Source organism: Cibotium barometz, chromosome 47, assembly GCF_041138505.1.
Source record: "Cibotium barometz isolate CiBa-2024 chromosome 47, ASM4113850v1, whole genome shotgun sequence".
NCBI lineage: Eukaryota > Viridiplantae > Streptophyta > Polypodiopsida > Cyatheales > Cibotiaceae > Cibotium > Cibotium barometz.
The window spans coordinates 9,734,181-9,878,359 of record NC_141092.1 but is presented as its reverse complement, the minus strand read 5'-3'; the positions used below and the strand labels follow the sequence as shown (position 1 = coordinate 9,878,359).

The following is a 144,179-nucleotide window of genomic DNA, read 5'->3' as shown; positions in this document are numbered from 1 at the left end:
TTTTCCACCCCGACATCAACTTCACCACCAACTTGGGTGATGCAAGAACATGGTTAACCATTATAAAGAAGAATATGTTATCCACTCCGCAGGTTAATATAGTCGCACTCGCCCAACCTACTATAAGACGCTTTGCCATCTTACCCACTCGATCACGCACTTATCTTTTGTAAGACAACACTGGAACATAAAAAGCAACCTTACCTTGTGCTAAATGTCAACTAGGGAAAGTCTAACTTCGTGTCATACTTTCTTAAGACTAATACTAAGAGGTTGGACCATTTTTAAGTTTTTCTAGTCACTCGTATGTAAGTCATTTTTTACAATAAGCAAGACAATCATTCCCTTGTTACAATAGAATATTCATGAGCTCTCATCTTTCCTCTTCTCCCTTGCATATATGCTATCGAATCTTCCATGTTTGATGGATGCTTACTAGAAGGATTGGTTATAGGTTGTCTACTTGCATTAGCTTCCCCTTCATTCCTTGCCTTCTGTGAAAGAAAACCATCACAAAAGGCCATCTCTTGTTGCCTCCATATGAGCATAGAGAGCTCTCCCTTCACCCATCGGCAAGAAGCATTCCAGTGTGGCAATAGAATGAGGATGCAACAAACGAACTAGCGCACCCACAAAGGGAAGTTGCATTTGTGACTCTAAGGCAAGACCCAACAACGCATGCTTCACAAAGCTAAGATAAGCTCTTGATTTTAACATATATCTTAATGACCCAAAAAAACCCACATAGAACCTCAGGCTAAACTATGAAATTAGGGTTTACATGCCAAGAAGGAAACTCCGGTTTAGCATAGACCTTAAGAAAAATTTGACAACAAGAGTTTGGATTTGCTTTTAAGGGCTTCAATGGCTCTAGTGTACTTTTTACCCCAACAACTTTGTAGAAGTAGAAATCTTGTGACAAGTTACCACTAAAGAGGAATCATTCATCCAACAACTAGTTGTGAGATTTACTTTGAAGAAAATTTGGGAATAGTTAAAATCCACTGCATCCCCCTTTAAGTTCTTGTTATTAACATAATATGATTTCTATGCTAAACAAAATCTCAAAAGACTATTTGATGTGTGCAAGGAGATAGGGGAAAAGTTTCAGCTGGCAAATGTCTTGGAGCATGCGTGTACATACGCACATACATGTGTGTGTGTGAGAGAGAGAGAGAGAGAGAGAGAGACATTACCAAAAAAAAAAGTGTGTGTGTGAGAGAGAGAGAGAGAGAGACAGCTTTTGAGACATCATTGAGTGAAAGTAGGCATGAGAGGCATCGAAAGAGGAGCAAGAGAGGCAAGTAAAGGCATGGCAAATAACATCAACGGAGAGCAAAGGAGGGTGTCAGCAAGTTGGATGCTCTCCACTTGAATTGATTTTGGTATGAATGGAGGGAGTGTCAAAACCGCAAATGATAAAAGTTAACTAGGTCTCTTAATCTTAAACCTCCCCAAATGCTATTTTGGAAACCACATCTGCATGAACACTTCGATTATCAACTAGTCACCAATTGCCCAAACTGCAGCAATTATTCTAGGTTGAATCTTATAACTGACTTCTTCCAACTGATCGCATGCTCTAGTTGAATCCGTGCAAGGCAGCCTGTGCTCATAATGTGAAGGAACGTTATACCCAAAGAATAAGAACCATTATGTAGATCGACGTCTCATAAGTTAAATCTGATATGTGACACACACACACTTGCACGCGCACAGATCCACAGCAGCATGAGCAAGAAATCTGTCATGTGCATGTCAACTCTATGCATCATTTTGCCTATTGCAGACGACATCTCCAACTTCTTTGCCTCTAAGCATACTGTCAGCCCAGAAAGTAATCACAGAGTCATTGAAAAAGGATGGGCTACTGGAGTGGGCAACACACATGACAATGCACGCAAAGCCAACAAAATTCAACAAATCCCGTCTCCATGACTACAGCACCACTACATTTTTTCTCATGGTGCAATTCTCTTGATATAAGCACAAAGACAGTAAAGTAAAAAGCGGCGATGGAGCTGTCCTTGCTATGCGTCTCAACTACCATAAGAGAAGCTTGCCATAAGGCACAAGAGGGCGTACATGGATACTAAAGTGGGCTTAGATCAAAAGATTTTAAACAGCAGAGTATCATTAAGGGAGTTAGGAGCCTTGCTTTTTAGATGCGTGTCATTTTACTGCACTGAGATGTAGCATATCACTATTCACAACAAGTCCATTAAGTCCACAATTTTCGTAGTCTGAAAGAGAGCAATGTTACCAGCAGCAAGCATAAAATGAGCCGCAGCAGGCAGCACAAAGAGAGCAAGCAGTAAATGGCCTGCTAAATGTTAGTAACCACTACATTTCACTTCCGTGAAACAGGGCTAATCAAAGTGATAGAATAGATATAATCACAACCTCTACCTAGTTGTCTTACAAGACACAACTCAACAAATAAGACAATTAATCAGACAAGGTGTCAATTTTAAGACCCTTTGCTTCAGCGAAGGTCCCTTTGCTTCAGCAAATGATATGTGCAGAAGCATCTCAGAGCAACTATGCCACGGGTGGCCTGAGCATGTGATCCTGAGACGTATCAAGTGCAGCAGGCGGCATCCATTGCCACATCCCCATTCCCATTCCGGGGTAACCAGGTACGGATACACCCTTGCTGCCAGCAACTTGATTCTGCGATGCAAAAGCTGTCATTGCAGCATGCAGTGCAGCCGGGTGTGGCACATACCCTGTAGGCATGGTCATTAATTTCATTTGCTGCTCTAACCTCTCCTTCTCCAACTTCATTCTTTGCTTCTCATCTCGAAGTTCGCTTTTCTCTGACTGAAATCAGAGCCAATGAGTTTCTTAGAATGAATGCATGCACTAACCAACTGATGGAAATGCTCCTAATAATTGAAGTGAAAGCAGATGTGAAGCATCAAACCTTCAACTTCTTGATAATCTCTCGAAGCTTTTCATTGGAGTCATTTAATTGCTGAGCCTCTGTCTTCAACTGATCAAGAGCGCGTAGTGCATCAGAAAGAATGAGTGTTTTATCTGTTTTAGGTGTCCTCCCTGGCTCCAAAAGGGTGCTTAACTCCAAGAACCTGTCTCATCAATTCAATGAAAACCTTCAGCATAGTCATGCCAAAATTGTGTGATTAAGCAGGAGATTGGAGCGATTGGGAAAGATTGGGTGGGGGAAATCAGGCAAATTAGGAGAAATTGGGCAAACTTGGGGGAAATGGGGGAAATTGAGAGAGAGGGGGGACAATTGGGAAATTTTGGGTGGGAAAGTTAGGCAAATTAGGGGAAATTGGGCAGATTGGGAAAATTGGGGGAAATGGGGGCAATTGGGAAGTTTTGGGTGGGGGATTTTGGGGAAAACTTGTGTAAATAGGAGTAATTAGTAAATTTGATCAAATTGGTCATTGTTGGGAAGAGAGAGAGACAGAGAGAGATTAAGTGTCTACTAGAGACCCAATGGGCCAATGAGACCACAATAACGTCCATGGCATATCTCGTCATGGAGCAGAAAATAAAATAGAACAAACAAAACTATCTCACAGGAATCATACAAAAATGTCCATGGAAATCTCATCATGGAATACAATGAACATAAAACATGAAACATGAAACACAAGAGGAGCATCAGCCGGTTCAGCCCCCAATAGATGGTATACCACTCTCCAATATATCAAGCATGGCCGAGAGGTCTCCCTGCGCTACTTCACATGGAAATGTCCATGGAAATCTCATCATGGAATACTATGAACATGAAACATGAAACACAAGAGGAGCATCAGCCGATTCAGCCCAATATATCAAGCATGGCCGAGAGGTCTCCCTCCGCTACGTCACATGGAAAGGTAGCTCAACGGCAGTGAAGCATGTCCTAGATCTGGAGCTGATAAGCGGTCATGGCCGTCGTCTTGGGGCAGTGGGCACCAGGCACGCTGGAGTGCGCATGCCTGGTCCAAGGTAAATCCTCTCGGGTGATGTGGATCCGCAATAGCCCAAGGTGGGTCCACAGGATCCACTCTGTGTTGGGGGGGGGAGAGAGAGAGAAGAAATGCCTATTGGGGAGGGGGGGGGGAGGGGGGAGAGAGAGAGAGAGAGAGAGAGAGAGAGAGAGAGAGAGAGAGAGAGAGAGAGAGAGCTTGCGGGACTTTCTCTATGAAGGAGGCAACCAGCACGGCAGCATGCACGAAGGGGCAAAACAGGGCAAATCTGGCCACCACACACAAAACATGGGAACATTTGGGAAGAAAAACGTAAAACTTTTTCGCCCAAATCAAACAGGATGCCATTCCAAATGTTTCGGAATGTTTTCCCCTAAAAACGTTCCATTCATTCCATTTGCTCGGAACGCATTTTTTTTGTGGCTATGCCTGCATATATGTGTAAATTAACAAAAGTTACCTGTCATTGAGACGATCTCGGCGCATCTTCTCCCGGCATGCTTTGCTAGAAGTCCCCCCACCAGATTCATCCCGCAATCTTGTACCACAAACTCAATCATGTTAGCACAGAAGTTTGGTCAACACCTCCAGCATAATACCAATGCTCAATGTAACCAGATGATGATGAGGAAAATTCTGAATCTGGATGCTAGAACATATAAATCGTGTAAAGGTTCCATAATTGCAATAACGATCCAGACCTGCATGCAACACGATGGACGAGCACATGTAGCAAGAATCTAAAATTAAGACAACTACCTCTTCTTTGAGCCTGCGTTTTCTTGATCATACATGTTAGCTCTGCAACAGCTGTTATCAACACTGCCCAACACCAGTTCTTGATTAAGTTTTTATTCTATAAAATACCCTCATTCATTAACTGTGTGTGTGTGTGTGTGTGTGTGTGTGTGTGTGTGTGTGAGAGAGAGAGAGAGAGGGAGAGAGAGAGAGAGTAGATGGAATAGAAACCCATAAAGCAGTCGTGTGTTCAACCCAATAGTCCCCAATGGGGAGCCACAAAGGGATACCTTCCCCATTCAACAAGAAGCCCTTATATAGCAGCTCATCCCAACAGTCACATGCCCCAACCCATGTCTCAAGGTCCCAACTTGTCCAAACCAGACTCTAGAGGTAGGGGCTTGGACAATGGACAAGGTGGACTAATAGGCCACAAAATCAGCACGTGGGGATTACTCAATGACTCCCAGAACTGATACTCAAATCAAGCCCTTTGGTGAAGTTCGATGTTCTGCTCACAATCGTGCTACCCCGAATATGCATGTCTATGGCAGGCCTGTTGATGGACTGTGTTATCTTGAAGAACCCAACGATGTTGGCAATGTCACTGAGGATATGATGATGGGACATAGCATGTTGAATATCAGGGGGCTTGCATGATCATGAGCAATACATGTGAAAATCCCCAAAAATGAGTGTATGTGACCAACCAATGTATATAACCTGATATGTGTGAAGGCAATGTGGCAAGCCTGACAAATCAATATGGAAAACAATGCAGAAAAAACCCAAATTTGAGGGCATGGGGACCCAGACCTGAGGTCAGCTTGCTCGTTGAGGCCACACCAGAAGAAGGCGTTGGGCTGAGGTGGGTCATCCAGAAGGGGATCATCCAGAAAAGCCATCCACTTGCTCTGCGGAGACGAAGCCATCCTGCTCGAATATGGGCCCCTTTTCTTCTGTTGCTTCGTTTTCTTGTAAGGTCCAGTCGCTGCAGGAAACCCTAATTAGTTCAAATTGCGGTCTGTTCTCAATAGCAGTGGATGAGAAACCCTAATTTGCCTCTCGATCTGCTAAAACAGAAGTCCCCCCTGTTTGATAATGATGGACTTGATCTCCCGCGGTGAAGAAAGACTCGCCTCTCGCTCTCTCTCTGGGAGTTCACTTTTGATAACGAGCTTTATAAATGAATTAATCACACCTAAATCATACATTGGGGGGATTAGGGGGGTTCTTGTTGGGGTCTTATAAATATATATTTTTTGATGTGTGTTGGTACAAAATTTAGATGCCATTAGGGTAGATTATAACAGAATACCTCCTCCTTGGGACAGGTGGGCGCCATCGTTGGCCTAAAGCCCAAGAAGCAGGTCTTACACATATTGATTTAATACTTATGACATGCTTACTTGGAGCTCAGCTCGATCCAAGCTCGGCTTCAATACACATACAAGAGACTGCCCATGGGCTTCGATGCACAAGATTGCTCGGCCCTAGCACACATCAAGACAACAACACACAAACAAGTAGAAGGACATTACAAGCACTCTAACTTGTTGATCACACTTAGTAAAAACTTTCAACTTGAAGGCATCCACCTAAATTCCCCTGCATTATCAACATTTTTTTAGAGTAGGAAAGGTGACCTCAAGTGATAAGCAACCGTGCTTGCTTATTGCTCATGACAAGCCCAAGGTAGTAATCTATGTAACACCTAGAGTGTCAAATACATTATGAGTGTTCAAAATCCATGTGATGTGAAGCAAACCTAACATGTGGCACTTTACATGCATACCTTTGCTATATTCCAATGTTGGGGGGGCGAGTGGGGGCGGGGGGGTCACTTTGTAAAGGGTGAATGAAATCAAAGCTAAGTTCCATTGTCATGTGCATTTTTTTTTTAGGGTTGAGAGAGAGAGAGAGAGAGAGAGAGAGAGAGAGTCCTTTTTAAAAGGAAGTCCCAATATGGACTCCTTTTTGTGCTCTTCAAAGGGTGGATGTGAACAAAGCCAAAAAAGTACATTCACTCTTTATGAAATTAAAACTCTTAAGGCATATGAGTACCTTTGCAAGGTAGGCCCTATAGTATGTCAAAGCATGGTTGATGTGTGCCCACCCATATGTGAAAAAACTCAAGTGCAAATAATGCCACATGCATGATAAGATCGCATGACTATACCTACACTTTCTCATATTCTCATGTGAATAAAGGAGAAGAGGCAATAATGATTAACCAATACATCATGCTCATAGCAATGATGATATGCAAAATGTATGCATGACCCCACACTTATGTGATTATCTCATCTTATAGCTCTCATTTCAACATTATCACTTACTTGGGGCTTCCACTTTGCTTGTCACATTCTATATAGTCTTACTTAAATAATTTATAAGATTATAAAAGCACTTCCACTTAAAACATTAACTCTATAAGATTATAAAAGCACTTCCACTTAAAACATTAACTATAAATCCTTATAGGAAATTATGATTTATAAGATTATAAAAGCACTTCCACTTGAAACATTAACTATAAGTCCTTATAGGAAATTATAAAAATAAAAAGGTTTTATCCCTCTGTATGTAGAACTCCATTCCTACAAGTCCTATGTTTTTATGATTTCCTATAAGTCCTTATAGGAAATTATAAAAACAAAAAGGTTTTATGATTTCCTATAAGTCCTTATAGGAAATTATAAAAATAAAAAGGTTTTATCCCTCTGTATGTAGAACTCCATTCCTACAAGTCCTATGTTTTTATGATTTCCTATAAGTCCTTATAGGAAATTATAAAAACAAAAAGGTTTTATCCCTATGTATGTAGAACTCCATTCCTACAATTGTTGAGAGGTTATAATCTATTATGTGTTAAATAAAGGACTTGAGCTATGCATAAAATTTTAAGTTGAATTAAAGACTTGTCATTTATCATTATTATATTCACATGTAGCCTCAATTAGATAGATAGCCCTTGTGGTAGGTTAAAAAGTAGTAACGGCATTGGCAAGATCAATAATTTGGGCTTTAATGCGATGAAGAATAGTGAAAGTTAAGCTTAAGGCTAAGTTAAGTTAGTTATAATCACTCTACAATGTTGGATATGTCAAGGGCTAGGCTAGGTAGGTGTTTGTACCTTAGAAGCCACGGCAAAAACCAATTATTTACTAAGCTAGGCTATATTGAATATGATGGGGCTCATGCTAAGCTTGGCTCATGCTAAAAAGCTTGTGCACATCCTAATATTCTTATTAATAAAGCTAACTATCCTTCCACTGAACAATCAACATTATGCCCATGATAAGATCCTTTTTCATTGAACCTCGACATTGGCATTCATGAGTGATGGACATGGCCATTAATTGTGTGGATAGTTTTGTTGATGGAACCATCCCCACTTTTGCTCTTTCCTACATTTACACATAAATCCATATATATATATATATACATATATATATATGTATGTATGTATGTATGTATGTATGTACTACATACACACGTATATATATACATATACATATATATATACACATACATACATATACATATAAATATGTGTGTGTGTGTATTGTATATATATGTATATACATATACATATACATATACATATATATATTCATATTTATATGTATAAATATATATTATATTTATATGTATATGTATATTTATATTTATATTTATATGTACATGTACATGTACATGTATATGTATATGTATATGTATATGTATATGTATATGTGTGTGTGTGTGTGTGTGTGTGTGTGTGTGTGTGTGTGTGTGTAAATACATATACATATGTATATGTATAAAATACATATAAATCTTCAAACCTACACATTTATTAGTAATATATTTATAAATATGTATTTATGTTTGTCAATAATTTTACTTATGCATTTATTTAGAAACATCTATACATATACACATTATGTGTGTGTGTGTGTGTAAAGTATACATTCTTTATAGGCACACATACACATACACACGTACATATATATAACATAATGAAAACATAAACAAACCACTCAATCACTGAGAAGAATGTGGGGGAGAAGATAAGTTTGAGCTCCTTGCAAGTGAATACACACCTACCAAGAGAGATGGATGGTTGAATTTTCTCTATTCTCTACAACCATGAACTAAAGAGACAAGAGTACATACTATAAGGGAAAGTACTCCCCTACTATAACATACAAAGTTTGGTCCATAGTATCAACCCGATTACATGAGCTGGTGTTATAGCTATGCCATAACTTTAATACACTAAAGTGGCTCTGTCACATAGCCTATAAACCATTGGCGGCATATCACCCATAATCTTACCAACCATGCCAATGGTGTAAATGGTGGAAGCTATCAACCAAGTGGGTCATCAAATTTCATAGCACTACTTGAGCTCGATATCTTTAGACTCCCCCTCAAGCTCAACTCCACACACTACACTCTAAGTAAGCTCTTAAACTTGTAGAGCTTCTTTGTATCCAATGCCTTCGTGAAGATGTCACATATACTAGATCCTTTATGCTATCATATACCAGATCCACATCACCCTCACAAAGTGATAATGCACCCCAATGTGCTTCATCCTAGCATGGTATATGTAGAGCTTCTTTGTATCCAATGCCTTCTTAAAGATGTCACATATACTAGATCCTTTATGCCATCATATACCAGATCCACAACACCCTCACAAAGTGATAATGCACCCCAATGTGCTTCATCCTAGCATGGTATATTAGGTTATATGCTACTTATGTTGTCACAATTAATGACAACAACCCTATCCAAGGGCTCACCCGTACATCATAAAGTAGCTTTTTAAACCAGCTATCTCACAAGTTGCCATAGCAATGTTTTCACAATTAATGACAACAACCCTATCCAGGGGCTCACCCATACATTATAAAGTAGTTTTTTAAACCAAGCTACCTCTATACTTGACAAGGCAAATATCAAATGTTTCTTTTGCTGCTCCAACTCATAGAAGCTCTCCTAAAAGAAAACATAAAGCCAATGCCGGTAGATCTTCTGCCTAAGATAATACTAGCCCAATCAAGATCTGTATACCCATGTAGTTGTATCTCTTTGCCAGCCTCATAGAAAAGTCCATAATCAACAGTGGACTTTATATATGTGAGAATCGATCTAGGCACATCCAAGTGTCGCTTCCTTGGGGCTGGCATAAACTCACTCACAAGTCTAACAACATACCTTAAATTTGGCCTATTAATGGTCATATAGGTCCAGCTACCCACCATGCGCCTATATATACATAGTGGAGTCCTCTAAAAGCTTACCTATATCTGACTCATAAGTCCAATAGCATGGCTCAAAATTGTCCTAGTAATGGTCATGTAGATCAAGATACCCAATATGCACCTATACATAGAAGTGGAGTCCTCCAAAAGCTGACAACATGTACAAGCTATACTGCCTCTATAATAGCCATCACAGGTGATCTCACCATCTCTATACTAAGAAAATACCATAGCTTACCCAAATCTTTCATCTCAAGCTTTTGCTTCAAAAGCATCCTGACATCATGTATATCAACATCACTATCACTAGTAATAATCAAGTCATCTACATAGATGACTAACATCATAATCCCTCTATCTGTCTTTTTCACATAAAGTGAAAAATCTACATTGGATATCTAAAATCCAAGATAGTCTCCAATCTTGTTTGACCCCATGATATGGATACATAGTTCAAGTCATACAAAGCTTTGCATAACTTGCACACAAAAGTTAGATGTACATCACTCTCATAACCTATAATGTAAAGTTCTTCTTGCAAATCACCATACAAGAACACATTCTTTACATCCATTTGATGTAAAGACCAACCCTTCACTGCAACCATACGAATGATACGTGTTTATTAGCACCTTTAGTACGATGAGATGATGCATCTGCATTCCTTATGTCTATCCTCAACCTGCTTAAACACTGGATCCACTACTAGAGAACTCTGTAGGTCCACTAAGCACCTATGATTACTATTATACGTTAGCACAATCATATCTAAGTACAATTATATTTGAGTATATAAATCAAAATTGAGTATAATTATATGTGAGTACAATCATCTTCTTTTGCTCATGCCTAGGGGGCTTGCAAAAATGAATAGTCTGCTTGCTCATGCCTAGGGGGCTTGCAAAATGAATAGTCTACCAACAACTTGCAAATTCTCATAGAAGCAACTACTACATAACTAGAAACTCATTGAGATGGTGTAGTTCTCAGTGCTAATATGCTCCTCAAAATACAATTTGGCTGCAGTTCTATCTCTCCCCTTCTACTAGTCTTGTTATGGGCTACCGCACCTCCAAAGAAGGAACTCTATGCATTCACCTTTGGAAGAAGCAATAGAACACAATTGTCGTAGGGAACTTACCAATGCTTCGAGCTCGTGTCCCTTGAAGTCTCCAAGCTTACTTTGAGAAGCTCCAATCCTCCACGCTGTCATCATAGAGTCGCTCACACCACCATGCAAGGCAATCTCTCTCTCTCTCTCTCTCACTTCTCTTCACAAGCATGCATGCATACAAGCATAGAGAAGGCACATGTACTAGAGTACTCTCTCACACTCTCTCTCAAGATAAGGCAAGAACTCTCATAGCACAAAGGGGGATTGTGTCCATTCATTATGAGAAAATACCTTATATACAATTGGCCCTTATTCACACTTGGGTGCCCAAAACTTTCTAACTAAGGCCTTGGGTGGCAATATCTCATAATGTTACAACTTTTATAGTGCCTTTGCATGACACTTATTAATGTCCTCAAATGGAGGAGCTTAATTGTTAATCCTAACTGGGATTAGCATCCCCCCTACGTGATGTAGGTTCTGTCCTTATTAGAACCTGTCACCGAGACGGCCTAAAGACCTGGTCGCCGAACTTATGACGATAGAAGTTATAGCGTGATTGAAGCCTTTTCAGGGTTCTTTTGAATGCAGATTGTGATCTTTAGAATTCGGTGTCTACTATATCTTCAAATTCTACATGTATGTATGATGGTAAACACCTGAGGTGATGATTGTATAACATCATGTCTCTATCAGTGGGACCTTGGTTCATGTCGAATAGTAGTTGATCTACATCATATCCATCATATCTCTCTTTGGGTTGGTCAATAAGGACCACAATCAACTTCATAAATTGGACACTGGCCACAATAGAGCAGGATCCGAGATGCAACGCCATGCATGTATCCAAGTCAGCCAATTGCTTCCTTTGCTGTCCTATATCTGAAAATGTTGCTGGCAAAAATAGAGGAAAGTTGTAGCAAATATGTGAATCTTGCTGCTTGACATCATGGAATTCTAATGGTGTCCATCTTCGTTTTAGTGGCATATATAATGGGTCCACTCTCTATGTGGGTGGAGCACACGTATTGGTAACTATATTCTGGAATTCTCAAGTACTCTTGCCGCCATGCTGGCTGTATTCCAAAATCTTCAATTATGGGGTTTGCGTCCTCTGTGACAATTATTGTATAGCCTCCTTGTGTATGGAGTGGATGTGCCTTTCTCCACCTATGGAAGCAGTAGCTGATCATCATGAATGTTACAATCATGACTTCAAGTAAATCTACCAAGTGTGCGGGCTAGCCAATTTTGTATGCCTTGCCACATTTGACCATAAGGTGCCTTCTCCAGCTAAGGACAATAATTCTTCTAACTTTAGCTTTGGTGCTCGGAGAGGGTATGGTAAATAAGACTGCTTTGTAGATGTAACGTCAGAGTATGCTTCCGGCAAGATCCACCTGTTGGTAGGTTAAAAAGGTGTTTTTTGCATTAACACCTTGAACATTAACTTTGGCTTCAATAATGGATTCCATGCTCTGAAGAATCCTTCGTATTCTGCAACAGAAAAAGACTCAAGAACGGTATCATCAGTAAAAGGCTCAAGAGTATCTTGTGGTAGAGGGTAACTAACCTCTTGAGTTAGCCGTGGTGGAGATAGCTGGAGTGCCGGGAACTCCTCGGGGGCGAGAGTGTTAGTGGGAAATTCTATGGAAGAGAAAGAAGACGGGAGAAAATACAATCTGCCTGAGATTTGTCAGTAGGAGGAATAGTAGGGTATGGAAAAAGTAATTTACTTACTACTACAGAGGAAAACACCGGATAAGTTGAAAGATTAGATGAACTTGGTGTTTCCTCTTGACCCTCTCCAGAAATAGGGGGTGGGTTGGTGGGTTTGTTGAGCTTCATAAACTCCTAGAGGGGTGTATGACTTCCGCAGGAGGTATATCAGGATATTCAATGTGTATTTTATCAAAGTTATAGACAATTGTGGTCAGCATGGCTTCTAGACGTTTATGTATATAACAATACAATTTAAGAATGCCATAGGGATGGTAGAGGGTAGATTCACAGAGGTTTAAATGTTGATGCGTATTATACACTTCTAGCCACCCATGTGACTGATTATCCCCACTGATAACTTCTAGCTACAACCTCGTAATTGGCTGATGTAACAGAAATATCATCTGGTACAAACAGGTCAGCATGGCTTCTAGATGTTTATGTATATAACAATACAATTTAAGAATGCCATAGGGATGGTAGAGGGTAGATTCACAAAGGTTTAAATGTTGATGCGTATTATACACTTCTAGCCACCCATGTGACTGATTATCCCCACTGATAACTTCTAGCTACAACCTTGTAATTGGCTGATGTAATAGAAATATCATCTGGTACAAACAGGTCATCATGGCTTCTAGATGTTTATGTATATAACAATACAATTTAAGAATGCCATAGGGATCGTAGAGGGTAGATTCACAGAGGTTTAAATGTTGATGCGTATTATACACTTCTAGCCACCCATGACTGATTATCCCCACTGATAACTTCTAGCTACAACCTCGTAATTGGCTGATGTAACAGAAATATCATCTGGTACAAACAAGTCAGCATGGCTTCTAGATGTTTATGTATATAACAATACAATTTAAGAATGCCATAGGGATGGTAGAGGGTAGATTCACAGAGGTTTAAATGTTGATGCGTATTATACACTTCTAGCCACCCATGATTGATTATCCCCACTGATAACTTCTAGCTACAACCTCGTAATTGGCTGATGTAACAGAAATATCATCTGGTACAAACAGGTCAGCATGGCTTCTAGATGTTTATGTATATAACAATACAGTTTAAGAATGCCATAGGGATGGTAGAGGGTAGATTCACAGAGGTTTAAATGTTGATGCATATTATACACTTCTAGCCACCCATGACTGATTATCCCCACTGATAACTTCTAGCTACAACCTCGTAATTGGCTGATGTAACAGAAATATCATCTGGTACAAACAGGTCAAGTTTATCGACACTGTTGTCCAAGATGTTCGAATTTTGTAGCACTCGACATCAACTACGTAGGTTGAGCACAATAGGGTGTAATGGATAAAAGAATACATCTTTGGGATCGGTTAGTACTAGGTCCTCCCGAAAGATACCCATAATAATGGTAGGGTCAGCATCATGTTTTGTATTTTGTTTAATTAGTGTCAAATCTCCTAGGTTTAAATCTTCACACAGATTTATTTCATATTGAAGTAAAGAGAGTGTTAGTGTAGACAAAAAGAGAGAGAGAGCTTGAGGAGGGACCCGAGGAGTCATCGGCCAACAAACCCATCTCAAGGCTCGCTCAAGAAGCAAGTGCAACTTGTCGGTAGGCTCCTGTCTTTCACTTCATTCCCGGATTGCTAGTTGGCACTCCAATTCTTGTATCCTTGAGTCTTTGGTGGTTAGAAGTTCTGAAATTGCCATTTCTCTGACCATTCTTGCTGCATCTAATTCCTCAAATCTTCTGGTGGCAGCTTCTTGTGGTCGTTTGGCCAAGGCTTCCAACTCTTGAGTCTCTGCAATCTTTTGAAGCTTTTCAGCTACCAATGCTTGGCTGGCTTGGGTAATCTATAGCATTTCCTATGTGTGGGTATTCATCAACGTCTCCGTCTCCAAAGATTTGGCATTGATGGTCTCATTCAGGATCCTTATTTTCTCTACATTGGCTTTGTTTGTTTGTTCCCATTCTGTTTGAAGCTAGAGCACTTTGTGATCAGCATCTTTGAGATCTGCAGATATAGATGTCAAGTTCTTTTGTAAGTCCTCTTCCTTGGCCTGGAATGTACTTTGGACCTTCTGAAGCTTTTAAGCATGGATGCTGGGTTGTTCCTTAGTGTGCAAAACTTCTCTTTGAATCTGTTCTTTGGCTTGCTCCATTTGTGCCTTTAGGTCTGTATTTTATTTAATTCTTTGTACTAGTGTTTGGCTGAGAACTAGATTATTACTTTCTAGTGTTTGGTACCTTACTTCTTGCTCTTTGGTAGCCTTTAAGCTTTTTAAGATCACATCTCAATGGGTTTCTTCTGCTGTTGTTAAGTGTTCCTAGAGCGTTCAAACTTGGTTTGTGGCTTCTTGGACCTGTTTCCATAGTGTTGCATTTTTGTCTTGAAGCATGTGAGTTGTCAGTAGATGACAACACCACACCCGCTGTTCTTGTTTCCAAATAGAGCCACTGGTTTCAGCTACGCCTTCTAATTCATGGTGTGGTAATTGTAATAGATTCTCCAAGCCCTCTACAGTCTTGTTGAGTAATTGCTCATAATCCAGATTATGTAAGAAGGACTTTTCTGGAATTCTATCTACATCCTCCAGCCATTGTCATTTGCTGGGGCTCGTTGTTGCTTCCTCATTTCTCTTTCTCTTGGCTATATTCAGTCTTTCTTCAGGACCTCTACAGGTGTTGAGGTTGCCTCCTCATGGCTTTGGTGCACTTCTTCTTGCAACTTCTCTTGTTCTATGGCTTTTTCTGTACCCAACTACTTAGCTGATGCATGTGGATCTAATATAATGGAATTCCTAAGGGGGGAGAGGTTTTTGAAAATAGTTTGTGTTGGGCTAGGAGATGGGGTTTGTTGATGTATTTATGCTGTTGTGCTTACTGGAGTTTTTGATAAACTTAAGCCTTTGGCTTCCCTTTGCTCCAGTACTTCCTTATAGGAAGCTATCTTCTGGGCCAGTTCTGCTTCTAGGTGTTGCAACTCCTCTGCGACACCAGGTATTATTCCCTGCATCTTCCTGTCAGTTTTCTTCTTTCTACTCTTCTTGAGATCCTTCATGATTTCCTTTCTCTCTTTTAATAATGCATGCCCTTCTTGTAACTCTCTAGAGGTGAGTGCTGGTGGTTCTACTTGTGCTGCTTGCTGTTCTTGTTCTTCATGCATTGGATCTAGAATAGGGAGCTATGCTACATGATTCAACACCTTGGTTCAGTAAGTAAGGATTGCAAACCTTTGACTGGTGTGTCTTTAGGTAGTTTTTCATCTCCCTATGAATGTACCATGCCCAATCATCTTCCTTTTCTTCATGTACCCTGGATCTAGAATAGGGAGCTGTGCTACATGATTCAACACCTTGGTCAGTAAGGATTGCAAACCTTGACTGGTGTGTCTTTAGGTAGTTTTTCATCTCCCTATGAATGTACCATGCCCAATCATCTTCCTTTTCTTCATGCACCTTGGCGATTCTGTTAAGGGGAACCCTGTTGTAGCGGTCTATTGGTTTCACCCGCTTCATGAGGGACATGGCTCTGCAAGCTTTCTCTGTCACCTCATTTATAATATTTTTATATTCTGCCCCATTGGAATTGTAAGAGCTTTTCTTTAGCATTGCGTCCAAGGGCATCTTCTCAAAGTTGTGAGAGTGAATCTTTATTGGTTGTAGTAACTATAAGGCTTCTCGGATCAATCCTAAGTAGGACATGTTCTATGGTTCCATCTGTTTTGGTAACATTTCCTCTCTTTGTGGCCTTATCATAGGCCTTTAGGTACTCCGCACACAATTTTGGATTGAATGTGCAGGGGAGACACTCTGCCATTCTCCCTAGGCCTACTTTCTCTAGTTTGTCCTTGACTTCAGATTCTTCCAAGATCTGCAAGACCTTCGGGATGTGGTATTACAGAGCTATCTTCCCATGGGTAGTATGGACATCCTTGCTTATGATTGATCCATGGAATGCTTGTGCATAGTGTCCCAAATAGCTTATTTTTGGGCCACGTGTTGGTCTCTTCTTCCTGCTTATCGGTGACCTAGTTGCACTAGCTTGTGTGACTATCGGAGTCTCCATGACTTCCGGTTTAGAGGTAACGGAGGTCGACATCTGTAATAACGATAAGAACGTCAGTCATACTGACTGGTGAGAGAGCATGTGGTTGTTACCTCGTTTTCTTCTTCTTCTTCTTCTTATTTTTGTGAAAATGAGGGTGTGTGTGTGTGTGTGTTATATTCGATGAGAAATGTGTTAGTGGTGTGAGAAATAACAAGGTACGCGTCTACAAAGGCGGGAAGGTGCAAACCATGAGAGTGCATGTTTATACACCGTGAGATAGCAGGGTACGAAACCCGTGAGATGGGTTGAAGCCATGAGGCAGTTGATTCGTGAGATGGGTTGAAACCGTGAAATGGTTAAAATCATGAGATGGGTAACACCGTGAAATGGTTAAAACCGTGAGATGGGTTAAAACTATAAGATGGGTTGAAATCGTGAAATGGTTAAAACCGTGAGGCAGTTAATCCATGAGAGTACAAGTTTATGCACCATGAGATAGCAAGGTACGAAACCTATGAAATGGTTAAAACCGTGAGAGTGTAGGTTTACACACCCATGAGATAGCAGGTTACGAAACCTGTGAAAGTGCAGGTTTATGACCAAGTTTTTTGTGTAGCTTGTGTTTTTTATCATTTTTTAGGGTTAAATGGTGTGTTATCATCTTATGTCTTGAGTGTAGAAAATAGGATCAATACACGCATGCAGCAATCATAGTTTGGGTCGTTTGCAAGAATTAATCATGACATGCAATTTGATTACTTAAAAGAAGAAAAGAAACGAAAAGAAGAAAACAAAGGCAAGGCACAAGCTCCCACCTCAACTCGAAGATGCCGAATTCGTGGGCAGACGAGCACTTGGGAATCGAGAGCGGGGAGAGGCAATGCTTGGTGATGTGCACGATGAAGAATTACAAACGCGAAATGCACAAATAAGGAAAGAATTTGATTTATGGCATGGCCATCGGAGTGGGCGGCTATCTTAATGCCATGTGGCATTCCATGATTGGTCGAGGGAAGGTGATTGTTTCATGCTATGAAGTAGAAAGGCGGTTCACAACGTGAACCATTTAGAACCAGTTCACAGCTTGAACTGTTTTGGATTGTTTCACGGCGTGAATTGTTTTATGTTGAGTGCGTGCAAGGTTGATACCCTATGTTCCTTTCATGCCCAAACACTCAATCATGCAGTCAAAAGTTGGTTGAATGAAGCGAATGATCATGTTTCATGGCATGAATATTAAACATTTTTACCTTGTATCCATTTTTGAGCAATGGATACCTTTGTACTTCCTTTTTGTTTATTGCCACGAAAACCAAGGTGGTACTTTGACACTTTTGGGTATTTGTTGTTGCAATCGTTTTAATTCCGTGTGAGAGTGCTTTATCTTTCCCTCCATCCAACTGAAGAGTGGCTCTACTGAATCTAGTTGATTTGGATTTGTCTCCGTCTCAATTGGTTGCACTTTTTCTCTTTTCATTCATTAACCTTGTCTAGCTCTTTTATTTTTGTGGGTGGAGTTGGTGGGAGTGCTATCTTCAGTTCACCATGTTGAATCGGCATCTTTCTCTAAACCAATTTTTGTGATTTCCTAGCATTTGTTTTAGCTAGGAATTGGCTTTGATTGCTCTTATTGTTCCTTCCTGTGTTTCTGAAGGTATTTGCAGTAATGAACTTTGGGTGGGATTTTGGCACCTATATTGTTATATTACCCTAGTAATAGCCTTGTGCAGCTAGCAAATCCCTTCGAATCCTTTGCTTTTGAGTGCCTTGTGGATGGTGGCTTCATTTGGAATACTGCTAGCTAACATTTGAAGGCCATCTCTGTCCCTTATCTGTAGCTCAAACTTTTTGCCATGATTCCTCAATTTCTTCTTTTGCATCACAGTATATCTAGGCTCAGAGTTTATTCTTAGGAACCCACTGCTGAATTACTCGTGATTTTGGCAGTTTTTGGCGTAGGGACTGTGGGGTTGATGCTTTCTCTGGTACATGAGCTGCTTTTACCGCCATTTTAAATGATCAACCCCACATTTAGTACAAGTAAGCACTGGCATGTCATTAGGTGGTGTAGTCATTTGCTAAGTTTGATGCGTATGAACCACACTCTTGTTAGGACATTCTGTGATTCGATGAGATCCACCGTAAACCAAAACATTGTAGTGGCCCCCTCCTCATATTTGTGTTTATGTCCTTACCTTTCCATTGTACCGTGTTTTGGAACACTAGTATTTGGCGTGTTATTTTGTAAGACACAAAATTCTAGTGCAATCTCTGCAGCTTCCTCATAATACTCACCATTGATTTCTAACTCTTGCACCATTTCAACTTCCTCTGATGGCTCCTCAATCAACACTTGGTTGATTTTAGCCTATGGGGCGGTAGAGGTAACGTGTCTTGCATTCGAAACATCCCCCTAGGTAAATAGAACGGGTTTGGCTATCCTACAATGATTTGCACGGGTGGTGCTGGTAAAGCCAATGGTGCTCTGGGTGTGCTGACAGTTGTGCTATAGTTTGGAATCTTGGATACCTGCACATGGAAGTGTCATGGTTTTCTACTTTTACACAATGAGCACAATAGAATAATGGCCTTACTCTTAACTATGGGCATTTAGTGGTAGTGTGATTCATTCTACACATAGAACACCATACTAGATATCTACGAGGGTAAAGATGGGTATGCCCATGCCTTGATGCTTCTCTTCCATCCTTCACCTTTAATTTGTCTAGTATGACATTACTAAGTTCATCCACAGTCATGTTCCCAACTTGCTTGCTCTAAGTTCCTATTTCTTGGTGACTTGAAACTAGTAAAGTCATTACTGCGCTGCTGAAGATGCCTTGACATCTTCAAGTTGTGGCAATTCAAGCATATTGTCTTCATATTCGATTGCCAACTTACAACATGTATCCAGAGTAGCCGGTCGGGCTAATACTAGATAATCATACTTTTTGTGATCTCAGACTCCTCTTCGGAAGCAGGGTAATAACTGATCATTAGTTAGCCTCTCCCGTAGTTTACATCTTGAATTTAAGTGTTTTAGCCGGGATACATAGTCTCGCATAGACTCATTTTCTTTCTGTTTGATATTATGCAGTTGTGCCATAGGACTCCATCTGTCACCACTTTGGGCAAATCTTGGCACAAACACATTCTTGAGCCGAGTGAAATTGATCTTATCTTCTAGCTTAAGGGTTTGAAACCATTGATAAGCTTTTCCTTCTAGGGTCAGTGTGAGAAGGTATGAATCATGGTTACATCACTTACTGGCCCACAAGTTTTGCATGTTGACTCAAAGATCTCCACATGTTGGATCGGGTCCCCATCCCTTGAGAATTTTTGTATGAGCTTTGAAATGATGTGTGGCTTCATTTGGGATGGTTTGGATTCAACTCATAATGTTACAACTTTTATAGTGCCTTTACATGACACTTATTAATGTCCTCAAATGGAAGAGTTTAATTGTTAATCCTAACTCGGATTAACAAGTCCTCAAAATATAGTTTAGTTGCACTCCTATCTCTCCCCTTCTACTACTTATCAATCTTGATATATTCGAGCGACCATCTATTCAGTGTGCTCCCCTTGTGAAACTTTACTACTAAATATGTTCTCTCACTTAGCAATGGATGTTGCATTGGAGCACATCCCATACATGGCCATGTTGATCACATAGTAACAAGTAAGTTATATCCAAACTAATTGACCATATAAGCTCATCGAAGTCATTACACCTCTTAGGGGTCATTGAAGGTCCTGAGCAATATAAAGACTAAGACATGCACTCACAATCGTGGATGGTTCTATAATGAAGCAATGTTCCCATTGAAGTCCTCCCAATTAGGTATAAGATCATGTGTTGTCTAGCCTGCTGCTCTACTGCTGCTTCTCTATAGCCATAAGAAGCCGCTTTGTGACATATCGAACGCAAAATTATTATGACACTTGACAAGGTCCTCGACGTGTCGTCACTTTGATTGTTGCCTAGGGGCCCCCACCTTGTAGCAAATGACTTGGAGCTAAAACTATTACTAATAAAGAGAAGTTTTACTCAGTGTATCAATGGAGCCCATGCTTCCACTTTTTGTGAGAAACCTAGACAACTTGGTTCATTATGTTAAGACCAAGAAATGAAAACAATAAAGAAATAAAAATGTTACCACTAAAGAGGGGGGAAAGGATCGAGTTCCACATCAGCTCTAGAACTAGATGTTTAAGCTCATAACATTGTTAACTAGTTTATGAATAGTTTTTTCCACTTAGCTTTTGGCTCTACATCTATAGCATGTGCAATATGTTTATTAGCCAGATATAATTTACCTTTAGAAATTAAAGTGTTCAAAATTTTTATGTCCTTTCAATGTATAAGCGATGTAGTAGTTGTTACTATGTGAAAGTAGATTTCATGTGTAGTAGAAGCTAACAACCATACATCCATTGTAAATGTAAAGAGTATAACTAGGCCCATTAAAAAGACCATCTTCTATGTGCTAGGTTATAGATAGATTTGCATTAGAGCTTGTTTGAAGTTATAATCATTTTAATAGTCATTTGATTGAGCATTTCTTTGATCCATTTGAAAGTACTTTAGTATACTCAATAGTCACTCTTTTTAAAGCTAGAAAAGTAGATTGAGAGCTCTTTTTGATATGTCATCTCTTTTTGTTATTTTTAGATTTTTTTAAATCTTTTATGGTGTTGCAATGATGTGAATCATCATCATTGCAATAATACCTTACAATAGATCACTAAAACATACGGCGCATACACACTCTTTAGCTTCTTCTATACTAGTGCTACTAAATATAATGGTGCATCATATGGTTTGCATCTTTAATGAGACTACGAGTAGAGGTCCAACATTGGTTAGCATGTCCCAAAGTTTCCATAACTATGAGATTGTCTTAACCTTGAGCTCCCAAAGCGACCATCCTCAAGTTATCTTTAGGGAGGAGCAAGAAGTAGAGACTTTACATAAAGAAAAATCTATCATAACAAAAAAGATAACATTAATGTTAGTGCATGTAGCATAAGTCTTGCAAAATCGTAAAATATTTCTACACATTTGGTGGTGCAACATATGGTTTGCAATGAAACTACAAGTAGAGGGTCAACATTGGTTAGCATGTTCCAAAGTTCCCTTCACCTTGAGCCTCAAAAGCAACCATTCTCAAGGTTTCTTCAGGGAGGAGTAGGAAGTCCACAAATATAACATCTCTACTCACAAGAATCCGCTTGGTAACAGGATGATAGAGATGGTAACCTTTCCTTTGAGCTATATCCCACATAAATACATTTAGTCTTATCATCAAGCTTACTCTGCAAATTTGCTCAGGCACAAGTACATAAGCAAGATAACAAAAAATGAGTATAAGTGAGCCACGAGGGCTTTCTTCCATTCCAAGCTTTAAAATGTGTAATTGTATACAAAGCCTTTATAGGACACCTAGTCAAAACATATGTTGCACACATGATTGCTTCTAGCCAAAAACTATGAGGTAACTCCTAAATTTTGACCATACAATGTGCCATCTTCATGAGAGACCTATTTTTGCGTTCAGCTACTACTACATCGTTTTACTGAGGTGTATAGGACACAATACATTGGTATTTTATCCCATGATCAACCATGTATGCACGAAACTCCTTAGACATATACTCCCCTCCCTCGATTAGTACACATGGCACCAATCTTACATGTAGAAACATTTTCAACCATAGTAACAAGGTGGTCAACCATGTATGCACGAAACTCCTTAGACATATACTCCCCTCCCTCGATTAGTACACATGGCACCAATCTTACATGTAGAAACATTTTCAACCATAGTAACAAGGTGGTTAATTTATGTTTCAATGGATACATCTAGGTATGTCTAGAATAATCATCATTAACGTCACAAAATAGAGGTAGCCCCTATGTTGACAAAAAAATATTAGTGTTGTGCATGTGCAAAACGTTGTTTAGAACAAAACATGGAGTATCAAACAATATGTAAAGAGGTAACTTCTAAACAATGTAGACTTTCTTCTTCTATTTGTTCAGTAGTAGTGTGGCAAACACAATTTCTTAAATGAGTCAATGGAAGCAACTTGTCGTGTCAAAAGGAAATTAGGTACTTTTGTGACCACCAACTAGGAGAAGGAGAGCAAGATCTAATAATGTGTTCTTAGCACCATGGAAAGGGAGAGTGAAAGACTTCAAGTTTGTTGATGGGAAGAATAATGTTAAGGAAATATTGATCTAGCATATTTATATGCACAAAGAGCTTATTGTCCATGACTATCTAAACCATCTTCCACAACATAGACCAAATTGTAAGTGCCTAAACAATGCTTCTATTTAGTGAATCTTATAGAGCCAAACTCTTTGTAGAAGTTCAATGTTCATTATGGCCAAGTGTTGTAATAAGAATTGCTAAAGTGAACATATGCATGCCCATTTCAGTGTTTGTAGAATTTTTTAGCAATACCCAATAAAGGTTAGCAAGACAATGCTTACATATAGAGTTAATGAAGTAGAAAAAGGTCTTGATTTTCTTGATTATGGTTGGGATAAGAAATTTTCCAATAAACTGCATTGTGATTTTGTGCCAAAAATAGTTCTAATGAAGTACATGATTGGGTCTCAAAATTTTATAATGTCCTTCTATTATAAACGCAGTCAATTTGTTAGTGACAAAATTAGCCCAATAGATCAAGATTTTGATACATCTAGTAAAGAAAATCAATTTATTGACATAGAGGTATATGAAGGCAGAATATTATTGGTTGTTATATCCCTTAGGCAATGGTGTACACTCACTCAACTGCACCATGATCTTCTTACCAAAACTAAAGCCAACTTGCCAAAGAGCTTTACATTCATTATTAACAACAAAAAGGTAATTTCAATGTAATGCTTTCTTATTTCACTTCGCATTAAATCAGTCTTTTTAATTCATATCAATAACATCACATGACAACATGTATTACAAAGAAGAGACATAACTATACATTGCAGAGATATACCAAATGGCATGCTTGGGGATCCTCTATAGGTTTGACTTTAGCATATGGAGATTCTTCTATAGCCTTTACTTCAGCATGCTCTTCTGTTTTGTCCATGGGCTTATCTTGTGTAGTTTTGGCTTCAGCAAAAGTATCTGTATTTGGAACTTCAATTTTGATATCCTCCTTTGTAGTGGCAGATTTGGAGGCCTTCCCTGTATCTTTTACTGGTTAGGACATTCAATGTCCTATTTTTAGGGTGTTTCTTGTACAAGAGGGGGGCTCTTTGGCATGATCAAGTATTGTACTTGTCATTCTAACTCTAAATTTGTCCACATATATATCACTGTAGCTCTATGAGGTCATCTAAAATAAAAAAATAATAATGACTACATTATGTTATATCTTTCGCTTTTGCATCACATTAGTGGTTTTCAGGGTTTTGGGTTTACCAGTTCAGGTCTGTCTATTTTGAAACACATTAAACATATACTTTGCATGGATTAGAGTTCTCCATCTACATGAGAAACCATCATGTTAAGGTGGAATATACCAAAAAAATATAAAGCTTAGGCTATTTTCATTCAAGAGAAAAAGTTTTAAAACATAGAAAAGAGGAAGAGGTACTTAAAAAAATCATAATTAGAGTTACAAACCCAAGAAGATCAATGTTTGGAGGCAAATGATCCAGCCAGAGAAAAGCCTCTTTAAATAGCTACAACACATGATATTTTAGTAACTTTAAATTAAAACAAATTAATTGAACATAGAGGAACTAATAGTACATATAATCCAAGTTCGTTGTGTGAGTTCCACTGATAGAATTATAAAGCCAGCATTGTTTGTCAGCAACATCAATTACCACAAGACTTCAATAGGAGCTATTACAACATAAGAAAAGGATAATTATTCTTCCTTCATATTTCTCAAAAATATTGAAGAAAAATTGTAGTATCTTACTTACTCTGCATGCTAGGGAAAGAAGATTAAGTTGACATATTCAAAATTACAATGTGTGAACCACAACATCAATTACCACAAGACTTCAATTACCACAAGGCTTCAATAGGAGCTATTACAACATAAGAAAAGGATAATTATTCTTCCTTCATATTTCTCAAAAATATTGAAAACAAACTCTAGTATCTTACTTACTCTGCATGCTAGGGAAAGAAGATTAAGTTGACATATTCAAAATTACAATGTGTGAACCACTTTGCTAGCTATATTGCATGTTGTAAACCTTGTCTAAGCTTAGAAACAAAGGGATGCAAAGGCGCTTTGTGACATTGTCACTAGCATGGAAGATCATTTATTGGCCATGGTTCAACATGTCTCCATAGTTGGCAGAAGCATGTACTATGCTCTATAGAGCCAGTATAAGACTACGAATCCATCAAGGTTTTGGTATCTGAAAAAAATGGCTTTCTAATAGTACTTTAGGATAACTAGCATCTTCCGCAAGACCCTGCCCCACATGCCATCCATTTTTTATAATGGAAATCTCAATTTGTAATAATCATCTTCTATAGGGAAGTTCAAGATCAAGGCTATCTTATTCTCTTATGAGCATTGTGATATTGTCATCACTAGTGTTGTTCACTCCCCACCAATGAGATAAGGCAACCTTATACCACACCTATTGTCATGGAAAGCTTAATGGTAACAATTATTGTCTATGGAAGTTCAAGCTCAAGGCTATCTTGTTCTATTATGAGCATTGTGATATTGTCATTAGTATTGACGTCAACCCCCCACCAATGAGAGATTTACAAGGCAACCTTATACCACCTCTAATGATACGACCCTATCCAAGAATTAAAATAAAGGGACACAAATGCTCTCTGTTCCATCCTCATAGTAACATATAAGATAGTATAGTGCCCATGGTTCAACATGTATCCACAACTATAAAAGCATGGATTATGCTCGAGCTAATACAAGACCATGAATCCATGGAGTATAGTGGCCATGATTCAACATGTCTCCACAACTATAAAGGATGTATTATGATCGAGCTAGTACAAGACCATGAATCCATGAAGGATTCATAGTCTCGAAAATCAACTTCAACTATAAAAGTCAAATGAAGGTGGTTATGAAACGAGTGTAGTGTCTTCAACCCTTGCTCATAAAATCTCAAGATTTTGCCACCTAAGTATGAAAGTTTTGTTAAATCTTTGAATATATGTATTGTAGCTTCTTCTCTCTTCTCCATAAGCCGGATTGCCAATGTCTAACACAAAGAAGAAGGTTAGGCATTCTAGCTCTTTAGAAAAGAAGAAAATGGTTAAATTATTTTATATAACAAGAAAGGACACATAGCCAAATGAAAAGCATGCACATTCCAAGAATGGAACTCTCAAAACCAAGGAATAATTTAAACATGCTCAAAAAGTGTAGTTGTTTATTGCAGTTGAGGAAGTGTACGAAAAAGTGTATAGTAAAACACTCAATGTAATAGCACATGGTGACTCTTAGATCATTGACAGTGGAGCAACTAGGCACATGAGCAATTGAAAGGATTGATATTTCTCCTTTTAGGCTTATTTCCATCATGGTTACAATGGGCAACATGAGAAACCTCCTTTCTACCTTGGCCATCGTGGATCGTGACTTGTAGGTTCACTTTGATGGAATTGAACTCGTATTCTTGACGGTGATGGCAAGGTCATTGCAAAGGGCATTCAAACAAACAACTTGTATTGGGAAGCAATAAACTATACCATGAGGGATATGAACATCTCAGTATGCATATACTCTTTTAGACACACAAAAAGTTAAGGTAGTTGTGTATTTCATCACCAATTTTTAATATTCCATATATATCTAAAGCTTGCATGATAGATAAGCAATACCCAAAATCCTTTCCATAAGAGGCTAATTTTAGGGCCAAGGCTCCTCTTCAGCTTGACATGATAATCTTTGTGGAAAAATGAGTACTATTACACTTAAAGAGTCTTCCTATTTTCTTTCTTTGATTGTGAATTATAGTAGGAAAGTTAGGTGTATTCAATATTTTGGAAAGTTTAAGTAATGGCTATAGCAAAGAACAACATCGAGGAGGAGAATTCAGGTCTTGTAAGTTCTTGGCTCTCTAGAAGAAAAGAGACATCAAGTGGCAACTCACTATTGCTTACACTCCACAGCAAAACAATGTTGTAAAGTGTGAAACTCTCACTATTATCTAAATAGTAAAATAGCAAGGATTATGCATAATGACATAAATATTCATGAATTCTTTGGGATAAGGCAATCACTACAATCTTTTATATTCTTAACAAGAGTGCAAGCAATATTATTAAAGGGATGACTTCACTAAAGGCCCATAGGCATACTCAAGGAAGAAAACTTCTCATGCACACTTAAGAGTTTGTGGATGGTGCGAATGTTTCCAAATGCTCACAAGATCAAATTAGATGCCAAAAGATAGAATCCATCTTCTTGGTTATAGTATGGAGTCAATGAACCTTAATAAGCAAAGAAGATCATAGTGAATTGAGATAAGGTATTGAAATACATTAGTTTGAAAAGGAGCTTCCCTCTTCTTATCATACAACAAGAAAATCACTTTAGTAACACACTATACATAGGCTTCCTTGCATTCTAGTGCTTAATGCTATGTTTGAGATACTTAATCTTGGGAATGCCATGGTTAATATGTCTCATACTTTCGTAACTGCGATTGTATGTCTTTTGTGAGGGAATGTTTATAAATCATTGTTCTTGATGTAGATGATTGCATCTTATTAGGGAATCAAGTAGAGTTTAAGATGACTGAGGTTGATGAGCTTATTTTTTACTGCTATGGTTAATATGTATCATACTTTTAGAAGTGTAGTTACTTATTGTTATATTTTTCACATTAAGTGCTTAATATGAAAGGGATGATAGTGGGTATTGGGGCTCCAAATAATAATATGTAAGCTAGGACTACTTTTTTAATGAGATATTTGACCATGGACACCCTAAACACTTAGTCTTTGGGCGGCAATGGGCAGGCAGCCACATGTAGAAACATGGTCTTATATATAATACTTTTTTATTAATGAGAAAGGACATGATCACATTATCTTCTTTCTTATATTATTTCATGGAGTACTTTTATCTTGTGTTAGTATGATGATATGCGTGATTGAGGATGAGATTTTTTGCATGCTTGGGTAATAGAGTGTATTTCTTACATGCTTAGGTGATAGATTGTATCTCTTTCTTCCCTCTATTGCATGAGTGAGCAAGATTAATGGTGTCTTGAGAGTAGTAGTTTCCACACAACCTATCCTCTATGCATTTTTGCTCCATACCTAACAGATTAGGAACTGTTAAATAGTGCCCACATAGCCTATCCCCTATGCATTTTTTTACTCAAATGAAATTTCTTCCAAGATTTAGGTTTATGCTTGCTAGTTCTAGTCACATTCTACCATAAAGTTGTATTATCCCACTAAATGATTGGTAGCACACTTGCTTTTATCTTTCTCATAGAATTTATCCCCCAAAACTAATCATTAAACTGACTATACCATGCAAGTATTGTGTGAGCATCTTTCTTGCCATTAAAATTTTGGAAGGTAAAAGCTTTGCCGCTAATTTCCCTTTCCTTTCTAGACTCTTGAGCTCTAAGAGTAGCTTGCATAGTTACCTGAATTTGTTCACCATCGGAGTCTGAAGATTCATCATTACTAGCACCTCTATGCGTCTTCTGGTGGGGATAATTTATTCTCTAAATCCCTTCTCAACTAAAATCTGGTTTTGGAGTGCTTGAATTTACTCTTAAATGGTTGGGAGTAGAGGATTCATGATCAAAAGAGAGATGTAGATAGATAAATTTTAAATGTATAAATGAAAATTGTTGAAATAATAATAATACTTAGCTTTCACCTGTAATTTGTAAGAAGTCGAAAACTCAAACTTCTGTTGTGAGAAGAAAAATTCACAAGTGCTAAGAGACCATCGTGTAGTATCAAAGTGGGAATGAACTTGCCATAAAAAGATTGAGAGACTTTACCTTTGAATTTTTTATGGAATTCCCACAAGTAATCCCTTGAAATTTTTTTAAATATATAAAGAGGTATCCTTTCTGAACCTTTGCACCCCTTAGTGTATACCCTGTATAAATTTTTGAGATAAATTTTTGAGAGAGTCAAGTTTTTTAAACCTGAATGGCTTTTAAAGCTTTCAAAGCTTTTATTGTAAAAATTTTTATGATATAAAGCTTTCAAAGCTTTTATTGTGAAAGCTTAAAAGCTTTTTGTAATGAAGTAGATTTGGTTTGCACATGCACATGGGGGATGGGGCTCTTGCATCAACAAGGTTAACCATTTTTGGCATCCTTGTTAAGGAGTGCCTCTATAGTTTACTTACATTTAATTTTGATTTATTAGAGATGATGGCTAGGATCTGAGCAAACTCGTGGTTGGAAGAAGTGTTAGGGATAGAAACTTGTTAATTTGTGAGTTTTTTTTTCAATTCAATGTTATAATCCACACAAAAGAGGATATTGTGCAAGGCATTGGTAAGGATAATGGAGATGCATGTGAAAAGGTGGTGTTTCTCAAATTTTTGGGATTTAAGTTATTTATGTATTAATATTTAATGAAATAATGACACAAAAATTAAAAGTAATCTTTGTGTTTTTTCACTTGCTCTGCAAATCAACCTCTCCCTAACGTAATGATAATGAACCTCAATGTGCTTTGTGTGAGCATGAAACACTGGGTTCCTCACAAAATGGCCTATGCACTATGGCCGTTAGTGAAGATGGAGATGGGGGACTGTAGTCCAACACTAAGATCTACCAAAAGACGTCTTAGATATACACACTAATCGCTTTTAAAACTGCCATGTACTCAACTTCATAGCTTAAAGCAGCCACTATCGATTTGTTCTTGCTGTGTCCATGATATACTCGAATCACCAAGATGAATGCAAAAGCCACTAGTGAAAATTCATATGTCATAACATCCAGGCATGATTGCTTACACCTGCCTCTACTCTAATGTAGCAACATGCTTACAATCTTCAAGATCGAATTGTCTAAGTGGTCTCTATGTATACTTTGACTACAACATCACAATACCATCATCACACTACATAAACTGTATGCCCAAATAATAATGCAATAAGACCAAATGTGTAATCTCAAATGACATATAATTCAATCTTGAAGGCTGAAATCTTTTCCTCATTAAGGCCGTTAAGTAGCATGGCATCAACATATAAAATGATGAAAAAAATAATCTTTACTCCTCTTTACATAGAGGGTACTCTCAGTTGGGTTGTTGCAAAAAAAAAAACCATTTACAACCAAGTATGCATTTATCTTCTCAGGGAGCCTACTTCCTTAATGCCATATAAAGCTTCTTAACACCTGCATCTTTAGACTCTTATCCCTTCTTAATAAAATTACAAAGTTGAGATACATAAACCTCCTGACGTAAATCACCATTCAAGAAGACAGTCTTGATATCTGATTGATGTACATTCCAACCATGATGCATTGCTAATGTAATAATACACCCAATTGTAGTTATAGGAGACGGGGGTGCAAATATCTTATCATAATCTATGCCCTTCTCTAGTATAGCCCTTTGCAACAAGCCTTACCTTGTAGCGATCAATACTACCAGATGCTTAAGCTTATAAACTCATTTCATACCAAATGGCCTTTTACCATAAGGCAAATCTACCAAAATACCAAATGTCATTTTTGAGGTTTGTCGTACTCATCCTACATGGCTTACACTCAATGATCCTTTTCTTCTCCTTTCTCAAAGAAAACAAGTTTCTATTCATTACATGTACTAACAATGAGAGAATGATCCACAAAAGAATAAGATGCATGATGATAACATCTATTGTTCTGTTAGGAAAAGGGGTAGCTAATTTTCTATCCCGTAATGTTTACACTAGCCATTTTGGCATACTTTTAGATGCCTATATAGGCTATATTTTCCTCATTAATAGGCTAATCTATGGGCTGAAATTAGAGCTGATTTTCACCTAATATAGCTTGATTTGCAACACCTTGTTGAATATTCATTTGCTCCACTTGTGTCTGTCGATATTGACAAAGATTTAGTGTATCAAAGATGTCCTATGAGTATACATTTTGTTGTTTTTTTCATAAAATCATGGATTGAATTGAGTTCTCAACAAAGACATCTCTATTCACTAAATCCATTTTGTGGACCAATGGTGGAGTCTTTCTGTGTTGTATTCCACAAAAATACATTTTACCACCTTATTACATTGTTTCTCAAGCACAAGAGCATAAGTAAGATAACTACAAATGAGCCATAAAGGGCTTGCATTCTAAGCTTCACAAGAGGTAATTACCTACAAGGCCTTGGTGGGACATTTGTTTATCACAATTGGCACACATAACTACCTCCAACCAAAAAATATGAGGTAAATCCTAGCTTTTAACAATGTAACATGCCATCTCCCCCATGAGAGATCTATCCTTCCTCTTAGTAATACCATTTTATTGCGGCGTGTATAAGACACTATGCATTGATGCTTTATGCTCTTTCAGCCATATATCCCCATGAAACTCCTTTGACATATACTCCCCTCTCCTATACAAAGGGTGTTAACTTTACATGTAGACACATTTTTGGCTACAAAGTCTCTAAAGTATACAGGTGCTGACTTTACATATAGACACATTTTCAACCATAGAAACAAAGTGTCTAAAGTACATAAAAATCATTGACTTTGCCTTCATACACCCAAGTGTGCCAGGTGTGCTTGGAGTTGTCACATCAATAAAGGTCACAAAGTAAAGATATCCCCCAATTGATGGTGTCCTCATAGGACCACATTCGTCACTATGTATAAGTTACAATTTTTGGATAGCCCTTACTGATCCATCTTTCAGGAATGATGCCCATTGCGTCTTACCCAAAATGCACCCCTTGTATACATGTTTGATAGGGGCCTCAAGCTTTGACAACTCTGACACCATCTCTTGTCTTTTAAGGCATAAAAAACTACCAAAATTCAAGTGACCAAAGCAGGCATGCCATAGCTCCATGTCACTCTCATAGCACGCGTGGTAGTAACTGAATAAGCATTATTTGCAAATCTCTCATATATGTCCAACGTGTGAAGCCCATGGCTTAGGATACCGGATACCTCACGGGTGTTTCCATCACTTTGGTCATGAAATGTACCCCTATCATCAACAATACTCACCACTAGGCCTACCCTAGCAGTGGCAGAGACTAACAACAAGTTCTTTTTTTTAATGGTTGAAACAAACAAGACTTCTTGCAAATTTCATGCCCCCAAATGCGATTTTGGGCCCTCATTTGCATTCCATGCCCCGCAATCGCGTTTGGGGACTATCAACATTCCTGAAAATTTGAATGCAAAACTGGGGGTACCTTTTTGTTCTAGGTCCATTGCAAGGATCCTGCTTCACTATGAAGAAAGGAAAGATTCTAGCTGTGTAGGAGAGGTGATCACAACTTGAGGAGTGAACACAACTTGATCTATGGTGGAGCTGAAGGTTGCAAAGTGGCTTGTGTGGGGTAAATAAGAGCTCCAACCCAACCTGGTTTTCGGAAAATAAAGTTGTCAAAATTCATAATCATATATTATTTGTCTCATGCAATAGAGGAAAAATAGTTCCCACCGTGATGACCTCCACTTGTCTTCATCAGCGCACAATGAACACTCCATCATTAGTATGGTGACTACAGGGAGAAGAAGATTGGTTGGAGACGGAGACAATCTCCGAAGACGTGGGGCTAGTAGTAGATGGGATTCCAGAAAAAGGTGTGGCGCTAGTAGGCAGATGAAGAAGAAGACATGAAGAAGAAGAAGGTGTGCTTCTTCTTTATCAAGAGGCTCTCCATCTTTAGCAGACTCTCTATGCTAGCTTCCCCTTCCAAGCTAAGGTTTTGCTCAACAGAAAATAGGTAAACAGAATTCTCTTTATTACTCATTTTCTTATTAAGTCTTTAGCAAACAACTATCCTCCAAATGCGATTAGCGTGTTGTTTCAGGACACCCTTGATATGTCCTTATAGCTTTAGACGGCTATTTGTAGAATTAAGCCTTTGTTTGAATCAAGTAGATGTGAAATGTGATTTCAGCAACTCCCCAATCTTGCCATCCCCCTAAATCGCTTGAGGGCTATTAGGTTTTAGAGGCATTTTTTCTTCTGGTTCTTTTTGGAGTTTGGTCATGGCAAGAACAAAGTCAACTGCCAGGAAGAGTGGAGATGGTCCTCCTATTGCAAAAGTTGTTATAGCTAGAGCTTCACATCCAAGGAAAGAAAAGTCAATGCATATATTGAACCAAGCAAAGAAAAGAAGATTGACTCAAAACATAAATATTCTATGGCAAATAAGACAAGCTCAAAAGACCATAGGGTTTGTAATCCCTAAGACACCGTTTCAAAGACTTATAAGAGAGATTTGTGATCAATGCTCACTTAGAATGAGGTGGCAGAGAAGTGCAATTTACACCCTCTAAGAAGTAGCATAAGATTTCCTTATATTATTCTTTTAAGACACTATGTTAATAGCTGCACATGCACATAGGTTGACAATCATGCATAAGAACATGGAGACATTGAAGATGATACATTGGAGATATGACAAGCCTCTTCATCCTATGGAATGGTTGGAAATCAGGATAAGAGATATTCTCTTAATACCACCATCCAAAAAGTCAAAGAAAGGTGAAGTAGTAAAGGTGGTAGAAGTGACACATGATAAAACACAAAGGGAGAAAGCACTTTATGAAGAATCTATCAAGAAACAAAAGAGATCTAAAAGGTGATACTTTGGCTCAAGAGAGTACTCTTCAAGATATCAAAAATTTGCAAAGATTAACAGGGAATTGTGTGAATATTGTTATAGATGAGATTGATGTTGAAAGGATGATTGCCCTTTGCAAAGATTGTTTGAAAAGCTTGAGAAAAAGTTCGCTAAACTCTTTGACGCAATATTTTTTGTGGGTTTAAGGTAATTTTCTTAATATCTCATTTTGTAGTTCCATGTTATAGACTATCTTTGAGAGCGCTCTCAAACTAATTTTGCTATTGCAGGATTTTTAGGTCTCAATTACCTCAAGATGTACAACCAATGACGTTCATCTTGAATCCACACTTTTCAATGTTTTTAAAGAACCCAAAAGGTTGCCCTTTGAATCTCTTGTTGATTAGGGATGAACATCAACACTAATGATAGTACCATGAAGCACATAAGAGAATAAGGTAACCTTGACATTAAACTTCCATAAAAGATAATTGGTGACCTTGAGCTTTTCATCACCTCACCAAATGGCAATTGGCAAGGTCTTACAAAAGACACCATTTATTATGAACAGTTGTTAGGAAGCAAGTAATAAAGAAACTTTGTACTAAGCTGGGACTTTGAGACCATGTCAAAGGATACAACATGCAATGTATGCAAGTAACACTCACAAAAACTAGGATCTTTCAAAGCACAAAACTTTAAACTCAAATTTCATAATGAGAGCGAGAGAGAGAGAGAGAGAGAGAGAGAGAGAACAACATTGTATTATTAATACAATAGATGGCACAATTGTACACGTTTGTGCTCCTATAAAAGCAAGCTTTAATGGATAATTTGGAACTACTAAGATAGAGACTTTGTGCTAGTAGAAGCTAGGGTGTAAACTCATAGTGAGACCTATTGAACGATATGGAGAAAGGACTAGCCATGTATGCAAAAAGCTTGTACACACAGTAGGAGGGCGGCCATGATCAAACCTCATATGTTCACAATCATAACCATCTACAATGCAAACTTGGCACGTAAAGGCATATAAGAATCTGTTTTATAGTTTTCCATCTCTCCATCCATCTAAACTCATCTTGGGACTTGCAATGCAAGGACAAGGTACAACCTTTGAATGAGGCCTATTGGATGGGGTCAGGCACCTACAAAGTTCAACTTGAAGTTCACAAACCTTTGAACAAAATGAGGTATATTGGATCAATGTATGTGACTGAGCACCTATAAAGTTCAACTCAAAGCTTGCTACCATCTATCGAGAAGGCAAGCATAGGTATGAAGTTACCTTCCTCAAAACAATTCCCAAACGTGGATACCCCCCATTGATCTTGCCCCACCAAGCCCCATTGATCTTGCTTACACTCTCATCACTATCATGTCAATAGCTCCTTTAACATGAAGTTGAAAATTTCATGGCACTCTTATTTTAAGTAGGACACAACTTAGCACTATTGGCAATAGCAAAGTGCAAATGGAAAGCATTCTGTATCTAAAGGATGAAGCTTTAACAAGCCATACACGAACATTATAGCCACTGAGAACAAAGAGATGAGTCCATTCTCTCCAATTTGCAATATCGATTGCATATGAACTTTGACTTTCCTTGCTAAAAATACACCCAATGGTTTAACCAGTTGTCTTTTTTTAAGTCTGTAATGGAGAAGTAGACACACGTACATGCATCTTACTGAATATTACTTTGACATCTGGACTAAAAACATAAGAGTGTCTTGATGCTAAAATAAAATAACTTCCACCCAAGAAAGAAAACCTGGCCTTGTCCTAGTAGTCTGATGCTAAGACCCCTCCAATGTGAAGGTTTTGTATCTCCTCTTTACCGGCCGATATGCAAAAACCATGCATGCTCATCTGCTCACGAGATGAGCATCATAAGGCTGCTTCCCTTGTGCACAGTGATTAGACATTGTGGTTTTTTTTGGGGGACTCAATTTGGGAATATAATAGGGTATATAAATGTAATATCTCGAGGAAATGATAGGGATAGAGGCTTGATAGAAGTACTGGTTTAGGTGCAAAACTCAAGTCCTTTACAGTGATGCAGTTTGTATAAAGACTGGGAAATTGCACAAACTGTACTATCCCCATGACTAGCATAAAAAGACCTAACTGCTAGTATGCTCTCATAAAACACACTAGGGCAATATAGTATGGCATAAGAAAACATCTTTGGCCATCCCCTGCCTCTATGGATACCTAAACTCTCTCTAAAATTGGACCCCAAAATTTTTTATTTTCTTATTTCTCCACAAATAATATCACAACCATTTGTCATTTCAGTTGCAGCACTCATGAGTGAAGGCCATGATCGTAGCCTTGTCTAATTGAATGATGGGAGATATACTATAGGTATCTTTTAAGATGGGTATTTTGCAAATACACAGGAACACCAAACTTTGACTCCAACTAGCTTTCCAGAATGAGACCATGCATTTTGGCAGTTACTGGCTCCTGTCTAGGATCTTCTTTTTCTAGTTGGACTCCATGAGGGTCCTCAACAACACATAAAGCTAGCACACCTTTGGTGCTCCACTCTTTTTCCACACAATCCCTTGCTGAGGTGCCGAGAGTGATTGCAAAGACAGCATCATATCCACCAGCACCAGGAACCCCTGCCAGCAACACCCCCTCCATATTCATGGTTGCATCAAGCAAAGTTGTCTGGGGTGGTGGCTCAACCTGAAAAGGGACAACTTTTTCTAGTTAGAGATGATAAGTATGATACATATCAAGAAAAGAAAGTATGGGATGCATGTGATCATGACGGGATACATTGGGCCCCTTTCCAAGCTGTTTGCATTTAAGGTGGTGAACAGGCTTGCTTTTTGACGGCCATCATGCCCGTTTTTTGGAAATTTCTTAAAACCCGTCAAAATTACACTAGAATTGTTGAAAACGTTGGTTTTTTGATTGATTGCCATCAATTTTGAAGGGCAGGGCTGCCTGTCAAAGGCAACCCTGGTGGTGAACTTACCGGCACTCCTGCCGCCTCACCCATTTGTCGTAGCAGTGACCGCACGTTTTGGAATGCACGCCTTGTTCCCAATAACGCTTCAACAACCAATAGATGGATGTCTCCCCTTCCTCCTCTCTCTCCACTGAAAATTTTAAAAATAAATATGAGTGAAGACATAAGGACCATTCAAAAAGAAAGAGCAAGTTCACTTCAGTTCCCTTATACGTGTTGTGCCTGCTTCAAATACCCCTCCTAATTCCCTTCCCTCTTTTACCAACTTCCTGCTAGCCACCCATCATCCCCTCACCACTGATTCTTGCTGCCCCTCATCCCTATCTGCTCTTTTCTGCCTGCTGTCACACCCCTCATTAACCCCAAGCTTTTGTCACTGGTGAAGCCTTGTCTCCTTCAACCATCGTTTTCACTCAGCCCTTGCCACTTCCTCACACCTGCAAAGAGCTTGCCCCTCCATTATCTTCTGTTGCTCCCCTCAATCTTCTTTTTTCCGGGAAAAAGATCCTTCTATTAGTTAATGAATAACAGCCACGAAGGGCTAAATACAACCACGAAGGGCTAGATACAAACTTGCCTCCATGTACGGGGCAGGGATCAAATAATCACAAGGTGGAGAAAGATACACTTCCTCTCCGGTTGGTTGCTCTATGAGGAGAAGGCTATCTCATAGGTAGAGGGGGCGCGGGCCACGCGGGGGGGGGGGGTGTTGGGGAAGGGGAAGGGGAATAACCACACATGTGGTCTGTAATGCCAAGTGGGATCACCACCTCTATTGGTGAGAAAAGGGCCAGGCTGCCAGATCCTCAAGAAAGCTTCCCGCCGCTTCCGCATGCGATCAGATCCACCCTGCAACTTCCCCCACTAACCGCAGAGGGTATGGATGATGTCGAGCCAAATGCTCTTGATGGACTCTGCAGGTGGAGTGTGGGTACCATTCATGTCTTCGCTGCATCCAGCTCGCCATGTGCCAACTGCAATGCTACTGCAAATCTCCCATCTCTAACATGAGCCTGGTCTCCAGTGGTCAGTAGATGGGGCTGTGACTGGTACTGCCGAAATGCTTCCCTCCATCTACAACCTTCGCTGCCAGTTCTCCTCTCCCTCCAGCCACTCCTATTGATTCACCCTTTCTTTTCTCTTGATAATGCGGCGGCATTCTCGAGTAAGGAGTGGCTTGCATGTGCTTTTCTTTGGTCCTACATGAGGACTCTCATTGTAACTGCTGCTGATATTCTAACTGGGGCCCCATTCCAATGCCTCTTCTTGTTGCAAGAGAAGCTCCAGTTTCTTTTAACGAAAATGGCTGCGCTGCAAGGGTGTGTACACTTAGTGCAAGTCCTGCAAAACGTTTTTGGGTGCATGCTGCTGATATGGGTGTTTCCGCTACAGAAGCCCCCAAGCAAGCAGTCTTGGAGAAGCACTCCATTTCAGTTCAGTGCACTGACAACGTAGCTTCTCTAGGTGAGCAACTCCTTGCTGTAAAAACCTTATTTATTCCAAGGCTCCCCACGCAGATTGAGGGAGATCTCCCTTTGTATGATTTTATTTTACTTAATAGAAGTCTCTTGCCCATCCATTTCAACAAGTTCACGGACACCCTGATACCCTACCATAGCAGATTATAGGCCTAATTCTCCCACAGCACATTATTTATAGGCCTAATTCTCCCACAGCAGCACAAGTCCACCAAGAAGGCTTCCCAGGAGCAAAGAAAAGCCAAAAAAAAATCCCATAATTGGCCTAGAAACATTGTAATTTATCTGTCAACGTGAGCATACAAAATTTGCCATCTTTGCAATTTTCCATTATGAAAATTGATCATTTTGCATTATGAAAGCTGATTCCTAAATTTTGAATCTCGTGTGGAGATTTGAACATGGTTACAATAGAGAGCCTTGAGGACAGAACTTCACCATCCATGCCTCTGAGTTGGATTTTTACAAGTTGCAAGCACTTGCTAAGGGTGGCATGTGAACAAAAGGAGAAGCAATGTACATTTCCTTTGTTTTCTTGTATGAGGCAGACTGATTTTTTATAGTAACCCCATTTTTTAAACTAAACTTGCAGCTGGAAAAATGGGCATGAAATGTATGAAACGTTTTGTAAGTTTCGAAAGGGATGAAACACATCAGGCCTTGGCCAAGGTCTAGTGAGCTCTAGTGGTATGGGATGCTGAGGAGCACATGGTCCTCCTCAAGCTACGAGGATAAGCTAACCAGCAGCCCCAATTATGCTCATTGCATGTATATTGTGTGTGATAAAGATCGAGGGCTTCAACTCTGTGACTCAAGCCAGGCTCCAAGGGCCGTACAGCAAAGGTTTGCGCCTGTTTCAAAACCCTCCAAAGGAGGACCTTTTTCTATGCAACAACATGAGTCCTTGGTCTGAGGTGCAAGACAGTTGATGCACCAGGTGATGGCATTAGCATAAATTACATGGAACAGTCCCCACTTCATCTTCTTCTCTACTCTGCAACACGGAGCAACACACAGCAGGTACTATCCCAACCAGTATATAACGGCTAAGAAACCAACAACAGGTACTATGCCAACAGGTATATCACAGCTTGGGAAGGTAACAATCAGGCAGAGGCGCCATGGTCTTGCATGTGTGGTTGCATTGATCCGTGACTCATACTCAATGAAAACAGCCAAACCTTCTACGAAACCGTTGACACGATTTTATTATTGCTTTCCAGTACAATTGACAACCATAAGCAAAACTGTGTTGAAGGCAGACATGTCACACATAATCAGAATACAAATGGAAGGCAAAACGAACAGCCATCAGACCTGCTCAGCTGTAGCATTATCACAACATTCTATGACAGCTTCGTATTCATCTTTGTGCTCTTTTGCAATGCTCTTTAATTGGAGGAGTCCCCTCTCCACATCCATATTAGATCGGCTCAGTTCTGACCACAAGAGTTCAGCTTCTTGTGGTTGTGTCTTCCGCCAACGTTGTATAGCCCCTACCATAGATGGTGTATGAGAACCACCGAATCCTGGTTCCCCAACAATCTGCGGCAGAGAACATTCCAAAATGGTAATCCTGATTCAATATGAACAAAGGGGATTATGCACACAATGATTGCAATACCAAAAAGATTAGATGTATATTGAAAAGTTATCTATGTGTATATAGATATACATACATGAAGGGGTGGGGAAAATAGCCCATGGTAGAGCTTGAACTCCGGAAGCTGAGGATGAAGTTCAATACTCACCCCTCTCCCTCACCCCATAAGGGGTGCAATTAAAGAAATGAACCCTCTCACAAAAAAAAGACACACACATATATGCATAATTTTGGTGCATTGAACACATATAAGATGCACATTATTCATAATTAAGTTGTTATAAAAGCAGTACAGTAAGCATACCAGCACATTTTGGTACACACACACATACATATATGCATAATTTTTGTGCATTGAACACAGACAAGATGCACATTATTCATAATTAAGTTGTTATAAAAGCAGTACAGTAAGCATACCAGCAAAGTAGCCACACGGCTCTGGTTAATACTGAATCGAAGCAGACATTATAATGAAATATCTCACTCTGAACTGTGCTATTGATGCTAATGCATCTTTGTACTCACCAATCCTATTAAAGGGGGAAGCGCATACTCCTGCCTCTCTGCATCCCACTTTTCATTCATTAAGCTCCTCACAACCTCAGGCAGTGACATGTACTTGCTGCCTTCCTGCGAGCAAAAGAATGACCGCCCTTAATTTGAACTTCAACATTTGAATAGACTCTTGAATTCTGATCCAAGCAAAGCAAACAAGAAGATTAGTAGTGTTTTCGTATTCACAATCCAAGAAAACTGTCAATATAGTCTTCTGCATTCAAAAATAATAGGAGCAATTTGCAAAGAGAAAATGCTAAAATAATAGCAGAATTACTTCAGACTCCATAAGAGGTCATGGCAATATCCAGAGTCCAGCTTCTGTATTCAATTATGGCAGTTGAGTATGGGTGTGTTTCGATTTTTTGTCCTCTGGAGTCAGGGGTAAAATTCACTTGTACTCCCAGGCTGTAATGCTACAGTTCTCTGTTCCATTCCTGTTCTTTTGGTAAACATTAGACCCAAGGGCCAAGGCTGATCTGCATGTCTTTTCATCATTGAAGAAGATCTCAACCTTTGCTATGTCTATGGTAGGGTTTGATGTACACTGTGTCTAGGACCTAGCTTAGGTTTGCTCTCAATCCATTTCAATGGAGAGGATAGAATGCATGAGGTGGTCAATCATGAAGACATGCACTTTTCTTATGTAGTCACACATTGATTGGGCATATCCCATTGGAAAATGAGATTTTCTTTATGTGATAAAACTAAAAAGTTCCCTTTAAAAGATTTATACAAAAGTGATTGTCGTTGGTCCACAAAAACTGCATCTCAACCGTCCAATTTGCCTACCTTCTTTCACAGAAGAGGCAGAGGTTCGTACACAGCAGACGCTTTGAAATTCATTCCAACGATGCTCTTGTCCAGAATCATTCTTGCAAAGCTGTCATGATGCCTTGTGTCTGTTGTTTACTCTATTGTCCTGCTCAGTGCCTACCTTGTGAGGGACAATGACATCTTGGAATGGCAGGTGGGTTACACAATTCCCTCATGGAAAATAAGTAACTGCTGGCTCTCCATGTTCCAAAGGGGCAATATCCAGTACCAATTCTTACACTCTCTAAGGGGCTCTTGTTTGCTTCAATAAACTCACCACCATAGATGTTACGTACCTAGCTTAACCCTTGGGGTTGGAACTAATCTAGCAGGGTTAGGGGAGCCTTGGGATTAGGGAAAGCAGGCGGATTCACGTGTCTAAGGTTCAGATTTAATAAATCCAAGGTTATTGGCTATTTATGACTGGATTGTTATTTACAGCAGCAATTAGCACTATATAAGTGAGTCTTGGTTTATTATTGATTCATTGTGGTTTGGACCTGGACCAAGAGGAAGGAAGGGGTTGTGATGGTGCTATCCAATTTGGAGGATAGATCCATAGAGCTTTGCCAAGATAAGGCCAATCATGATGGATCTGTAGTTATTAGGATCCATGGGGTCTCTTGCTTATGGATAGGCGCAATAATGTGTGATGACCAGGTGGGGGGGAAAGCCCTATGAGACGGCCCTATTAAACATATGGACTAGGAGGGGTGCTAGGCCAAGTGGGCTGAAGCCCAAGCCACCAAGGATTGCACGGCAAACACCAATGTCCAGTTCTTATATGAGCACACATTCATCAGCTTTGCTGCCCCTAGGGAATAACTAGTGACGGGCTCCCACTTCGTCGACCAAGTCATAACCTTGTGCCTATTACCCTCGGGCAGATGGACAGGCTGCAAGCACCATCTAAGTACTTTGCCACTTGCTCCGGAAGATGTGCATCAACACCCGTCATTGGTCAGAGGCACTCCTAGGCACATTGTGGGCTTAGCGCACCGCATTCAAAGCCACAAGGCACATCCATTTCAATTGCTTCACAGCCTGGAAGCAGTCTTGCCCTTTGAATTTAAGAGTGGGTTACATAGGGTAGGGTCCGGCTGCCACGATGATTTTCACACCATGTCATTGTGCTCATTGTCAGATGGAAACCTGTTTTCTCTCTACGAAACACGAAACAAACGAAATGGACGAAGCATTTTGAAATGAATTAAAACACGTCCAATGGAAACACCGTTTCGAGCAAAAATGAGATTTTTTCCAAATTTGATTTTAAAAATAAAAAAGTTATTCTTCTCGTCTTCTTCTTCCCTTTCACTTTCTTTTCCTCTTCATCTCAATTTTCTTAAAAAACCTATAAACACGAAATTGATGAAACATTTCTTGTGCTTATATGTAGCAGTTCTCAAAATTGACTTTTTGGTCAATTTCACCTAATTTAACTCCCAATTCTTGAAATTTCTTAGAAGTACACCAATAATTCTTCAATTCCTCACTTACCCCCAATTTATAAATCCCAATTTCATACTATCAACTTTAATGGTCAAAACATCAATTTCATCTAATTTCACATCTAATTATTAAAATTTACTAATCTTTGGCTTTTCGCTTTCTTCTAGTTCATAAATCCCAATTTCATACTTCAACCTCAATTGCAACTAGTTTCACATCCAATTGTTGGAATTTCTTTCACTTTCTTCATTTCCTTAATCTTTCACACTTCCCCAATTTGATTTGATGTGTCACTTCAAAACTTGTGTTTTCATCCGTAGAGATAAAACGAAATGTGTCGAAACGACGAGATTCTTCCTCGAAGGTGCTGTACAACTCTGCATATTGGACGACCATCTTCTTCCCTTGGTTAATGGCTCCCGGATGAAGGTGTACAGCCTTGGAGCCTCTCCTTAACTCTCTTGTCAAAAAAGAAGAAGCTTGGTCTCTGGTCATCCCTACTCAACTAAACCTTCAAAGAAAGAAAAGAAAAAAAGTGGTACATAGCCTCATTCGAACGGAAGGGCACCTGGCCTAATTCGGGTTTCCACTCATCCCCTTCACACCTAAGTAGTCCATTGCTTCTTGCCTCCATTGCCTGCCTCCTCACACCCTAGGGTGGGCCTACACATTCCTCGCCGGTCATTTTGACCACTTGCCCTTTCCATACTGCAACCACTCGCCCTTGTGCCCGACATCACACTTGCCTCTTCCTTTTTTTGAAAAATTTCTCATGCTTGCCACATGTCCTCCATCACACTCGACCCTTTCAGTTTTGTGGCAAAATTTTCATGCTCGCCTTGTCTCTTCATAGATACATATGTATGATTTGGAGGACCCTATTAGGTTGCAGGTGATAAACCAAGATGGCACAGGGCTACAATAGATCTCATAGGACGATGGAGTCATCACTTTTTATGGGAGATGCCTCCTACAGTTTGGCTCATGCCACAACCTTGCTATCTATAATGGGATGGTACGATGGCCTACATCAGGAGGGCTTACTAGTTTTCAGTACAAGGGGGACACGAGCACAGTCGATTATCTTATGGGATCGCCAGATCTAGCCTCGCTGATACTTTACTTTATGCCCGCTTGGTGTTGACCATAGCTACCACCTTCACTCTCATCTCCACACCACCTATCCCAGCACAGACACCACCCATCTCACAATACACCCATGATTGTGATGTTATCTATGCAGATAAGGTCTACCAACGTCTCTTGGATGTAGACCCGTCTGCACCCCTCACTACCCTCACTTCACAACTCTCAACGATCATCCCACATCCGCCATCGACAGTTTTCCACACACCCACCGGTCCACCGCCAAAGCCCACATAGGTACCATGCCTTGGAATTGTTGGTTTGACGATGAATGCCGTATCACATGTGCATGTCTTTTGCGTGAGTCAACTACCAAAAGCGTGAAGCTGAACGGACTAACTGGTACCTTACTCACAGTAAGAAACAAGCACATTGTTGTAAACAGCACAAGGACTTATGCCAACTCTTCTTGAGCGGGAATTTTGATGGGGCTTGGTGTAGGATCCAGGAACGCTGCTTACCCCAACCCACACATCTAGCACTCATATACACATGCATTATACCACATACCCCAACCCCCCCTCCCACATGCACCTCACGTCCCACCACATCCACCTTCTTCACAAGAGACATGGTAATGAAGGCTATATGCAGGCTTCGGAACGACCGACGCAAGATCATGTGGGGCTTATGGCTGAGCACCTCTCTTTTGTAGGCGTGGAGTCCATGATGGGGGTCTCTACAAGATCACCAAATTTTCTTCCCAGATCCCTCACATTGATTCCCATATTCTCAGCTTTTCTCACCCATGTTGGCTTTGGCTTCTAAGGCAGATACTTCTTTGTGGCATCCTCGCTTCGGTCATGTACCCATTGCTGCCTTACAGAAGTTCCATTCTAAGCAGGTCGTCAGTGGACTACCTCAGCTGAGGTCTCTCTCACACATATGCTTATCCAGTCTTTGGGTTGCTCATTGAGTAGCCTCCTCTAGAAATGCATCTCGATGATGCTTGCCCATCATGCATAATCAATGGTGCAACCAAGAAGTACCTGCACCGGCTGGGGTGGGCTATGGGATCTATGGGGCCCACGAAATCAGTCCCCCACTGCTCAAAGGGCAACCATGCTAAGGAGATCTGTGAGGCCAATTGGACTAAAGGTGGGTTTGGGCCCACACCGTTGGCAGGTCTCACAAGACTTGGCGAACTGGATGGAATCTTTGAACATGGTTGGCCACCACAGGCCGTGTTGGAACAAGAGGGCGCCCAAAATGTGTCCGGGATAGTGAGCACCACCAGGTCCTAAGTGAGCATCTTCGACGAGATGTGCTGTTGTAAGCGAAAGCGCAGCACGCGAGCAGGAATGAGGCCACACTGCTGGCCGGGAGGCCCACCGCCCCCCTTCCCCAATCCTGTGCTTCCAACCATAAGGTTGGGGGATACGGGAGGCCTTAATAGAGTGATTTTACCCTATACACTAGGATGAAGGATATGATGCAACATCATATGGGATTAAGCAGACACATGACGGCCAAGGGATGGCGCACCAATTGAGCTTGACATCATCAATCACCATGGTTTCTCGACTCCACCGCCGGCCGTACACCACCTGTGCCCACCCTTCCCATCAATGGAAAGCTAATCAAACCAAGCTCGCATGTGGTGGGCATTCCACCTCCTTTCAACATGCAGTGCCAGGTGGAATTTGGCGACCACCTCTTTGTCCCTACCCTTGCTCAAGGCCATTTCTCAGCCCTGCTTCCCCTGCATCATGCACAAGACACTTCACCCCTGTTATCGCTGGCAAGTGTGGGGCACTCCTCGCTCAACCCTCTTTTTCACCCGCCTCAAAGACCAGAACCCTGCTTCCTCAATGGCATGCAAGAGGCCTTTGATAGCCAAACCATCAAGAATGTACACGACTGCCCACCTGGGAACCAAAACTGTCCCCAAACCATAAACCATATGTACAAGCCACAATGCACCAAAGGCCTCAACCAAAACCACCACATATCCAGCCTGCAACCTCATGTATGAAACTCCTTGGTCAAACCACCGCACTAGGGGCTCCATATTGTAGAGCCAATGATTCTATAGCAACATATACTATGTTTACAGTAATATTGGCCTCTCCACGTATGGATGGTGTTGCCCTTCTCCTAGCTCCCGCCTCGCTTCTGATGCACAAGCTCTTTCTGGTTTGCACACACGGCTCCGCAATGCCCATCACCATAAAATCGAGCTAGCATCAAAGAGCATCCAGTCCTCCAGCAACTTCTAGTTTTTTTGGTTAAGATTTTGGCTTCTTGTAGGTGTTACAAAGCTTGTAACCCATCGCGCATCACTGTATAAGGCACATGTGTGGAGTGTGATTGGCTTCCACACACATTACTTAGTGCGTCTGCACTAGGCTTCAAAAAAAAAGGCATTATCACTTTATTACGCATATCAGGGCCCGGCTAAAAGCAACAAGAGCCATTGAGAGAGCAATCCTTGCGCCTGAAATTAGAATACCAATCCGAGAAGCCTTCCCGCAGTCATATTTCTCAGAAAATAACTCCTCTCCCTCATAAGTGCTTATGAGACCTTCTCTATGTAAGCCACACTTCCACTAAGCCATGTCTACCATAACCTTAATTTTTAATGGATAAAAAACAATGCAATGCCACCATGCAAGCAACTAGGTGAGCAGCGTTCCCCCCCCCCCCCCCCCCCCCCCCCCCCCCCGCGGGCGCGGCGCGCTGTAACATGGTATCAGAGCGGGGGGGGCTGCTCCCTCAACCCTTTTGTGTTGCCACACTGCTCGCCTGCTCCTCATTCAAGCCAAAGAAAAAAGGGGCTGTGTCGACACCTGACATTGTTAGCAGCATTGTAAGCCTAACTAAGTGTAAGACCTATGGGCATCTAGCATGGCCATCATAACTGCCATCGTAATCAGTAATCAAACGTGCCAGTGGTGCCTCAGTCGTAAGCAAAGGCACTTCTGTGAGGCGCTTTTAAGGTAGGTGAAGGCAGTAGACGCCGGGTCTGACCACTGGAAGATGGTGGAAGGTTTGACTAGGCGGGTCAAGGGAAAAGCTACATCAGCATACATGTCTATGAAGCAACGATGATAGCTGGTGTGTCCAACAAAGACTTGGGTTCCTTTGGTGCTAATGGGGGAAGACAAGCTAAGGATGGCCAAATCTTATCGGGATCGGGTAGCAACAAGCCTTCAAAAGAGATGATGTGACCTAGGAGTGTGCCTTGGACCACCAAGAAATGACACTTACAGGGATTGAGACATAACCGGGAAGAACGACGCTTGGCAAAAACTAAAGCTAACTATCTAAGGTGTTCCGAACAAGCTTCTATGCGGGAGACTAGTTGAGTACCTGTGAAGTTACAAAAATCATCAATGAAAGTGCGGAGGAAACGGAGGAGGTACTCCCTGCAGATATTGGTGACAATCAGTTGGAAGGTGGCTGGGGCATTGCATAGCCCAAAGGGCATCTTGTTATAGATGTATGTACGCCATTGGGTGACCAATGTTGTCTTGGAGCGGTCCGCCGGGTGGATGGCTACTTAGTTTTACCTGCGAAAACCGTCCATGAAGCTTTACAAGGCATGCCTGGCCACATCTTCTATGACACGATCCATGAATGGGAGTGGGAATCCGTCCTTGATGGTGAGTTTGTTGAGGGACCAAAAGTCCACATAGACACGAATCTTATTGGTTTCTTCTTAGGAAAGATGACCATAGGTGAAAGCCATTTGGAGTGTTCCACTAGGAAGATATGTGGGCTTCCTCCTTTTTTTCCAGCTCCACTTTGATTGCCTCTGCATACTTTGGGTTGAGCTTGTAGGCCCACCCACACATTGGTCAAGGTCCTTCTTGGAGGGGTATGGTGTGAATACCAATGTCGGCTGGGACACTATCCAAGTCTTTGTATGTCTAGGCAAAGACATCCTTGTAAGATTGGAAGAAGGTGGAGGCTTGCTCAAGTAGGGTTGGGCGTTTCAACAACCAAGAGGCTAACAAGATGGGTCGTGGTTCTTTTGTAGTACCGAGGTTGAATTCTTGAACAGGGCCTTGGCATGAGGGAAGGGAGAGAGGTTCCCCTGTCTCCACTGCTTTGGAGAAGAGTATAAGATTGTGAGCCAATTGTTGTGATAAATTGGAAAAGTGTCATATTGTTCTTCCCTACAAGACTTAGGACACTATCCAAGGGAGATGGCAAGTTCTTCCAAGGGAAATTGTGTAGATTCTTTGTCCTAGTGCATTGGTTGGGTGCTTGTTAACCTTATTCAAGAGAGGTTTGACAACTCTACGGTGGCCCGTGACAGACTCCCCTAGACCTACTGCCTCATAGTGCTCTGATTGAAAGTTGGTGGAGTCACTTGGTACCTCTGTGATGTCCACCTTGTAGGATGTCAGGCCTTCAGCCGCTTGGAGCCAATCATGAAGTTATGACTCATCACCATGGGGAACTAAGGCCTTCTTTAGGCATGGGCCAAGACATGGTCGGCTCTAAGGGGTGGGGGGCTACCACGGCACCACGGATCCCTTGGTCCAAGCCATCTTTCAATTTCAGGGCCTGTGGTCCTTGCTCTTGGGGAATCCACAAACGGTCAGAACCCCAATCATGTAGTACTCATGTACTTCTAAGCCACAGCCGACCAATGAGTAATGAGTAAGCCCCTTTGACTTCAGGGAGCCGGATCACCACAAAGTCGAGCAAGAATGGGATTCCCTGGATCACTATAATGACGCCTTTCACTAGGGCTATGAGGGGGTCGGCCATCCTAACACAGAAGTTGGTTGATCTTGTTACCTGGAGACCCACTTCACAGAGTGAATTTTGGCATTAGGTTTACCCCAGAGCCACCATCAACAATTTCCCTAGAAAGTGGGGTGCCATGAATCTCCACAGAGAGGCAGAGGCCCCGATAGTCAATAAGGGAAGTGTTGGTGAGGTTGATACCCATGCAACCCCCAATGTATGCACCTATAGGAAGTGGGAACCCACCATTGTGGAACTGCCCACCACTAGAATTGGGTGGCTTACCATGAAGCTGCTCCACGACTGCACTGGGGCATTGTCAGACACAGGGGCTAATCTAGAGAAGATCAAAGAGATTCACCGCCATCTTATTCTCCCTTACTAGATCTTCCAAAGAGAAGGGTAGAAGTGTGATTTGGATTGCGAGAAGGGAGAGGCAGGTGGTTCGACCAATATAGAGGGATGGTTGTGGAGGTCCTTGAAGGCTTGCAAGGACTGGTCTATGACTGTGTGGGGAAGTGGAAGATTGGTATCATTGGGCTCATCCCCTGCATGGGTTGGTTCTTTTGGCATGGCCCTCTTTTGTGCACGAGTGACCACTATGACAATGGTGGATCCACCTGTTTGGTTGGTGTGGGTGTGACAGACACACCAAGGGGGGGAGGAAGGGTTTTGTGCAGTGTTGGGGTAAAGGCATTATGCCCACCCTTATAGTGTGTACTAGCCCATAAGTTTTATAGTACATAGTACACTTAGTACTTTTAATGTACTAAGTGCACTATGTGTACTAGAGCAAATATACATGTGTGATAGGGAAGTCACACACTCATATTGTGAGTTGACTTATCCCCACATGTCTCTCTCTCCCTCTCCCTTCTTCTCTGTGTGTGTCTCCCACATGAAACCCTAACTCTCTCCCTTCAACTGGTATCAGAGCTCTGTGTGTGGTCTTGAGACAGCACGACAGGCGTCTTCCAGTAGTACCCGTGCAGCCTTGTGTGTTGTCAGGTGTAGAGTCAACGCATGGTCTGGCGCAGCAGTCCCATGAGAGAGGTTGCGTGTGTGTAAGGCGCAGTCTGTGTGTGCAGTGGGCAGCAACTGTGTGTCCCTGCGTTGAAACCAGTGTGTGTCCCTGCGTTCAGCAGCGACTGTGTGTCCCTGCGTTGAACCAGTCGTCGCAGGCAAGTGGGCGGATATGCGCATGCAGGCAGGCGGGTATGCACACTCAAGCGGACACATAAAAGCAGTTCACCTCTTGCCGCCCTTGCCCAATCAAGTGTTCGCCAGCTGGAGCTTCCCTTGCACAGAGGCGATTCAGAATCCGACACGTTGGTCCTCATGTCTCTCCGCCAAGCTATACGGGCCGCCCCTCTCCAAGGCCTAAGAGTCTGCGTGGATTGCTCCTCGATGCATCCGTTGCCTACAGATCACAGCCGCGGCCACTCGGTGCTGGAACCACGCAACTGACATCGCCTTCCGATCCCAGAAGTACACAGCAGCTCTACATCTCTGACAAAATCGCTGAGGGAGTTCTCTCGTGTTTGGAGGAGCTCCTGCTTCGTTGCCCTCTGACGACTTCTTCTCAGACTGTCCATGATGGCGCACCTGTGTCCGACATCAATTTCCCCCCCTTTTCTGCAATAGAAATCAGAAATTGTCTGAGGTATTTGCTTCAATTTTGGGATTTGCATGTCCATTTTCATCAATTGAGCAGGTACACGTCCAAATGGCTCAGATTTTGAGTAAAATTGGCAAAATTGGGTGACATTGGTCACATTCCGGGTCAATTTGCAAGAAATTGGGTGTCAACATTTGGGGCTTTTGATGTAATTGTGCCATTGGGCATTCATACATGCTGTATGATGTGAGCAATCTCACATTCGGGGCTAAATTGCAGGAAATTGGAGTGTAAATCAAAGGGCTTTTGTGCCGATTGGGTTGATTTGCATGCAGGCACTGGCATTTGATGCTTTGGGCAATGTGTTGATGCCTGTCAAGCACTCAATGTGCCAGTAAATCAAGGGGCTTTTATGTATTGGATGTATATGTGGCCAGGGGGAAGCATTGTGAAGACTCTGGATGCCTTTCATGTGCATTAATGTACCATTCATGATCAGAAATTGATCTTGAATCAAGGGGTTTTTTCAAGATTCTGTGCTTGTTGAGCTTGGCAAAGCAGCAGGGAAGACTTTTATGCCTTGAACCCTCAGAAATCCACTTGCAGTCAAGGGGCTTTTTTGCTCAATTTCTGTCCGGGACTGTTGTATGCAGTGGTGGGGACTGTCAAGGTCTGATTTTCACTCATTTGGACAGCCAAGAGAGCATTTATTGCTACTGTACTTGCTAGTACAGATTTGGTACAACTTTGTACAAGTTTTGGCATGGCTGTACATTGATTTGAGTGAGGAAAAGGCTCATTTTCAGCTGCTGTACTTGTCGGTACCGATTTGGTACATCATTGGTGAGCACTTAGTACTGCTGTACAACATTTTGGAAGGGGAACAGAGCACATCTAAGGTGCTGTCATAAATCTGCAGCAACCAGATTTTGGTGATTTTATCACATTCAGTGGGAGGAGAGTTGCATTCGTGCTTCCGCAGTGGGAGATAAACTTTGGGAGAACAACTGTGAGCACTTTGTGTGCTTTGGTGCAGTGTTTGCACATCTTGCAGGGAGTCAAGCATTGACTGTGTCAAAGGTTGCATATTGCTATGGCAACCACAGGTGAGAGCTCTTCATTGCTTCACATCAAAAAGCTTGAAGGCTCACATAATTATGACATTTGGCAAACCCAGTGCTACAATGTGTTGCTCCAGAAGAAGCAGCACAAGCCCATCAAAGAAAGGGGTGTAATGCCCGCTTCTCTTACGGCTGAAGAATGGGAAGATATGGATGAGCTAGCAAGATCCACCATCATGTTGTCTGTGTCAGACACTTTACTTTTCAGCATACGTGAAGAGAAGACAGCTTGGGAAATGTGGCAAAGATTGCAGGACTTGTATGCCCAGCAAAGTGCCTCAAGCAAAGTGTATTGGTTGAAGAAACTCATAGGTCTTCAAATGAAGGAAGGGGCGTCTATGACATCCCATCTAAATGAGTTTAATGGTGTTGTCAGCCAGGTCATCAATCAAAAGTTGGCAATGGACGATGAGTTCAAAGCCACCTTTCTCTTATGCACTTTGCCAGAGAGTTGGGACACATTCAGGACAACCACTAGCAATTCAAATGCTATGCTGTCATATGCAGATGTGGAGGGTGCTCTCCTTCAAGAGGAGATGAACAGGAAGAACAACTCTGTTGGAAAGTCCAATGCAATGAATGCACGTGGGAGATCCCAGCAAAGGGGTAAAAGCCAAGAACTGGGAAGGAGCAAGTCCCGCTCCAAAAAGGACTTGGAATGCCATTATTGTGGCAAGAAGGGACATTTCAAAAAGCAATGCTACAAATGGAAGAATGATCAAAAGAAAAAGGGCAAAGGAAAAGACAAAGACAAAGATGAAGCCAAAGATGCAAAGCCAAAGGACAAAAGTGGAGTCAAGATTGAAGAAGTCAATGTGTCACATGCAGGTGACAGTGAGGATGAAGTCCTATTCATGTCTTCACTTGATGCCCATTCACTCCTTGCAGGAGATGGTCATGGTATGCACTCATGGATTATTGATTCAGGTGCCTCCTTTCATGTCACAGGTTGCAGAGACTTGTTTGTCACGTATACTGCTGGCAATGAAGGAGTAGTTTATTTGGGTGACAACCATGCATGCTAGATTCTTGGCAGAGGTGATGTGAGGCTTGTGTTTTCAGATGACTCACAGCTTATGCTCCATGATGTCAGGCATGTGCCTGAGATCAAGAAGAACCTGATTTCTACTGGACAGCTTGATGATGCTGGTTATGTTACCACATTTGGTCGTGGAAAGTGGAAGATTAGTAAGGGCTCACTGGTTGTTGCCAGAGGCTCTAAGGTGGACACTCTTTACTTCATGCATGCTAATGTTTGTCACCATGCTAATGTAAATGCAACCGAGCTGCCGGAAATCTTCATGTGGCATAGCCGGTTGGGACACATGAGTGTCAAAGGAATGGAGCAATTGTCTCGTTTTGGTTACTTGCCTTCTCTAAAGTTCTCAAGTTTTCAGTTTTGTGAGCATTGTATATATGGCAGGCAACTCCAGTGCCCCCACAAGAAAGCTCTTGGACAGAAAGATGCTCAGTTAGAGCTTGTGCATACAGATGTATGTGAGATCCCTCAGCTTTCTTTGGGAGGGGCAAAATATTGTGTGTATTTTTTTGATGATGCCACACGCAAGGTGTGGGTTTATCCTCTTCGTTTGAAGAGTGATACATTCTCAGTGTTTGAGAAGTTTGTTGCTCATGTTGAGAATCAAACTGGCAAAACACTGAAGGCTTTGCGTTCCGACAATGGTGGAGAGTATACGTCCAAACAGTTTCAGGACTTTTGTGATGCTAAAGGCATCAAGAGGGAGCTCTCTGCTCCTTATGATCCTCCACAAAACGGGACAGCAGAGAGGATGAACAGGACCATTCAGGAGAAGGTCCGTTCTATGTTGTCACATGCTGCGTTACCTCATGGTTTTTGGGCTGAAGCTATTATGACAGCCGTTCATCTTATAAACAGGTCACCTAACACACGGCTTGGTGGGAAAGTGCCAGAGAAAGTATGGACAGGGAAGCCTCCGTCCTACAAGCACTTGAAAGTGTTTGGTTGTGTTGCGTACGTGCACATACGTAGGGAAATACGCACCAAACTTGATGCTAAGTCTCAGAAATGCATATTCCTAGGATATGGTGACAGAGGTGAAATGGGGTATAGACTTTGGGATCCACTGAATAGAAAGATTATACGCAGCAATGATGTCATTTTTGATGAAACATGCATGTATAAGGAGCCTGCAAGGCAACAGGAGCCTGGCAGAGTCATCTTTGATGATGATGGACATCATGGACAACAACCAAGGGCTGTAAATCAGCCATTACAGCAACAAAACCAGCCCTTAAATGGTGCTGAAAATGGTCCAAATGGACAGCCAGAGATGGCAGAAGATATCCCTATGGATATCCCACAGTTAGAGGAGATACCGGGCATGATCTTTCAACCTTATGGCATGGAACAGGAGCCACCAATAGGTGATATGCAAGCTGGACAGCAACCTGCAAATGATGGTCATTGGGTACGGAGGTCCACAAGACCCTCCACAATCCCTGACAAGTTTGTTCCAGGGGTTGACTACTTGATGCTCACTGACTGTGGGGAGCCCTCATGTTATAAGGAGGCTTTACAGAGGGCAGACAAGGCTCTTTGGGAGCGTGCTATGAAGTCAGAGATGGATTCTCTGCACAAAAATGGAACATGGAAGTTGGTGCATTTGCCTACAGGCAAGAAGGTTTTGCCATGCAAGTGGGTTTACACGCTCAAAGTTGCACCTGATGCAAAGCCAAGATACAAAACCAGGTTAGTGGCTAAGGGCTTCAAGCAGGAATATGGTGTGGACTTTGATGAGATCTTCTCTCCAGTGGTCAAAAAGACCACACTTAGAGCTGTATTAGCTTTGGTTGCTCATGATGATCTGGATTTGATTCAGATGGATGTGAAGACTGCTTTTCTTCACGGTGATCTCCATGAGGAGATATATATGCAATAGCCAGAGGGTTATGCAGTGAATGGAAAGGAGAAGCTTGTATGCAAGCTGAAAAAGAGTCTTTATGGGCTCAAACAGGCACCAAGGGAATGGTATCATAAATTTGATACATTCATGAAATCCCAGGATTTCAGGAGGAGTGACATAGATCACTGCTTATACACCAAGAAAGCTTTGGATGGCAGTCTATTGATCCTCATCTTGTATGTTGATGATATGTTGATTGCCGGGAAATCTCGTAAAGAGATGGATGCCTTGAAGAAGAGGCTGCATCAGACCTTTGATATGAAGGATTTGGGTGATGCAAATCACATTTTGGGTATGCGGATACTTCGGGACAGAAATCAGCATGTGTTGTATTTGTCTCAGAAGGAATACATTGGCAAAGTTTTGCAGAGGTTCAATATGGAAGGGGGGAAGAAGACTAGTACTCCTTTGCCTCCATATGTGAAACTCAGTGCTATGGACAGCCCACAGTCGGATAGTGACAGGGCTGATATGGCCAAGATTCCGTATGCTTCAGCTTGTGGCAGTCTCATGTATGCCATGGTTGCTACCATGCCGGACATTGCATTTGCAGTGGGAGTGGTTACTAGATACATGGCCAAACCTGGCAAGAAGCATTGGGAAGTAGTAAAAGGTGTCATGAGATACCTGAAGGGCACACAGGATTTGTGCATCTGCTTTGGCAAACACGATGCATTAGTGCATGGTTACACGGATTCGGATTATGCCGGTCATCTAGATAACCGGAAATCTACTACCGGTTATGTGTTTACATTCACAGGAGGTGCTGTGTCATGGATATCCAGGATGCAGAAGTGCACTGCCTTATCCACTAAGGAGGCCGAGTATATTGCAGCCACAGAGGCTTGCAAGGAGGCATTATGGCTATCTCCGTTAGTGGTTGATTTGGGTTATACAAGGGATATTCCATTGTTGCATTGTGACAGCCAGAGTGCCATCCAGTTGGCAAAGAACCCTGTCTTTCATGCAAAGACGAAGCATGTGGATGTGAAGTATCACTTCATCAGAGAGGTGATAGAGAACAAGCTGATTCAGCTTGTCAAGATTCATACGGATGACAACCCGGCTGATCTGTTGACAAAGAGTTTGCCTCCAGAGCGGTTTGCTCATTGCAGACACTTGATGGGCATTGGATGAGGCCAGTTTCAGCCTTGATATGGCCTTGTATATTATCATGTACATGCTGATTTTTTCTTTTCCTTCATTTAAGGGCACTTTGCCTTTAAGTGGGAGGTTGTTAAGGTAAAGGCATTATGCCCACCCTTATAGTGTGTACTAGCCCATAAGTTTTATAGTACATAGTACACTTAGTACTTTTAATGTACTAAGTGCACTATGTGTACTAGAGCAAATATACATGTGTGATAGGGGAGTCACACACTCATATTGTGAGTTGACTTATCCCCACATGTCTCTCTCTCCCTCTCCCTTCTTCTCTGTGTGTCTCCCACATGAAACCCTAACTCTCTCCCTTCAGTGCAGCAGAGCAAGCGGATGGTGGAGTTCCTAACCAAGTGGGTGGCTGGACCTGTTTGGAATGAAAAGTCAGTTAAAGTGGATGCCCATTGTTTGGGGCAATCCCGAGTGTCATGATTCTTAGATTCTGGGCAGTGCCTGCAGGGTGGTACGCCTTCAGGAAGGGGGCACCGGCTTTGGTAATGGCCATACTCGCCACATCTATAGCAAAGGACAAGGCGATTACGGGGTGAGGATGAACAGACGAAGACAGATTAGAATACGAGCATAGCACAATGCCAAGAATATTATAACATTACTTCCATTACTCCCAAGAAGCTGTTACATGCCTTTCACTCTACCGTGCACACCCAGCCTCACTGTACCTTGCACACCCAGCAGTGGTGACACTGAATAGTACGACACACGAGGCATAATAACAAGTGACTACAGCACTCCATGAATAAGACCCAATGAAGAAGACTAGATGGAAGCAGATGTCCCAATAATGAGCTGAGGAACCATTTTAATGATTCCTGCGAGGCGGTGGAGTCGGTGGTGTCAGTAGCATCTCCTATCCTTGGTAGACGCCCATCGAGGTGACAATGCGGTGCCTTCAATGCTGGTGCGTGCACCTTTCATGTATCTGTTGGTGGTGCATTTTCGTTTCTAGATGGTCCACCGAATGCTCCGGGATGGTTCTGTAATCATGCAAGTCATAAAGTCAATCTCTGAGTCTGAGTTGGTGTTAGGTGTCTCATTCACGTGTTCAATTCTGGTCCAGGTTCAGGATGATGTGTGGCACCCTGGGATGGTCCAACATGGCACCCCGGGATGGTCTGGCCGGAACAGTCCAGTGTGGGAACCCTTAGAAGGCCCTAGATCAAAGGGTAATACTCAGCAGTTCCCCATGCACTGAAAGACTTTTAACAGAGTACAGCTGTTCCTACACAAAAGCAAGACAAGATATACATGTTGACAAATGCAAAGAAGTGGAAACTGCCAATAGTAAAAAAAATCCAGTAAGTACACATCTGGTTGAATGGAAGTTAAATCACCTGTGCAGAAGATAAAATTGGTGGGGAGAATCGCACATACCACTGGCTACCAAAAACGGCAGCACTAACATCAAAACCACTGCCAATTTTTCCTTGTGCCTGGCTATGTGCAGCTTGAGAGATAGCATGCACAATCTCTAGTCCTTGCACTTTCGGCTCTTGAACTGAAAGCTTGCTGCTGCAAGGAAGCTGCACAGCTCCTAGGTAGTGAAGAACTGCTGCCACTACAGCCGATGTCATAGCAGCAGAAGACCCGAGGCCAGTTTTGGCTACTTCTGGAAGCATTGAGTTGGCATTAGAGTCGTGGACACTATTGAAAGTGATTGGCGAGAAGCGAGGTAAAGAGGCTAGTGTTAAGCTTGTCAATGGTAACCCTTTTGCTTCAATCTGAAAATTAGAAAATTTTTAAAAAAATAAAGAAAGAGTTCTTAATTGGCATATTTTAGCATAATCAAAATACCACAAATCAGAAAATTTCTTAAAGAAAGTAGAGCAAACTTTTCAGAGATAAGTTAACTTTACCCCTAATTTGGAGGCTGGATAACTTATCTTGTTACATGTGATTGTAAAGAAAACCATCTAGACTGAAAGCTTACCAGTCACAGACTGTTATTCTATATCACACCCGATTTGCTACTGGTTAGATAGGATTCTGCAGCTTGTAGCTAAGCTTCAAGTATTGAGGCCTTCAGAGCCCATCTTTCCTCTACACCCCAACTCACATTTTCCATTTACAAGTTGTATCATAGGTTTTAGACTCACTTCCTCAGTAGTACTATGTCATACTGTGGATGTCTCATAAGCACCGATAGAACTCATGAAGAGTTTGTCATGTCATGTGAATGGGGCGAGTGTGGCCTCAGCCTCGAAGTCGAAGTTGTCACACCATTTATGCTGTATGGTTAAAGAAAGTGATGCATGTACACCCACAGCAGCCACCCATATCTCACCAGTGCAACTTCAAAGGAGCCAACTGCAACAAAAGATGCGTGAATGACCATGTAAGCTCCCTGAACCCTGCCTGCGCCCCTCCGCCTCTGTGCCTGTGTCGCCCCCGCCTCCCATCTGTCCTCCTCCACTGTTCGCCCCTGCCTCTGCCCGCCATCATTCCTCCGCCTCATCTCTCTGTGCAGCACTCATTTCCTCCGCCTATCATCCTTCCTCGCTGGTCGCCCCTGCCTCTTCCTCCCCTCATTCCTCCGCCTCATCCCTCTGCGCAGCTCTTCCCTTCGCCTGTGTGTTCAGCTCCCCTCCCCTTGCTTCCCATTTCCACCCTCCCTTCCTTTCCTTCGCCTCCTTCCCTGCCTCTTCCCCTTGGTTCGGATTGCTCCTCATCCGGGTTCAAGTCGGCCTTCTTCTTCAATTAGCATCATGGCTAATCATTCTCCCTCGGCCGGGCGAACCATTGTTTTTTTCCGAAGCGGAGCTCGCGGTCCTCTTCGCCGAAATTGAGAAAGACTCCAAAACGACCCTCATTGCCAGAATCTTTGGATCTCACCCTTCCCGTCTCCAGGCTCGGGATTGGGTCTTGGCAGCTCTGCCTTCCGACCTCGCTCCACACTTTCGAGATGTCAGGTTGCTTGGAAGAGGTTTCTTCCAAGTGGATTTTGATTCCAAGGACGCAGCCTCAGAGGTTTTGAAGGGCAACCCTTTGCCATTGGGCCCGAGGAAGGTTTTTTTTCTTCCCTACTCCAACTATTTTGACCCTGTTGAGGAAGACCGGAACCATTTCCCGATTACTCTCAGATTCCCAAGTCTTCCTCGCGCATATTGGCCTATGCTAGAGGCCATCGGGTCCGCTTTTGGGCTGGTTCTTCAAGTGCCCCCCCTCCAAGCTTTGCCGATATCTTTTGCCCAGGTGGTCACTGCCTCGGCGGATGCTGTCCCTAGAGTCATGGTTCTTGCCCATGACTGTGAGCTCTGTGAGGACTATGTTTTGCTTCCGGGCCCTAGTGGTCTTTTGAAGCAACGTATGGAGATTGCAGGTAAACTGGATCAGTGCCGGGTTTGTCACCAACAGGGTCACTTTGCTCGAGATTGCCCTCAGGCTCGGGGTCGCAGGAGGCCTCGCAAGCGTGCTTCTTAGGCGCCACCTCCCTTGGATCCTTCCCATCCTACAATCTGCCAGGTGTGGCGAGCTGTCTCTCACACCTGCCCCCCTGATGCGATTGATGGGAAGACCTCGGATCTTGTACCTCAGATAGATGATGTTTCTGGGCAGAGGGACATATCAGCTCATGCTTCTTTGCAGGGAGATGATATATCAGATCAGGATGATTTTGTTGAGTCCTCTCTACTTGGAGGGGGCGATATGCAAGATGTTCAGCGCAGTGGGGATCATGTATTGCAGGATTTTCAGCATGATGCCATTGCCCTTGATGCCCCGCAAGGCGCACAGGTTTCTCGTACATATGCAGGTACTGTGCAGGGCCTCGGACAAGGGCATGTCAGTGGACTTTGCCCCGTGGATTATCCCGTCCTCCAGCATTATGAGAGGCGTCCTCAGGCTGCCCATCGTCTTCTTAGATCGGGGGTCAAACCCTCTTCTCTTCCATGAGAATCGTCTCATTGAATGTTCACGGCCTTGAAGGGCTTCCCACCCGTGGTAGGAAGTGCCTTCTGAAGGACCAGCTTCACCCTGCTGTTAGAGGAGGGTCTATGGATATACTTTTGTTGCAGGAACACAAATTGGATAGATCTCAGTGTGGCAAAACTGGTAAGATGCTTTCTGGCCACACCTTCTAGTCCTCAGCTGTTGGGACTAGAGGGGGTGTTTGCATTTCAGTGGCAACATCTGTTATGCCTCATGTTATTGGGCACGGTGTTATCATCCCTGCTAGAGCGCAGTGGATCTTGATCATGCATGAGCGTCAGAAATTGGGAATCTTGAATATCTATGCACCTGACGTGCGAGGTGAAAGGGTGGCCTTTTGGGACACCATTACAAATGTCATTCCCCAAGTTAATCATTGGATAGTGGGAGGAGACTTCAATATGGTTGAGCAACCTTCTGACAAGAAGGGTGGACGCGAAGGGGGTTTACACCCTTTGGAGCGAGCCTCATGGGAGAGGTTCACGCTCTCTTTCTTTGGCAGGGATTGCTAGACTGAGGATGACTTCCAGAGAAGGCCAAACTCCTTATCTTTCTCTTGGCATAACCGCAGGAGCGGGAGTGAGAGCATCTTTGCACGTCTGGACAGATTTTTTGTGGATGATTGGTCCTTGGATAGAGGAGGCACCATTGCTATTATGCCTAGCACCACCAAATCCGATCATTGCCCCGTTGTTTTGTGTCTCAAGGAGCCTGGGGCTCGCTCGGCCTCTCCTCGTGTCCGTATCCCCGACTTTCTTTATCTAGATGCTGACATCTCCCTTGAGATCAGAGAGATATGGAGATCTTGTGATGGTCCTGATCCTCGTCATAATTTGCGCTGGCTCTTGAGAGGACCAGCCATCATTATCATAGCGCTACCTTGTCCAAGAAGGAGGAGGCTCTAGACAAGGAGAGAGCTATTAGGCGTAGGATTGCTGCTCTTCAGAGGGAACATGAAAAGCATCCACATGCGTCTTGGATTACAGACCTCTTGACCACGGTTAGAGCAGAAGTGCAGTTGGCCATGGACAAGAGGGCTAAGTTCGTGTTTCATGCGAACGAGGCTTTTTGGACTCAGATGGGTGGCAGATGCAACAAAGAGTTTTTTTTAGCGCACAGACCTTCCCATAGCAGGGATTCTCTGAGGTATTTGCAAGATTCACAGGGTGAGGTTCAAATTGAGCCTGATAAGGTAAGGGGTATTGCTTCAGATTTTTATCAGTCTTTGTTAACTGCAGAGGTGCCCTCTCCTCCGAGAGATGTGGCACGGAAGAAAGTTTGGGAGTGCATGCCCAGGCTCATTACAGATGCTATGTGTTCTTCCCTGGATGCCCCTTTCTCGAAGGATGAATTCCTTCACGCACTACAGGCTCTTTCCAGTGGTTCATCCCCAGGGGATGATGGTCTTTCTCCCGCCTTCTTTATTCTTTTTTGGGATCATATTGGAGATGCTCTCACTTTTGCCCTTCAGGAAATGTGGTTGTCGGGTATGATGCCGCCATACCTCACAGAGAGGCTGATTCACCTCATCCCCAAGAGTGGGGACAAGACTGACATCAAACAACGGAGGCCCATCGCTCTCCTTGGATCTGCATATAAGATCTTAGCTAAAGCCTTGAATATAAGGTTGCAGCCGATTCTCCAAAGGACTATCCATGATACTCAGAATGGGTTCCTCCAAGGAAGGAGTATATTTGATAACATCTTTTCTTTCTGGGAAGCTGTCGAGTGGGCAAAGTCTTGTCAGCAGCCTCTTGCCATTCTTTTGCTTGATTTTGAAAAAGCTTATGACAGAGTGGATTGGGATTTTTTGGAGGGCACTATGGCACATATGGGGTTTTCCCAAAACTGGATCAGAGGGGTGTCCTGCTTATACAGGGAGGCTCATAGCACTATTTTAGCTTGTGGGGGGCGCGGCGAGCGTTTTCAGATTTCCCGTTCAGTGAGGCAGGGCTGTCCCCTCGCCCCCTTACTGTACCTCATTGTAGCTAAGGCTATGAGCAGGTTTCTTCGGGCTGCCCCTGGTGTTGTGGGTCTCAGGCTGCCTTTATGCACGGAGGAGTAGTTTTTGGACTCTTAGTTAGCAGATGATACGGCATTGTTCCTTGAGGCTTCACATGCTTGTTTATGTGCTTTCCGGACAGCCTTGGAGGCCTTTTGTTTAGCAGCAAGAGCTACTATCAATTGGCATAAATCAGTTGGTTTTTGGATCAGTGATTCTCCTCTTGCAAATTGGGGTACAGATGTTGGTTTTACTTGGATTGAGAGAGGATGCTCTACCAGATACCTTGGTTGTCAGGTGGGCGTTGACATCTCCCCTGCACAACAATTTGCTCCAGTGCTCTTAAGCATTAAAAGCAAACTTCATCACTGGAGTAGGCGGAAGCTCGACTTGGCCTCTAGAGCTTTGGTGGTTAACCAAGTTTTGCTAGCCACGACTTGGTTTATTGCTTCGTGCTGGATTTTTCATAAGGGTTGCATTGGCCAGCTTCGTCACCTTATTCGGAACTTTCTTTGGTCAGGGCTTGATGAAAATGCACACACCAGGGCCATCATTGACCTCGAGGTGCAATCATGTACCAAAAGGTACAAGTAATGGCAACCTTAGGCATGCCTTAAAAGGTAGTAAAATACCTAATCTAACCTCCTCCCCCCCCGGATTGATCACAAAGAGTGTTAGCCTTTGGTTGTTTGGTGGCTGCCCTATCAGACATTTGCATTGGGACCCCGATGAGTGGGAGTGGAAGGATGCTTGTAACCCTTTGAAAAGCATGCCTTTTTTTAGTTATACGGTGCGGAATGCCAGACATCTTATCTTGGGACACATTCAGAGTGTCCCTACTCTTAGACCCCATTGGGAGTCTTATGGCATTTCGATTGACATTCAGAGGGTATTTTGGCGGAAATTGTGACATTCTTATAGGAAGCCACAGATTTCCTCCTTTATATGGGTTTCCCTTCATGGTGGTCTGGCCACCAATCAGTGGAGGTCTGTTACTAGTGCTTGCCCAACATGCCCTAGATGTGCAGGAGTTTCGGAGTCAATTTCCCATTGTTTATGGGAATGCAAGGAAGCACAGAGGGTTTGGTCTGCGATTGCACCTCTTTGGTAGGATTAAGAGGGATGCTATCATTTCTTTTGGTTCTATCATTTGGTTGACACAGTCTGGGCCTCAGCTGAGGTTCGAGGGGACAGACAGGAGCTTGGCCATTATGGTTAGGCAAGGAGTTGCTCGGCAATGTTGTCTTCAGGATTTGCCACTTTCACACTTTGTCCCTCCGGCAAAGAGGTTAGACAGTTCTTGGGAGATTATTGCTAGCATCTCAGCCTGGAATATCTGGAAGGCTAGATACACTGAGGCCATTGAGGGTACTCTCGTTCTTGTTTCTCAGTGTCTTTGCAGGATTTGGAGTGATATTATTCACACCATCATGGCTACCTGGGCTAGAATTCAGGGATCTTCGAGGAATGCGGAGAGGAAGCGCGCCCAGTTTATGAGAGAGTGGAACATTGGTATCTTTTTCACATCCTCTCATTCGGGACCCTGTTGGCAGCACAGGGCTCCTGATTGGTTGAGATCTCCACCTTGCTTGGTGTGAAATCTCCATTTTGTAAAAATTTTCATACTTAATATAAGTCTCCTTTCGGGGAAAAAAAAATGGAGATACCCAAGCAGTCAGGGGCTCTTTTCTAGTAAGGGAGGCTGAATCTGCAAGAGCTCAACTGGATTTTGCACCAAGAAGCTCCAACTGTGCCCCTATGCAATCCTGGTGTTCAAAAAAGCTTTCCCTGTGCTCACCATTAAAGACTGTTTAGGGTCAACAATCCAAAGGCCACTGAGGTGTTGAACAAGTATCAAAGATTTCCAAGCCACTTTAGCTCTTATATTTCTATTCTATCCTCTCCTAAACAAAGAAAGTTGCAAATTAACCTCCTGACATTGTCAATTGTGGTCAAGACTCAAGAAGTGATGGGTCACATAGAAGCTAGTTCTTGCTCTTTGGGTAGCTTTTTTTTCCTTTCATATTTCTTTGGCATACCATTACCTGGAGATCACATGTATTACTTCTGGTCTCATAGACCCTTTGGGTCTTTCGTAGACATAAAAAATTAACTTTATTTCTCTCTCTCTCTCTTCGTTTCTCTCACAATATCCTCTCCTCGTTACCCTCTCACATAGAGGCAGTGAAGGCAGGAACAGTTGAAGGCAGGTGCAGGCAGCGCACAGTTGGTGTAGCGAATAAGTGAAGGCAGTGTTGTTTGAAGGTGGACAGCATTCCTGCAAAGGCAATCGTGGGTAGCAGTGTGCAGGTGGCTGACAGGTTCAACTACGCTCAGTAGCAGAGTTCGTGAGAAGCACTGCACAGTAGGTTGTTTGGCCTTGGCAGCACAGGTGTGTTCTGTACAGGAGACAAATCAGGGTTTTCGTAAAGCTTCTGCGTTTTCGACTGCTCGATCTCAGCGGCAGACACACTCAGACTGAAAACATGTCGCAATCCCGAGAGGGAGAACAGGATGGTGAAACCATCTTTCACACCCCCACGAAGGCACCAAATGCCTACCGTAGAAGACTGAGGGAAGGGATCATGTCCCCTGGCTTATGAAGGCTTACGAAGATGGCTCGACGAGATGAGGCACTTTCTGAGGAGATACAGCTGCACATAAGGACAGAGATGAGCACCATGCGCCAGGAGCTTGAAGATGAATGGACTGAGCATGCCCAAAAGAAAGTGATATACAAAACGGTAAAGGAAGAGATATATGCCCAATTGAAGGGAGAAATGCAAGCACAAGTACAGGTTGAAATGGAATTAGCCCAAGCTTTGATGCACACAGAAATAAAAAAAGAGATGCAAAAATGGAAGGATAACATGCTCCGGGAGATTGGCACAACGGTTGCATCGTACAAACCTTGAAGACATGTATGGCTGACCGCGAAAAAGACATCACAGAAATGCAAAACACTTTGGAATCATGTAAGGCAAAAGTGGTTGCGGGTGAGAAGGAAATGCATTCATGGGCTGAAATCGCCAGTGCCACAAAGAAACAAATTGAGGAAGTCAACCCATGGATTGAAGTAGTAAAAAAATAGAAGGATACACCAGTCAATAAAGTAGAGGTGATGAATGCTACATTGGAAGAGGAAGCCAAGAGACAGGCACGTGCCTTACATGTACGTGTAGTTGGGTGGGAAGATAAGGGAAATCCCCAAGAGGATGCAAAAGCTCTTGCAACAAAAATTGGAGCCACTGATGTACCCATTACCGGAGCATGGCGAGTAGGCAGAGATGAAACCAGGGCGAAGATATTGATCATCAGGTTTGGTGACTTGGAGAAGAAGAAGGCCTTCCTCTCCAAAAGGATGTCCCTTAAGGGGGAAAAGATTTATTTGGATGAGGACCTTACACCGGCACAGATAGCACAACGGAAGGAACACATGCCGCGTGTGCTTGAGGCAAGGAAAGAGGGGAAATGGGCGGTATACAGAGATGGCCGAGTCATCATTACGGAGAGGAGGCCCGCTTGATGGTGCGCGGCCTATGAGACCTTGCGATTCACGGTGTGGAATTGCAACGGAGCCCTTAGAACAGATGCAGGATACTTTGAGGATACTTTCAGACACAGTGATATTGCTATGTATACGGAGACCCATCAGTGCACAAACAAGAGGCTTCCTAACGTACGGGGTTATAGATGGGAATCAGTTTTCCGCCCTCAGCCACGCACAGTGGGAGGTACCAAAGGATCTGGAGGAGTGGCGATACTTTACAGGGAGGAGCTTCGTGAGAAAATACATGTGATACATAGAGATGCAGATGCGAGGTACATGTGGGTCCGAATATGCAAAGGGGGGCTCCGCGAGCTATATGTGGCGGTATGCCACTTTCCCCCAACCCACTCCACAGGTTTGCACCATCAGGAGAGTCGCCCTATATACCACTATATGATGATATCATGAGGTTTGCCAGCATGGGAGACATATTACTATTGGGAGACTTTAATGCACGTACATGCACAAAGCAGACAGAGCTGTATGATACTCAAGAGGCTATGTACCGAGAGATCACGGCAGAGGATGTAGGGTTGCAGAGATCACCACAGGATTACAGATTATGGTAGGCATTTTCTCACACTCGGGAGTGCACATGGGTTGGTCATATACAATGGCTTATCGAGATGGCAAGGATAGATGCTCTCACACACCGGAACTCTAAAGGGGGAGTGAGCACAATGGACTACTTGATGGGATCTCCTTCATTGATACCAGATGTGCGGGGTTTCACGATTTCCAGTCGGCCCATTGGCATAGCAGCCGATTATGCATACCTTAGTTTCACACTAGTAGGTAGATCCCCGAGAGATGGGCTAGCCACTCATCTACCCATGTACTCGAGATATCAGTTTATACGTGAGACAGCTAGGGTTTACCGAGATGCAGTATCTAATGGCTTGTTTGCTTTAGACCCGCATAGCCCTCTGACGAGATTACGAGAGGATTGGCAGGTGTACTACATGCATCCGCCTCATATGCGTTTCCCTGCACTATGATCCCCCCCCCCCCCCTGCAACAATGCCCCACAAAACAATTGGTATGATGATGAGTATCGTGATACACGGGCACGGCTACAGCGTGAGATTGCCATTGGGACTCACACACATGGACATGCCAGGATGATCTTTCGGCGCCTTGTGTGGAGGAAGAAACGAGCCTACCTGGCTAAATTAGAGGAGGAGATCTACCAACTCTTCCTAGGGAAGGACAGCAAGAGGGCAAGGGAGATGTTTCAAGAGAGACGGCATGGTACTCCGATTACTGCACCTGAGGCATGGCATGCTTATGCTAGAGAGCTATATGATGCACCAAGACAGCCCCCCTCCACTGGGAGCTAGACCGGCTAGCAGCACCTTTTTCACTATGCGGATGGTGCTAGATGCGATAGACAAGTTACAGAATGGGAAGGCACAGGATCATGATGGGCTAGATGGAGAGCACTTCTCATATGCGCGTGACACTTTGGCTCCGCTGATTGTACGTGTGTTTAATCGTGCCATTTGTGAGGGTTTCCCGGCAAGCTGGACAGAACATACCATTGTACCACTCTTTAAGAGTGGGGGCCCATGGTACCAGGAAACTACAGGACGATCATGATTGGTCATTACTTGGCCAAACTATATGGCTCTATATTGGAGTCGGAGCTGAGCCACTGGGCAGAGTGGCATGGTCACCGAGCACAAGGAGGCCGGCTTCAGGAGAGGATTTACTACCTTGGATCACATAATTAGACCTCGGGCACTTATTGAAGAGGGAAGGGCATAGAAGAGAAGGACATACTACTGCTTTGTGAATTTACGCAAAGCCTTCAATACCATACCACATGCTAGGCTTATGCACAGATTGCAGGACATTGAGGTACCTGAGGATATGCAATGGGGATATATGCTCTATATGAGTCTGTGAGACAGGCAGAGTCCGAGCTCCTAGCGGACTATCCGATACGGTGACCAACACGATAGGGGTAAAGCAGGGATGCCCGCTATCACCCACCCTCTTTGGACTATACATGGATGTGGTCTCCGATTATGTAGACAAATTGGGAGGCCCAAGGGCATGCCTGGCAGGGGTGTTGATACCCATCTTGTTATATGCAGATGATATTGTTGTAATCTCAGACTCTCTGGAGGGATTACAAAGACATTTCGATGCATTACACGCATTCTGTGTGCAAATAAAGATTTGACAGTGTTTAACACCACACAAGCATGGGTGATGAGATCAAAGTATCAGTTCACTTTCCGAGGGGAGCCGGTTGAGTACGTCAGGTCATATGTCTATTTGAGAGTTACTTTCACAGGACCGCGTTTCTCCCTAAAGGAGGCATGCAACCTTGGGGGTATTTGAGAGGCAGTGTGCACACATACAGTTTCAGGAGCCGCGCACCAAATTGTAGCTATTTGATACACTTGTCACACCGACCCTCCTGTATGGAGTTCCAATTTGGGGGCCCAGCATACATCACAGATCTTAGAGAGGGACAGATGAGGGATGGAGGCATATGGAGAGACCACTGATTATGATGATTGCTCGCTTGATTCGGAGCAAATCATCGGCACCACATGAGATTGTTCGCGCTGAGTTGGGTGCTGCACCAGTAGTGACCGAGGCCCTATTCCAGGCAATTACCTTTTTACAGCGCCTATGGGAACTCCCTCAGCAGAGGTACTCCCAATTGGCATTGACCTCATCCATACAACTGGCAAAGGATGGAGATACTCATTGTTGGTATGCTCAGATGAGATCATGGTTTGACCTACATGGTTTGCGGATAGAGGCACTCCCACCCTTTCAGTATAGCTTGGATTGTCCATTTTTGGGTCTCACCCGCTCAGAGTAAAACCGTGTGATTAGGATGGATATCGTCAGAGTGGACACAGAGAGGACATGGACTAGTCCCCTTGAGTCCTTAGGCACGAAAATGGCTCATTACAAGAGCCATTTTTTGCACCTCTCACCATATGGTTTTATTACCCACCCAGCGTACATGGATGTACACCTATCACATGGGATACGTTGTGCCATTGGACAAATCCGGACCTCATCACACCAGTTGCGGATTGAGACAGGGCGATATGTGCATCAGATCTCGGATGACCCCATTTGTCAGCTATGCTACCACGAGGCAGAGATAAGAGGAGCACTACATTTGCCGATGTACATTCTATTATGAGATCCGGTGAGATAAAACTACCTCTTCCAAGAGGGTTTTGGGCCGTTACGCACGGTCATGGAGTTTGAGGATCAGAGATGCCTGGGATTGTTCCTACTTGAGCTCAGGAGACATAGAGAGACCCTCTTGGCAGACAGGAGACCGAGCCATAATGTACCTAGACAAAGGATCCTAACAGATTTCTTTAGCACCAGCACCAACAGCCCAACCCACACACCTCCTGATACCTCCTCCATCAGGCCATCAGGACACCAACCAACTCCCAGGTAGTCACCATTGATAGAGCAAACGTCTTATGCCATGTTCGTCGGCCACGCCCACCAGGATCCTGACCACGGCATCCTCACCATCACCAGATCAGAGCCATTATTGCTCGACATCGGAGGCGCCTACCTCGCTTCTATGACCTCTCCATTCTAGACAGCCCCATGGCGGAGATATTTGATCTGAGGCGAGGGCAGCACTTCAACTGATCGACATACATGGATCTACTTGATATACATTTTCCAGTATTTTCTACTCAGTATTATCAGGCATCTTACTTACAGTTCTTATAACTGTAAGATAGTCAGTCAGTTTATTGTACTTTTCAGTTTCATTTGGTTGTTCTCTTTGATGAGACACCAACTTCAGATGTACTCTCAGTTTTGGTCTCATAGGCCATCGTGGCCTCTTGTAGACGTTAATATATCATTTCATTTCGTTTCTCTCTCTTCATTGATCCCTCAGCCTCTTTCTCTCTTTGTAACCTATCTGTTTCTTTCTCTACAACCTTCTCTCTCTTCATTTCTCTCACAGTCTCCTCTCTTCAGAGCTGCAGCTCCCACATGACATGATTTGGAGTATGATGGCCCTATATGAGGTAGTGACGGGCCGAGTTTGTGCACCAAGTGGACTCTTTGGGACATATGCAGTACTATTGGGGTCAAACAGGATTTGTGAGCCAAGTGGACTCTCTGGGGACACATGCAGTACTATTGGGGTCAAACAGGGTTGCCCACTCTCTCCTACACTCTTTGATCTATACATCGATGATGGGAAATCTAAACCAATCATTTGCCTTGTGCTGCAAACAAGGTCCCATATGAGTGGCAGTGAAAAAGATCCCATAATCCCACTCTCTCATAAACTAGCCACGCTTTCTCTCCGTACACACTTTTTTGCCTTTGGATCCAACATCTTCCTTTTTTTCATCAGGAACATGTACATAGCATATGCAGCCAAACACTTTCAAATGTGGCATGTCAAGCTTTCTCCCACTGAAAGCCTCTTCAAGTGTCTTATCATGAACTACAGCTCTCAATGGTTTATTCATAAGATAGACGACACATGCCACTGCTTCTCCTGTAAACACAAAAGAGGACTCTTAACGAGTTCTAATGCACTCAACCATTCCCCATGAGCTTACATATGGTTAGATGCTCCAAAATCAATGTACCAATTGTTTGAACTGCCACGTGTCATACTACCCATGACATGAGTCATAGCAAGCAACTGATCACTCCTGCCTGACGTATCCTAGTCCGTGGATGCCTAGTTATTTTGTGGTAACTTCCTAGCCCTTATGTCATTCTGCTTCTTGCACCACTTATTGGCCCAATGACCTCTTACGCCACAGTAATTGCATGAACCAAGTCTTTGACTCTGGTTTTTGTAGTTCCCTCTACCACGGGAACTTCTCCTACCTCTAGTGAGGCCCTACTTCTGGCCATGTTGCTAACTTCCATAACCCTACTGACGGCCTTGGTCTTGCTGGTTGTCCAAAGCAACCTCATCCATGTCCTCTATGCATGTTTCGGCCTCTACCTCTTCCTAGTCCTGCTATGTAAGCATGTTCGGACTGACTGCTAGTAGATAATGTTGTAGCAAACCTTGCTGCCTGGCACACTCCGTTTTGTGACACTAGTCTATGTCGCGGGTTCACTCTTAAGGCACTATGGCTTCAGGAGTTGCTACTTGACCAGGGAGATGGGTGGCTACGCTGCCCCCTCCACTATGCACTCACACAACTCTGACGAGACACTATGCTTATCATGCACCCAAGACTAGACAGTGACATGAGAAACAGACAATCAGCAAGACAACTCACCGTTTGGGCAGACATCATACATACTCTTATGGCCACATGGGCACACATAAAAAGACCTTCCAAATCTGCACAAACCAGGCGCATTGTATTTACATGGGACCATGGATTCTTTCTCTTCCACTTTCTCGCGACTCTCTTGGAACCAACAAATCCCAGGCTGGTCGCACACTCGGGGATGATGTTTGACCACCTTTTCCTCTAGCTTTGTATAGTTCTTTTTATACTTGAAGAAGTTCTTTCCTTGCAAAAAAAAAAAGGCAGATGGTGATTGTAAAGCTTCCCAGGGAACCCATCCAGGCCCTGAACAGCTGAGGGGACCATGCTCGATCAAGTAGCATGAGACATCTACTAGGCAGTGTACAAGTTCGACATTACAGCATAAAATCAAGGAGCCTTCTCCTTCTTGCCTTGTATCAGCAAACTTGTATCCAGCAGCTCCTCAAGGCTTCCAATGTGCAGGCAGATCCCTAAAGACCTGATTCATGTGCCACCAACAAGTTGCACTGCCTTCTGCCACAAACAAAAGAAAAGGTATGGTGCCAGTTGCAGCGCTGGCCAACACAGCCTGAGAACACAAATCGCCTGCCCCTTGAATCAAAACCATGCTGCAGGCTGAGAAGGACAATAGTGCCACATAGTCCGCAAGGAAATTGTTGATCTATGTTACAGATCCATGTGCATTTTTAATTTTACAAAAAACCTGTCCTATGAAGACCAAAATGCTGCATCTGTTTGATTTCACTTACATGCTTCCGATAGGAGTAAAAATCATTGCTTCCCAATATTGATAGCTGCAAGCCTGAAAACAAAGAACATTACAAAAACGAACATCATCAGAAACTTTATATAACAGTAGAAAACTATTTCATAATTACAAAATAAAGGCAAATATGAAAGGGCTTGTGTGCCAATAAAGCACCCAAATTGCCGCCAGCCGGAGGAAAAGTGCATCCTTCCCCCCCTTTTTTGTTCTTTGATCCTCGCTCCATATATGGAGGTGAGTTTGTATCTAGCCTTTTAAGGCTGTTTTCTATTAAGTAATAGAAGGAACTTGTTTCCAGAAGAAAAAAAAAAAAGCACCCAAATTCAAGAATCTAGTGCCATACAAGACTCATCTAAGGAGGTGGAGTTATATTCAGGCATGGGCTGGTGATACTCATGCTCACAAGTATCTAACATCCAAAGACCTAGCTTGTGAGCTACTTTCTTGCTGAATGCCTTTCCGTGCAAAACAAAAAAGGAAAAATAATTGTTGAAGGTCACTGGTCCACCCTCATTATCTTGTGCCCTGGTTCAGATTTGTTCATGTCTGTGAGGCCTCCTTATGAAGAGAAGCCATGCTTGATCAGCTCATTGCCCAGCATCCTGGTTTGAACACTGGACTTGAGACGTCATGGCTTGTGAAAGCTTTCTGAAGGTCTAGCTCATCGTCACATAAATGGCACACAAAAGATGGGCTGATAATTTAATACCCAGATATTAAAAGCTGCTTTTGTGATGGCAACACTAAGATGATTAACGAGACAAACAACCTTAGCATATACCTGATTATGGTGAAGAGGTTTCAACACAAGAATTGAATAAGATAAAAATTGAAAAGAGGTTTGGCAGAAAGTTCACATTCACTTACATGATCTTATCATATAAAATGCACAAAGCATACCCTCCTTTATAGCTTACAAAAGAGCACCTTGACTAATTCAAGGTATTGACTTTGAATGCAGGGTGCCGACACCTATCCTCCACCTCAATGTTAATCTACAACTGAAGCTGGAGACTCGCTCAAGTAATCTACAACCGAAGCAGGAGGCTTGCTCACGGGACACGGGCCTAATGATACTCTTTTCGAGGCCATCAATGTTACATGCATCGAGCTTGATCGTGATAACGCACAACAGGGCCTTCTTTATACCTTTATGTGGTGAGAATCTTTAGCATCAACTTTAGAGAGTAGAGAGAGAGAAGAGAATGAGAATGTAGAAGACAACATAGTATTGGGTCCCAATACCCACTGAAGGGCCCCCCCTGCAAGCAGGAGTATTTTGCTTATATTATTCTTTGCTTATATTTCTCCAAATTCACCTTTGGAGAAATGTTGTACAATGCTGAGTACAAGTGATATGAATGCCCAATGCAAGGACAAGGAAGACCGTACGTCGGCTGAGTATCCACCTAGTCTGAGGCTCTGCTGAAGACTCTTCTGGACACTGATGCAAGTCCACATAGCTGTAGGACTGCACATATGCTGGCTGAATGTGAGAGGAGCTTCCTTGTTGCCTAGAGTTGATAGGATGCGGAACTACCTTGCTGAATTCTGCTGAATACCTCAATATTTATGATGTGGGACTGAGGCACTGATTTTATACTGCCTCTGGGCTGCAGTCAGCTCTAAGGCAGCCAACTGCCTTTGGGCTCCAGTCGGCTGCCTTAGAGGGCTGTCGGCTGATGTAAAATCCCACGACTGATTTAAATGCTCAGTCAGCCTGCTGAAACACTGTCAGCTGCTGCTATTCACAATCGGCTGCATAACAAAGCTCACGACTAGCACAAAGCCCAGTCGGCTGCCATGTAGGGCTGGTCAGGTACTCGCCGACTGGCCCCCTAAGCCACATGGGCTGGCTGACTGCATGGCAAAGGCATAAATGCCCTTTGCAAGGCTAGCCCAAGTGGGCTGCCTTGGGGCTGGCCCCTTCTATTGCAATGGCCCTGAGATGCCTACACATGTATCTAATGCTAGGGCAGACACCTAAATGCTTCTGTATGATGCTTTCTCCAAGTGGGTTAAGAGGACTGACATCTGACTGACCTCTAAAGCTCAAAGACTGACCTACGTAGCTCGTGCCTGACTATCCCTAGACTGAGGGCTCACAATGGGGTCACAGCATACGACAAATAATCCTAAAAAAGGTGCTACTACTGTACAAATGTTACATTGATGAACATGCCAGTGTCACTATGTACCCCAATGCAAGGTACACGTGACATTCCCTCCTGCTTAACTTGGCGGCAGATTCAGGGCTTCCGAGTAGTCCACCAACAACTGGGGGTACTCCTGAAAGAACTCTTCATCTAGCCAAACTGCTTCATGGGTTCCGCGGTCTTTAAACTTTGTATAGAACTGTCGGATTCTTGATCGGATCCATCCTTCCATCTGTGGAGGAGAATCTGCTCTGACTCTAACTTCACCTTTGTCTATCATATCTCATTGTTGCTCTTCGGATATATCCTGCAATGATGGACCTTCATATGGCTTCAACCAAGAAACATGAAAGACATTGTTCCTAGTCCAACTTTCCGGCAACTTTAACTTTAAAGAGACATCATGAATGACTGGAAATGGGCCGAAACTTCGGAATGATAGTTTGGGAAAACGCTTGCCCACTTGCTTTAGCCGTTGTTTCATGATGCAGAGACATACCCAAGTCCCTTCCTTAAAGTTGACATCTCGCCTAGATTTGTTGGCTTGCCGGGTATATGCTTCCTGAGCCTTGGCAAGGTGCTCCTTAACTGACTCCATGATTTCCGAGAATGTCTCAGTGGTTTTATTGACCTCAAGAGATGGTGACACCTGTATCGTCAAAAGAGATGAGAACCAGCAACCAAATGCTACCTCATACGGCGTCCGGCCAATACTCGATGAGTGAGTATCGTTCAGGATTGCCTGAACCAAAGGAAGATATTGTTCCCATTTCAACTGTTGGTCATGGCCATATGATTTGAGAACGTCAAAGGCCAATTGATTGTAAATTTCTGTTTGGCCATCTATTTGAGGATGGGATGTGCTGGACAACTGCAACTTGTCCCAAAATTGTCATACCATGAGTGTGCAGAAATCAAGCCCAAGACTCAGTTCCACAACCAAAGATACAAATGCAAGCACATGGTATAGTGGCCATTAACGAGTTCCAGTTGGGGCAACAATTCCTCGTCGATCTATTGGCAAGGTACGAAGGGTAAAATTTGGTCGATTCTCTTCTCGAGGAAGTCGCTAAAGCAACCTCCGCACCTTGACCTATGGATCATGGTGCTCGAAAGATCAGGTAGTGTATTCTGCGACACATTAAGCAGTACCTCCAGGTACAGCTCTGATGTCCTCGACCAATTCGTTCTTTAAGCGCTTAGAAACAATGCTCTCCAGAAATGGGACGTAAATTTTGGATCTCTATCGGATGTTGATAGTCTATGGCAAACCACCAATGAGGTGCCAAAACCGAATGAACAAGAAAGCTATGTCCTCGACTGTGGTTGTCTGCTTGCATGGAATGAGGATGCAAAATTTATTGAATCTGTCAACAATTGTCATACAGTGTGTTTCTAGATCCAACTGAGGCGAGAAGAGGGCCTACGAAGTCCATACTGATGTTGTGAAAGGGTCCCTCAGGAATAGACAAAGGCTGAAGCAACCCTACCTGTTTGGTATGAGGAACTTTCACTTTTTGACATAAATGGCAAGATTGGTCAACTAATTATGTATCCCAGGTAATGGATTTCCCGTACTCCAAACTCACTCTTGGAATTCATAAACAACTCATTGTCTTGCAAGAGTTGCAAAACCTGTGCCACATCTTGCTCATGTTGCTCTGCAGTCCCTGAGAAGATAAGAATGTCATCTAAGAAGATGAAGACACATTTGCCAATGAGATCCCGAAAAACCCGAGACATTATTTTGTTGAACGTCGTTGGTGCATTGGTGTGGCCAAAGGGCATCACCACAAATTCGTAGTGGCCACACTCGGTCCTAAAAGACGTTTTTGGAATGTCGGCCTTGAAGATCCGAACCTCATGGTAGCCACTCTTAAGATCAATCTTAGAGAAAATCTTTGCACCATTGAATCGTTCTAGGATGTACTCTATTTTGTGCATGGGGAATCTATTCTTCACTGTTAGCTTATTGAGCACCCTGTAATCCACACATAAGCATGCGGAGATGGTCGGATAAATCCGGACCGTAGTAGTTGGGCTAACTACTGCTCCAACTCGCTCTCCAATGCCTTAGAAAGGTGGTAGGGGAACTTGCTTGGAGGTTCTAAACCAAGAACCAACTCTATGCGATGGTCCTCAAGTCTATTGGGTGGGAGAGAGAATGGGAGGTCGTCACACAACATGATGTTGTTGTATCGAGACAAAAGACCAGCCATCCGGTGCTCCCCTATGGGTGCTACTTGAACTGCATTAGACTGAGAGCCGACATATAGTAATGCACACTCTGATCCTTTTATGATGGCACTTTGGGCCTGAATGTGGGAAATGAGTGGAATGCCAGGAGTGCTCCGATCCCCGCGAATCATGAGAGGCTCAGGAAAGCCTTCAACAATGGTGAAAGTGTCCTGCCTCCAATCGAGAATGGGTGCATACTATCGAAACCACTAGATCCCGAGGATCATGTCACACCCTAAAAGAGGGGAGACAATGAAATCCCACTAGAATGTGGCCCGCTAAACTTGAAACTCAAATTGTTGAGCTTTATGAGTGATGTGTGTACGTAGACCAAGAGTAAACCCGTCCACATCTAAGTGATAAGGAACCAAAGTACAACTCATCTTGGTAGCCAACTACGGAGAGATGGCATCCTTAGAACTGCCCATGTCAAAGAGGACAATGAACTGTTGTTCCTTTGCAGTGCCATAGGCACGGATGAGAGCCTTTGTCTTTCCCTCAACCTCACCCTCCTGCTTATCATCAAATACCACTGGTGGCACTGAATTCAAAGAGGGTAAAAGTCGAACTGCATTTGAGGCTGATGGCAGAGGTGTGGATGATGATGATACGGTTGCTACTCTGGAAGTGGATGCCTTACCAGACTTTTAAGCCTGTAACTTAGTGCAATCTTTCTTCCCGTGTCCCACAGTGTGACAAAAAAAAAAACGGTTCTCTATCCTGTACCATGTATGTTCATCTGGAGATAACCTCCAGTGATGCCCTCAGGGGTCTTCTTGGACGTAGAATCTTCTGTATTGCCCGATTGACCCGAAGAATTTTCCTTTTGGTCCTTTTGGTCCTTTTGGTCCTTTTGGTCTTTGCTGTTCTAAGCCCCCTTATCCTGGGTAGATGACTGTTGTTGGGGCTTTGGGGTAGACTATACCTGCTTGGGCTTACCTCCGTTCAGCATCCGCTCCTGATTCTAAGCGAGGGTCAGTGCCCGTGCATAAGTCTAAGGCTCAAAATTTCTCACTGGGTACCTAATGGTAGTGTCTATACCTCGAATAAGCTACTTGTGCTTATCATCTTCCGATATGCCCAACTGTTGGGCCATTGTAATGACCTTGTTTGAATAGGTCAAAACAAGGGAACCACCCTAAGTGAGTTTGTAAAACTCATCCTCAAGATTGGTCATGTATTGTAGTGGAAGAAAACGGGCTTTGAGGTCAGCCACAAAGGTGTTCCAATGAAAACGGACTTGGCCTATGATGGGGTCTGTGTGAAGTTGTGACCAATGTTGCCACCAAGTAACAGCTTCCCCAATGAGGTGGAGTGCTGCCACATGGACTTTATCTTGTGGATCTGTGATTTTAGCTAAGGGAAAATGTGTTTCAAATTGATGAATAAATTGAGTAATTGCAACATGACCACACTTCACATCATACTTACTAAAATTTGGAGAGGTTCGTATGATGGTGGTGGTAGGGGCGAAGGAGGACGAGGAATTTGGAGACTGCTGAGGGAGAGCCGCCATAATCTGTGCCATCGTTTGCTGATTCTGGATTTGCACAACCTCCCAGTCAAGTCTTTGCTGGAACTCTCAGTCGGCTTTCTCTCTGCGGCCTTGATCTTCCTCATATTTGTGTGGGGCTTCCCTATCCCTTTGTTCCTCCGCACGTCTCAATTCTTTTTCTTCATCTCCTTTTCTTTTTGCTTTGTCATCTTTTCTTTTTTGTTCTTCACGTCAATCTTCATCTTTTCTTCTTTGTTCCTCCATATGTAGAAGGACCTGTGCCAAATCTGAGATGCCTTCTTTAGGCTTCTCTTTTCCGGCAGCAAACTGCATCTTCAGAGAATTTATTTTCTCCATCATTATTCTCACGAGCTCTTCTGTGTGCTTGGTGGAAGCGTTCTTTCTGTTTGGAAGCTTCGTGCCTCCATCTCTTCTTGTTGGCTTTCTTCTTGATGTGATGTCTCTCCCGACATGGTGGAGGCATGGGTGTTTTTTCCAAACTGCAGTTTAACCATCCACCGGATACTCTCACTTCTTTAGGTAGCCGAGTTGGGTTGCCAACCTTATGCTCTAATACCAATGTTACATGCACTGAGCTTGATCATGATAACGCACAACAAGGCCTTGTTTATACCTTTATGTGGTGAGAATCTTTAGCATCAACTTTAGAGAGGAGAGAAGAGAATGAGAATGTAGAAGACGCCACAATATTGGGTCCCAATACCCACTGAAGGACCTCCCCTACAAGCAAGAGTATTTGCTTATATTAGTCTTTGGAAAATGTTGTACAATGCTGAGTACAAGTGATATGAATGGCAAATGCCCAACGCAAGGACGAGGAAGACCGTACGTCGGCTGAGTATCCACCGAGTCCGAGGCTCTGCTGAAGACTCTTCTGGCCACTGATGCAAGTCCACATAGCTGTAGGACTACACATATGCTGTCTGAAAGTGAAGAGGAGATTCCTTGTTGCATGGAGTTGATAGGATGCTGAACTGCCTTGCTGAATTCTGCTGAATACCTGAATATTTGTGACGTGGGACTGAGGCACTGATTTTATACTGCCTCTGGGCTGTAGTCGGCTGCCTTAGAGGGCTGTCGGCTGATGTAAAATCCCACGACTGATTTGAATGCTCAGTCGACCTGCTGAAACACTGTCGGCTGCTGCTATTTCGACTGCATAACAAAGCTCACGACTGGCACAAAGCCTAGTCGGCTGCCATGTAGGGCTGGTTGGGTACTGGCCAACTGGCCCGTTAGCCACATGGGCTGACCGACTGCATGGCAAAGGCATAGATGCCCTTTGCAAGTCTAGCCCAAGTTGGCTAGCCTTAGGGCTGGCCCCTTCTAATGCAATGGTCCTAGACATGCCTACACATGCATCTAATGCTATGGCAGACACCTAAATGCTTCTGTATGATGCTTTCTCCAAGTGGGTTAAGAGGATTGACATCTGACTAACCTCTAAAGCTGAGAGACTGACCTATGTAGCTCGTGCTTGACTGTCCCTGGACTGAGGGCTCACAATGGGGTCACGGCATACGACAAATAATTCTAAAAAAGGTGCTACTACTGTACAAATGCTACACTGATGATCATGCCAGTGTGTCACTGTGTACCCTAGTGTAGGGTGCATGTGACAATCAATGCTTGATGATATTAAATAGAGTCATGACCAATATCACCACCAAACTGACAATTGAGATACTTAAATTATCCACAATGCTGAAAATAGAGATATATGCTCCACCGCCCCCCCCCCCCCCCCCCCCCCCCAAGTGGAATTCTTTAGTGCCAAGAAGTATTTAATATGGTACAAGCTTTAGGGGCTTCTCCCCACGGAAGTGTCAGATTATCCAAAATACAAGGGACTTTAGACACTAGCCCAATCATCTATCATGTGAGCATTTGCCTAGTACCCTGTAAACTTTCTTGTTCAAAGAAACTCCTTGTAGAGGGTACCGATCTTCCCCTTTTTTGTACCAGCCCATGTACCTACTGTTCCAAATTCTATACCTTATGTACCAGCTCTATTAGTGCTGCCCCAACCTGTTTTGTTGTGTAACTATTTGGCCCTCCTAGCTCTTTTTCACATAATGGAACTTATGCCCGGACACATGGACAAATTGATGAAAGCATGGAAACAGGGTTCATGAAGTTGGCACAGGAAAAAGCATCAATTTTGGTCAAAAGCAAGAAAAAGCAAAAAAGTCAAACTGAGTTGACCGCGAACCAAGGGCACCATTGGGAAGAGGAGACTGAGCTGAACCAAAAAGCTAAAGGCCGCTTTTCCAAAAAGCAGCTCCAGGGACAAAAAGCAAGGCCCTAAAGCTAGAAAAAACATAAATCAAGAACTTTGGCAAAAGATGAGCAATATTTTATTATTACCAAAATATTAAAGCAAAAAAAGAAAAGCAAAGCATAAAGTATCACTTTTGGCAAAAAGAAAGGCCCTCCCCAAGTATAAAAGAAGCTAAAGCCCTCTTGTTTTGGGCATCAAGCTTGTGGAGAGCAAGGAGACACTCATCTTCATCCACTCGTCGCCGCCGCCGCCCAGCTCAGCCCGGCTGCCGCCACCTCCCATCTTTGAGATTCGAGATTTGGATTTGGATTTGGATTTGGATTTGGATTTGGACTTGGACTTGGACTTGAAGTTTGGACTTCGAACTTGGATTTGGATTTTGGGTACTAGCCCGATGACAGATACTTGTGGATCATCCCCGTAGTGTGCTCAGCATCAGAGATCTTGTGTCTCAACATCGACATCGACTTGGATATCCTACATCAGCATATCTGTTTGTTTTGTATTCAGTGATTGTATTGATCCTGGCTAGCGTGCCCGTGAATTGTTCCTGAATAAATTCCTGAAAGGGGGCAGAGCCTGTTCCTCGCTTAGTGTGGTGTACTATGCAAGATCCTTATTCCCTTCTCTCTCCCCTCTCTCTTTATATCTTTATCTCTTGGACGCGTGGTTGAGTCTGTCACTGCACGTCCCGCTGGGCTTACAATGGTATCAGAGCAAGATTTCTTTTGAAGAAACTTTCTTGGGGTGACAAAGCCATGTCGAGAGCAGAGGGATACCAAGGGCCTAATGAACGGAACAACTATGAGGCCACTCCAAGACTTCAAGATGGGAACCAAGGCCGACAGTCTATTTCTCATGAGATAGCAGCCATAAAATTGGCAAAGTACCGAGATTTTCAGCAGTTTAGACAGTTTCTCCAAGATGAATTCCTAGCTTGGAGAGCCAAAAAGGAACAGGACCAAAGAAGGGCTCGAATATTTGAACACTTCATCAAGGATCGAGCCACCAAAGCCGAAGGAGTTGAAGCTGCTAAAGCCTATCTTCAGGCCAAAGGAGTCACCATTGCTGTAGGATCCAAAGCTACCTGGTCTATTTCTCGTGGAGAAAATAGGGAGGCTACCCCTAGGCCCGCGCTCTCGAATGCAGCTTCTTCGGGACGGGTAAAGGAAAGGAAGGCAAAGATGTTGGTGGACTCACACACTCACACACAGCAATGCATCCTGCAAATTACGGTTAGGTGCAAGGAGAAGAAGCTCACACAGAAGAGAGAAAGAATGAAAGAAAGATATATTAACGTCTAGGAGAGGCCAAAGTCGGCCTATGAGACAAGAAATAATACAACTGTGTTCTTCCGGTCATCGGAAGAAAAGAAAGAAAAGAAAAAGTGTGCATGTATCTGGATACAACTGTGAATCATCATGGATCGGTGGAGCCCATATACAAACAATATAAAGGGGGGTGGGGATGTGGATGGAGTGCTAAGGCAAGATGCATCTCTATATGCTGAAGGGGTAGTACAAGCATGCTATGCAGATCTATGTCTAACTCCATCCAGTGCCATAAGAGGAATATAAGATATAATACATCGCCGATGCTGAGGCTGTGAATGGCGTGAACATGTACCCTGAGTCTGAATGAAAGCGAGCTAGCCTCTCCCGTGTCTCCATCTGGTGTCTCATTCGGATAGCTGCTATCTTTCGATGACGGAGTCGGGGTGCTCTATGTCCAGTCTGTCTAGGTCTCCTCCTGGCTCTCAATTCCTCTACTCTCTGTGCGGTCACCCCACGTGGTACATCAGCTGGCACTGGCATAGCTCTCTGGAAGAAATCTGTGAGCTGGGACTATCTCCCACCCCTAGTGGGAGCGGGTGTCTGGAGGAGTCTCTCTCGAGAACTATGAAGCTCTAGTAGTAGTCTGCCAAGCTGTCGCTGGTCCGAGGCCTCCAACTGATGTAGTGAAGAGTGCTCCTCAAACAATCCTGCGTATCTATCTCTGACCCCCTGGTGGGCTCTACATCTACATACAAAGTGATCCTCAGTCTCCACCTCCTCGCGGCACAATCTGCATATCCGCTCAGCTCTGGGAAACCGTGCCGCTCTCCCAGCCTCTATCTCTAGCTGATGTGATGAGACTCGTAACTATCCAATAGCAACGCGAGAGCTATGTGGCATGTATACATCCATGTACTGCGGTCGATGTATAAACCCATCCCCTGAGATGCTCATAAAGTGGTCTCTGTAATACAACATCTTCGGTGGTAGTGGGCTCTCTGGTGCTGTCCATGTCTCCTGTATGTAGTGCTGCCATATGTCCTGTCTCATCACTCTGTTCCTCTCATTGAGAGAGAGGTAACCCCGTGGAGCAGACTGATCATACTGAAAAGGTGGCAACCGCTCAATGTCTATCCCATGATGTGAGAACCACTGTAGCATCTGTGCATACCAAGATCTAGTGTGTCCAGCCTCGGCCAACTGTCTGGATGCCTCAAAAGCTCGGCGGGATAATCTCTCCGTGGGCATCTCCCTCATCCTGTATATAAAGGAGATCGTCTGGAACAATGCCTCCACTGCCATAGGTGGTGCAGCAAACTCAGCTCGAACAATGTCGTGCGGGACGGATGGTTTGCTGCGTATCATCCTCGAGAGCATCAAGATCTGTGGTCTCTCCAGCTGTACCCATGTGGAGGCTGCAAGCCCTGGTGCCCAAACCGCTGCTGCATACATCAAGGCTGGTGTCACTAATGTATCAAAGAGCCACCCCTTCGTGCGGGGTTCCTGAAAATGTGCCTGATGACACTAACGCTCAAGGCCAGCAAGAGCTGCATACCCCCGGGTCACTCTGTCTCGGACTGCTTGAGCCATGGAGAAGCGTCTAGCTGAGCTAGTAAATGTGATGCCAAGGTAAACATAAGAGCTCACCACCTCGACCTGCCCTCCTGCTAATGTGAGAGTAGTGTGGCTCCTGACTGCGGATGAGGTGTGGAAGATCATAACCTTGGTTTTCCCAAGGTTCACTGTGAGACCCTGCTGTGCGCAGAAGTCATCAAGAGCCACAAGGTGTCTTTGAAGCCCAACCTAGCACCTTTAGCACCTCACCAACACACCTATATACACTCCAAGATGCCACTCCCACTCCGCCACCAAATTCTTCTTGCCCGAGGTATGCAAAATCTGAAAATGAAACATGGACAAGAAGCTTGCCCACCTTAGATGCTTTTCCAAGAGTTTAGGCTATGTAAGAGAGTGCCGTAAACTCTGGTGGTCTGTTTTTACCATAAATTCAGTCCCCAAAAGATAATGCTTCCATGTTTGAAGGACATGAATAACGGCTAACAACTCTTTCTCATAAACCTGCAAATACAATTCCGCATGTTGCAGGCAGCGGCTTTCAAAAGCCACTGCATGTCCCTCTTCGTTCAAAACAGCCCCCAAGCAATCTCCACATGCATCACACTCAACCACAAAAGGCCTATGCAAATCTGGAATAATAAGAACTAGCCCTGATATGATGGCATCCTTTGACTTCTGAAAAGTTGTCTTTTCGGGTTCTGACCAACGGAATGCTACTTTCTTCTTCATTAGATCATGTAACGGTGAAGCTAAGAAAGTAAAGTGTCGAATTAATCGATGATAGTACAAGCATAAACCAATAAAGCTCCTAACTTGATGCACATTCTATAGTTCTGGCCAATCCTTGATTACTTGAATCTTTGCGGGATCCATGCGTACTCCATCCTTGGGAAACAATATGCCCTAAATAGTGAATTTCTGACAACAAGAATTCACTCTTCTTCCCATTGATGAAAAGCTTATGTTTCCTTAGCTCTTCAAAAACAATGGCAAGATGCTCTTTATGTTCAGCCTCACTCTTTGAGAAAATGATAATATCATCAAAGAAAGTTCGTGTGAACTTGCGGTGAGGTCTAAAAATTATGTCCATCATTCTATTGAAAGTGGCGGGAGCATTCGTAAGTCCAAATGGCACAACCAAATACTCATATAATCCAAATGATGTTCGAAAAGCCATTTTGTGCACATCTTGAGGTACCACTCGAATTTGATGGTAACCACTCTTAAGATCAATGCGACTGAAACAAGCAGCTCCGTCAAGTTTATCAAGAATATCATCGATTCGAGGAATCGAAAACCTGTTCTTGATAGTAATCTTGTTAAGGGCCCTATAATCAACACACATCCTGTATGTCCCATCCTTTTTCTGCACAAGTAAAACTGGAGAACAATAAGCCGAAGAACTTGACCTTATCAACCCCTTCTCAAGTAAATCATTTACTTGAGTCATGATTTCCTCCTGTTGGGCAGCACTCACCCTATAAGGAGGTCGGTTGGGAGGAGAGCTCCCAAGGATTATGTCAATACAATGATCCTCTGGTCTCTCTGGAGGTAACTGCTCAACATTATCACATACAAAGACCAAGTAAGAAAAAGTTGATTTCTTTATTGCCTTTGAATAGATATATGGCTTACAACGGGTATTGTACTCCCAGTAGTACCCGCATCAATACAAACTTCCCTACCCCTATGAGTAAACATAACTTTATTTTCTTTGTGCAAAATCTTGGGATCCGAACAGTAATGCCAAGGCATCACAAGTAACACATCACATCCTGTAAGTGGTGCCACGAGGAAGTCTTCATGATCCAAATATCCCTGAATCTGTATGCGAAGCTTCCTAATGATGGGAGTGACCTTAACTTCCATACCCTCAAAAGGCAGCATCTGCATGAAAGTTCATGCCCAATTCCTCAGGCTTTAACCCAAGAGCAACAGCCATCTGTATGGATATGAAGTTATCTGTTGAGGCATTATCAAAAAGGAATAAAGCTGTTTGATCCTTTAACTTGCCCCAAGCTTTGCATAAAATCCTGCTCTTTGGTTCATGTGCAGTGTTACCCTGAGCATCGGGTATAACATTCACACTTGGTTTGGCATCCTGCACATTATTCTTTTTGAGATTCTGGGGGCATTGAGCTTTCATGTGATCTTTGCTCCCACATGAGAAACACTTCCCCTCTCTCATGCAATCAAAGATATACTGTCTAGACAGCTTAGGCTCATCCTTTTTACCTCTCGGCTTCTTTTATGAGCCCCCTTTTGCATCATTGGACTCATGAGACATAAACTTAGGTGGCTGTCCACTCTTTTCTGCTCATTTCCAGCTCTGAATTTTCCCTTTTGTATGAGCTGAATTCTTGTCTTTTTGATGCTCCCTTGCCATGCAACTCCTCAGAAATAATTGCTGAGTATATGAGCTCCTGTAAGGTGTTGTGGGGATACACTACAAGGCTCTTTTGAATGATTCGTTGCAGCCCTGACTCAAACTTTCTTTTCTTCTCGCCACACTAATCGACCTGAAAGGTGTGACCTTGAGAAGAACCCGCCAAAACTTTAAAACATAAGAAGAAACGGATTCGCCTTCATCCTATGTTAGCCAATCCCATTCCTTTCGTACATCCTTCTCAAAGTGAGGAGGAAGGAACTGATCATAAAATTGCTCTTTGAAAGCACTCCACGTACGGGCAGTTGTCCTATCCAAAAGCTTTGCATCCACCAATCACTTGCAGTCTCTTTAAGATGCATACCCACATGCCTGAGCATAGATTTCTCGGCACATTCCTCAGCGCAAAAGGCTATTTCAAATTGCCTTATGAAAGCAAGTGCCTTGGCAGTATCCAACTTTCCATTACGGCTCTCGAATTTAATGTCCTTGTCCCCTGATTTGAACTCTTTGGCCTTCTTGCCATGACGGACATCCCGACGCTCTAATACATCATCCTCCTCGTCATGCCTACGTTGGCGACAATGCCCAGATCTAGGGCTGATTTCCCGCGTAACACCCTCCACTCTAGATGGAACTTTAGGAGCAGGAGCATACCTAGAAGGTGGAGATACCATCGACAATGCATGAAGATCTTCAGCGTCTCTCAAATGGGCTGAAAACCCCTCATCATTCCCACGAGCTGCATGTCGATGTACATCATCTCCTCAGGCTGCATGCCCCCTCAAATCTGTTGCATGGGCTGCAAGCCCCCTCAAAACACTTGCTCGGGCTGCATGCCCACTTACATCACTTGCTCGGTCTGCATGCCCTCTTACACCACTGGTGTGGTTTGCATGCCCTCTCACATCACTGGTGCGGCCTGCATGCCCTCTCACAACATCATCGGAATTCCCTTCACGGGATAGCCTGTGAGGCTGCCGTGTGAAGACCCACTTGCCCTCATCATCAGAAACAACTTCGCCACGGCCAACTCTCGAGGTTTGCCGATTCCCATTTGTTGGGCAATTGCATCAAAAGTGACCACATCAGCCTTGACATGAGACTTTGATTCTATGACCCTCTGTACATCAGGATCTCTTTGCAAAGCACGGAGCTCTTCAAGCTCATTCATCAAGGCATCAATATCCTGCTGATCCTTAGCCCTGGCAGAGATAACGGTGGATCGTTACCCGCCAAAGCCCCAACATGATCCCTATCTCTATCTTCTTCCCACATGCGGCGAATACAGGTGATAGAGTCCTCCACATAATGATCAGACTGGCTAGCCATAATGTATCTTTCAGCTTTTCAGAAAGAAAAGAATTTTCCGTGCCCCGGAATCACTCTCTACCAGTTTCGCAAGTATGATACCGAATAGACTGCAAGCTACAAAGACAGGAGGGCCACGAAGTCTTTCCGCACGCTCACTGTCGCTTAAACCAAAGGTAACCTCTTTCAAGGCGTGACAATAAGACGAGGGCTACCTCAGAATCCCAACCTTCTCTCACGGATAATGACTCCTTAAAGCCATATCCAGCATCATATTAGGCACAACTGTGTAGAAAGCCAGGCTCTGATACCAATGTAAACGGAAGGGCAACTGAATACAATCAATCATGAAATCTGAAAACACACATATGCATACCAGATACAACAAGATGACAAAGCTGCACAATACACCGCACTAGGGGCCACAAGATGGGCTGACCCCCCCTCCTTCCAATACAACTTTGCGGGTGCCCGGGGTTCACCACTGGCTACACCTATTTCTTCCAATACCGTATGAAAACAAGAAAAAAACATCACAATATCTGAATTTGCTGACAATTTCAGCACAAGTGAGCATTCCCGGCATCAAGCACATGCAAGACAACTATGGACAGCCCATAGCACTCCCACATCAGCCCGGGACAACTCAACATCATCATCTTCCTCCTGTCTGGCTCATAAAGCAAGTCGACCAGCCCTCAAAGGCTGTTTTCAGCAGTCGACCAGCCCTCGGTAGCCACAGAAGAAAGCGGCCAGCAGTTGTGCACAAGCCTGCAAATCTCCGGTCGGAAGGAAAACTGTCTAGAAGCCCATGACCAGCTCTTCCTCCCTGTTTTTAACCTCTGTCCAGCCTCTATTCAAGCTGTAAATCTACCGGCCATCAGCGGAGAACATGCAGAAGGAGTCGGCCAGCTTCTCCCATGCATCCGGTGAACTCCAATCGCGATGGATGACTGTAGAAACTTGCCAACAGGCTGAAAAAAAGCCAACCAGCCCTCATGCACTCCTAAAAAGCATGCGCCCCCCTCCAATATGGAGTTTTGACAATAATAGAGGCTTCCCCGTGGAAAATAGCCCCCACATGCTTTTTTGGTCCAGCAAGGGGTGCCTACATGAAGGGAGTCCAAATAATGTCCAGTGCTTGGTCTTTGGCCGCCACGTGTATTAAATAAATCCTGCTCAATGTGTACTCACTTATAAGTTGTCCGGTCACTTATAAGTGAGTGTGAACCTGCATCCATAATTATTAACATGTGAACTCATAAAGCTGTAAATTGAGTTTTTAGGAATACTTACCACCTACAAAACACATGTAGACCACCTGTCAGTCCCAAAAAGGTGTGCACATACACGTCCATAGGGTGCCCAGGCGTCCCCGACCCCATGGACAACACAGGCAGAATCGAAGGCATTGCCAGGCAAACAAGACAAGTCATCCAAAGATAAAATCAAAGTCATGCACACACGTGAGTGCAATTATATTGGAAGAAACACCCATCTGCTCAGTTGTATCCGATAAAATGTCCAAGGCTCATGATCCTTCCGCAACCTTCCCAGAACATAAATACACAAGATCTGCAAGATAGCTAGTCCCAAAGACTTTCATCATGTCAGGCTCCACGGCCACACATGTACACCATGTCAGGCCCCGCAAGCCACACATGTACTATCATGTTAGGCTACACCGGCCATACATGTACTGTCATGTCAGGCTCCGTATGCCACACAGACACACCATGTCAGGCTACACCAGCCATATATGTATGTCATGTAAGGCTCCACATGCCGCACATGAACAGTAGAAAAATAGAAGCTGTAAGGAATTTTGTGACGTGTCACATCCATGTAATATAGAAGTACAAAAGTTATATGGATAGAGTGTCCTTTCACACCTGATATCCAAGGGGAAAAACCACATGGGAAAAAGTGCCCTTGGTTAAGCCTTGTTCACACATAGCACTACCATAAGTGAGCATATGCCTACAAATCCCCCCTGTAGTGAAAGTGTGAACCTGTACAAGGTAGCAAATCACTCTCTGTATGAGAGTAAGCCCAAAGCTTTGCGGAAAGCTTTAAACTTCTCTCAAGGTAAAGCCTTTGTGAATAGATCTGAACATTATCCTCTGTAGGGTAGTAAGATAAACTGATCTCCCCTGCATGTAACCTCTCTCTAACATAGTGATAATGAATCTCAATGTGCTTGGTACGTGCATGAAATACGGGATTTCGTGCCATGGCCATAGCACTCTGGCTATCAGTGAGAATGTTGGTGGGTGTCTGTTGACACTCACGAAGATCGGCCAATAATCTCTTCAACCATACACAATCTACTGTAGCTGTGAAGACTGTCCTGTACTCAACCTCGCAAGTAGATGTGGCAACAGTGGGTTGCTTTTTGCTCAACCAAGATATGCATAAACTGCCAAGAAAAAAACAATTCCGAGTGGTGGATTGCTTGGTATCATAATCACCAGCCCAATCTGAATCACTGTATGCATAAAGCTGCAAGTTGTCCCCCCGGGATAGAACAAACCAAGATCTAGGCCCTAGGGTAATTGTAGTCATTCTCGAAGTAGGAGCAAAAGTCTCCTCATAATCTATTCCCTTTTTCTGAGAGTAGCCTTTACCCACAAGTCTTGCTTTGTACTTGTCAATAGTACCATCAGACTTCCTTTTGACTTTGTACACCCACTTTGTTCCAATGACATACTTGCCTTTCGACAAGTCCACAAGATCCCAAGTATTGTTCTTCATGATAGAAGAGATTTCATCTTGCATGGCTTGCACCCAGTTCTCATTCTCATGTACTTCTTCATAAGAAGAAGGCTCTTCTGAATCAAAGAGACCACCCATGGCTAATGCAGACTCCCCATGATGCATACTCAATGCATGGTTGGAACTAGCCCTTGTTCTACCTATGAGTGGAGCTGCAAGTTTTCTTCTTGCAAATTTTTCAGCACCCATCTTGGAACCGACTTGGCTGTGTCTATGGCTGTTTGCTCTTCCCTGACAAGATCTTCTACTTCTTCCATAGAAGGGGGCTGAATTGCTGGCTGTTCCACATGTTCTACATGAGCATTTTCTTGTGTAGGGGCTAGCTGATCTGAACCCCCCCCTAATTGGGTAATAGTCCATCAAACATGTCATGTATGCCTGTATCATGACTTTTATACAAGTTGTACATGGGCTGTACTGAATTTTCAGCAAATACCACATCTCTACTGACAAAAATCCTACGTGTTGTTGGAATAAAGACGGTATCCTTTGCTCTCATTGCTGTAGCCCACAAAAATGCATTTCATTGCTTTATCATCTAGCTTTGTTCGGAGTTGTTTTGGCACATGTGCATATGCCAAACACCCAAATGTACGCATATAATCCACTTTTGGCTTTCAGCGATACGAAGCCTCAAATGCTATTATGGTTTTCAAAACTTTTGTTGGACACCTGTTCAACACGTGAGTTGCACACATTATAGCTTCCATCCAAAAATTGTGAGGCAACTTTTGTGCTTTCACCATGCATCTTGCCATCTCCATGAGAGATCTATTTTTCCTCTCAACTACACCATTCTGTTGCGGTGTACATTGGTGTTTGATGGCCTTTTGAAGCATATAATCCTTAAATGCATTTGACATGTATTCTCCACCTCTATCTGAGCGGAGTGTTTGGACTTTACATCCACACATATTTTCAGCCATTGTTACAAAGTGTCGAAAGCATGTAAACACCTCTGCTTTCACTTTCAAGGGGTAAACCCAAGCAAACCTGGAGTAGTCATCAATGAATGTGACGAAATAAAGATGCCCCCCTATGGATGGTGTCTGCATTGGACCACATACATCACTGTGTATGAGCTGTAATTTACTTTCAGCTCTAACAGCTCCATCCTTGGAGAATGGTTTTCGATGCTTCTTTCCCAAAATACACCCCTCACATACATGTCTTCTTGGAGACTCAAGAGGCGGCATATTATCAACCATATGATGCTTCTGCAAACGCATCAAACTCTGAAAATTTACATGCCCAAAACGAGCATGCCATAGCTCTGCATCATGCATAGCAGGAGTGTGGGCAACCACTGTATTTGCATCATAAGTACGCTTGTCATAGATGTCCAGCTTATACAAGCCTTTGTATCGTGTTCCAGAAGTGACTATTTCATAACCATTTGATGGGTCTTTTACCAAACACTTCCCATCTTCAAATTCAACCTTTAAACCTTGGTCGTTTATGGCTAAGACGGAGAGTAGATTTTTCTTTATCCCTGGAACATACAACACATTTGTCATACATATATTGGCACCATTGGCTGCAACAAGTATGACATTGCCAATTCCTTTTACTAGATATGTGGTATGATCTGCACATGATACAGTGCGACCATTTGAAGCATAAACCAAGTGCTGAAAAACATCTTTGCATGAAGTGATTTGGCTCGAAGCACCACTATCAAAATACCATGATACATCCTGTCTGTCAAATGCACTACAAGACATATCATTGTCTGAAGCACTTGGTGTGTCACTAGTGCATGTGACCAAAAAAGTGTACTCTTCCTGAATTACATTAGCCGATTGTTGTGCTTTGTCATCAGAAGAGTCTGCTACTGCATTGCCTATATCTTTCTTTTTCTCTTTTGCAATCCACTTTCTACATTCATTGATGTAGTGGTCAGGCTTATGGCAGTAGTGGCATCTGCCCTTCTATTTAGGCTTGTTTGCATCCCCTTTGTCAGACTTTTCACCACCAGAAGAGTACTATCCATGACTACCCTTACTAGACTGTTGTCCCCCATGCTTAAAGCTCTTTGCTTTACCCTTATCCTTGGCTGTAAATGCTTTGTCTCCACCACGGTTGCTAGATAGGTTTGCTCTTGTTTGCTCTTCGTGCATCCCTAGAGTCCCATCTCTTCTGCTCTTGTGTGGGAGCAGGTTCTACCTCAGGAGCTCTTTGAGCACCTCCCCTTTGAGGCGTTGCTGGCTGTATGGTAAGTGGGCGTGTGTCGTCACCACACACGATGCCCCAAAGCCCTTTGGCTACTAGCAAATTACGGATCATGAAACTCCAAAGAGAGTAGTTTGATCCATCCAACTTGTCCCCTCCTGGGTGAGCACACCAAATACATCTATAGCATTTTGAGCCATGTTGACAAAATACACCTGCAGGCAAACCAAGCACCAATGTGCACTGCCAGGCAACCAAATGTCCTGAGTAAAGTTTTGCCTGCAACTTGAAGCAAGTATAAACCTGCACCAAATTGTCCAATTACACACAATGTGTATACATATGTGACAAATCACCGCTGAAATCCCCAATTACATACTCCAAACTGAAAAGCCCCAATTTTTATGCACAGCAATTGCTTCAATGTGCGGTCAATTGCCCAATTTTCACAAAAGCCCCAAATTTCTGCTACTAGAAGAGGCTTAATCTGTCCATGCAAAGGGGAATTTTGCCAAACCCCCGAAATTCTCTAAACCTGCACCAAATTGTCTGTAACAATTTTTGTTGTTTTCGTTTTTTTGTTTTTTTTTTTGAATAAAAATACCTACAAATGAGATGACTTGATCCACTTGAGATGACCAAGTGCAGAAAGTGGGACTGCAGATGTGGAGGTGGCGGGACGTTGAAGCAACGTAGGTGGCCAAGGACAGTCGGCGTTAGTTGGGCAGGGTCAGTTGTTGCAGGTGACTGCCCAGTCGGTGACGTTGACGGCGTGAGGAGCAGGTCGGTGGTGTGACGGCGGGGACTGGACGGAACTATAGACTGGCAACGAGGACCGGGCGGAGCTGCGTTCTGGCCGCCTCACCTACTCTGCGACGAGCGCCGCAATCGAGCTGGGCGACGCTGGTGCTCTCCCCACTAACTCCGCCGATTTGGGAGGCCGAATCGGGCGGCAGGAGCACTGACGGGCCACGGACGTCGAAGGAGACTGCCGGATGGACTGCAACGACGGAATAGGTTGCTAGATGGACTACAGTGACGGAATCTACGCGCCGGAGACTAAACCTCCAATGGGCAGCAGCCGAGCTCTGATACCAATTGTTGGTGTACTCACACAGAGTAATGCATCCTGCAAATTAGGGTTAGGTGCAGGGAGAAGAAGCTCACACAGAAGAGAAATGAAATGAAATGAAATGATATATTAACGTCTCTAAGAGGCCATAATGGCCTATGAGACCAAAACTGAGAGTGCATCTGAAGTTGGTGTCTCATCAAAGAGAATAACTAAATGAGACTAAAAAGTACAATAAACTGATTGTCCTAGAGTTATAAGAACAGAACTGTAAGACTCCAAGATGATACTGAGTAGAAAATACTGGAAAATACTGAAAAATGTATATCAGGTAGATCCATGTATGCTGATCAGTTGAAGTGTTGCCCTCTCCTTAGATCAAGTATCTCCGCCATGGGGCTGTCTAGAATGGAGAGGTCGTAGAAGGGAGGTAGGCGCCTCTGATGCCAAGCAATAATGGCTCTAATCTGGCAATGGTGAGAATGTCGTGGTCAGGATCCTAGTGGGCGTGGGCGACGAGCACGACATAAGATAACTGCTCTATCAGTGTGGTGACTCCCTGGGAGCGTGGTCGATGCCCTGATGGCCCAATGGAGGAGGTATCAGGAGGTGTGTGGGCTGGGTTGCTGGTGCTGGTGCCGAAGAAATTTGTCAGGGTCCTCTGTCTAGGTACATCATGGTTCGGCCTCCTGTCTGCCAAGAGGGTCTCTCTGTGTCTCCTGAGCTCAAGTAGAAATAATCCCAGGCATCTCTGATTCTCAAACTCCATGACCCTGCGTAACGGCCCAAAACCCTCTCGGAAGAGGCAGTAATATCTCCCTCGGATCTCATAATAGACTGTACATCGGCAAATGTAGTGTTCCTCTGTCTCTACCTCCTGGTAGCATAGCTGACAAATGCGGTCATCCAAGATCTGATGCACATATCGCCCTGTCTCAATCCGTAGCTGGTGTGATGAGGTCCGGATCTGTCCAATGGCACAACGTATCCCATGTGATAGGTGTACATCCATGTACGCCGGGCGGGTGATAAAATCATCTAGTGAGAGGTGTAGAAAATGGCTCTTGTAATGAGCCATTTTCGTGCCGAAGGGCTCAAGCGGGCTAGTCCATGTCCTCTCTGTGTCCACTCTGATGATATCCATCCTGATCATGCCGTTTTGCTCTGAGCGGGTGAGATCCAAAAATGGACAATCCAAACTGTACTAAAAGGGTGGTAGTGCCTCTATCCGCAAACCATGTAGGTGAAACCATGATCTCATCTCAGCGTACCAGCAACGAGTATCTCCATCCTCTGCCAACTGTATGGATGAGGTCAATGCCAATCGGGAGTACCTCTGCTGAGGGAGCTCCCATAGCCGCTGTAAAAAGGTAACTGCCTGGAATAGGGCCTGGGTTACTACTAGTGGGGCACCCAGCTCAGCCCGAACAATCTCATGTGGTACTGCTGATTTGCTCCAAATCATGAGGGCAATCATCATAATCAGTGGTCCCTCCATTTGCCTCCATCCCTCATCCGTCCCTCTCTGAGATCTGTGATGTATACTGGGCCCCCAAATTGGAGCTCCGTACAGGAGGGTCGTGCGACAAGCGTATCAAATAGCCACAATTTGGTGCGTGGCTCTTGAAACTATATGTGTGCACACTGCCTCTCAAGTGCCCCCAAGGCTGCATGCCCTCGAGCTAATCTAGCTGCTGTTGCCTCCTTCAGGGAGAAACGCGGTCTTGTGAAAGTAACTCCCAAGTAGACATATGACCTGACGTACTCTACCGGCTCCCCTCGGAAAGTGAACTGAGGCTCTAATCTCGTCACCCATGCCTGTGTGGTGTTAAACACCATAACCTTGGTTTTCCCAAGGTTCACTGTCAGATCTCTATCCGCATAGAAAGCCTGTAATGCATCCAAGTGTCTCTGTAATCCCTCCGGAGAGTCTGAGATTAGAACAATATCAGCAGCATATAACAAGATGGGTATCAACACCCCTGCCAGGCATGCCCCTGGGCCTCCCAATCTATCTACATAATCAAAGACCACATCAATGTACATTCCAAAGAGGGTGGGCTATAGCGGACATCCCTGCTTCACCCCTATCGTTTTGGTCACCCTATCAGATAGTCCGCCTGGAGCTCGGACTCAGCCCGTCACACACTCATACAAAGCATATATCCCCCACTGCATATCCTCGGGTACTTCAATGTCATGCAATCTGTGCATAAGCCTGGCACGTGGTAGGGTATCAAAGGCTTTGCGAAAGTCCACAAAGCAGTAGTATATCCTTCTCTTCTATGCCCTTCCCTCTTCGATAAGTGCCCGAAGTGTCAGTATGTGATCCAAGGTAAAGCCACCTTGTCCATGTGCTCGATGACCATGCCTCTCTGCCCATCGGCTCAGCTCCAACTCCAATATAGAGCCATATAGTTTGGCCAAGTAATGACCAATCATGATCGTCTTGTAGTTGCCTGGTACCATGGAGTCCCCACTCTTAAAGAGTGGTACAATAATATGCTCTGTCCAGCTTGTCGGGAAACCCTCACAAATGGCATGATTAAACACGTGTACGATGAGCGGAGCCAAAGTGTCTCATGCATATGAGAAGTGCTCTCCAGCTAGCCCATCATGATCCTGTGCCTTTCCATTCTGAAACCTGTCTATCGCATCTAGCACCATCCGCATAGTGAAAAAGGTGCTGCTAGCCGGTTTAGCTCCCAGTGGAGGGGGGGTGGGGGGCTGTCCTGGTGCATCATATAGCTCTCTAGCATAAGTATGCCATGCCTCAGGTGCAGTAATCGGAGTACCGGGCTGTCTCTCCTGAAACATCTTCCATGCCCTCTTGCTGTCCTCCCACAGGAAGAGTTGGTAGATCTCCTCCTCTAGCTTAGCTAGATAGGCTCGTTTCTTCCTCCGCACAAGGCGCCGAAAGATCATCCTGGCTGGCCTGTCTATGCATGTGAGACCCAATGGCAATCTCACGCTGTAGCTGTGCTCGTGTCTCATGACACTCATCATCATACCAACTGTTCTGTGGGGCAGTGCTGCGGGGGTGGGTGGAAGGGATCATAGTGCAGGGAAACGCATATGAGGCGGATGCATGTAGTACACCTGCCAATCCTCTCGTGATCTCGTCCAGAGGGCTATGCAGGTCTAAAGCGAACAAGCCATCAGATACTGCATCTTGGTAAACCCCAACTGTCTCACGTGTAAACTGATATCTCGGGTACCTAGGTAGATGAGTGGCTCACCCATCTCTCGAGGATCTACCTACTAGTGTGAAACTCAAGTATGCATGATCAGCTGCTCTGCCAATGGGCCTACTGGAAATCGTGAAACCCCGCACATCAGGTATCAATGAACGAGATCCCATCAAGTAGTCCACTGTGCTCGCTCCCCCTTTAGAGTTCCGGTGTGTGAGAGCATCTAATCCTTGCCATCTCGATAAGCCATTGTATATGACCAACCCATGTGGACTCCCGAGTGTGAGAAAATGCCTACCATAATTTGTAATCTCCCTCTCATCCTGTGCTGATCTCTGCAACCCTACAACCTCTGCCGTGATCTCTCAGTACATAGCCTCTTGAGTATCATACAGCTCTATCTGCTCTGTGCATGTACGTGCATTAAAGTCTCCCAAAAGAAGTTCCTATCCGCAAACTTTGAAGCAGATCTGCAAGAAGGAATGGGATGAGGTAAAGCAGAAAGTTGGTGAGAATGTGGCATCTTACATTAACAATTTTTCAGCAGTTTCTTTGAAGTTTACTTCATATACTCCCATTCCACCACTAATGGAGATGCGTAATTTTGTGAATGGATTGCAACCTAAGCTTCTGCAAGCAGTTTACATGGCTGGACTGAAAACGTTGGAAGAAGCCCAAGACAAGGCTTTACAAGCCGAGGCCTTACACATGCCTTGGATGGACGACAAGACAAAGAATGACAACCGGGATCCACCTCAAAGAAAGAAGTTTAAAGACCGATCCCCATCAAGAGCCAAGCCTCAAGAGAAGGAGGAGCAGAGTGAGGACAAATCTCCACTCTTTTGAAGAAGAGTGTCCCTCAAGCAACGTGAGGAATATGCTAATGAAGGGAAGTGTTTCCAATGTGGAAACAAGGGACATATAGCTATGAATTGTCCCAACAAACTAAAGCAAGAAACCAGACAAATCAGAAGATCATTAGATTTGACATTCCGCCAGGAAGTTTGTCAAGAGGAGATTGCATTTGAGCAGTCTTGTACCATGAGGGCCATGTTGTGGCCTATGAAAGTCTTAGATGAGGATTTCTAGGATTATATTGGAACAGTTTTTAGAAAAGAAATTTTGTGGCTTTTCTTGCCATCAAGAAAGATTCTTTTATGAAGTAAACCCGTTTATGTGAAACAAAGGATTTGCGGCCAAAAGTGAACAAAGAAAAGCCATGCTCCACCTTACGTCGGGCAAAGAAGCATACTGACTACAATTTAAGCTTTGGAAAGCTACTTTTATTGGCCTTGTATGAGAAAGAACATTGAGTTATATGTTCGAGAATGTTTGGTTTGTCAGAAGGTCAAGTTTGATCGACAAACACCGGTAGTATTATTGCACCCATTGAATGTTCTATGGGAGAGTATTATTATGGATTTTATCTTTGGATTGCCAAAGTTAGAGAATGATGATATTTGGACCTTTTTCTAGATACCAAGAAGATCAACCATGTATGTCATCAGTTGGACCTTTCAGATCATCGGAGGATACATAATACCTTACATGACAGTTTATTGAAACCATGTAGAGGTTACCCCAGAGGAGCCTGTTTTAAAGGATCCACCAGGGGTGGAAGAGCCAGAATAGATTGTGTTTCATTCTATGAGAAAAAGAAGAAAGACAGTGGTCAAAAAATTCCTCTTGGAAATGGATGCAGAGAAGTACTTCAAGAACTATCCAGATATAATATGAGCTTATGAGGAAGTGGTTGGTCCAGATGTATTTGAAGTACGGATATGGATGTCTTACGATCAAGACAAATTCGAGGAGGAGGGATGGTGCCTCTAGCCCTCTTCATTGTATATATATTGGACTGGAATTGATCATTATTTTTCTTATATAATGATTATTTGGACATGCTCTAGTTTGGGTGGCAATGCCCGATAGCCCAACGAGCAAGATTTGTATATGGGAGGCAACGATGCCAGATGACCCATTGGACGGCAACGATGCCAGAACAAGACTTGTATATGGGAGGCAACGATGCCAGATGACCCATTGGACGACAACGATGCCAAATGTCTTGGACTTCACAATTGAGCGGTCATTGCAACCAGACAGCCGAGATGACTGTATTGGATTTCATAGTCAGGCGATCAATGCGACCAGATGACCCGAATGACTATCGATGAACTCTCTGTTGAGAGGTTGGCGATTTCGAGCGTGTGATCTATGGCTAGAAGGTGCCTTGGATTATCCCATAAGTGGAAGCATGGGAAGTTGAAGAGCCATATATAGGCTATAGAGTGGCACCTTGTCATAATCATCTCCTCCGGCCGGTGTTTTGGGAGGCAGCTCACTGGGAGATGGGAGCCCAGTGGACGAATGTTGCAGTGCTCGTTGGGGGTGTTCGTGGAGATCAATGGTGATGCATCTCCTACGTGCGTTAGTCTTCCGCTGCGCATTCTGACATGGTATCAGAGCCCAGGCGTGTGTGGTCCTGGGCGGCTCAGGCGTGTGGTCCTGGGCGACCCCCTCGCGCCTCGGTGGCTTGCGGAGCTCGAATCGAGGGAGGGTGTTGGAAGGTTGGCGATCTTGAGCGTGTGATCTATGGCTAGAAGGTGCCTTGGATTATCCCATAAGTGGAAGCATGGGAAGTTGAAGAGCCATATATAGGCTAGAGTGGCACCTTGTCATAATCATCTCCTCTCGCCGTTGTTTTGGGAGGCAGCTCACCGGGAGATGGGAGCCCGGTGGAGGGATGCTGCAGTGCCCGTTGGGGGTGTTCGTGGAGCTCAATGGTGATGCATCTCCTACGTGCGTTAGTCTTCCACTGCTCATTCTGACACTCTCGAGCGGTCTTGGCTACCAGATGGCCTTGAGCGAATTCTCGGGCGGTCCTAGTGACCAGATGGCCTTGAGCAAATTCTCAAGCGGTCTTAGTGACCAGATGGCCTTGAGCGATCTGAGATTAGCATAGTTTCCGATGAAAGACAATGCTTGGATTTATGGCATGTGATAGTCCACTGGGCTCTAGACTACCTGGCCAATACCTCGAGTACCCAGTAGACACGAATGATGCATACTTGTTTGTTGACTAGCTTCTGTCTAGTTTTTGCAAAGGGTAAGTATGCATTTATTATATCTAACACATGTGACAGGCCCTGAAGAATCAAAAACAAAGAGATTGGTCAAAGATAAGGGATAGAGATATTGCCAACTAAGCAGATTACACCACAGATATGGGGAAAGACCACATGCACAAGCTCACTCAACAAGGCTAGTGAAATATTTGAAACATATGGTTGTACTTGATGTACTTGGAACACATGGATATACATGGAACATATGGATGTGCTTGGAACTCTTGCAGTTTTCGCAGTTGAGGACAACTGCGATATACGAGGGAGGGATGTAACTATTTGGCTCTCCAAGCTCGTTTTCACATAATGAAGCTTATGCCCGGACACACAGACAGATTGATGAAAGCATGGAAACCAGGTTCATGAAGTTGGCACAAGAAAAAGCACCAGTTTTGGTCAAACCAAGGAAAAGCAAAAAAGTCAAACTGAGTTGACCGCAAGCCAAGGGCACCATTGGCAAGAGGAGACTGAACCGAACCAAAAAGCTAAAGGCCGCTTTTCCAAAAAGCAGCTCCAGGGCCAAAAAGCAAGGCCTTGAAGCTAGAAAAGCATAAATCCAGAACTTTGGTAGAAGATAAGCAATATTTTATTACCAAAATATTAAAGCAAAAACAAAAAATCAAAGCATAAAGTATTGCTTTTGGCAAAAAGCAAGGCCCTCCCCAAGTATAAAAGAAGCTAGAGCCCTCTTGTTTTGGGCATCAAGCTTGTGGAGAGCAAGGCATCCACTTGCCGCCGCTGCCACTGCCGCCGCCGCCACCACCCATCTTTGAGATTCGAGATTTGGATTTGAATTTGTATTTGTATTTGGACTTGGAGTTTGGACTTGAAACTTGGATTTGGATTTTGGATCTGGTACTAGTCCGGTGAGAGATACTTGTGGGTCATCCCCATGGTATGCTCGGCATCAGAGATCTTGTGCCTCAACATCGACATCAACATTGACTTGGATATCCTACATCGGCATATCTATTTGTTTTGTATTCACTGATTGTATTGATCCTGGTCAACGTGCCCGTGGATTGTTCCTAAATAAATTCTTGAAAGGGGACGGGGCCTATTCCCGTGGTGTACTGTGCAAGATCCCTATTCCCTTCTCTCTCTCCCCTCTCCCTCTATATCTTTATCTCTGGGACACGTGGTTGAGTGTGTCACTGCACGCTCCGCTAGGCTCACAGTTGTCCCAGCCCATGTACCTACTATTCCAGATTCTATACCTTCCGTACAACAGCTCTCTTGGTGCACTATTGGTGGCCGAAATGCCTATAATTTTTAATAAGGGGAAATACAAAGGAATAGACTCCTAAAATCTAGGAGGGTTACAACTGCCAATGGAAATTCCGTTCGCATCATTACGTCCGTAAGCTAAGTAAATGGACGGACTTGCTAAAGCACTTTTAACCATCTCTTAAATTGGGACATGTGGCAGGATTGTGGATCAAAGTGACGAGCAATGGCCTCACACTTATTCACTTCAGCTCTCCGCTTGTCATTATATCTTTTACATGCCATTCTCTAGCTCGTGAGGGCCCCATGGAGAGTCTCTACACTACTTCTACAAGGATACTTTACCTTACTAGCTTTTCTATGGCAATATTCTTGCTATTTCAGGTGTACTTGCCACTGTACTTGTTGTACCAGCCATTGCACTTGTACCAACCAATGTACCTAATGCACTGTTGCGTGACGAGTGGTGATCAATGCAAGGATGCAACACAAAGATGGAAGCAGGAAAACAAGAGACTTGACATTCTTATTTAGAGCTCTTGTAAAGAGTTCCAAGTTGTAGGTGAGTGTGGGAGTGGGCTTGAGAATAATCCCACATGGGAAGTTTGGGAGTTTTAGGAGTTTTAGTATAAATAGTGGCTCATTTGAGAGCTTATGGATACATTGGGCTAAACTCATGCTTGAGCTCTCTTGAGACTAGCTCTCCCTCTTGTTCATAGAGGTGCAAGCTCTTCTCTCTCCCCATCTACACTATTGTATGAGCAATGCTCTTCTAATTCAATGCAATGAGATGATGTTTTTCTCTCTTCTCATCTCTATTCTCTAGTGTGCATGCTTCTTTGTTGATGCTTGTGGATTCTCTATTAGGCTTTGTGTGGTAGTGGATTCAAGCTTAAGCTTCTCCATAGCTTGTAGCTTATCCATGGGCAAGGCATTGCTTGAGTAGTGAATAAGAATGCATGTTTATTTCAAGTTCCATTAAGCTTCAAGGTTTGTGTGCATGCTAGGGAAGTAAGTGCTTGAGAATGAAGTGTGCTTTGAGCTTGTGTGTGCATTAGCTTAGCCATCTTCTTGTATTGAGTGGGATGATGAGTGAATGAGCTATGGCAAGATTGAGCTTGTGTGTAAAGTCTATGTCAAGGTAGTGGTGTTCATAGCATTTTCTCCATTCGTGGATAAGCTTCCGTGCACCGGTACGGGTTGAATCCCTAGCTCCGAAAGGGATGCAAATCCCATTGGATTGAGCTACACGCGGATCATGCTACTCTTGCTACAAGTGTAAAGAGTCTTCCGTCTCTCCATTGGCGCCGCTGCCGGGAAAAAGACTCAAAACCGGTTGAGAAGCTTGCATTACTACCACTAATTCTTTTTGTTTATTGCAATGCTTTCATTCATGTTTATGCTTTCCATGGTTGCTTTCATTGTTGTGTTCATGTTTTGTTCATAGATTAGGGTTAAAAAAATTAGTTTTAAAGTGCTTTTTATTTGCTGTTTTGTATTAAGGGAAGCATAGGATTAGTGTAAAGTTAGTGTAGCATAGATTAGTGAAAGAATAGACATTAGTTAGTAGTTAGCAGAGGAGGAGGAAGAGAACGAGAGGAGGCTTCTGCACCTTTTTCTGAGTGGGTTTCAACAAAGTCCTTCCCCCCCAGCCTTCTCCCCTTCTGCATGGAGGCCTAACTGTAGGGGGAAGCCAACGGGCAGCGCATTTGGGCGGTGTAGCTCCAAGCAGCGGCGACGGTGGAGCTAGCAAGCGTGCTTTAAGCCGGCGTCGCCACAAGGCAGCATCGTCAGCTGCTGGCTACCGAAGGCGAAGGTGAAGGTGATTTTTTTAAAAAAAAACTCTGAATTTTCGTTGAAGTTCAGCACTCTGCAACGCGGCTGGCAACGCGTGTAACTCACCAAAGCCTGCAAGTCGGCTGTGAGACGGACAAGGGCTTCAGTTAGTTGCTCCGTCAGAGGCTCATTGACGGTGAGGTGGCCGAAGGCGAAGGTGAAGGTGGCAGAGGAGTAGCCGCGCTGGGCTGTGTTGCCCCGGGGCAGCTGGTCTCGCTGAAGGCAACAGAGAAGGCGAGGAGCCGCAGAGGAGGCGAAGGGCCAGGTGGCGAAGGTGCGGTGAAGGCAGCCGCAGCAAACGAGGAGGAAGAGAAGGTGAGGTGGCAGCAGAGGAGGAGAGGCGCCGGATAAGGCTGCAGCAGATTCGCAGGCGATAAGATAAGGTTAGTATTTTATTTTTTATTTTTTTATTTTTTATTTTTATTTTTTTTTAAATCTTTAAGTTTTCAAAATCTGTAATTTCCGCATACCAATTTTCATGTTTTTTGCATTTCTTTTTTTTTAAAATAAATAAATAAAAAGTAAAAAAAATAAAACAATAAAAATAGTTAAAAATAATTTTAAAAAATCTATAAATTATGTGCTTTCTTAGGAGTCCACTTTTTTGTATAACCTGCATTTTTTTAAATTTCTGTAATTTTTTTGCATAATTAGTGTAATCTACATAATTAGTATCTTTAGCATAATTCGTATTTTTGTGTAATTAGTAAAAAATAAAAAATAAAATAAAATAATAATAACAAAATAAAATAAAATATGTATTTACACACATATTCATGTTAGTTGCATTTAGTGGTTAGGTAGGGTTTAAAAATTTATTTATTTATTTATTTCTATTTATAAAAAAAATAAAAAAATCAAAAATTGGACACTGCAACGTGCTAAAAATAGCATATGAATCTACGCTCGAGAACAATACTAGGGAGATGTAACACTAGTGCACCATCTAGGGTAACCACTCAAGGGAGCGGCACTCAATCGGTTGTTGGTAACTTGGAGAGCATTCTCGAGACATCTTCGGAGTCTCAAACAGAGAGCCTCTCAAGAACCGAGAGTGATATTTCAATGGACATAAACGAGTCATTTGGCATGAATAGACCATCCACACCCATTGGTATGGCAGATTCTGCTAATCCATTTGAAATCCCAGATGGGGAGTTGATTGACAACATGAGACTCCATTTCTTGTATACAAACGCGCATGGCGGTGAGATCTACAAAGATCCAATGAGCCGGGTTGTTGTTAAAATTGCAGACATTCATTCTACGTTTGAACCAGCACCATGGGTAGACTACCAAGACGATATGCACATGGGTAGAAATGGAGTACGCTACGAGGTCACCAAAAATCCTGAACAAGTGGATGCTTTGGGTGTACTTCAACCTAGCGCACAAGCAAAGCAGAAGAAGGAGCTTCCACCGGACCCAAATGTGCCAAGAACATCGCGCAAACCTGGTACACCCATTTCTTTACTTGAAGAATTGTTTTCTGACAGGAATTGGGAGGATAGAGAAAGAACGGGAAAAGAAAAAGAGACCAAGAAAAACCCATGGGACATAGTACAAGAAATTCCAGTAGTTAAAATCTATCAGGACGACCCAATTAAAGAGGTGTATAGGGATGTGGTAGAAACCTACTATGCAACCACTAAGCACCCGAGCTTAGAGCTTCCAGTCACGCATACAAAAACTGTAGAGCATCTAGAAGGTTTCACTAAGCGTGTTCATGATAGATGGGGGAACGACTTAGAACCCTTGAATGGCCAGAGGTTAGGGAAATGACATGGAAAGGAAGGCCCCTTTTCACTGAGGTGTCTACCATAGACACGGCACGTCCAGATGAATCTGTCTTTCGAGGAGAAACACTAGCACCACCATGGGCTAGAACCCCAAGTGTGGCTCGACCAGCACCTTCCATGCGAACAACTGCTAAAGGACCAGTCTTTCCAACGATTGATCCTACGAGGAGACTCGGGGCTATTAGAGAATCTAGGGGAGAAGAAAGACCACGAACAAGTGGATATGTACCTCCAAGAGAACCCCATAGACCAAGTGAACTGACATTTGAAGAGCCTAGATTTAGAGGCCGAGACTCATATAGGAGACATGACGATGAATATTCTAGAAAAATGAGACCATCTGCGCTGCAAAAGCTTGTCAAGAAGTATGACGGATCCGGTGACCCATATGACCATATAGTAGCTTTTAAGCAAGCTATACATGCGGAGCAAGTCACGGATACGCATACGCAAATCGAAGGATTTGGCTTGACGCTAGAGAGTAAGTCTTTATCATGGTTTCAGACTTTAGAGCCTGAGGCAAAGCGGTCTTTCGATGGGCTGGAAAAGAGCTTTATAGCTGCGTTTTCAAAAATGGGAATTAAGCACAATGCGGTAGCTCAAATTTACGCTTTTAAGCAAAAAGATCAAGAATCTGTGCGAGATTGTGTAAATAGGCTAAAGCAATACATCAATCGATGCCCTGACGATGAGAAGCCAAGCCAAGGGAGATTAATTTCTATCTTCCTGGAAGGCTTACGAAACAAGACGCTTCACGCTCACTTGTACGCAAAGAAGCATGTCATCTTCAATGAGTGTTGCATGGATGCCATGGATTACGATGACAACTTTGACATGACTGACATGGGAAACCAAGATAGTCATCTGGATGATAAACGTAGCTTTGGGAAGGGCTCTGACGCTAGTGTGCCGTTAGTTAATCCAGATCAGATTGCTGAGATAGTATTGAAAAAGATGGGGCAATACTACAGACCTTCCTACCGACCCCAACCATCATACATGCATACTGTACCTACAGGCCCCTACGTTGGAGGATATGGAGCTAGCCATAAAACCGAGCAGTGCCCAACCTTCTCACCATTGGTTGGCAATCAACCAACAAAGAAGTGGTGCCAGCTTTGTAAATCGAACTACACACATGTGACTTCGGACTGCAATCACATTGCAAGGATACAAAGGGAACAAGCAGCCAACTCTGCACCTAGACAGCAAGTTGTGAACCATGAGAGAACCTTAGTTGCTCAAGAGCAAGCACGGCCGGTGCTAGGAGCTCAACCTCCTCCACCTGGCACAGCATCCTTTAGATATGTGGAATATGAGAATCCTGAATTAGGAATGGAGATGGTTAGCTCTCAGCCATACTACATCGAAATGGAGCATCCTCTTGTCGAACCCTACTTTGAGAACCCAACCGGACCAAGCCTAGTTCATGACTTTAATGGAGACCCAAGCTCTTTGATGCTTATAGGATCTCAGCCAACCAAGACTTAAGGTTATCCAGGACCATATCCTACAAAGAGACTATACCCCACGCAACAAACAGGACCATGCTACGAATGTGGTGGACCACATTGGGCGAGAGAATGTCCAAACAAGAAATGACCCCTCTTAGCTAACATAGGCACAACATCTACGCTTCCATCTATAGAGAGGTTTTGCCAAGGGTGTAGCATTGACCATCTACCAAAGGATTGCTTGTTGAAGCCTGCGGATCCGACAGCACAAAAAGCTAAAGCGCCCCTCAACTATGTTGAAGTGATTCCATCACCCACGACATCTGAGGAGGAGAACGAACTAGTGTCGCTAAGAGTAGTGACTAGAGCCCAAGCGCAAGAGAATGTCAAAGAGGTGGTTGAGAAACCCTCTGAGATTAAGGTTCTATCCAAAGATGGAAAAGAGAGAAAGAAATCAACTCGACGTAAACCACGCAGCAAGGGAAGTAAGAAGTCGAAGGAGCAGAAGAGCTCTATCCCAAAAGAGCTAGAAGGAATGTTGAAAACGAAACAAATCGGAGAGAAAACTCAAAATGAGCAAAAGGGAAAAGCATCCGAGTCTGAGGAAAGCTCAAGAGGATCAGTCCTTGTGGACAAGATGTACGAGCCTTTAGATGCAGCGCTTCAAGCGTATAATAGTAGGATCACAGCTCTGACCGAGCTGCCGAAGAAGCTGCAAGAATATCCCAACCCTCGTGAAGAGACAATCAACTTGGCTATCCATAAGCAGTTGATTAGGGATACCCAGACTCTAATAGACGGCCCACCACCTATGTACGCAAGAGGACCTGCTTCTCTGAAGCCTAACTTAGAGACGATACCAGAAGCCACGCCAAGCATGGAAAAGGGAAGTGAAGTTGTATCTCTACATTTCCCAGAAATGCCTGAAGGAGATGATTTACCTCATACCAATGCAGACGAGTCAAAACCATTGACAACCGCGGATTTTGGAGATGAAATTCCTGAAATAGAGGAAGCAGTAGCAAGGGAGATGTGGGAAGCGGTGCAAAAACAAGTTGAGGATCTAGCACCTTCTAACAAGTCACCACCGTTTTCTATAGTAGAATTCTCGAATCAAAGGGTTCAAGAATTTGATGCTTTATCTCTACCAGATGATGCTCAAACTGTTGTCTCAGCTCGGAGCAACAAGCTCACATGCAAGACACTGCCCTCATATTTAGGACTGTACGAAGCACATAGCCAAATCATGCGAGTACCATCAATGACACGACAACCTCATCACGAACGAGATATAGGGAGTTTGCAAGCTTTAATGTCGGCACCAGTTACGTGTACCATTCCACTTGCAGAGTTCTTAAAGCTTAGGCCAAGATTGTGGGGAGAAGTGGCTACACAATTAACTGAGCAAGGTTTGTGGAACCAGAACATCCAGGTTAAGGACTTGTTGAAGGCAAAGGCTTCTGAGCTAATGCTTAAGCAAACGATTCCGGTTCTTGTGAACAAAGTTGGCAAGCATTGTGAAGACGACGAAGAAAATACTACGCTTCCTGTGGAGATCAACAAGATTGAATCTATAGCTATTCTAGATAGCAGAGCAGGGGTGAGTATAGCAACAAAAACTGTATGGGAAATGTGGGAAAAACCTGCAATTAGAAGTACAAGAATGAGTTTGCAATTGGCAGACGGAAATCTAGAGAGTCCCATAGAATTGCTTGAGAACGTTATAGTCAAGTCATGTGGCATTGAGTACGGACATACCCTTGCTATCGTAGACTTTGGCAAGAACACAAATTACGAAGTGATCCTAGGAAGGCCATTCATGCGCCAATTCAAAATGATTCAAGACTGGGATTACAATTACTTGTACCTCAGACATGAGAATGTAACCACGAGGGTGAATCTGAAAAACCATGCTTATCGAGATGTGACGCACTCTCCTGTGGATGAGTTTGATTCCGCTTCTTCAGAAGCATCGGGAGCAACTATGTCTGAAGGAAGAGCTGATCTATGGATCTGTGGAGCACCTTGTCGAGACTTGCAACCTGGAAATGTTACCATAGACAAAAGTGTGACGGATGAGGCGTATATCCCTATACCTTTTCCTGAGAACATGATAGATCCCTTAGAATGGAACCATGTTTTAGCTACCACAGACACTTGTGCATTGCCAAGGCAAACACAATTCTGTGATCCAGATGGGTATGACATTATTCCCGTAAGAATGCTAAGACCGATCTATGCAGAGGAACCTCAAGAAGCCCCTAGGTATGAAGCAAACAAATCATTATTGCTAGGAGATATAGTATCTGTAGAGGAAGTATCCCCTCTTGAGTACAGCTCAGCTGACGAAGGAGATGAGGATAGATGCTTAGAATCCTCTGATGGAAAGGATTCTGATGACGATGCCATAGTCCCTGAATCACAGTTAGAGAAGATAAGATTGTTGTTAAAGGGCAGAGAGGTCTTGCTAAGTATTCCTAGTGACAAACCGAAACGTAAGTTTTGTAAGAGTCACCGGAAGTTTCGCAAACAGGAAGTCAAGGAAAAGAGACAACAACAACAAAAAGAAAGAGAAGATGTGGATAAAGAAAACTTTATCCCACCTCCAACCTTTGTAGGGAAGAACGAGTGTACTACTTGGGAGCTGATGATTGCATCAAAGACGAGATGAAATGGAGATACGGCTTTCAATTAGTGCAAAAGCTAAACGAGAAGGAGAGTGACAACCCAAAGAAGAAGAGGAAAAGGAAACCGAAGCTAAAATCTAAGGCTTCAGTGCATTCAGTCAAGACTGAACAAAGCACCATGACGAGAGTGGAGCGTAAAGCTCTAGTGCAAGAAAGGAAGGGAATGCTAAAAGCAGCATGGTCTTCCATGAGTGATGACTCAAAGGAAGAAGAGGATACCACAAATATCCCCTCAAACTTCAAGAAATTCATCATACAAGATCGGAAAATAGTCTTGCAACAACCTATTCGACAGAAACCTGAGGAACCAGGAGTTTCCTATGATGGCCCTAAGGACGCCAAGAAAATAGACCTGGCAGAACCAAGCGAAGAGTCACGTAACGTGTGGATTGCCACAGACTTAACCCAAGCGGAGGAAGAATTGCTAATCTCTACTCTGACAGAGTATCGAGACATATTTCCTTGGAGTTACAAAGACCTTAAAGGGGTAGATCCAAAAATCTGCCAGCATACAATTCCCATGCGAGAAGATGCCAAGCCGTCCAAGCAGCGTCCTTATACGTATAACGATAATTTTGCCAAAAAGATCAAAGAAGAGATTGACAAGCTGTTAGCGGCTGAATTTATTTATGAGATTGAACATACAGAATGGGTTTCACCGATTGTGGTAGTACCTAAGAAGAATGGAAAACTACAAGTATGTGTCAATCTAAAGAAAGTAAATGCTGCTACTGTCCGGGACCACTATCCGCTTCCACTCACTGATCATGTATTGGAGAGGGTAGCTGGTAAGAAGGCATACAGTTTTCTTGATGGATTTTCAGGCTACAACCAGGTATCTATTGATCCCAAGGATCAACACAAAACCGCATTTGCTACAGAATGGGGAGTGTTTGCATATAGAGTCATGCCTTTTGGTTTGACTAACGCTCCAGCCACCTTTCAGAGGTTGATGAGCCATGCGTTCAAAGAATACCTGCGATTATTTCTTGAAATATTCATGGATGACTTGTGTGTGCATTCCATAAACAGAGAAGAACACATAGAGCATCTCAAAAAAATCTTTGAGAAATGCAGAGTGTATCGCATATGCCTTAACCCTGATAAATGCAAGTTTATGGTTAGGCACATTGTGTCTAGGAATGGTATATCCACGGATGCGGAAAAGATAGCTGTTATTGTTGAGCTACCTAGACCTTACAATGCAAAAGGGGTACAAGTTTTCATGGGTCATTGTGGCTACTATCGTAGATTTATCTACATGTACGCTGAAATAGCACGGCCATTGTACGCACTCCTTGTTGTATTTGAATGGACAGAGGATTGTGAAGAAGTCTTTGAAAAGCTGAAGAAAGCATTAGTGACGGCACCTATTCTCAGGTCACCGGATTGGGATAATTTATTCCACGTACATATAGATGCTTCGGCTTTTGCAATTGGCTGTATTTTAGCTCAACCAGGCGAGAACAAAATGGACTTTCCAGTCTCATATGCTAGCCGCCAGTTGAATAGTGCTGAAAAGAATTACACCACCGACGCTACTCTATTCTTGGTTGAGACAGCACCAAGATGGGCAGAACCCATCATTCAAGTTTTAACGACAGGATTTGTTAACTCCATTAGTCCCACCAATGAAAAGATAATGACCATAGAGCATTGTGCTCCTTATAAGCTTCTTTCTGGACGATTGTATAAATTGGGAAAAGATAGAATACTCCGTCTATGTCCTGACCCTGATCAATATGATGAGATTATCTCATATGTCCACGTGAGCTTAGGAGGCAGACATGTCTGGAAAGGATACGGTTAAAAGAGTTTTGTGGGAAGGATATTGGTGGCCAACACTTCATGCTGATACAGAAGAGTACGTACGAAATTGTAAAATTTGTCAACAAAGGAAACCCATTCCTCATGTAACTCTATTTTATATTTCAACAACACCCAATTAGAGTTCGTACATTGTGAAGTATTTGACGCAGGGTCATACGGACAATAAGATGCCTAGGCATAGAAAGAGAGCCATAGAGGTAGAAGCAGCGAGTTTTCAGATTATTGAAGGCGAGTTGTACAAAAGGTGCAAAGATGGAAACCTACGGACTTGTGTTTGTGAGAGTGACTACCTTAGCGTATTGACATGCACATTCAGGAGTTGGGGGTGGACATTTCTTTGGAGAAACAACTGCCAAACTTATACTATGGTCAGGACTATGGTGGCCTACGCTTTTTCATGATGCAACAGAGTATGTCAAACGATGTGATCAATGTCAAAGAGCCAAACCTCCTACCAAGTATGAGGACATGCCATTGAGACCAATTATGGGAGTTAGAGCTTTTGCAAAATGGGGAATTGATTTTGTGGGACCGATTAAACCACCAGCACGCCATACACATGCTGAGTATATCATTGGAGCCACAGATTATCTTACGAAGTAGGTAGAAGCAAAAGCCACAGTAAAAAACGATGCTAGGACCACTGCAAAGTTTTTATACGAACATGTGTTTACACGCTACGCTTTACCTATTGAGATTATGAGTGACCAAGGTGTGCATTTTATCAATGAAGTCATTACCTTTCTTTTGGAAGACTTTATGGTCATCCATAAGAGGTCAGCGTCTTATCACCCGCAAGCAAATGGTCAAGCTGAGAGCACAAACAAGACTCTTTGCACTGCGCTTACAAAGATTGTTGAGGGACATAGAACAGATTGGGAACAGAAACTTCACTCAGTTCTATGGGCTTACCGAATTGCTTACAAAACGTCCATAGGCACGACACCTTTCAATCTAGTTTTTGGATTGGACGCTATCCTTCCGATAGAATTTATTGTACCTACACTTCGAGTTGCGAAACAACTTGAGTGGACGGATCATGAATTCTCTTCACAGATCGATAAATTTGAGAGGCTAGATGAAGACAGGCTATTGGCAGTCATTGGCATGTATGCTGAAAAACGACGCCAAAAGCGTTGGCATGATACGCATGTGAAGAAAGGTCGCTTCAGGAGAGGTGATCTAGTGTTGCTTTACACATTGAAGAAACAAAAACGCAAGTTGAAAATGCGAGAACTTGGTCCATTTGTGATCAACGAGCTTAGTGCGAGTGGTGCAGTAAGGTTGGAAACCTTAGACGAAGAGCCAATGACTAACTTCATCAATGGTAGCCGCTTGAAGCGCTATGAAGAACCTCTAACAGATGATATGTTGATACGCATACATGCTAGTCAGACACGTAAAAAAGCTCAAGCTTTGTTACAAAGTCAAGCAAAAGAAGAAGCTAAGGCTAGAGTAGCACTAGCACGAGAGCGCCGCAAGGCAGCTATCATGGCCATCCACTTGAATGATGATGAAGGCTTTGTAGATCCCTTTCATATTGATGTAAGGATCCCTACTCAAAGAGCAATCTTTGCAGCGTCTGCACTTATAGATTCGGGAGCCGACTGCAATGTTTTGTCTTATGAAGCGTGGACATCATTAGGCCAACCTTTGCTCACCAATGCATCATTGAACTTCCAGAGTTTCTCTGGTGATGAAACCCCAACCCTAGGCAAGTGCTGTATTAATAAGTCCATTCAGGATCAATCTATGCACGTGACTTTTTATGTTTCTAACAAGAGCCAAGCAGTGGTGGATGTTGTTCTAGGCAGATCATGGATTAGAACCACCAGATGCGGTATGGACTGGAACTCACGACAATACACCTTGTTGGTAAATTCTACTCACCTTACAGGATCAAGTGCTTCGGCACTCCCATCTTTTCAAAAGGTGGAGACCATCACCACTGTGATAGAGACAACCTCAAAAGATCCAATGATTTGGGTGAATAATGACAATGACAATACTCAAGGATGGCATGTGCCGACATCTCTCTTATATGCACAAGGCTATGGAAGGGGGGAAGCACTTAGAATTCAAATCTGGTTACCTAAAGCAGCTCGCAAGCCAAGACCCAATGCTGCCAAGGAACATCCAAGGAATACAAAGCTAAAGAGGAGGTTCACCAAAGCCAACAGTTCCACCCCCAACAAGACTACTCAACAACGGTGGATCCCAAAGAAGGTTCTGCAAGCACAAGGCTACTACGAGGGTGCTACTACCTTGTGGCTACCAAAAAAGAATGCAAGGACTACTGCAGCAAAACATAATTATGTTCCTAAATCTACTCAAGAACAAAAGCAGTCAATACCACCTCACTTACAGAAACCAAATCAATACTGGAAACCACGCCTTACCAAGCCTGAAAGAGTCTAGGTGGAAACACAAGCTGACGCGTCAATCGGACATCATCAGAAGGTCTCGAACAGGAAGGGATACTCCAAACTGACATGGGAAGAAAAAGACAAGTGGGTACCTTTACTCACTTCTATCTCAGAGGCAACACATCAGAAGGAGGATATTGCAACCGAATCAAGTTCAGAGTCTATTCCTCAAAACACAAGCAATGTCAAAGTTTGTCTTACAAAGCCGACAACTTTCAATCACGCTCCTTTCCTACAACTCCAACTATTTGGAATGTCGTCGGTATTCTACTCTTTCCCTAATCAAATTACATTACCAGCCATAAGTCTACAGGCATAGGTGTTAGAGTTGGGCACTCTGAAGACCCAAGAAAATTTTGAAAGCCCAATGGGATGGCAAGAACACAGCTGCCATATGGTTGCCAAAGCTCAGAAGTGTTCAAACATCTCCATTCACACCTCCTCCTATTTGTCCCAATGCATTTCCTATGCCTATCGCTAAAATCTCACCTCCGACTAAACTTCAATCTCTTGCACGTACTCTGAAATGGGTACCAAAAAGAGTCCAACAAAAAGGAACCTGTGCCATATGTCAACACCCCACAAACAATTTGCATAATGTTACATCCAAAAACAAACTCATTCTTGAAAGAGCTATCATGCTACAAAAGCTACTTTTTGGCAATTCATCTATCGAATCTATTAGCTCTATTTCCGTCATGCCTGTACATACTAGCATTCTTCGTTCAACTTGCATTAAATAAAAAAATCTGAACACTCCCTTATGTGTTGTGTAGAATAACCAAATGGAGACTTGGCTGGACACATGCAGTCCATCTTTGGACCTAGATAGCACTCACCCTGACCATCAAGGAGGCTATAGCATTACACCTTTTCAGACGCACTCCCGATATTTTTATGCCCCAGTGGGTGAGGATTGCTGTGGAAGACAATTTGTGGAGTTATACTACCAGCAACATCATCCGTTTCCACACTGCCGCGATTGTGCTCGTATGGTATTGGAAAATGCTTCCCATATATGTTGGCAGTGTCACACATACTTCCGTCGCTATGGCACTGGTATGATGTAGCAGATCATGGGGGTCACACCTCAACGACATAATCTCTGGGCAATTATGATGCCGCAACGTGGACCCAACCAACAAAGACTCCCGGAAGAGGAAAGAACTCAAACATGGCGCGAAGACACCCTTCGTTTTGTTAAACTTTCCCATTTTGCAGGTTCTTCTTCCCCATGAATCTACATGTCAGTTTTGGCTCAATGTGAGTGAGTCTTTAGAACGGTTTCAAAACCATAGGTGCCTCTTTAGCCTTCCTACTGTACCCATGCCATATGTTAGTGAGGATGCACTTCTTCCCTTGCCATCTTCTCCCTGGGTAGGATTACGTTCTGGGTTATCATTACATCCTGAAGCTATTGATGTCCACCCACCTGAGAATGCTGACATACATCCACCCCCAGTGCAAGACTAGCACTTGTACTCTCTTAATAAGAACTAGCAGCCAGGGCACTTTTTCCCATTGGGTTTTTTCCCTCGGCCAAATCCGGTGTTTAGCACTAATGTTTTTTATTTTTTGTCTTTTTAATTTTCTTTCTGTTTAGTTTGTTTTGTCGGAATAAAACAGATACAAGCACCAAACTACATCTTCCGCTTCAGTTCCGTAACTGACAGTCGTACAATCAAGTGCAAACAATTCTTCACCAACCAGCGCTTTAACAGAAACAGGTGAACTCATGCCAATCTCTAGTGTTTTCTGTATTTTTCTTGTTGCTTGATTGTTTATAAATTTCACTTTACTAAGCATGGCAATATGCATCTCCTTTGGTCTAGAGTAGGGATAGCATTTTAGTAGCTTTAGACTTGATAGTGTAAGTTTGACCGTAATTGTTTTTACCCATTTAGCAATACAAAGTAATTAGTGTTTTGTGCTAAAGGTAGAGTTCCAGACCTAGGACAAAGAGACTAAATTAATCATAGGACCGTCAGTGGATATCTTGCCCTTACTAGGACATTGCTTAGGGACAATCTAATAAACCTTCCATAACAAAAATTGACATGACAAAAATAAAAGAAAAGTGCATATGTTTGTGGCCTATTGCCTTGTTATTCATGGTAGGCGAGGGAGGTCTATACCTTTCCCAGACCAATGCCTTGTGTCGTAAGGAATAGCCATACCGCGGGTGCACAAACATACTCTTGAAGAGAGCCCTGTCCAAAAAACCACCAAAAAAAAAAAAAGGACAGAAAGGCACCAAGAGAAATGCTTGTCTAACCCAGGATGGTCGCCGTTGTGCTTAAAATATTAAACCTTAACACTAAGCAATATCAAGAGTCTGCCACTACATAATTATGTTAGATTTATTAATGTTGAACCGACATCTTTGACTTAGCATAGGCTCAGTATACTACTTGATAGTCCCTCGATTAACTGTTGTCTTTTGCCTTCCAGGAAAAGAACAATACATTTGGCATAAAAAATTCTTTACTTTAGTTAGCTGCAGGTAGTAATTATTAAGGCTTGAACTAACCTATTCAATCTCTACACTGCTTCAATGTTTCCTTCCTCTAGCTCATTGGACGTTTATTGCCATGTCTTATTCAGTAAAATTGCTTGTTTCGTTATTGTCTTTCAGTACTTTTGCTTTCAAAAAAAAAAAAAACACACAAACCACCTATCATTTTGCTTGCAGCTACACACTGGAGATTCTACTCTTCCTTGGCATCTACGCGCTCGAGGACGTGCGCAAAATAGAAAGGGGGGAATGTTGCTTGACGAGTGGTGATCAATGCAAGGATGCAACACAAAGATGGAAGCAGGAAAACAAGAGACTTGACATTCTTATTTAGGGCTCTTGTAAAGAGTTCCAAGTTGTAGGTGAGTGTGGGAGTGGGCTTGAGAATAATCCCACATGGGAAGTTTGGGAGTTTTAGGAGTTTTAGTATAAATAGTGGCTCATTTGAGAGCTTATGGATACATTGGGCTAAACTCATGCTTGAGCTCTCTTGAGACTAGCTCTCCCTCTTGTTCATAGAGGTGCAAGCTCTTCTCTCTCCCCATCTACACTATTGTATGAGCAATGCTCTTCTAATTCAATGCAATGAGATGATGTTTTTCTCTCTTCTCATCTCTATTCTCTAGTATGCATGCTTCTTTGTTGATGCTTGTAGGCTTTGTGTGGTAGTGGATTCAAGCTTAAGCTTCTCCATACCTTGTAGCTTTATCCATGGGCAAGGCAATGCTTGAGTAGTGAATAAGAATGCATGTTTATTTCAAGTTCCATTAAGCTTCAAGGTTTGTGTGCATGCTAGGGAAGTAAGTGCTTGAGAATGAAGTGTGCTTTGAGCTTGTGTGTGCATTAGCTTAGCCATCTTCTTGTATTGGATGCATGAATGAGTGGAATGATGAGTGAATGAGCTATGGCAAGATTGAGCTTATGTATAAAGTCTATGTCAAGGTAGTGGTGTTCATAGCATTTTCTCCATTCGTGGATAAGCTTCCGTGCACCGGTACGGGTTGAATCCCTAGCTCCGAAAGGGATGCAAATCCCATTGGATTGAGCTACACGCGGATCATGCTACTCTTGCTACAAGTGTAAAGAGTCTTCCGTCTCTCCATGCACCATCACTGTACATGCTATACCAACCACTGTACTTGCTATACCAACCACTGTACTTGCTGTACTGCCTCTGTATGTGCTATACCCAACCACTATACTTAATGTACCAATCATTGTACTTCTTGTACCAGCCATTGTACTTATTGTTGGGGTAAAGGCATTATGCCCACCCTTATAGTGTGTACAAGCCCATAAGTTATAGTACATAGTACACTTAGTACTTTTAATGTACTAAGTGCACTGTGTACTAGTGCAAATATGTTAGAAGTCATCTCCTGTCTAGTTTTATACACCAGGGCCTTTGTTGTGGGTGTGCCCGCCCTTATGAGGTGTTTTTCCATTTTTCCCCACTCTCTGTATTTTTCCCCTATTTTTTCCCATTTTTCTGAGGCTTGGGAGGGCTGCCAGAGGGTGCCAAGAGCAGTACAGTGCTGGCCGACTGGATGTTTATCAGTCGTGGGCACTCTTGCTGCTAGCCGACTAGTTTTGATCAGTTTTGGGCACCAGATTGCTGGCCGACTGCATTTATGCAGTCGTGGACCTTTTTATCAGTCGTGGGCTTTTCCTTATGTTGGCCAACTGCCCTCTAGGGGGGTATATATAGGTCCTCAGCCCCCATATCTCATTTGTATCATTTCTCGGGATCTTCTTGTGTATATAGAGCAGAGTTACACGCCTACATCTCTCTCTCTCTTGTGCTGTTTTTCTGCCTGCGTTTTTGCTCTTGTGTTCCCAGATTTGGTCATCATCTCCGCTGCATATTCTGACATGGTATCAGAGCCCTAGGCTCTAGATAGGTCTTGGGATTTGTGTGAGCAAGAGGGGGCTGTTTTGTGGCTGATTGGTGGACTGTTTTGGACTGTTCGGGAAGAGGAGAAGCAAGAGGAAGGCGGGCTGATTTGTTGGACAGCCACTTGCAGGTATCAGTTCTTCTTTGTTCCCACCCACCCACCCTTTTCAGAGTACATCCCCGCAATGGCAGATCTGTATGAGATGGCCGAGAGACATGTGAAGATCCCGACACTCCCCACGTTCCCGGTGGACCGTCAGTTGGACGGGAGCAACTACGGCATATGGAAGGTGATGATGGAATCCGTTCTGGAGTCCTACGATCTCGCCGATTTCGTCGTTGTTGGTGTTCCACGGCCGGAAGTAGAGGAAGGGGAGTTACCGTCAACCCGAAAGGACCAGGAGGCCCAGACGCAGATGTGGGATCGCGTCAACGCCAGGGTCCGTTCGTTTATTTTCCTCAACTGCACACCACAGGTAATTAATCATGTAAAGCATATGACGCTGGCTAGAGGTATATGGCAGCATTTGGCCTCACTTTACAACAGGGTATCGCCCATGAAGAGAATTTCCTTGAAAAAACAGATGCGGGTTATGAGCCCTGCAAAGTCGTCGACGATGCGGGAGCATATTAACAAGCTGCAAGCTCTTCAGCAGGAAGTTCTTCAGGCTGGGAAGGAGATATCGTCAGAGGACATGGCCATAACGTTGATGTCACATTTGCCCTCTTCGTACTCAACATTCTACTCGTCTTTGATTACCAGTGGCAGGCTCAGCACCATCACATGGGAGGAGCTTGTGCCCATGGTCCTGGACCAGGAGGAACGATTCACGAACCCTCCTCAGGGTGGAGGTTCGGAGGCCTTTACTGGCCAACGGTCGAAAGGCCGTAACTCGGGCAAAGGGAAGGCTTCATCGGAGAAGTCTTTTGAGAAGAAGTCCGACGCTGATCGCGAGAAACTGAAGGCAGAGAGGACCTGTAATGATTGTGGAGAGAAAGGCCACTACTGGGGGCAGTGTCCCAAGCGAAAGACCGAGAAGGGTGAAGACTCCTCAGCAGCAATCACGAAGACTCCGGCTTTTGTGCACCTGGAGGTGATGGACACCGATGCTTCATTTTCTTCAGGCAGGGAGGAGATTGGGGGACTCTCCGCAACGGATACTCGGGAGTGGATTCTCGATAGTGGTGCTTCCAGGCACATGACTCCTTCCCGTTCCGGTTTACAGGATCTCTGCAGGTGTTCTGGTCATATACTTACTGGTGATACGTCCACTATCCCAGTTCACAGTGAGGGCAGGATGGAGATAGTTCCGATGGCAGAGGGGGGAAGCATTCCTCCCAGGTGTTGTATGTTCCGGCACTTGATTTTCATCTGTTGTCAGTGCATCAGGTTTGCAAGACTAGCGTACGGGTGGAGTTTGATGAGCATTTTGTTGCTCTCCGGGACAAAGCAACAGGCCAAGTGGTTTGGGAAGGCGGAGTGGAGAATGGAGTTTACAGGCTTTCAGCACTCCCTCTCCCAGGTCCTCAGGATTGTGATGAGTGGCAGTCTGGTAATGGCTACTCAAGTGTGGATACGCTGCAGGTACGAGCTTTCCGAGACCATGTGGTGGATAGCTTGCCAGTAGTAGATGGCAGCAGTTGGCAGGAACTTTCCAGTACTGATGTTGGTAGTTCTTGTGTTCATGAGTCAGAGGAAGCTGAACAGGTCACTTATGCTCTAATGTCTCGTCGTGTTCGGGACATAGAACTTCCAGTAGTTGAGGATGTTCTTTCCACGGGGACCTTTCGGAAAGCCAGGCAGGTGGCAGGTGCTTACTTGCAGAAGGAGGTGGTTTCTCCAGGCTTTGTGGTTCCGGATTCAGAGGGGGTGGTTGACAGGTTTCATCAGGTTTCCAGGACTTGCTTGTGCACCGTAACAGGTGTTGATCCTTGTGAGCAGTGTGATGTCTCTATGACTCAGAAGCTGTATGGTTCATTGATCTGGTTGATGGACACCGGATTGGACGGGAGCTTCCTGATGAGGCAGTTGAGCTCTTTGTTGCAGATGTCTCTTTGTGAGGCAGGATTGCGTTTCCTGTGGTTTCTGCAACATGCGAAGGATCATGGACTCTTGTACACAGGAGGGGGATTGTTGGATGGAGTCCGACTCCGCGGTTGGAGTGACTCGGTTTGGGGAGGAGATCCGGACACGAGGAGATCTACTTATGGCCCAGGAGCAATTTTACGGAGCAGGAGGAGGTTACATTGCAGGTTTGGTCTTCCACTGGAGGAACCCATGGTCATCCAGAGGCACTTTGTTCGTGAACAGATCGTTGCTGATGACATCTTGCTAGAGTTCTGTTCGACGGAGGACAGTACAGTGGACCTCTTCACGAAGTCGCTCTCTCGGGACTTGCTCAGGCGGCACCCCAGCTCCCAGTGGTTGGTTACACAGCCAGGAGCTGAGAGGGGGTGTTAGAAGTCATCTCCTGTCTAGTTTTATACACCAGGGCCTTTGTTGTGGGTGTGCCCGCCCTTATGAGGTGTTTTCCCATTTTTCCCCACTCCGTATTTTTCCCCTATTTTTTTCCATTTTTCTGAGGCTTGGGAGGGCTGCCAGAAGGTGCCAAGAGCAGTACAGTGCTGGCCGACTGGATGTTTATCAGTCGTGGGCACTCTTGCTGCTGGCCGACTGGTTTTGATCAGTTTTGGGCACCAGATTGCTGGCCGACTGCATTTATGCAGTCATGGACCTTTTTATCAGTCGTGGGCTTTTCCTTATGCTGGCCGACTGCCCTCTAGGGGGGTATATATAGGTCCTCAGCCCCCATACCTCATTTGTATCATTTCTCGGGATCTTCTTGTGTATATAGAGCAGAGTTACACGCCTACATCTCTCTCTCTCTTGTGCTGTTTTTCTGCCTGCGTTTTTGCTCTTGTGTTCCCAGATTTGGTCATCATCTCCGCTGCATATTCTGACAAAATATACATGTGTGATAGGGGAGTCACACACTCATACAGTGAGTTGACTTATCCCCACATGTCTCTCTCTCTCTCTCTCCCTTCTTCTCTGTGTATGTCTCCTACATGAAACCCTAACTCTCATCTCCCTTCAACTGGTATCAGAGCCATGGTTGTGTCCGTGTGTGTGCGGGTGTGTGGAGTCGTCTTCATCGCGTAGAAGAAGCTCGGCTATGGAGCCTTGAGCTTGGCACGAGCAGAGGAGACAGCGCTGGACTTTAGGCAGCGTAAGCAAAGCACAAGTCGTTGGCCATCATTGCCACGAACGAGTTGCAGCAAGGCGTTGGGCGTTAGACGCCTGGCCACAAGGCGTAAAATCACAACGGCGGTGATGAAACAGTCGGCTGGCGGAGCTTCGCTCGAGCTGCTGGTGAAAAGCGGAGGCCTTTAGGTGGACATCGTGGGGAAGCGTGTAGCGCTGGCCACTAGGCGGAGGCGGCGTCAACAAACAGGCCCCATCGCGTGTAGCGGTGGCCACGGCGGAGACTGTGCTGGCGCTTCTGCTGACTGCGCCCTACCCTGCCCCCCTACGCCGGCGCCTGGTAGCCCTGGTTGCCTCCCTTCTTCAGCCCGCCCTCGGCATTCTTCCTTTCGCAGCCTTCCAACTCCTCGACATCTATTGGAAAAACGAACATCGCTTGAAGTACAGCTCCGAAGTCTGCACTGTGCTTGAGCCGGACCGATACGATAGATCTGTATTCAAAGCCCAACGCAATGCCCTCCTTGCAATCGGAGCTTGTTTGCTGTACTGCACGCTTGAGGATATTCACGCCTGAGGAGTCCTTGAAAACCGGCCTTCAGAAAGCAAAGGGCGGTGAAACAAACACTCGCACATAAAACACTTCAACACCATTGAGGACCTAGAAAAGGAAAACAAACAGGGGGAGCTAGAGTGCTCCTGCAAATAGTACACGGACACCGATTGGCCCCAAATCGCAGTGGCGCCCCTTGCGGTATTTCTTTAATTGACTATAAGAGCTTTGATTACAATATAAGGCTGGTAATTCAGCCGTCCCAGTAGAACTCCTGAAGCCTGCAAAGAACCTGCATCTGGCTTCTTGTCCACACGGCATCCACAAATAAATCCAGCCATTGTTCATATCAAAAGACTCTCTCACATTGAATCTGCTTACAGAAGCTTTCTCCCATGATCAAGGCTGCCACAACCATCCATAGCCTCTCACACTATGAACAGCATCACACCCTGACACATCCAGTGCTCCTGCATCACAACACAGACTCCCAAACTGTCTCTCAAAAGAGTATCACAGCACAGCATAACATACAGTCGACACACCTGTACAAACCCTCTCTACCTTCCAAGGGTACTATCCATCTCTGTCATGGATTCCCTGTCCCCTGTCTTGTCAGTAGCAAGGCTGTACCATACATGTGTCCATTCCTGTACCTTCTGCCTGCATGTGACCTATCTCCTGGAGAAACCCAAATAACATGTTTCCTCGAGAAAACCTACGACCTGTTTCCACATGAAACCCTGAGGCCTGTTTCCCTTTGAAACTTCTGTTCTGTTTCCCATACATCTAGTTACCTGTTCCCTCATGAAACATCTGGTAACATAGAGATGCCCATAACTGTAGGTCCCACTGTTCCTTTCTAGCAGGAAGAACACAATCTGCTCCATGAGCACGCAGCCATGCGAGCTTGCTTCACTCCCATGCCAAGAAACATAACCAAGTGACCTTGTACTTGCAGCCGGAAACCCAAGTACATAGCTGAATTTGCAGCCAAACAAAAACAGCCCATAAACTGTCCCAAAACAGTCCCGAATCCAAAGCAAAGAGAAGCTGAAAGTTCCATCAGTTGAACGCCATCGACATGATGTCTATGTTCATGGAAAACCAACCTCTGTCCACCTTTGTATCAAGAGAAACCAACCCTTGTCTACTCTTCAACAGAGGGAGAGAGAGAGAGAGAGAGAAAGGAGGCCTGTGTCTCTGTTCTGCAGCACAGCACAGCAGCCAGCCCTTTAATCTCCAAAAAGCATGCATAAATAGACACTCAGATGCGCCTATATAGCTTGTAGCGCAGCCCGCCAGCAGTACCTTCCTGCTGTTAGTACAGGCCTGCAACTACCACCTGTACCAGCCGCCAGCCAACCTGCAACAGCCGTACAGATCTGCCACGTGGACTGTACCTGCACATGCGCCGCCTCCAATCAGCAGCAACCTGACCTGCGCCGCCTGTACCTGCATCGCCTGAATCTGCACCTGCAGCAGCAGTCTGACCTGCCACGTGGACAGTACCTGCACAGCAGCCGTACAGTCCTGCACAGGCTCTTCTGTGCGCAGCCAGCATGCAGTTCACCTCTCACAAAAAGCGCATGCTTCCTCAAGAGAGATAGGCGCCTGTATATCCAGATAAGCAGCCCTCCTAACTGGAAAAGCACACCCACACCAAAAGATAGGCGCCTGCTGCTTTTTCTGCCCGACAGCCCCTCTTTTACCAAAAAGCTCACACATGGCCCCAAAATAGCATAAGGGCCACGTTTCTTTAATGAAAGGCTTTATAAATGATTTTAAAGGTTTTTTAAACCTTTTAAGCTAAAATCTCTTTGCCCCCTTTCACACATGGGGTTATCCACACATGGGCTTCCATCTTCACTCCCACCTGATGCCATTCACACTGTCCACCATGTCCCCGTGCACATCTGCATCTTGTCCAGAGAAAAACACAGGGTCATGACAGTCCTTCATCTGCACAATTTTTTCTGCAGCAGCATCAGCACGACCCCCCCCTTTCCTGCAATCAGAAATTGCCTGAGGTATTTGCTTCAATTTTTTTGGGACTTGCAATTGAGCAGGTACAATCATCAATTGAGCAGGTACAGGTCCAAATTGCTCAATTTTTGAGCAAAATTGGCAACAATTAGGTGACATTGGTCACATTCCGCGTCAATTTGCAGGAAATTGGATGTCAAAATTTGGGGCTTTTGATGTAATTGTGCCATTGGGCATTCATACATGCTGTATGATGTGAGCAATCTCACATTTGGGGCAAATTTGCAGGAAATTGCAGTGTAAATCAAAGGGCTTTTGTGCCGATTGGGTTGATTTGCATGCAAGCACTGGCATTTGATGCTTTGGGCAATGTGTTGATGCTTGTCAAGCACTCAATGTGCCTGTAAATCAAGGGACTTTTATGTATTGGATGTATATGTGGCCAGGGGGAAGCATTGTGAAGACTCTGGATGCCTTCATGTGCGTCAATGTACCATGTATGATCAGAAATTGATCTTGAATCAAGGGGCTTTTCAAGATTTTATGCTTGTTGAGCTTGGCAAAGCAGCAAGGAAGACTTTTATGCCTTGAATCCTCAGAAATCCACTTGCGGTCAAGGGGCTTTTGCCTAATTTCTGTTCGGGACTGTTGTATGCAGTGGTGGGGACTGTCAAGGTCTGATTTTCACTCATTTGGACAGCCAGGAGAGCATTTTTTGCTGCTGTACTTGTTGGTACAGATTTGGTACAACTTTGTACAAGTTTTGGCATGGCTGTACACTGATTTGAGTGAGGAAAAGGCTCATTTTCAGCTGCTGTACTTGCCGGTACAGGTTTGGTACATCATTGGTGAGCACTTAGTACTGTTGTACAGTACTTTGGAAGGGGAACAGAGCACATCTAAGGTGCTGTCCTAAATCTGCAGCAACCAGATTTTGGTGATTTTATCACATACAGTGGGAGTAGAGTTGCATTCGTGCTTCCGCAGTGGGAGATAAACTTTGGGAGAACAACTGTGAGCACTTTGTGTGCCTTTGGTGCAGTGTTTGCACATCTTGCAGGGAGTCAGGCATTGACAAAGGTTGCATATTCCTATGGCAACCACAGGTGAGAGCTCTTCATTGCTTCACATCAAGAAGCTTGAAGGCTCACATAATTATGACATTTGGCAAACCCAGTGCTATAATGTGTTGCTCCAGAAGAAGCAGCACAAGTCCATCAAAGAAAGGGGTGTAATGCCCGCTTCTCTTACTGCTGAAGAATGGGAAGATATGGATGAGCTAGCAAGATCCACCATCATGTTGTCTGTGCCAGACACTTTACTTTTCAGCATACGTGAAGAGAAGACAGCTTGGGAAATGTGGCAAAGATTGCAGGACTTGTATGCCCAGCAAAGTGCCTCAAGCAAAGTGTATTGGTTGAAGAAACTCATAGGTCTTCAAATGAAGGAAGGGGCATCTATGGCAGCCCATCTAAATGAGTTTAATGGTGTTGTCAGCCAAGTCATCAATCAAAAGTTGGCAATGGACGATGAGTTCAAAGCCATCTTTCTCTTATGCACTTTGCCAGAGAGTTGGGACACATTCAGGACAGCCACTAGCAATTCAAATGCTATGCTGTCATATGCAGATGTGGAGGGTGCTCTCCTTCAAGAGGAGATGAACAGGAAGAACAACTCTGTTGGAAAGTCCAATGCAATGAATGCACGTGGGAGATCCCAGCAAAGGGGTAAAAGCCAAGAACGGGGAAGGAGCAAGTCCCGCTCCAAAAAGGACTTGGAATGCCATTATTGTGGCAAGAAGGGACATTTCAAAAAGCAATGCTACAAATGGAAGAATGATCAAAAGGAAAAGGGAAAAGGCAAAGACAAAGACAAAGATGAAGCCAAAGATGCAAAGCCAAAGGACAAAAGTGGAGTCAAGATTGAAGAAGTCAATGTGTCACATGCAGGTGACAGTGAGGATGAAGTCCTATTCACGTCTTCACTTGATGCCCATTCACTGCTTGCAAGAGATGGACATGGTATGCACTCCTGGATCATTGATTCAGGTGCCTCCTTTCATGTCACAGGTTGCAGAGACTTGTTTGTCAGGTATACTGCTGGCAATGAAGGAGTAGTTTATTTGGGTGACAACCATGCATGCTAGATTCTTGGCAGAGGTGATGTGAGGCTTGTGTTTTCAGATGGCTCACAACTTATGCTCCATGATGTCAGGCATGTGCCTGAGATCAAGAAGAACCTGCTTTCTACTGGACAGCTTGATGATGCTGATTATGTTACCACATTTGGTCGTAGAAAGTGGAAGATTAGTAAGGGCTCACTGGTTGTTGCCAGAGGCTCTAAGGTGGACACTCTTTACTTCATGCATGCTGGTGTTTGTCACCATGCTAATGTAAATGCAACCGAGCTGTCGGAAATCTCTCTGTGGCATAGCCGGTTGGGACACATGAGTGTCAAAGGAATGGAGCAATTGTCTCGTTTTGGTTACTTGCCTTCTCTAAAGTTCTCAAGTTTTCAGTTTTGTGAGCATTGTATATATGGCAGGCAACTCCAGTGCCCCTAAAGATACTCAGTTAGAGCTTGTGCATACAGATGTATGTGAGATGCCTTAGCTTTCTTTGGGAGGGGCAAAATATTTTGTGTCTTTTATTGATGATGCCACACGCAAGGTGTGGCGCAAGGTGTGGGTTTATCCTCTTCGTTTGAAGAGTGATACATTCTCAGTGTTTGAGAGGTTTGTTGCTCATGTTGAGAATCAAACAGGCAAAACACTGAAGGCTTTGCGTTCCGACAATGGTGGAGAGTATATGTCCAAACAGTTTCAGGACTTTTGTGATGCTAAAGGCATCAAGAGGGAGCTCTCTACTCCTTATGATCCTCCACAAAACGGGACAACAGAGAGGATGAACAGGACCATACAGGAGAAGGCCCATTCTATGTTGTCACATGCTGCGTTACCTCATGGTTTTTGGGCTGAAGCTGTTATGATAGCCGTTCATCTTATAAACAGGTCACCTAACACGAGGCTTGGTGGGAAAGTGCCAGAGGAAGTATGGACAGGGAAGCCTCTGTCCTACAAGCACTTGAGAGTGTTTGGTTGCGTTGCGTACGTGCACATACGCAGGGAAATACGCACCAAACTTGATCCTAAGTCTCACAAATGCATATTCCTAGGATATGGTGACAGAGGTGAAATGGGGTATAGACTTTGGGATCCAGTGAATAGAAAGATTATACGCAGCAATGATGTCATTTTTGATGAAACATGCATGTATAAAGAGCCTGCAAGGCAACAGGAGCCTGGCAGAGTCATCTTTGATGATGATGGACATCATGGACAACAACCAAGGGCTGTAAATCAGACATTACAGCAGCAAAACCAGCCCTTAAATGGTGCTAGAAATGGTCCAAATGGACAGCCAAAGATGGCAGAAGATATCCCTATGGATATCCCACAGTTAGAGGAGATACCGGGCATGATCTTTCAATCTTATGGCATGGAACAGGAGCCACCAATAGGTGATATGCAAGCTGGACAGCAACCTGCAAATGATGGTCATTGGGTACGGAGGTCCACAAGACCCTCCAGAGCCCCTGACAGGTTTGTTCCAGGGGTTGACTACTTGATACTCACTGACTGTGGGGAGCCCTCATGTTATAAGGAGGCTTTACAGAGGGCAGACAAGGCTCTTTGGGAGCGTGCTATGAAGTCAGAGATGGATTCTCTGCACAAAAATGGAACATGGAAGTTGGTGCATTTGCCTACAGGCAAGAAGGTTTTGCCATGCAAGTGGGTTTACACGCTCAAAGTTGCACCTGATGCAAAGCCAAGATACAAAGCCAAGTTAGTGGCTAAGGGCTTCACGCAGGAATATGGTGTGGACTTTGATGAGATCTTCTCTCCACTGGTCAAAATGACCACACTTAGAGCTGTATTAGCTTTGGTTGCTCATGATGATCTGGATTTGATTCAGATGGATGTGAAGACTGCTTTTCTTCACGGTGATCTCCATGAGGAGATATATATGCAACAGCCAGAGGGTTATGCAGTGAATGGAAAGGAGAAGCTTGTATGCAAGCTGAAAAAGAGTCTTTATGGGCTCAAACAGGCACCAAGGGAATGGTATCATAAATTTGATACATTCATGAAATCCCAGGATTTCAGGAGGCGTGACATAGATCACTGCTTATACACCAAAAAAGCTTTGGATGGCAATCTATTGATCCTCATCTTGTATGTTGATGATATGTTGATTGCCGGGAAATCTCGTAAAGAGATGGATGCCTTGAAGAAGAGGCTGCATCAAACCTTTGATATGAAGGATTTGGGTGATGCAAATCACATTTTAGGTATGCAGATACTTCGGGACAGAAATCAGCATGTGTTGTATTTGTCTCAGAAGGAATACATTGGCAAAGTTTTGCAGAGGTTCAATATGGACGGGGGGAAGAAGACTAGTACTCCTTTGCCTCCATATGCGAAACTCAGTGCTATGGATAGCCCACAGTCGGATAGTGACAAGGCTGATATGGCCAAGATTCCGTATGCTTCAGCTTGTGGCAGTCTCATGTATGCCATGGTTGCTACTAGGCCGGACATTGCATTTGCAGTGGAAGTGGTTTCTAGATACATGGCCAAACCTGGCAAGAAGCATTGGGAAACAGTGAAAGGTGTCATGAGATACCTAAAGGGCACACAGGATATGTGCATATGCTTTGGCAAACAGGATGCATTAGTGCATGGTTACACGGACTCGGATTATGCCGGTCATCCAGATAACCGGAAGTCTACTACCGGTTATGTGTTTACATTCACAGGAGGTGCTGTGTCATGGATATCCAGGATGCAGAAGTGCACTGCCTTATCTACTACAGAGGCCGAGTATATTGCAGCCACAGAGGCCTGCAAGGAGGCATTATGGCTATCTCGGTTAGTGGTTGATTTGGGTTATACAGGGGATATTCCATTGTTGCATTGTGACAGTCAGAGTGCCTGTATCACTTCATCAAAGAGGTGATAGAGAACAAGCAAATTCAGCTTGTTAAGATTCATACGGATGACAACCCGCTGATCTGTTGACAAAGAGTTTGCCTCCAGAGCGGTTTGCTCATTGCAGACACTTGATGGGCATTGGATGAGACCAGTTTCAGCCTTGATATGGCCTTGTATATTATCATGTACATGCTGTTTTTTTTTTTCTTTCTTTCATTTAAGGGCACTTTGCCTTTAAGTGGGAGGTTGTTGGGGTAAAGGCATTATGCCCACCCTTGTAGTGTGTACAAGCCCATAAGTTATAGTACATAGTACAGTTAGTACTTTTAATGTACTAAGTGCACTATGTGTACTAGTGCAAATATACATGTGTGATAGGAGAGTCACACACTCATACAGTGAGTTGACTTATCCCCACATGTCTCTCTCTCTCTGTCCCTTCTTCTCTGTGTATGTCTCCCACATGAAACCCTAACTCTCATGCCCACCCTTGTAGTGTGTACAAGCCCATAAGTTATAGTACATAGTACACTTAGTACTTTTAATGTACTAAGTGCACTATGTGTACTAGTGCAAATATACATGTGTGATAGGGGAGTCACACACTCAAACAGTGAGTTGACTTATCCCCACATGTCTCTCTCTCTCTCTCCCTTCTTCTCTGTGTATGTCTCCCACATGAAACCCTAACTCTCATCTCCCTTCACTTATTGTACCGACGACTGTACTTGCTCTACCAGCCCATGTACCTAATGTTCCCCATTCTATACCTTCTATACTAGCTCTATTGGTGCTGCCCGACCTGTTTTGGTTGCCCATGGTGTTGCTCCCTGACTTGTTTATGGAGCCTGGGGTCATGCCCGAGTTTATATTTCACCAGTGTTTTGGATTTATGGTATATGTGGAAGTATTATTTGCTCCAGCTGAGTTTTTCACATACAGCATCTTGGAGACCTATGGTGATCACGCAGCTAGTCTATTTTGTGCTTGGGATCATCTCAGGCCAGCCCTCAGACAGTGTGTTCCAGTTGCCTCAGAGGAGCAACTTCGGCAGCCCTTGGTTTGGAACCCCCTCGTCCGTTAACCTAGTGGCCACATGCTAGGGGCCTGACCGCATATATCCTTGAGCATGGGACCAGCCAAGTCTCTCAGAGATTGGATTGCACACAAGCAGCTACCTCAAGAGGAGCAGGAGAGAGGCCTGACAAGGATCCGGGGTAGTGACAAGCTCAACATCGACATAGACTCAGCTATTCCTCAGGAGTGGATGACTCCTATTCCAGAACCGACCCCCCCGGTGTGGTTAGGCGTGTTTACCAGACACGATATTCTTGTGGCCGTCCATGGAGCAGATGAGGACAGTGGTCTACTCACTTTCTCTATCGGATCCCATGGCAGACTGGACAGATCAGAGCACCCCTTGGAGGATCTCAAAGGCTACACCTTGCAGAGGGTGAGGGTGATTGGTTTTCGGGCACAAGAACGGCACATATATCCAGCACCAGCCAAGGTGGCCAGGGAGAGACTATGGCGGCTATGGATTTGGGAGTGCCGATCTCTTACGCGGCTATAGTGGGACCCAAGAGAGAGGGCTTGGCATGATCCCACAAATCGGGAGGAGACTCTAGATGCCCCCTTCTTTGCATATACAGCACGGCTTGGCTGTGCAGGATCCAGATGCCTTAGATAGATGGCACTCCGGCAGCAACAGCACACTGGCTGTCTCAGGGCCTATCACAGCGCTTCCTTTCAGATTTTTGGAAGAGGCTTTGTGACAACTTCCGACCGAGGAAGATCACTCTCTTTCTTTGGCTGATGGCACATAGGAGTTTGGCAGTCGGTCCTTGGCTAGCAGTTGGAGGTCGGTCAATAGCTTGCCCGAGGTGCGGCCACCCCCAGGAGTCTCAACGACATTGCCTTTGGGATTGCCCGAAGGCTCAACAGATTTGGCAACGGATTCTCCGCATCTTTGCTATGGACAAGGCATCGACCCGGATCATCACTTGGGGTACTGTCGCTTGGACCACCGAGGCTAGAGTGGTCAGGACTAGCCCTTCAAGTCTCCCACCATCGTATTGCAACAATACGTCCCACCGACAAGTAACTGGCGACCAAGCTCCTGCCAGAGATGGGAGATTTGCAACAGCATAGCAGCCTGGCACATTTGGCATGGTAGATGCAACAAGGCCATCGAGGGTACCCACACTTTGCCGGCTGAGACCATTAGGAGCATCTAGCTCGATATCATTCACACCCTCCTCCGCGGTCAGTGGGGGAAGCTACAGGGAGGTTCTGACCGGATGCGAAAGCGGCGGGAAGCCTTCTTGAGACTTTGGAGGCCTGGCCCTTTCCTCACAGATAGGGGCGGCGACCCCATTTGGCATTACATACCACCTGTGTGGTTGTTTCTCCCCCCCCCTATATGAGATAGCCTTCTCCTCACAGAGGAGCCAGCCGGAGGAGAAGCATCTCTCCCCCTTTGATCACTCATTTCTCGCCCTTATATGAGGCGAGTTTGTATTTAGCCCGTCGCAGTTGTACTTAGCCCCTTGTGGCTGATTTTTCTTTAACTAATTGAAGGATCTTTTTCCCATTAAAAAAAAGACATGTCATGATCAAGAAGATTAGTACCCTCAAGAGAAGTGGTGGTTTACACATTCATGGTATTTTGGGGCTTCTTTTGATGATAGCCCCTGTGTATGGTCACATATGTTGCACATAGATAATCCCGCATCTCCCATGGGGAGAGGTGTATGGTCACATGATGTTGCACATAGATAATCCTGCATCTCCCATGGGGAGAGGCGGTTTACACACATTCATGGTATTTTGGGGCTTCTTTTGATGATACCCCGTGTATGGTCAAATGATGGTTGCACATGATGGATAATCCGGCAAGGGGGGGTCGGCCCATTCCGGCCTCTATGTGGTGTCAAACGTGCACATCTCTCTTTTACAGTTTTGTGAAATTAAATGGCATATGTTTAAGGTTGTGGCCAATTTAAGTGTTTAATTGCATTAATGGTCAAGAGTTTTGTAAAACGCCTGTCCACTCAAAGCTACAGTGCACCCCTCTGCTGCACCCGTTTCTCCTTCACCTCTTCGTTTTCCTACCATCTCCACCTCTTCTCTACCATGAGCCCATCCTCACCTATCGCATGCAACTGTCTGCCTCTTCTCTGATTTTAGTTTGTTTTATTTTATTTCTCTGCTATTGTCTGCCATCTTCTCCCTCTGCTGCTGCTGCTCACCTTCTTCTCCCACTGCTGATGTCTACCATCTTCTTCTTTTTGCCCGTCGCTACCACACGCATATTCGCATGTCATTCCCCGCTCTCCCCTCCGCAGGTTTAGAGCTAGGCCTACTATAATGCACACCCAGCAACACACACACCCCCGCCCCCTGCGGGCGGGCAGCAAGGGCATCAATAGCCAGAGAGCTGGTGGGACCCCTGAGGCAACGCTGCGTACTGGATGTGGACAGCGAGGTGGTCCCACCCACCCTGCAGGAGGAGATCCAAATTAAATTTTGCCAAGATTCCAATTCTTTCCCAGGATAATGATCAGGCAGTCCTTCCTCCCCCCCGCCTTCTCCCTTCCCCTCCCCCTCCACCTCCCCTCTGCCCGGTCCGTTATCTTCTACCATTCTCGTTCCGCCATCCCCGACAACGGCACAGCAGTCCTCTCCTTTCCCCTTCTGCGTCACCCTCGGTAGGGCATGGGACTGTGACACATTGACATCCACTATCCGCACGAGAGGGGACTTCAACAGCAGTCCTCTCCTTTCCCCTTCTGCGTCACCCTCGGTAGGGCATGGGACTGTGACACATTGACATCCACTATCCGCACGAGAGGGGACTTCAACATGTTAGAGGGGGGCTTGAATATTATCGATCCGGATGTTCAGTGCAGGGCGTTGCTTTGCAAACTTGTGGTCAAAGGTTTCCTACTAGGCGCTGAGCCTTGGAAGGATTTTTTCTTCGTCTCAGATTTCCGGATGTACACCCAGGGTCGAGAGAGACTGGATGCCCAGCACACGTTTTTTGTTCACAGAGGCTAATATCAGAGCACCATCTTCCCCTCTTATTGTAGCCATTGTTAGAGCATGGAGAAGCATGAGATCTTTTTTGCGACAAAGGCTTCTTAGGTCTTTGGATGAGGCTAACCGACAACCTATTATGTGGAACGATTAGGGATGAGGCTGGTCGGCCACTTGGTGCATCTCGTTATATGCAGTGGTCAGGATGGGAGAGATGTGCATACACGCATCTTAGGGGCTCCTACATTCGTATTGATCAGATTGATGCAGCTATTCCGCATGAGTGGCTTTCTGGGACCTTTCATGGAGACTATCATCCGAGTTGGCGGAGTTTTTTCGAGGATAGGCATACCTCTGCAAGTCATTGCTCTCCCGGGCCAGGAGGCTACAGATTGCATCATTTACTCTATCATGCCTGGAGGGAGATTGAGGAGATGTAGTATGGAGGAGATCATCCCAGATACGAGGCTTAGTCCAATGAGGATTGTTGGTCGTTCGGGGAAGCATTGGTTCATTGACCCTTCTCCTTAGATAGTGATTCATGGCTCTTGGTGTTTGTGGTTATATGGTGACAGTCCTATCAGATATCTTCAGTGGGATCCAAGAGAGTGGGAGTGGATTGATGCTTTCGATCCTTTGAAAAGCCTTCCTTTTTTCAGTTTCACCGTCCGGAATGCCAGGCTTCTCCTCACTCGACACATGCATAGGATCCCTACTCTCAGCATAGTAGCAACAGAACGGGAACGGGAACGGAACGAAAGCCCCATTAGGGGAACGGGAACGGGCCACAAGGGGAACGGAAACGAGGGGGAACGAGAGAGAGAAAGAGAGGGAAAAGTAAGTAGCCTTGCTGCCTTGCCTTGGAAAGTAGGAGTCAAAGTCTAAAGAGACTCCAGAGAGGAGCCCACTCGTGACTCAGAGCTGTCAAGTATCCACGCCGCACGGGCCTAGGAAGTACGTGGGCAGGCGACAATAGGGTACGTCGCTCAAGGATATCCACAGGCGGCTCGCAACAACAGGTACACTTTTTCTCTTTTTTTTTTTGTTTTCTTGGCCAAACATAAAAAACGTTCCCCAAAGGGGGAACGGCAGCCAAACGTTCCATGAAACCGTTCCCCCACGTTCCCCTGGCCGTTCCCATGCCAAATCGTTCCCCCATGCACGTTCCACCCGGTTTAGGCATCTCAGCCTTGGGGGAACGCGTTCCACCGTTCCCAAGGGGTGGAAACGGCGTTCCCCTGCTACTATGACTCTCAGGCCTCATTGGGAGAGCTATGATATTTCTCCAGTGATACAGCGAAGATATTGGCATAGACTTTGGCACTCATACAGAAGGAGCCAGATCTCTCATTTCTTTTGGTTATTCTTACATGGTGGTCTCCCCACCAAGCAATGGAGAACGGTTTTCGATGTAGCACCTTCCTGTCCTAGGTGTGCGGCAGATTCTGAGACTGTACAACATTGTTTATGGGGACGCAACACTGCACAGCAGATTTGGGGTTCTATAGCCCAACTCATGCGCAAATTGAGTGGCCGAGCCATGCATGTGACTTGGGGGGGCAGTTGCTTGGCTCTCCCAGTCTAGTCCGTAGCTTTTTTACGAGGGTAGTGGTACAGATTCTGCTATTTTTATTCGTGGAGGTATTGCCCAGCATGGTTTATTGCAGGATGTTCCTCACTCTGATTATACACCCCCCAAACAGAGGATTGACACCAGTTGGGAGATTGTTGCCAGTATTACAGCATGGCAGATTTGGAGAGCTAGATGCATAGAGGCTATTGAGGGTGTCCAGATTTTTGGATCTCAGTGCATTAGTACTATATGGGGTGATATCATCCATAAGAATCATCCATACTCTTATGGCTACTTGGGCTCGCATTCAGGGGCCCTCTCATTCTGCGCAGGTGAAGCACGTGATATTATGCGGGAGTGGGACCATGGCATCTTCTTTTCCTCTAGTACCACAGGTTTAACATGGCATCATGATGCTCCTCAGTGGTTGAAATCACCTTACATATTGGGGTGATTCTATTCTTTTCCGGCTTATAGCTGTGATTGTTGTATGTTTTTTTCAGACTTAATAGAAGTCTCTTTCTGGAAAAAAAAAAAAACATGTTAGAGAACCCACATGACAAACAAGGAGGAAGACTTGACACTAGCTTGGGGGCCGAGTACTCTGACTAGGAGGAGTTGACACTCACCATAAGAGGACAGGACCCCTGGCACCTACCAGAATTCCAACACATACATGGCAGCCTCCACTTTTCTAGGTCTGACAGGAGGATGCACAGACCAAACCTCTCCCACATTGACAGATTTTATGTGGATGAGTGGGCTTCCAGCCAGGGAGGCATTATTGGCATCGTTGTGCAGGCACCTTGTTGAGGGACCATGCCCGTGTCTCCTCCTCCACCTAGAGGACCCCTGGAGACCAGAGAGCAGCAGAGAATCCACATCCCAAAGAGCCTGATCCAGGACACCAGAATTGGCACCCAGATCGAGGAGATTTGGGGAGCTTCAGACAGGGATCAGCGCAGAGAATCTAGATTTGGGTCTTGGAGAGATCGGCTCACTCTTACACAGGGCAGCCCAGGATAGATTCATCACATTCTGGGAACAGGAGATGAGCCTTCACAGTAGCCTCTCTTCAGCGACTTCAGGAACAGACCCAGATAGCTCGTGGTTGGAATCCCAGATGGAGAGTTCCTGCACAGAGATACGCTCGATAGAGGAGAGGAGGGTGGAACTCAGGTATCATGCCTGTGCTTCTTTTTGGACCCATGCAGGAGACAAGGTCATGGAGGATTTTTTCGAGCTGACAGGCATGCATCAATGCAGAGACGGGGTCTGAATGGTACCATTGAGTCAGATCCCCCCCCCACCCCCTGACTTCCCTCCATTGGAATGATGGAATCTCTTTGCATTCCTGAAAGTGTATTCAAAGAATGGGTGACTAACTGTAGAATTACCTCCTGAAATCCACTCCCATTCTCCCAGATCCCGCTAATGGCACATCATCCATAAAGCCATTGTCTCCAGTTCCTTATCCGGTAGACTCCAGTCTGACTTGCAAAGCTGTCCGACAATGCACACTGGCCCTGAATCCTAATCATCCTGTGTACTGAACGTACAGAAAAAGATCATGACATCACCAGACAATCTATAAAGGATTGGCCTGAGCTGTGCTCGCATTTCTTCTTTTCCAGCTGACCTACATCACCCCTCCATGTGCTTTCTACTCAGAAGTTTTGGCAAGCTTTTCATGGCACATGCAGCTTTGAAACATGCCTATTTTGGGACTTCCGGTTGTAACTGCGCGCATCAAGGCATAGAATGTGATTATCTTCAATGAGTCATGAAGATTGTGGTGATTGTTTGATTGGGAAGTTTATTTAGCACAGCTAATATCAATCTTAAACCATATACCAAATTATATAATGCTGCAAATATGAAGATTGTTTGTGTCACCTTTTAACAAAAGCTTCTTGAAATGTTGTTGTCTTTCACTATCTTGGCAAATAACCTGACCAGCCACTACAGCTAATTGCAATGCTTTCTCCACAAAAGTGTTTCCATCTTCGCTGCACAAACCACAAACCAAAGATTAAATTCTTTTTCCCCCCTGCCATGGTTTCCTAGCTTGTGCATGCACCATACCACATATCTAAATTACAACTAAACAAACAGTGAAGCAGCAACACCCAAAGTTAATATCCTGTCAATGTAAAATGATTCTCAATATGCTGAATCCTCCCAGACCATATCTTATCTATCCCCCAATCTAGTCTAGGTAAAACTTAGCAAGAAGGCATAGAGTAGTACAATAAGCATCACGTTAAAAGGATTCACCTTGCACTAGTCCTGTCCTCAAATGAAACAATGTGCTTCATTGCCTTCAAACTTTGGCCTTCACCAACTAAAAGTCCAACTATACTTTTGCTTGAAAGCCAGGCCCACCCACTCAAAAACTGATAACCACCCTAGAGTTATGATGACGCTGATCCCTGCCTAAGACAATAATTTGAACAAAATTTTGGCCCCCCTGCTGGCAAAAGTCATTTACCATTTCAGTCCAAGGGCATAGAGAAATTCAAGATGATATCTGGCAGATATATATCCATAGGATATAAATATACACACTATCCCCCATGATGAATCATCATAAGCCTATACTGAGATCAGTTCTTTATGCTCGCGGCAGATGGGTGCTACAATACTTGAGTACCCACATGGCATGCACTTTGAATCTCCATGAGTCAAACTTAGAGCTTCATCATACAGACTCCACATTGAAGCTAGGGAGAAAAGGCACTCACACAAGAATCAAAAGCTACGAGTATGCCAAAATTCAAGACTAAGGCTAGTCAATATGAGGACCAAAGATTTAAAAGCATGCAGCATGTCCCTTGTGTGACATAGGAGAGATTGAGACACAGAAATATGATCTATTCGCATGCCTCATCTACTACAAGGTCGAAAGTAACTTCCATTGAGTTTCTCAAGAGGGTTTCAGACTTCCAGTGTCATTCAATCCAGTGACCACCAGCATGTTTAGGCCTCTTTCTAATAGACACAAGTAAACATAGGGGCAGTCTGTTGAGGTTCATAGAGACTGTTGCGCACCCGCAGAGCCTACTCATGTCATTCTCCCATGCTACTGAGACAAAAAGTTGGCTGAACCAATCATGATAACTCACACATACTTCATTTTTCACCACTGTTGCAAGGCCACCAGAAAGCAAACACCCAATGCCCTGGACTCAGACCACCACCCTAAGACAAGAAGCGATGAGCATATGGAGACATCTGAATGCACAACGGCCCATTCCTGGCCCAAAGAATCCTACTGAAGAGGCCGAGGTGCAGATGCTCTGGATGCTTTAGGGCACACTTCTAGACAAACAATTAACATTATTTTCTGTTTGTATGGATCGTAAAACCAGAAATCGTGTAAAGTCATCACATAAACAAGAAGCAATACCCTTAACTACCCATTATGAATACATGAATGCATTTACTCACTTTGAAGGATTGACTTTTTGTAATGTAAAATCCCTCAAGGACAGTTTGTAAACTGTCTCCTTAGAAAGCTGAGGAGACAGAATAGTCACGTCTGTCCAAGACTGTAGAACATGGTAAACCACAATTGAAATTTGAAACAAAACATAAGTACTTTAAAGTAAGGTTTCGAAACAAATGTAAGGAAAAACGCATTGAATTAGCAAGCAAAAACACTTACCCAAGCCCAACTATCCTCGCTAAGTGTGGAGTAAATAGGCTTCACTATAGCGAAAAACCGAGCAGACGTAGAGAGAACAAGCCCTGCATTGGGCCATTCAAGTACCAAATAAGCACCAGTAAGCAGTACCTTTCCTGGAGCAGATACAACCCTGCCAAAATCAAAAAACATCTGAAGTCATAAACCCACGCATTTGGGTGCAAGAAAATAAATATGCACTATAAGCAAAACATGCAAAGTCTCCTCTATGATATCTTACTCCTTAAAATTGTCATTTTAAAGACATAGAACCAACAAATGATCAGGAAAATAGCCATCTGAGGTGGTTGCATTAACTGACAAGTGTATTTTATGGGTTTTGTAGGTGGTATGTATTGCCCCTAGGCTCATTTTAAATTTGAAAGGTTTAATGACCAATGTGTAAGTGGCAAGTTCACATGACACTTAAATAAGGGTGGATAAGTTATAACATGGATGGACAACTTATAAATTGGGCATCCCAATTTAAATACAAATGTGGACAATTTCAGCGAGTGTGGACAACCCACCACATGAAACTAAACGTTTGGATACACAGGTACTTGTCAAATCACATGTTTGGACACACGAGGAGGGTCACTTGTCAAGAGGCTGCCCTCCAACATGGCATCCACCACTTTTCTACACATGGACAGCCCATGACTAGCCATGCAGAGCCCATTCTCCATGGTTTTTGCTTGGGCAACTAAAAAGTGGTTTTTGCTTGGGGAAGTGGAGAGCAACACACTAATCAAGAAATGATCAAGAGAGTAGCCATCTGTCACATGCACACCCTTCAGGTGTACAAGTGACATGGCATCATTTCTAGCATTGGAATCATCATCAAATATTTATCAGATATTTATTTCCAATCGTGGGGGTGCTGTCTTTTCCCTGTCGGCCGGTAGGTTTGGCTCCTCAAGTAAGGCCCACTATTTTTTCTGCTGGCCGACTTGCTTTTTATGTTGGCCGACTGGATTTTATCCCAATCGTGGGCTTTCTTGGGGCTGTCGGCCTGTTTTGCAGTGGCCGACCAGCAGCCCCAGCCCATATATACTGTGGGCCTTGGCCCCCCACTCAGTTTGTACCAGATATTGTGTATATAGGAGAGTTTATAAAGCACTTCTCTCTCCAGCATTTATGTGTTTCTGTTCTCTCAGTTGTTTGTCTCATTTCCGCTGCTCATTCCGACAGTAGGTGGTTGTTTCTCGCTAAGAGCTCTCGAGTGTCCTTGCTATCTACACTCATGGAAAGCTGGTATAAATACACCTCACGCTTGGCTGAAAATGAACACTTCTTTTGGCAGGTAAGGCATCAGAAGGACCTCTACATAACAAGTGCAGAGACCCGTCACAATGCCCGCTCCTGTAAAAGAGAGATTCGTGAATAATGAAAGTGAGCTGAGAGGTCAGAGTGGATAAAGAGATTGAGTAATCAAGATTGGTGATGTGTGTACAGGTGATCAATGTAACCAGAGTCCAAGTCGTGGTGCAAGTGGTAAGCACCCATCCCTGCCACCACCTCATGAGCTTGTGCCAGAGAGTAACTGTGAGCTACAACCTCTATTGATTGCCACAGGTAAACAGTTAAGACACCTACTGCTGACTTGGCTATATGGACTGCTAGAGTCATCATAGAGGAGACTACGCAGCTGATTTCACTACCGAAAAGACTACAAAATCCGACTTCCAAGAAACCATCATATAAGATAACATGAATTCGAACAAATGATGCATCAGAGTTTCCAAACGCAGCAAAATCTGAAATGTATTTTAATGATGTTTACTTAAGGTCGCAAGGTTATGCTGATGTGCAAATCATCAACGAAGATTAAGTGAAAGTGTGCAAGCCTACTAAAGAAGTTAAGAGACAACTTACACGGCCATGGAAGATTTTGATGCCGTTGAACTCAAAGCCACAGCACGTATATCCCCTGTTTCTACAAGCAAAAGAATTAGTGAATCAAACATGCTTGTATTCAATACAGAACCATGATAGAGAGAAATTATTCAACATGTTCTTGATCCAGAATTCTGAATAAGGGTAGTAGTAGGCTTAGAACGAAGCTAAAGGGTCAATTGCTAAGGTCAAAAGTGATAAATTTAATACTATTGCAGCATGATCATCGCCTACGTTCCCTTTAGGATGAAATTTCTAATAGTCATCTTCAATAAGACCCAGTGAGGAGCCCATTAAAATTTCTAGGAGAAGTCAATCCAATGGTCACATGCATGCTTCCATCCTTCATGGACGGCATTGTGACATGGTCACCAGATTTAGTGAGGAACCCATTGGAATTGCCAGGATAATTTAATTTGTATAAATTAATTGCTCTGATGTTGTCACCCCGAGCAGCATTGTAATATAATCAGCCACTCTCGCCACTATACCCTCAGAATTGATTTGTGAGGGATGAAGTCTATTACACAGTCTCTATTGATTGGGCTGAAATCCAGTGAATGATTTGTATGAAGGTAAGCATGTATGTGTGAGATGGCCCATATACTCACACAAAGTACAAGCCACTTAACCTGCAAACCCTGGCTACTGTGAAATTGACTCTAAGCTCAACAAGTAGATTTCAAGAATGTCTAGGTTGTCTTCTTCTTTTTTTATTTTTCTTTTGTGAGTTGTATATACTATAGGTGTCAAGGGTTCAAACTGACAACCCTTGTTTTTTTTTTTTTTTTGCAAGAGTAGTATTGAAATTTTTGTTTTTTTCCCTTTTTTTTCCCGACTGGCCTTAGGCCCAAGATCCTCCCGTAGTTACTGATTTTTCACCGCCCGTAGGTGCTTAATTATCCGCCCGTCGGCGCTTAATTATCCACCCATAGGCGATGCCACCAAAGAAGCACCAAGAGGCAAACACCTTCACCACTTGAGCACTGAAACTACGAGATTCGAACCCTCTACCTCCACACACACACACAGGCAAGCGCTGTAGCTCAGCCGTAGCACCCTAACACCCCCTGTTGGGTGGCAAGGTGGTACGATAGCCACAGGGGCGATCCATGTCTGTCTGTGTCTGTGCAAAAAGTGAAAAGCTGGAACAGGGGGTGCTGTGCTCACACAGATCATGCACGATTAACTCATAGATGAAGACACGGCATTTGGGTACTCTTTGTGGGTGTTTTTTTCCTTGCATCTTGCAGTATTTCCGACCAATAAACCATTGCATGATACAGAAAAGGGTAGAGAGCGCAGTTTACCTTCTTGAGTCGTTGATGATTTGCTCTTCGGGTCACGTGCTCTACTCACGTGTGCTCCTGATCACGTGCCTTACTGCCTGGGATGACCCTGGCATGCTAGCACGAGAGAGTATCGTGGACCGAAGTGCCTTCTGGTCGACTCCTCTTTTTTTTAAGGGAGTCCTACTCCCATATTCTTCATTAATTAAGGTTTAAGCTTTATACATTAAAATTTTCTTTTTCTTTTTTTGACAAATAATATTTATTTATATTAACTATTCAAAATCAGACATACATCACCCCCAAAGACTCAACTATCTACTCCTTTTTAACCTCATTCAAGATTTTACAAAGAAATTACCAACTTTTATCCTCACACAAGAAACTAGACTGATCCCACAAGATCTGATACCCCAGTAATAAGCGAGCCTCCATCATGGCCTCAGTAGTGCAACCCCCCCGAGGAGATTGTTTTCCTAACATACCCCCATGCTTTGACCACACCTTGACAGTAGGTCTAGTGCGAATCGGATTCTCAATAAAGGCCACAAAGGTGTGATCCATCTGTTTTTCCTTGCGGTACCATCTCTGAGTTTTAGGACCAAATCTTGGAGGTCTTTTCTTCTCAATCCAACACCTCACCTGCACAGCAGCCACCAACAAACCAACATTAGGGAGAGAACCCTAGTATGCATGAAGCTCAGCCAAAATTAGGGAAATAATCAAGGCATATTCCTCTGCAGATTCTGAATCAACAAATCCAACTCCAGAGGACATTCCCAAAACACATGTTTGCCACTTTCTATTGAAGACCTGCATCTAGGGCAAATGCCACTAGCCATGTTTCTTTTTTGCAGCTTATAACCAATAGGTAATGCCCAACATTTCACAAAAAAACTTGAAATTTCCTAGGGACCTGGCAGTTCCAAATCAAGTGCCATCTCTTTTTCTAACTAGAGGCACTCCACTTTACATTCCATATTTTGTTACAATACATAACATTGGCATCCCCTTTTCTCGTTAATGCATAAATATCCCCAGTTTTGCCCTCCTTTAATTTGACACCATTAATCCAAGACAAGTCCTTGATCCAGACTGAAGTATTAGTGGCAGTGGAGCATAATTCACTATGCAACATCTCCATCACCTAAGTCATCAAGTCTCTCTCTCTCCTGGTTAACTGAAACTCCTTAGATAAGAGGTTCACCTCTTTCCACCCAGCCACAACCCTATCCCAACAATCAGCCAGATATCTAATACCTTTGTTATTAAGAATCTTTGCCACTTCAGTACCAAGTGTAGCTGGGGGGGATTAAACTTATGAGTCCTCATAACCCTAAGGACAGCATGGAGTTCCCAGTTACCCTCTCCCCACCATCCCAAGCCATGAAGCCCAAATTATCTTTCCAATAATTACAGAGTATTTTGCAAAAATCTGAACATGTGACTTTCAAAGAAGCATGTGAAAACAATTTGTCTTTCCAGTTTAAGTTCCCCCATCTACCCTTGGCCAGCACATCAGCCATTTCCACCAATTCCCTTATCATTAAGGCCCAAGTAGAATTTTGAGATAGCACCCTAGGCAGCATCAAAGTCCTTTTAGCAGCATAATGAGTGGGCAAGTGAATGATACCAATACCCCCTTCCCTTTTAGGCACTAACACCTTCTCCCAGGCCAACCAAGCAGCAGGAACTCTTTTTTTTACCAATGCCATTTCTCCACAGAAAGTCTCTGATAGGTCCTATGATTTCCTTCCAATGACACTTCCCAATTTTTAATATAGGACTTAGAAACATGATATAAGCGTTCAACACTGAGTTGCAAATATCAATTCTATTATGGAAAAGGGAACTTTCAAACCTTCCCACTTTTTCAATTTCTCCACAAATCTATTAATGGCCCACATTGCCAGCAGTTGTTTATTCGTAAGTCCAACCCCAAAAGTAACCCCAAGCAGTCTAACAATATGACCCTTTTACATCACCTCACATCCCCACCTCTGAAGGTCAAAGTCATTGTCCTCCGTCAAGCTTATGATCCTAGACTTCAGAATATTACATTTAGAACCTGATGCATTGGCATACTCCTGTACAAGTTCTAGGGCCCATCTCACATTGTTGTTCTTAGCCTTTAAGAATAACAGAGAGCATCAGCAAAACATAAAGTTACCAGTTTCTCATTGTGCTTGAGTTTTAAACCTGTAATCTGTTGAAATATACAAGTGAATAGGGGTGTGTGCAGGAACAAGCCCTTAGCAAGAGGCTGTAAAAGAGAATCTGTAAATGAGTGAGAAGCTGTGAAAAGGTGAGAAGTATCTACTGGGAGAGAATAAAGGGTAGCATGAGAAGATTCAGGAGGTGTGGAGATATTCTAGGAAGAGGTGGAGAGAATCAAGCAAAAGAGGTGGAGTGAATCAAGCAAAAGAGGTGGAGTGAATCAAGGAGAGATCAGTGGGATTAGATGCTTGGATGTAAACTCTATAAATTGAGGCATTGGCCTAATGAGAATTTGCTGGTTTTTTATTATCCATGCCTACATTAAGCTATCAGTTAATTGTTTACTAATCACATCTTAATTATCATCTAATCTCTTTTCTAATGATGTTGATTCTAGCATTTGATCCACCATAGCTCATCACATTGTTGCAAATTTAACATCATCTTCCCTTCACTGCATGCTAGCTCTAATGACAAAATTAAAGGGTGAAAGGCAATAGCAAAAAGAAGGGGGGCTAATGGGCAACCTTGTCTAACTGACTTGTTGATTTCAAATCCCCCTACAACTCTTCCATTGAGAAGCACTTTAGAATATCCACCCAAGGAGAGAGTATAAATGCATGTAGCCATTTTAGCTCCAAACCCCATTTTTTCCATCACCCTAGCAATGAATGACCATTGTATCCTATCATAAGCTTTCTCTAGGTCCAATTGCATCATAATGCATTTGTGCTGAGTTTTAATGGCCACATCTCTACCCAATAGAGTAGCAAAGATATTATCATAAATAGACCGGCCTTTGATAAAGCCATGATAGACCTGCCTTTGATAAAGCCATGATGTTTTTTAGAGATAACATCTTGCAACACAGGAGTGATTCTGAGGGCAATCACCTTAGCTAGAATTTTGTACATCACAGTCAATAAAGTAATCGGCCTCCAATGCCCAAACCTACTACAAGCAATCTGTTTAGGGATGAGTTTCACAAGTCCTTCTTTAAAGACCTTATCCCAAAGACCCAATTTAAAAGCTTTCTTGCAGATGTTGACCACCACCTCTTTGAATGAAGTCCAGAAGGCTATGAAGAACTCAGTTGAGAGACCTTATCCCAAAGACCCAATTTAAAAGCTTTCTTGCAGATGTTGACCACCACCTCTTTGAATGAAGTCCAGAAGGCTATGAAGAACTCAGTTGAGAGACCATCCCAACCAGGAGCTTTCTCCCTTCCCAGCTTTAGCAAAGCACACCAGCACTCATCCACCTCAATCTCTTTTTCTAACCACTTGGCTTTGTTAGGATCCACCTTCTGACTAAGAAGGCCAAGCAATCTGCTTTCAGCTTGAAATCTCCTCAAGGAGTAGTCCTCTTTCAGACTCGGGGTTGATCCCAAAAACTTAACCCATTTCAGAGCAAGTGATTTAGTGTCATGTACATGATTACCATCCTCATCCAAGATGTTCCCCACAATCTCTCTATCACCTTTATTCTTGGAGAGTTTAAAAAACCTATTGTCAGGTTTTTTGCTATTGTTGAATAGATTCCTTCTAGCCCAATACTCATGTTCTCTATAGCATTTATCCTCCTTAGCTTTGATGTTGGCCTAACACTTAAAATACAACTCAGTGTCATCAGAATCCAATCCTACAATCTGCCTCTTCAGCAGCAGATCTTCAAGCAAAGTAGACCATTTTCTTCTCTCACCTCTCCTTTCCTCAGCCCTCAGTTTACCCATAGCTCTAATGATTCCTTGCATCTCATTAGCAAACTGCTTCCATGAACCCTCAGCCCCCTTTCTCCTTTTTGATTTATTAATGGCTTCCTCGGTATATTCCACAAAAGGGGTTCTTTTAGGAGTAAATTATACACTCTCAATTTCCTTGTTGGAAAATGAGATAAATCCATATCAGTCCCATCAGAGTGAGACCAGCTCCACTTCAAAAAGGAAGATGGTCAGACAAAGTAGAGCTACAATCCACTACCACCCTCAAAGTATGAGGTACCCACGAGGCCTGCTGACTAAAGAAAACTCTATCAATTCTTAATGAGGAGGATAAATATTGGAGGCTAAAATAAGTGTGCCCCGGTTTATCTCTCCAGTCCCCAAGATACCAGCTATCCTTAAGCCCCGAGCCCCTTCTAAGCTCTTCCCATTTTCCTTTTTCCTTCCCTAAAAGAATAGTACTGCCACCACATCTATCAACAACTCTTTCTACCATATTAAAATCCCCTAGTATAAATCAAGGAACCTGAACATTTAACCCAACAACCCAATCCCACATACTACTCCCTCCTAACCTTATGATTATGAGCCCCATATACATTAATAACCCATATTCTTTCACCGTCTACTACAATCTCCACAATCAATATTCTTCCCTCATGATGATTAGCTATAATACTAGGATTAAGATCCCTTTTAACTAAAGTCATGACCCCACTATAACCTAAACTAGGATTAAGATCCCTTTTAACTAAAGTCATGACCCCACTATAACCTAAACTAATACCACCATAGAAAATTTCCCAATCCCTAAAACTATTTATCCTAAAGGTTCTCCCAAAAAGGTTGTGTTCCTGCACAGCCAAAACATACATACCCCAAGACTTCAGTAATTCCCAAAATATAGCATTTTTCTTCTTGTCTTTAATCCCTTTCACATTCCACGTGCACCCCTTGAACTCATTAATGTTCATCATGTTAATGCAGTTTCTAGGACCATTTCCACTTCCTCACCATCCCTCTGACTACTTTGAACAAGATCAATCTCCTTTATTGTTTCATTCAGTACCCTCTTAGAAAATTGGTCTACCAATATAGAGTTATCTCTCTCGAGCAGTAGGCTATAGGGGTTAGAAAAGATGATAGAATTCAGGTTCTCACCACTCCCAGTCTTCCTGCTCTCATGACCTCGGCTACTTTGGGCCTTCCTAGCCTTAGCCTTACTCTTCCTAACATTGGCTTTGGTTTTAACTTTATCCCAGCCCCCTTCTTTCTTGTTCTCCCCAGTTTCTAACACTACTTCCTTCCCTTTAGATTCTACTTTTCGAGTCTCTAGAGGAACACTCCCCTTGTTGCTTCCCCCTTGATTCACAACTTTAGTCTCCTCCCTCGTGGATTCTAGGACAGGCCAATCTTTGGCAATATGCCCAAAGGCCCCACATCTAAAGCATGCACCAAGAAATGCACCAAACTTAAGGCCTTACTCCAGTTTACCTAGTTGGCCTAAGTCTACTTCCACGGATTTTGGAGTCTCATTAGATGGGTTCCATGTGATGCACATGTTGTTACGCTACTTTCCTCCTACCTCATC

The 144,179-nt window shown here is 43.8% G+C and overlaps 2 protein-coding genes across 3 annotated transcripts; both read right to left on the bottom strand.

Moving 5' to 3' along the window:
* Positions 1-2,242: 2,242 nt before the first annotated feature.
* Positions 2,243-6,289, bottom strand: LOC147611349 (transcription factor ILR3-like). Of its 2 annotated transcripts, none has more exons than XM_086784419.1 (6): positions 6,092-6,289; positions 5,499-5,673; positions 4,704-4,766; positions 4,405-4,482; positions 2,927-3,089; positions 2,243-2,823 (listed from the first exon to the last, which is right to left on the bottom strand). In XM_086784419.1, the coding sequence occupies exons 2-6, from the start codon at positions 5,612-5,614 to the stop codon at positions 2,542-2,544; spliced, it is 702 nt and encodes a 233-aa protein (XP_086640545.1). In that variant the 5' UTR covers positions 5,615-5,673; positions 6,092-6,289; the 3' UTR covers positions 2,243-2,541. The 2 variants fall into 2 exon arrangements, with proteins under 2 accessions (XP_086640545.1, XP_086640544.1); XM_086784418.1 differs by having other exon boundaries at positions 5,499-5,883; positions 6,092-6,288.
* Positions 6,290-35,809: 29,520 nt separating this feature from the next.
* Positions 35,810-138,830, bottom strand: LOC147611348 (phosphomevalonate kinase, peroxisomal-like). Its single transcript, XM_086784892.1, has 11 exons — positions 138,673-138,830; positions 137,342-137,396; positions 135,446-135,596; positions 135,229-135,329; positions 133,675-133,787; positions 70,671-70,723; positions 56,516-56,902; positions 40,174-40,278; positions 39,357-39,587; positions 36,571-36,711; positions 35,810-36,275 (listed from the first exon to the last, which is right to left on the bottom strand). The coding sequence occupies exons 2-11, from the start codon at positions 137,347-137,349 to the stop codon at positions 36,003-36,005; spliced, it is 1,563 nt and encodes a 520-aa protein (XP_086641018.1). The 5' UTR covers positions 137,350-137,396; positions 138,673-138,830; the 3' UTR covers positions 35,810-36,002.
* Positions 138,831-144,179: the final 5,349 nt, after the last annotated feature.

Coding starts and splice junctions, on each gene's coding strand:
- LOC147611349 (XM_086784419.1), bottom strand. CDS start 5,614: ATGGCTTCGTCTCCGCAGAGCAAGTGGATGGCTTTTCTGGATGATCCC. Junction 4,767..5,498: donor AACGAGCAAGCTGACCTCAG/GTCTGGGTCCCC, acceptor GGTGTTGGGCAG/TGTTGATAACAGCTGTTGCA. Junction 3,090..4,404: donor CGAGATCGTCTCAATGACAG/GTAACTTTTGTT, acceptor TTGATGAGACAG/GTTCTTGGAGTTAAGCACCC.
- LOC147611348 (XM_086784892.1), bottom strand. Junction 40,279..56,515: donor CAATTTTATCTTCTGCACAG/GTGATTTAACTT, acceptor TTTTGCTCGCAG/GAAGGCAGCAAGTACATGTC. Junction 36,712..39,356: donor ATGCTACAGCTGAGCAGGTC/TGATGGCTGTTC, acceptor TCACTCATATTT/ATTTTTAAAATTTTCAGTGG.